Genomic DNA, 144,179 nt, shown 5'->3' with positions numbered 1-144,179 from the left:
CCTTTTTCTGTTCCAGGATTCCACACACAATACCACATTACATCTAGTCATCATGTCTTCTTTAATCCCCTCTTGGCTGTGACTGTTTCTCAGACTTTCCTTGTTTTTGATGACCTTGATGGTTTTGAGGAGTATTAGGTATTTTATAGGATGTCATCAGTTGGGATTTGCCTGGTGTTTTTTCTCACAATTAGACTTGGGTTATAAATTCTAAGGAAGAAGACCACAGAGATAAAGTATCATTCTCATCACATCATATCAAGGGTACATACTATTAATGTGACTTCTCACAGTTGATGATGACCTCAATCACCTGGCTGAAGTACTGAGAAAAAAGTCTTTCATTGTGTCCATATATTTACCTTTTCCATTGCTCTTTATTCCTTCTGCAGTGTCCAATTTGCTATTATCCAATCTAGCAAATTTTTAAATTTCAGATCTTATATATATATATATTTTTTAATTAATTAATTAATTAATTTATGGCCACATTGGGTCTTCATTGCTGCACGCAGGCTTTCTCTAGTTGCAGTGAGTGGGGGCTACTCTTCATTGCAGTGTGCAGGCTTCTTATCGTGGTGGCTTCTCTTGTTGCGGAGCATGGGCTCTAGGCACACGGGCTTCAGTAGTTGTGGCACACGGGCTCAGAAGTTGTGGCTCATGGGCTCTAGAGTGCGGGCTCAGTGGCGCACGGGCTTAGTTGCTCTGTGGCATATGGGATCTTCCTGGACCAGGGCTCTAACCCATGTCCCCTGCATTGGCAGGCAGATTCTTAGCCACTGCACCACCAGGGAGGTCCCCAGATCTTACATTTTTTAGTTCTAAAATTTCTATTCCGTTTTTTTGCTTGTTTGTTTCCATTTCTCTGTTAGAGATTCCCCCATCTGTTCATTCATTATGTCCATCTCTTCCTTCACTGAACATATTGATAATAGCTATTTTAAAGTTCTTATCTATTAATTCCATCATCTTGTCACCTCTGGACCTGTTTTTGCTAACTGTTCTTTCTTCTAGTTTGGTGCACATTTCCCAGCTTCTTCATGTTTCCAGTAATTTTTGTTTGTTTTCTGGACATTGTGGATACGATGTTGAGAGTCTAGATTATCTCCTTTTAAAGAGTCTCTCTCTCTTTTTTTTTTTTTTCCTGGCAGGCAGTTGCCTTTATTTTAAAGACAGAAAGGCACAGCCTTTCTGGGGTCTCAACTGAATGTCCAGAGTATTTGGTGATGTCTCTCTAATATGGCTAGTCAGAAAACCAGTATCTGTCAGTGCTGTGAGACTACCAAAATCTCTGTTGACCTCGTAGCCCTCCAGTAGCTGTTTTCTGCCAAGTCTCTCAGAGTCTCACTCTGTGCATGTACAGCTTAGTACTCAGCAAAAGACTTAAGGGAATTCCATGAACATTTCACATCAGTATTTTTTAAAGCTCTCTAAGTGATTAAAATGTACAGCCAAGGTTGAGAACTATTGAGTATTAATTCCCTAATTGTGAAGGAGTTGGAAAAAATGCCCTAGTACCAAAGAAAATGCCCAACCCCTCAAGGTGGACTGGTCCTGGACAAAATCATGAAGGATGTTGATAAAAAGAACTCTACACTAAAATGGCTCTAACCTGGGAGACATAAAGGAACAGAACCCAAGATTAATCAAGTTTAGTGTACCTCCTGTCCTTTAAAAGGATCAGCGGTTATAGCTCATTCTTGCTCAGTTTGAGTAGTCCTCCTTTAAGACTTTCCTGTCACCTAGACTGTAAAAACTAAAGTGATAGCTGGTCAAAAAGAATTCCCAGTGCACTAAAGCCAGCAGGTGGAGGAAAATGGATCAACCCTTAGTGAATCCCTGTCAGTTGTCAGGTTCCAAATTCAGAGGATATAAAAGGAATAAGATGTCACTCCTGCCCCCAAAGTGGCTTCAAATCTAGTGGAAATTCCAGTATATATGGAGCTAAATCAAGTACATTTCAGACTGTGATAGGTCCGTGGTATGGTAGAGATACATTCAAATTGCTTTTAGGAGCACAGGTATGTCTAACTTTGGGTTTGAAAAGGCTTCACAAAGGAATAGCTTTTCAGCTGGGTCCCATTAAGGATAAGAATGGTGAATGTGGTGAAGTGAAGAAGGGAAGGGTATTCTAGGCAAAGAGAACATATGAAGGGAGAATAAATGGAACATAAGGGAAATTTGGTAAGTTCTTTAATGGAAAGATGAGGAATAGAAGCATAGTTTATAGAAGAGCAGAAATAAGATGACTTTACTCTTCCCATCAGCTGAGATGAATCAAATTTAGGGAATAAAAAAATAACTTATAAACAGTTCCTGTTGATTTCTAATAAATCTCACCTTCTTTGGGACTGGAGTGGATCTTTAGCAGAAGTTTAACAAAGGTCTGCCGTAAGTGGGGGAAATCTAAACAGTGTACAGAGAACCAGAGATGTCTGACCATGTGAATCTAATCTGAAGATTGTAACCTCACTAAAGTTACACATTGCATTTCAACATAAAACTGCAGAGGGTGAACTTTACACATGGACGGAGATTGTTCTCAATGTTTCGTATATGTACAGCCACTGCAGAGAAGCAGAAATCACTGAGTAGACGGGGAAGCTTAAGGATGAAAGACACTTGGCCATATGTGCTTTAGAGATCTCCCCTGAAGCCAGAAAACAGGAGTCTGAGGCCTGAGTTTGCCATTTACTGTATATCATGCCTTTAAGAAAGTTTTTTAATTCCTTGGACCCTTAGTTCCCTCTTTTACGAAATGGGCACATAACGCCTACTCACCCTGCTGTCTAACCGGATTCTCAGGAAAGACCAAATGACCTACTTTGTGGGGAAAAGCCTTATAAGGTTAGAGCCCACTTATGATGCAAAGAGTTATTATTACTACTAATAAACAAGAAGAATGTGTGACAATGCCCAGAATTTCCTGTTGAGACAATAACTTCATGAAACCATTAAGAAAACTAGGATGTTTGTTAATTCCACAATGAGAGTTATGTGCTGGTATTGTTTCAACCATCTCCAGGGAATAAAGGGTTTGACAGCAATAAAGAATGAGCCAATTTGTCCTAAAGATTCTTGTTCTTTAGAATCATTTCAATAGCTTTTTGTGCCTTACCAAGATTTTTCCTGCCAATCCTGCCATGACTGATGAGAACTGGGTATTATTCAATTAATTTTTTCCTTAAAAAAAAAATTAAGGGAAATCTTTCCACATGCTAATACTCATATAATTCAGGTCTGTGAATACTCCACCTCCTCCAAGGCAGCTCTCAGGCACAATGCTGGGGTCCTGAAGCACATCAGTGAAATTTCTTCTACTCACCAAGAAAAGAGGGAAATTCATGCCTGACACCAAACCAGTCTCTTGGAACCCCTCCTTTCCCCTTCTATAAGCTCAGGACAAGAGGCTTTCATGTGGATACGACTTGGCATTTATAAATTTGTCAAAGAACTGTGTGGGCAAAGCCCTCTAGGGGATACACACTGCCCTTCAGAAATGCAACACAAGGATCCTTTCTTGTTGGGTTAATGATGCCTGGTGGTGATTTTGATGACCTTTGGGATGTCATTTTCATTTCATGTCATCACACACAGTAACTGACCGCCCTTCCCCACATCTTGCCACAAAGAGCCTGTGGATTCTGGTCCCAAATGGTGACCCAAAGCCTCACACTTAATTTCTCCTTTCAAATTTACACTAAAATAATCAAACTACTATAATAAATGGGGAAAGTCTGAAACTTGGAAAAGGCGATTTTACAGCACATCTCAAATTTTAGCGTGCACACAAATCACCTAAGAGTCTTGTTAAAATGCAGATTCTGATTCAGTAGGTCTGGGATGGGGCCCAAGAATTTGCATTTCTAAGAAATTCTCAGGTGATGCACTGGTCCCTGGACCACACTTTAAGGAGCAAGAAATCAGAAGGCAAACATGAACAATTCTCCCAGAACTCAAAGGAAATGGTTAAAGAGATAAAAATGGTGAAAGAAAAGTTGGAGAGCCAAGAGCTGCAATAGAGCTTCTACATATAGAAGAAGAGAACAGAGGAGATAGAGAAAAAAATTGAAGTGGCATATATGTTTCAACTTTAGAAAAATGTATTAGTCTAATTCATCATATCAATATAGCAAAGCAGAAATACCACATAATTTTTTGATAGGTGACAAAAATCACTTGAGAAAATTCAACATTCCATCATCATCATCATCATCATCATCATCATCAAGAGAGAAGAATATTTTCTTAAAGTGACAAATGTACTCTATGTAAAATCAAAGCCAGTGGGATACTTAATGAGCCATTCCATTCACATAAGTAACAAGAAGGATATCCACTCCCATCAGTGTTATTAACACTGTTCTGCAAATCCTAAGCCAGACAACCAAATACAAAAATGAAATTAGGGGTGATATTAGTGAGGGTATGTTCAGTTTCATGTAATCATGGCTTAAACAAAATAGAAGTGTCTTCCACTCTCGCCTAAGTTGGAGGGAGCAGACCAGGCTGGTGTAGCAGCAATTCTAGGACTCCAGAGACCCAGACCTTCTTGTTCTCTGCTCAGTCATCACCAAGGTGGCTCTCATATTGTACCTCTGCTATAGCTGTCACACATATTTGATGTCTCAGACCTCGTGAATATTTAGTGCTTCCGTGGTCCTTCTGTCCTTCCCATCTATGTTCAGCCCATACATGCTTTACTAAGTTTATCTATAATATGTTACACAGCTGCTTGTTTCTATTGTTCTCTAAGGCAGAATTTAACATTTTTGATAACATAGCAATACACATTACACAAAATAAATATGTCATTTTAACAAATAAGGCTAAACTAGAATAATAAATGTATGATAATAACTAGGCATGCTTTAAAACGAGTGATAATATAAACTCATCCTAACAAATATTAAATTGTATCATAAAAGGGCAAGAAATTTAACAGTATGCTAGCAGCTGAAGAAAAGACAGATTAGTGCAGAAAAGAAAGCTCCTAAACAGTCCCAAGTATATATAAAAAGTAGCAGAAGCTAATGCTATTGTTTCCAAATCATTAGAAAATGATGTCTGGTGGTACAACTTGCTAACCATATGGAAAAACTTAAAATTAGGTGCCTAACTCACACCATTCACAAATTCCAGATGCATTAAAGTTATAAATGAAAAAATGAAACCATGAAACTATGACAAGAAAATACATATACATGTTTAAATAATCTTGGGTTGGGAAAATACTTAAACCTGCCAGCAAATATGAAACAAAAATTGAAAATATCAACCAATTTGACTCAATTTTAAAGATCTATATACATAATTCTTTAAAAAGACCAAAATGGAACTGGAATAATAAAGTAAGGAGGACCTAGCTAGCCTGGTTCTTTATCTGTGAAGATGGGCTGGTAGATCTCACCAAACTCTAACTATAGTTTTGCTTCTATGCTAGCTGAAAGATGATATGCATATATAAATTTGACTTGTTCAAAACGTATACAGTCAACATGGATGAACCTCAAAAACATTATGCTAAAATGAAAGCAGTCAGACATGATAGGTCACATGTCATAAAATTCCTTTTTTATGAAAAGTCCAGAATAAGCAAACCCATAGAGACAGAAAGCAGATTAGCAGTTGCTGAGAACTAAGGGGAGAGGGGAATGGGGTGTGACTGCTAATGTATATGGGGTTTCTTTTTGGGTGGTGAAATATTCTGGAATTAGTGGTGATGGTTGCATAACTTTGTGAATATACTAAAACCCACTGAACTGTACACTTTAAAGAGGTAAATTTTATGGTATGTGAATTATATCTCAAGTTTTTAAAAAAGTGTATACTTCAATTCACACCGGAGAGTGGGTTCAGTTCTCAACTGACCCTGTTGTTGACTCTATAACATAGTGAATTAAAAGAATTCCCTTAGGGTACCATTAACACCTGGTGCTTGAATAAGACTCACTATAGGGATGTTTACATCCTGATGGCCAGGGTGGGCTAGCCAGGGAGATGCCTCCTCACTTGATGGCACTGGCCCCAGAGAAGGCCTCCCGCATTAGGATGAGCCAACCCACACACCCACTACCAGGTTATATCTAGCCGTGCATACTCCCAACAACTTAAAAAATTCTGCTTTTAGTTTACAAATTTGAGCGAGTATGTACTGAACTTCCAGTGGGTGGATTTGGCCATCTGTGGTTTCAGAGCATTTCTGAGCTTTTGGTTTTTGGTTCCTAAACCATGGCCATGAACTCACAAGGACTGGTACACTCTCCCAGAACTCCATCCACATCACTTTCCAGCAACTCAGTGTCAGTGGGCTTTTGGTCAACCTGATAACATGTAAGTTACGGACATGGTTTATCAGAGCCGGAAGGAACCTTAGAGAGTAATGTCGCACCACCCTAACTCTCGCCTCCTACAATCACTATTTAATAGATGAGGTCAAGAAAGGAGGAGTCATCCCTAGATTACCCAACAAATAGAGGAAACTAGAATTAAATTAAATTTCTGTGTCCCAGTCCTGAAAGCACATGTGGTTGTACACCCAATTATTTCTGTTGCACTATTGGCCTTAGCAACTGCACTTGCAATTAAATAGTCTCCCACACAGTGAAAATAGAATGGAATGGTACAAGACCAGCAACAGGACAATGTCTTAACCCTTTCAGGATGCTCCTGACAATGTCTGAAATTTGAAAGCCACACTCAGGACAGCTTCCTCAGGTAGACACTGCTGAGGACATGGACCTTCTCCAAGTTTCCTATGACGAAGTAAACTTATCCTTGTCCATAGATGGAATTAGTAGGAGGGACCCAACTATCTGCAGAGCAGATAAAATACTGTAGCAGAAAGGAAGCATCCTTCCTCCTCGTCTCCCCTGTCAATGCAGCAGTTTCTCCTATGATGTCAGGTGCCCTTTAATTCATTCATTCACTCATTTAACCAATAAACACTTCTTAAACATCTACAGTGTGCCTGGCCCTGTGCTGATGTTCAGACGTGGAAATGGGTCAAGCATATACTCGCCTTCAAGAGGCTCCCAGTCTATTGGGAGACGTTCCTATTTGACCAGCCCTGACAGAAGGGGAAGGCTAGAGTCAGAAAGTTTGTGCAGGGCACCGTGGAGACAAAGGCGAGGTCATAATTTGGGTGTCAGGAAGGCTTCACAATGTTGATGCCATTTAAGCTGCATCTTGAAAGTCTTCAAATGGCAGAGGAAGGAGGGGAAGCTTTTCTGACACAAGGAACAGGTGAGCAAAGGCACAAAGTATAAGGGTGCATGGTGTGTTTGGGAAAGGGAAGGAGACCAGGGCTTCTGGAATGTGATATCTGGAGCTGGGTTATGTTGGCCTGTTCCCACTGAGTCTCCATCACTAAAATATGGATTTCTTGGGGTCAAGCTGTGCATTATCCCCTTCTGAATTTCCAGCACCTACTCAGAACTCGGCAAACTTTTTCCAAGTGAATGAGTAAGAGAAAAGAAGAATTAATGTGTATTAGGTACTAACTATGTGGGAGGCATTGTACTGAGTGCTTTACTTATATGCAGTGATGATGATGATAAGGCTCATGTAAACCTTATGGATTTGGTATTATCATTATTGTTAATATTATTATCCCCCTTTAATAGGAAATGACTAAACACAGAGGCGTGAAATAACTTGCCCAAGATCACACAGCTAGTAAGAGGCGTATCTGGTCTTCAAACCCAGATCTCTCTCAGATGAATGTACTCTCCTTCTTCATGTCTGTCTCCCCACTATCCTAGGGGCCAAATCTGTGTCAACTGCCTATAGTCTGCTCTCTTAAATGCTGTTCTCTCACTGTGGTGAGAATGAATGGTAGGAGAAGGAGGGAGCGGCCAGGTGGTAAAGAGCCTTGACTACCAGGCTCTGAATCCTGGACTTGATCTTAGAGATGATGAAGGTTTAACATAAGCCAACAGGCGAATTCCCTAGCAGTCCAGTGGGTAGGACTCAGAAATTTCATTGTGAGGGCCTGGGTTCAATCCCTGGTCGGGACACTAAGATCCCACAATCTGTGCCATGCGGCCAAAAATAATAATAATAAGCTAGCAGATGTGGTCTGAGTCCTTTCAATACTTAGCATGAGGTTTGCCATGGACTTAGAAGCCAGGAAAAATTTTTTGGGAAGGGGAAACTAGAAATCAAAACTCCTTTGCTCTGTGTTAAGATGGGCACAAACAGATATCTGAGAAGTGGTGAGTGGGACAAACGCCCTAAAGGGTTAAGGCTTCCTCCACCGTGATAGTCTCAAACATCGGGCTCTCTTCTATTTTCTAAATTTGGAACAACTAGCTATCCACTTCCTCCTAATCAAGATAAGGTCAGGGCTGAGAATGCAGGCAATTGTGCTAGGTCATTTAATTGCCTTCCTCCTGAAAACCTTGAGCCAGCCATAGGGAAATTCTCTAGCCAAGGCAAAGAATAAAGGTTAAGGAGCGTGTCACATTCTGATGCCTTTTACAGATCCGAGGAGCCACAGGAGAAATCAATTCCAGTCACACGAGTTGCAAAATTCTTTTAAAAAGTGGAGCCAATATTTTTAAGATTCTCCAGGTCATGGAAAAATATATACTAAGAACATGACAACAATACCAAGTGTCTCCAGCAGCACGAAATTTACTTCTCATTGTTGTCTAAGTAAAACCAGACTAATTCAACCGGGGCTATGTTCCCTAACCCACCATAAAATCATCTGTTATGAAGTATTAATGGGAAAAATAAGACGACTAGTCATTCTACTTTTCCTGGATGCCCACAATTTTGTTATTAACCACGATCCCTTTTTCAAAGCTTTTTTTTCTGACTATAAAAGTAATACATATTCATTGTTGAAATTTTGGAAAATAAGGAGAAAAACAAAGAAATAAAAATCACTATAACCCACCATTAACAACTCAGGTTTTTTTTTTTTGTAACAAAAATTGAGGTCACACCGTATATAGAATTTTATATTATTTTTTCATTTAGCATTTGTCAGTAGCTTAATCCTACATACATAGTATTCTTCAAATACATCATTTTTATCATTTATATCAGATTGATCAGCGTGGATGTGCCATAATTAGCTAGTCCTCAAGCTGTGGACACTCAGGCTGTTTCCAGTCTTCTGATTTTATAAATGAATGTGTAAAATGTCTTGATACAAATATCTTTGTCCTACTCTCTAAGGGTCTCTTTTTGAAGTAAAATTACTAAACCAAGGGGTATGAAGAACTTAAGGTTCTTGATAGATATTGCCAAATTGCCTTCTATTTGTTCAACAAATATTAATTTGGTGCCCAGTGCCAAGCATGGTTCTGGCCACTGGAGAGACCACAGAGAATGAGACAAACTTTCTGCCCTAGGGAGCTGTATTCTAACATGGTACCACCTTACCTTCCCACTAGCCATGTATGAGAATGCCTGGTTCCTCCTCCCCTCATCAGCATGACGCTCTTTTAAGAATCAACCTTGGGTAACACAGTAGTCAAAAAGTGCTCTTTCAACTATTGTTTTAATTTGCTATTTTCTGATTAACATATTTTCCCATGGATGTAGCAATCATCTCCATCTGTGTGCATGAATTGTCCGATCATGCTCTTTTCTTGTATTAATACATTTGCCTCTTCTTATTGGTAAAAGTTTTAATATATTCTAGATGTTAACTTGCTGCCTGCCATATTTTATGAATATTTCTCATTGGCATTCTGGATATCTATGATGCTTTCTAACTTCATTTGGCAAATCTTGAGCACCTCCCGGGCACGGGGGATGGAGCTGTGGACAGAAACATACATGGTCCCTGGTGGAACTGGTAGCGCCATAGGGGAGACAGACCTGCTTTATGAGAGAATGAGGCACGGGAGTGAGGGACAGTGTGCGGGGACCCATCTGGTGGCTGAGGGGCGGCTGGTGTCTTAGGGAGGGCTCCTGAAGGGTGGAGGCTGACAGAGGGAAGTATCCAGGGAGTGCTGGACAGGAAAAACCTACAAGGAGTGAGGGAAGCAGAACAAGAGCGTGGAGGTGCTCTCCGGTAGAATCTAACTGGTTCCTGATCCACAGCTGGCTCGGGAGCATAAATTGCACAGCAAAGTTTCTCTCCTCGAGGTCAGGGTGGGAGGCCTTTTGTGAACCCACCCAGATCATGGTTAGGAGATGCTTGTGGAGGGTGGGGGAATGTGACCTCCCTGGTAGGTGGCTCCCCAGAAGAGGCAGCTGTGGTGTCAGCAGTCAGCGCTGCTGCTGCAGCTGGAGATGGATGCAGGAGACTGGAGAAGGGGTCTGCGTGGGGCACTGACGGTGTGTCCTACACACGTCAGAGAAGCAGAAAGGCCGGGGTCGCAGGAGAGGTATGGGAAGGGCAGGCAGCACGATCAAGGTTGCAGTTAGCAGAAAACTCTTTGGCTTCAGTTGGGAGAATGGACTGCAGGAGTCCAGGCAAGACCAAGAAAGTCTGGGGCTTGCACCCTGAAGAGTCACTGTGACCATGATTGTCACACCAAAGAGAAATCCTATAACATAGAAACCTGATTAACATTGTTCAAATCCACACTTCCCAAGAAATCGCAGAGGAACAGGTGAGCAGAAAGGACAGCAATAACAATATAAAGGGCCAACTCCAGGTGAGAGATAGAGGCCTAGACTATGGGGGTTCAGAACTGCAAAGAAGTGGGTATACTGAAAACATATTTAGGAATTAAAAACCACAGTATTTAACTGAAGATTGGATATGGTGCAAGAGAGAGGGAGACATCAAGGACAACTCCTGGATTTCTAATTTGAGCATCTGGATGGTGATGCAGCATTCTTGGAGAAGGACTGGGTCAAGTGGAAGGCTGGGGGTGGGGGTGGGGAGAGGACCATGCGTTTGCAAATAACAGTTATCCTTAGACATTTTTAGGTTAATAAATGCCAGCAAAATGTGGAGCCATGAGAAGAGCCCTGGACTAAAGACTTGGGTTATTGATCCAGTTCTACCAACAAACAGAGAAGGTCCCTCTACCCCACTGAGCCTCAGTTTCCCCACCTGAAAAATAGAGATAATAAGTCCTATTCTAACTACTTCACGCCACTGCCATTTTGATCAAATAAATGGATAGAAATTAAAAAATAGATAAACAGCAAGGACCTACTGTATAGCACAGGTAACTATATTCAATATCTTGTAATAACAAACAGTGGTAAAGAATCTGAAAAAGAATATATATATAATACATATATACATATATAACTGAATCACTTTGCTGTATACCTGAAACTAACACAACATTGTAAATCAACTATACTTCAATCAAAAAAATAAATTTTAAAAAATGTGTGCTAATTTATAGACTGCAACCAAACACAAAGGTATTATGGTGATTATCACTAGCAGTCATTAGAGGGCGCCTCAGCCATGACACCCCAAGGAATTAAGTCAGAGCAAGACATGAGGCCAACAGACCCAGAGACATAAATTTAGGTGGTGGCTATGTTATAAAAACAAGTATACAGGTTCATTTATAATCATCGTAACAACATTTTGTTTCAGGCAGGAAAACTTTTTTCTCTGTCATTAATGTCTCTCCCTCTTATTCACCTAGTGCTTTCAACCAGGGTCACCCTACCCCCATCGAAACCTGCTCTCAAGAAATCATCCACTGATTGGCATTAAAGAAAAAGTGCCAGTAACACCTGAAGTGTTTTCTTCCCAGGGCGTGTGCCCCTCCTCAGCAGAGAATCAAATCCTCTGCCAGAGGTAAGGCTTTCTAATGGTGGAATTGGGGTGCAGGGAGCACATGCAGAGAGGGACTAAAGTGAAGCAAGCCAGACACAAAAGGACAAATACTGTAGGATTCCACTTCTGTGACAGAGCTCAAGTGTCAAAGTCACGGAGACAGAAAGCAGAATGGGGGTTGCCAGGGGCTGCGGATAATGGAGAGCTAGCATTTGATGGGTATAGTTTCAGTTTTGCAAGATGAGAAGAGTTTTGGAGATGAATAGTGGTGATGTCTGAACAACAATGTGAATAATGCCATTGAACTGTACCCTTAAAAATGGTTAGGATGGTAAATTTTTTTGTGTATTTTACCATAATAATAGTAAAGAGGTATTGAGAAGGTACAGGGTCACATTATTATACATTTGTCAAAACCCCTAGAACATACAACACCAAGAGTGAACCCTAATGTAAACTATGGACTCTGGGTGATGATGATGTGTCAGGGTACGTTCTTCCATTGCAACAAATATACAGTTGACCCTTGAACAACGGAGGGGTTAGGGGCGCTGACCCTGTGCATATTTGAAAATCCGAGTATAACTTATAGTCAGCCCTCCATCTCCAAGTTTCCTCTGTTATCTGTGGTTCCATTATCTGGTGATCCTATAGTACTATAGTATGTACTATTGAAAAACTCCACACATAAGTAGACCCATGTAGTTCAAACCCATGTTGTTCAAGGGCCAAATGCATAACTCTGGTGCTGGGTGCTGACAGTGAGGGAGGCTGTGCATGTGTAGGGGCAGAGGGTATATGGGAAATATCTCTGTACCTTCTGCTCAATTATGCTGTGAATCTAAAACTGCTCTAAAAATATTTTTTAAATAATCATAATAATAAAGAGGTATTGAGGAGGTTTGTGGTGCTCGTCCTGGTGCTCAGGCAATCACACCCCACAGATGGAGCCTGCTACCACACACACACACACACACACACACACACACACACACACACACACACACACACACGGCCCTGCACAGCCTTCTGTAGTCAGCTAGGCTAGGAGCTGGTCCCAGTCATTTGGGCCCATTTGGAGTTCACTCTGGAGCTTTTAATAGTCAAAGGAAGCTTTGTTCTCACTGTGGAACCATTTCTCATCCCATTTAGCTCTTACATAAGACATACTTTGGATCTGATATATGGGGAAAAAAATTACCCATTTTATTCATTTTGAATAAACTAAAAATAACTATCCTCCCCATTTCCTGGAGCCAATAAAGACTGTTTGGAAAGGACAGAGGAAAGAAAGACATGAAATATGAAAAAGAACCTCAGCCTGGGCCTAGAGGAGCCTGGGTTTAAAATCTGGCTCTGACCCTCAACTGCTGTGTGAACTTGGGCAAGTCCCTGCCCCTCTCTGGGTCTCAGGCGCCTCATCTACCAAATGGGAGGATTGTGTTGGAACATCCAGCCTTTGAGATCCCTTCAACTCTGACATCCTACTTTTCTGAGAGAAGTAAGACAAGGAGTAGAGGCATCATATTTTGCTAGCCATCCAGGAAATGAATCATTTTTATTATTCAGAAACTTTTCCAAATTGATTTTGATGTGATCCTGTGTGATAAGAAATAGCTAATGTCACCTCTCTTCCCATTCCTGTTCTAATGTCTAAAAATAGTCATTAAGTCACAGTCTCTACTTCCTCACCTCCTGCTAACTCCCCAGCAGTCTAGTTTCTGACTCCTCAATCCTTTGCAACTGTTCTTGTCAAGGTCACCACAACCTGTGGCGGAATCAATAGACATGTCTCAGACTTTTGCTTCCTCCCTGCACCTCTCAGAAACATTTCAACACAGGGGACCTTCCTATCTTTCTCAAGACACTCTTCTCCCTGGGGCTGAGAAGAAAAATGACTTTGCCCTCCCAGAGACCCAAGTGTCAAGGCCAGGACTGTACCCACGGTGTTGGTGCCAAAGCCTAGTGCCTCAATCCTGCAGGTACCACAGCATCACTTGCAACCATTTGCCTTCCCATTGTCATCATTTTGCCACCAAATTCTAGATTCTCTGGGCGATTCATTCATTCACTCATTTATCAGTTGTTTATCGAGAGTCAACTATTTACTGGCACTGCATTCGGCAATGGGAATACAGTTGGCCGCTGCACAGCATGGGTTTGAACGTTGCAGGTCCACTTATACGCAGATTTTTTTCCATAAATACTACACAACTACACAATCCATGGTGGGTTGAATCTGAGGGTGTGGAACTCCAGAGCCGACTGTAAACTTTTACTCTGATGTTCGACCCCAGAGGGAATGGGATTCCTTAACCGCCCCCTACCTCATGTTCAAGGGTCAACTGTATGGCAAGACCTGCATGACCCCTGTCCTCCTGGAATTTATAATTCAGTGGAAGAGTCAGGCATGGAGCAGGTAAGTACAAGATACCTGTGTAGTTACAAATGCGATGAGTTCTCTGAAGAAAAGGACCAGGTGCTGTGAGAGAGGAGAGAGAGGGGGGACCAGCAGGATGTGCATGAATGCCACTTGGAGGGAGTGATGGGCGACGCTAAGATCTGAAAGAGGGGGAGGAGTGCTCCAGGCAGAGAAAACGCTGTAGTGGAGGCCTGCTGGGGGGGCGGCATCTTGAAAGGGCAACCTGGGGAACGTGGCATGGTCCTGTACCAACAGCACCCTGCTTTTACCTAGATAAAGGATTTTGGAGTGGCCTTGGAGGAGCAGAGGAAGACTCTGGAGGGGCTACCCCCACCCCTACCCCCAGCCACCCCTTGGCACCACTACTGGGGCCAGGGCCAAAGGAGGTTGCAGCTGGACCACTTAAGGGCCTGAAAGGGGCCAGAGAAAGTGAGAACGCAGAGCAGTGTGGGCGGTGTCTGAGGGCTGGATCCTACGAGACCTGGGAGGAGGCCCCAAAGAGTCATCTGATTCTTGCTTTAGAAAAATAGTGTTTTGATCTGCAGAGACTCATGGGTGGGGGGCAGAGGGCAGAAGGGGAACTCATGGAGGCCAATTCTTTTGAGATGACCCTGTTTATCTTCACCAAGCACAGAATTAGAAATATTCTGCCATTAGGAGAGAATAAAACCCTTTTCCTCAGCTTCCTTATGAAAGGCAGACGCTCCCATCATTATGAAGCCCTGAGGACCCTTCGAGGTGACCTGGTCCACCTCCCCAATGCACAGATGAGGAAACCAAGGCTGGCGAGGTGCAAGGCCACCCAGGCAGGACCACGAGCGCAGCAAGTGGCACAGGTGGGATTCTGCTGGCCTCCAAAATTCACACCTTCGCCATGCATTGCCCTTGGATGCCACCTGAACCAACCCATTTTCTTTTACAGGTAAGGAGACTGAGACTCAGAGAGAAGGTGGCTTTTCAAGGGCTGTAACCTGATCCCTAGAGGCTCATCTCCGCTCCTTCCCCTGCTCAGAGCTGCTTCCTTGTGGGTAGCAGAAGAGAAAGTGTCCCCTAAATAAATGCCATTACCACTGGGCTGTGAACAAAACAATGTCCCCATGGCTGGGGGCAGCCTGGGGCCACATGAGGAAGTTGCTTCCTTGGAGCAACTGGTGTGGGAGCTGGAGCATTTGCTGGCCACCCCCTCTCCCAGGAACAGAAAACTCAGGAACCATGTTGGGCAGGAGCCCGTGGGAACGAGGCCTGCACTCCCCTCTCCAGGGGCCCCCTCAGCCACTGATTATGCTCCCAGTGAAAGCTTTGCCGAGCAGAACATCTGCATTGCGCAGGGAACTGGCGCCGGGGCGGCCTGGCTGCCACAGGGGCTCGGCGGGAGTCCACCAGTTCTGGGGCTGTCACCTCTGACCCCACGGAGACCGTGTCTCCCAGGGTCCACATTCTGACCCTGGAAATCTGGAGCAAGTTAGGGGAAATTTAGACAGATGTTGCTTTTTCCAGTTTCCTGTGGAAATTAAGTGACAGAGGGAGGCATATCATTCAGGGGAGGAGATGAAATATGTGAGAACAGAGGAAATAATACATGAGGTGTTTGTTTGCAAAGCAGTTGTCTCTTCCTTGCTCAGGGCTTGTCAGAAGGAAGTTGATCTCTCACAAGGCAATAACAGCAAAGCAAGTTCTTCTTTTTCTAGAGAACCTCAACTCAACCCTCATGGACCAACTCAGGCCCCCTGCTTCCCACCTGCCAAGGCAAAGTGGTGGCTGGGTTCACCCATCACCCTGTACACACCTTCACAGTAATCTTGTGACTTGGACTTGGAGGACAATTAGTCATTATATCTGTCTCCCCTGCTAGGCTTCGGCGGATACTGTGCCTTAATCATCTCATATCCACAGTGCCAAGTAGAGGGCCTGGTACAGAAGAACAACCCACTAAATGTTGGAGAACTGGATGCGGGGGAGAGAAATGGAAGAAAGGAAGGAAAAAAGTAGAAAGAAAGGGGGAAATATAGGTTTCTTCAGGGTATTTGCAAGCCCCTAACTCTTCCCTATTGATTTGAAGCCAACAGCTGCCTCTTAGAATTAACACGCCTCAAGAAAATTCATTCATCAGTCTGGAATAAGGTTGAGCTGAGCACCACAAATAACAGTGGCTTAAAGAAGACAGGAGTTCATTTCTCACTCACATAAAAGTCGTCCCGAGTCTGAGGAGGCTGCTCTTTGAAGTCATCACAGGCCCAGACACCATCCGTCTTGTTGCTCTGCCATTCCAGGGGTGTTGTACTCATACTTGTGCTCCAAAATGGCACACCACCAGGTCCACAGCCAGGGGAGGGGCAGAGGGCAAGGAAAGACACACTCTCCGTTGAAGAGCATGACTGCATTTTGAGTGCATCGCTCCCCTCACCTCCCAGGGCCACACTTAACACAGGGCAGGCCGGGATTTATGGTCTTAAGCTGAGCGTCTGTGTGCTAAGGTTCTATTCCTATGAAAGAAAGGGGAAATGGATTTTGGAAACAACCAGAAATCTTTTCCAAAATAACAAGTAACAGAAACTTTAAAAAACATATTTCAGGGACTTCCCTGGTGGCACAGTGGTTAAGAATCTGCCTGCCAATGCAGGGGACACAGCTTTGAGCCGTGGTCTGGGAAGATCCCACGTGCTGCGGAGCAACTAAGCCCGTGCACCGCAACTACTGAGCCTGTGCTCTAGAGCCTGCGAGCCACAACTACTGAGCCCACGTGCCACAGCTACTGAAGCCCGCGCGCCTAGAGCCCATTTTCCAAACAAGAGAAGCCACCGCAATGAGAAGCCCGTGCACCGCAACAGAGAAGCCCCCACGCAGCAACGAAGACCCAACGCAGCCAAAAATAAAGTATAAACTGATTTTTAAAAATCCCATATTTCAAAGCCCCAGTATTTTTTTTTTTTTTGGCGGTATGCGGGCCTCTCACTGCTGTGGCCTCTCCCGTTGCGGGGCACAGGCTCCGGATGCGCAGGCTCAGCGGCCATGGCTCACGGGCCCAGCCGCTCCATGGCATGTGGGATCTTCCCGGACCGGGGCACGAACCCATGTCCCCTGAATCGGCAGGCGTACTCTCAACCACTGCACCACCAGGGAAGCCCAAAGCCCCAGTATTTTCATTACATATTTGACCATCCCAACAAACCTGTGAGGAAACTGAGGCTGGTGGGGTGTGGTGGGGGGTGGAAATGCCTTTGGGCAAGGGCACTGAGGGCAGTTAAGGAACAGGACAGAAACCTGAATGTGTGGTCTAACCTGGGATTTCAATTTAGACTCTCCCAAATGCTAGAAAGAGAGAAAGTGAGACAGGAAGGAAAGGGGCAGGGCACAACCATTAAAAGAATGACACAACCATTAAGAACAGGATACCACAAAAACTGGTTAGAACCTATTTAGCTCCAAGCTGGTGGAAGACTCGACTCCCAGCAGACCTTAAGCCTCACTATGCGCTCACTGTAATACATTGGCATATGTAAATGACATGCCCACAGGCGCCATGACAGTTCCGAGGCTGACCATAAAAGGTCAAAAAGTGGGCAGTGCCCCAACTCCTGGAAATCCCTGCCCCTTCTCCAAGATAGTTAGAATATTCCTCCCACTCATTAGCCTATGAAATTACCCAGCCCATAAAAACTAACCACACCCACACCTCAGTGCCAGTCTCACCTTTTGAGACATACCACATTCTGTATATGGAATGTGTACCTCTCAGGGCCGCTCTTGCCTTCTGAGATGACCCACACTCTGGGCATTCAGGGAGTGTGTATCTCCCTGAATAAACCTGCTTTCACTTTACTATGGCTCGCTCTTGAATTCTTTCCTACACGAAGCCAAGGACCCTCATTTGGTGGCCCACCCCAGGGACTCACTCAAGACCTGGGACGTGACCCTCCGCTTGCACCCCATTTTTTCCTACAACAAAAGGAAGCTGAGATCACACAGGTGTTTACAGGAGATCTGGGGGTCTGAGTTGAACCCCAGCTCAGTGTATCTGCTGCTGTATGTCTGTCCCCAGAGCTAGTGTTCAGAACAAATGGGTGATTGGTCAGCTTTCCCCAGGCTGGTCAGGCTGCACCTGGAATGCTGTGTTCTGGGGACCAGCCCTTAATGGGAACACTGAGAAACAGAGGATGTCTGGGGCCAAGATGGGCTGGGAAGATTCTGGATGTCCCATCCTATATGGAAAGAACCACAGCTGAACATTGTGGAGAAGGGCAAACTCTGGTAGATGTAATTCCTTATCTTCTCATCCCTGTCATGGGGAGGACTAAGTGACCTCATCTGCGTGACTCTGCAGAGCAGGACAAGGCAGTGGAAAGAAGTCACTGGGAGGCATAACCAGTTCCAAGAAAAGGGGGTAACCAGAGTGGAATGCAGTTGTGGCAGGTGGTGAGAGCCTGCAGGGCTCTCAACAAGGCTGGAGATGCTACAGAAAGGATTCTTCTAAGGCAGAAGTTTTTACCTGGAGGCTCCTGTGGGCGTGTGCCGTCAGCTGTGATTGTGTGCAGGGCAGCCACGTGCACACACATGCATGCTCTCCTAAAGATGGGGGCCATAACTTCCTTGAGATTCTCAAAGGTGTCTGTGATCCAAGCAAGATTCAGTGGGCTGGTCGCTGGGAACCTCCAGGGTCCCTGCCCACTCTAAGATCCCACGGCCCCAGTGTAGGTGCACAAACATCCCCAGGGATGAGGGATAAGGAAGCTGGATTTTTCCAGCTCTATGCCTCTGTCTACACCTCACTGCTGTTCTGTCCCAGTCCTGAGGCCCAGGGAATGACCTGGAGGGAGCCTTAATGACTGTCCAGACTTCAGTGTGCCTGAGAATCACCCAGCGAGGGTATTAACATGCAGATTCTGGTTCGGTAGGTCTGGGCTGGGGCCTGAGAGTCTGCATTTCTAATATACTCCCAGCCAATGCCAGGGCTGCTGGTCCATGGCTCATGCTTCGAGTAGCCAGGGGCTGGTTGGGCGGTAAAGCTGGATGGGTAAGTGAAGAGGGGAAGCCTGGCACCCAGAGTCCTGGGCACAGGTCAGAGATCTGGTTCTATGAAGCTGGGCAGCAGGGGCCTGACCTCCCAGCGGCTCTCTCAGACCTTTAAGTTCCACTGGTTTTGTGGGCCTGGCCCACACTCAACTGATGGTGCCAGGGTGGGATGGCACCAAGAAGAGGGAAGGAGGCCCCAAAGGCTAGCTCCGGCAACCTCATGCTGTCACACCCACTCTGCCCAGGCCACTGGCAGCGGGCTGGGACCAGGTCATTCTTTACGCGAACGAACAGAGCTTGGGGAGTGGTTGAATACCGTGCCACAGTCAGATTAGCTTTTAGAAAGACAACTCTGCCACGTGGGAAGGAGAAATTGAGACACTGAGGCTGAAAGGGAGGCCACTCAATGGGTTGTTTATTCCATGGCTCAGGCAAGAGAGGACATAGGTTTGACCTGAGGCGACAGCAATGGGATGCAGGGAGGAAGCTAAAGAGACGGCCCAGGACTGAGCCTTCTTGGATGTGGGGAGTGAATCTAAATGTGAACCCCAGGCTTCTGGCTTATTTGGTTAAGTGCTGCTGCCATTCAGTGAAATAGGTGTAGCAGAACACTTCTGGTTACAATTGACTGAAAACCTAATCAAACTGACCTTTAAAAAGAGGAAAAGTAAAGTGTACTGGTTCATATGACTAAACAACATGAGGGTAGATCTCAATCATTTCAGGCCCACCTGGATCCAGGGACTCAAACCACATCATCAGTATATTCTCTCTCCATATCTTGTAACTCAGGTACTCTGCACTGACTCTGGTCTTGACAGCTCCTCCTGCATTGTCACAAGATGGTCACCAATCTCATGGTCACAAGGTGGCTGCCAGCCAGCACCTCTTGGAGCTATATCCTTCCAAGTTTAAATCTAACAGAAACTAATGAGAGCTTGTGTCCTAGCATTTGCATGAAAGTTCTGAGATTCACCAGCTTAGGTCACACGCTCACCACTGAACCAATCGCTACGGCTGTGTTAACTGACTTAGATCCATGAGTTTTGCTGGAGTCATACAGACCACAGAGACTAAGAGGGCAAGGGGTGGATCCCAAAGAAATACTGGGGTTCTTGCCAGAGTAAAGGGAAGTAGAGGTCAGGGAGACAAACCACATCTTTCCAGCTTTGTGGACAGCAGGGGAGAAAGAATAGTAGGTTGAGGAAAGAAAAGATGACGAGCCCAGGGTAGAATGTGTTGTTTTTTCAGGGTGGATGGGACAGCGGAGGGAAGCGCTCAGCGGTCAGCAGGTTGGGAGAGACCCAGGCTGGGGGGAGATGTGCGAGTTGCCAGTGTGTACATGGCAAGAGAGAGGCTTAAGAGGGCGAGTAATGCTGTGGGCTTTGGAAACCATTCTGGGCTCCCTGTTTCAGGAACAGCACATCCAGTCTAGTGAACGTCTCTTCCTTCCTTTGCTCCTCAGGATTTGGTCGTGGGACAGCCGCTGCAGCCCTGAGGCAGGCAATGCCCCAGCTTCCGTCTTACAGCTCTAGCTCTTTCTTCTTGTCTTAGATGCTTTGCACCTTCCTCTCCCTTAGTTGATATTAGGACCTGAATATATTTGACAGCTATCTGAGCTATGGATACAGCAAAGGCAAGAGATCGAAGCCAGGTCTTGGTGCCAGGCCACGATGTGACAGAGCCAGGACCCTTCGGGGCTGATGAGCATGTGCTGGGAATGACACAGGCCAGCACCTCACTAGAGACAGAAGGACAAGCAACTCCAAATGGGGATGACGTCGATGACTTCTCCCACCTCTGCTGGTAATGTTCTCCCATGCCCTCGTGCAGTGGGACTTATGACAGCACCAAATAAGGGAGGTTTGTAAAATGTTGCAACAGGAGGAGGGGACTCGGTGGCCAAATAAGTCTTGTGGTATGGCCTGTCTCTGTGTCCTGGTGGCTTCCCAAGGATAATAAATGTCACTAGTGTCACTGCCAGCCAGTGTGTTCTCTAACTTCATCATTTTTTACCTGGTAGTTCCTGGGACACAGCTATGGAAAAAAGTCCTGCCAAAGCGTGCCTACCAGATTTCCGTTCTTCCCTCCTTCCTCACCATCAGAACCTTGAGTTTGTTTAGGATGGCAAAGTGCCAGCCAAAAAGCCCACACTTGTCGGCCTCCTGTTCAATGAAGGGGTGACAGGACACAGGACTGGACGGAGACTGTGTGAATGTGGATATTACTCCACAAACATGTGCTCTCCTCTGCCACTGGGGACGGAGGGTGAGTACTCACCCCCTGATGTTGGACTTAGCTCCATGACTTCCTTTGGAGCGTTCACAGAAGGAATAAGCAGAAACCTTAAGTTTGCTTGCGCAGTTTGGCTTGCTTGCTCTGATGACTCACCATGAGAAGAATCCTCCCCGGCTCATCTCTGCTTGTTCAGCCTGGGTTCCAGAACTAGTGCACTTGGAACCGACCTAGACCAAGACTGGCTGGCCCAAGTCTGGAGTGCTGCCCAGCTGAGCCTGGCCAGCTGAGTTTGGGGGTGGTTGTTACAGAGTGTTACTGTGGCAATAACTGACTAATACAGAAACAGGAAGGGTCTTCTGGGAAAGCTCTTTAACGGCGGACAGACTCAGTTAGCAGGTCTTTTGCTCTTTACCCTTCTCATTCTCCTTGAATGATGACAAACTAAATGCTTGGTGGGGGGTGGGGGAGCATATTACAACTACAGGGTGACAGGCACATGCTAAGCATGGTTAAATGGGAAGACAGAATGAGCACCATCCCTAACAGCACCACAAAGCCACCAAATCAGCCCTGAAATGCCTAACTCTGGACTTCCTCTTATGTAACAAAAATAAAGCCTTGAATTTGATTAAGCCACTGTTTTTCAGGTTTCTGATACTTGCAGCTGAATACAGTTCCTAACTGATGGACACAGGTAACCGTTGGCATTGAAGCCACATCTGTGTTTGAGGTCTCTGGGGGAGAACATAAAGGGTCCCCTAGGATCCTGGGGAATGTGGCTCAAGGATGTTGGAAAGGAAGCCCACAGAAGTCTGGGTTGAGTGGAGAACTAAGAGATGTGGTAGCCAGGAGCCTATCTGGAGAGGAGGAGAAAATGCCTGGAGACAGGGGTGGACCAGGCCAAATGCAATGGTGAGATGCAGGAACATGAGGAAGAAAACTTATCAATGGATTTAGCAAACAAGAGGTCCTGGACCTTGGCAGGGGTAGTTCAGTGCAGCGTTGTAGACAGAAACCAAACCACAGAATGTGATAGAATCTGCAGCTCTGGGGGATGGACACTCAAGGGAGGATGATGCAATGGGAGGAAGCTGCCCCTCGGCCAGCTGCAGTCTTGTCCTGACTGCAAAGACCATTTTTCCTCGCTGCCTCCAGGATGACCTCTAAACTCCTCAGCTTGGCATCCAAGCCCCCCACAAGATGTGGACCCTGCCAGGACCTGGCCTCACCTCCCAGCCTCTCTTCCTCACATTCCAGTAACACCACTGCCCACCATTCCTGGCCAGGCTGCCCTCCCCTTGGACCGCCTTCCCCCTACCTATCCACAGGCTGCTCAGCCTTTCAAGATGGCACAGATGTCACCCCTCTCTGAGGAAGACGAGATCAGCCCTTTCTTCAGGCTCCTCCCATCTCTCTGTTTCCACCTTGAATCATAATCTCCTGGGTCCAGGTGGGAACAGGGTCTGTGTTGTCTGGCACTTGTACGGGGCCAGTAGCCTTGGTGAGTGTCATCAGGGGCCGGTGACAGTCTGCCCCCCACGAAGTTCCCAGGTCAGGGAGACCATGCGGGCATCTTCAAGTCCACATCTGTCCCTTCTACTCCCACAGAGAAGGCTTTGGAGAGATCAGGAAGGAAGCAGAACAATTAGCAGGGAAGCCTGAGGGCTTTCTTCCCTTCCTTCTCCTCTCTGAAGCCTTCCCAGGGGGCAGCTGCTTCCTCCCTCTCTTTTTAGAACAAGACGACATGATTGTGACCAAATTTAGAAAACAACCAAAAATTACAATAAAACACAACCCATGTTTTAAAATCCATTTTGACAGCTCCACCCCACTAAAAGGAACGTCTCTTCTGAGGGGTCAGCAGCACGATCAACAGCAAGGCAGGCTGCCATGTCAGGGGCTGGGAGGCTGGTGGCGGGAAGGGGGCCCTTCTCACCAAAGACAGACCTACCGTAGCAACCAACGGGTGGGATGATGAGACCCCAGGGGAAGGGCAGGGCCAGACATGGGACAGAGGGGTCCAAATTCAAGGGAGCATCTTCTTGGCTTCTTGTTTCTGCCAACAGCTGGAAAGGAAGGATGTTCTAGAAGCCATCTCAGAGACCAACCACTGTGGTTGGACCCCTCCTTAGCACAATGCTACTTTTAGCACATTGTTCTGTGTTTTGTGGGGAACAGAGGGAAACCCAGGTAACCAAACAAACAGTGTCACCCACCTCATATAATAGTAATAGCAACCAGGTACTGAGTGAGTACTATGTGCCAGGCAATGTGCTAGGAGGGTTTTCTTTTCCTTTTTTTTAATCATTGCTAGGAATTCTACATGAGTCATGTTGCATCAGAGAGATGATCACAAGAGAAAAAAAAAAAAAAAGATCTTTGTGGGCCAGAATCAAGGAGATAAATTTGTCAGGAACAAATGTAAAGGTGTGATTTGCAAGTCTGGCATTCAAGAGGCAGTTTTAGTAAGGCTGCATTAAGAAAGATAAAAAGGCCAGATTAAGGGAGGTGATAATCTCACTGAACTCAATTCCCATCAGTTCAAATGGGACCCATTCTCTCTGAGCCTCAGTGTCTTCCTCTATAAATTGAAGCTAGAAAATACCTCCTTTGTAAGACTGTTGTGAAGATTAAACAATGTATGAAAATATTAGTTCAGTGCCTTTTAAGTAGCACGCTCTTAATAAATGGCAATGACCATAACTGTTAAAAACCTTGGCATTTAAAATGGAGTTGCAATTTTCTCCCAGAGGAGGGAAGAATCTGGAGGTGCATATTGTTGTCACACATCTACACCCCTGTTATAGGCAGAGGAAGGAGACTAATTCTGCATTTCCCCAAAGGACAGAACCATGTTCATTTGGCAAAAGCTAATATTGAGCCAATTCCAGCCAAATAAAAGGAATTGTAATAATGAAAAAAGACTGGAAGGAAATGCTTCCAAATGGTGCTGTCATTGGGTTGTGAGAACTTAAGTGATTTCTTTATATTCTTGCATAGTTTCCAAATTTTCAGCTGAGCATATATATTTTTTAATAATCTGGAAAAAATAAAGTGTTTAAAAAAATAAAAGAAGATGGGACTTCCCTGGTGGCACAGTGGTTGGGACTCCACGCTCCCAATGCAGGGGTCCTGGGTTTGCTCCCTGGCTGGGGAACTAGATCCCATGTGCATGCCGCAACTAAGAGTTTGCATACCACAACTAAGGAGCTGGTGAGCTGCAACTAAGGAGCCCTCGAGCCACAACTAAGGAGCCTGCCTGCCACAACTAAGACCCAGTACAACCAAATAAATAAATATTTAAAAATTAAAAAAAAAAAAAAAGAGAGAGAGACATGTCAGGAATGCTGTAGTAGAAGTGGGAGACCAGACTTGATTTGAGATTCTGCCAAATGTGAATCTCATTTCCAAGCTTCAGAAAACTGAAATCTGGGACTTCCCTGGCAGTCCAGTGGTTATGACTCCACACTTCCAATGCAGGAGGCACAGGTTTGATCCCTGGTCAGGGAACTAAGATCCCACGTGCCCTGAGGCATGGCCAAATAAAATAAATAAATAATAGCTGTAATATTTAAAAAAAAAAACTACATTAAAAAAAACTGAAATTCATTCCCAATACAGGCAATGCAGTAGGAGGGCATCCTGCCCTCACCCTCAGAGGACAGGGAACAGGCACCTAACAAAGTACCACTTCTAGCTCCAGAAGCACAGGGACCGACTGCTCCAACAGAAGGTGTCACCCAGGGTCTCAGCAGCCCGTGAAGTGGGGAGGGAGCTTTCCCCCCAGCATTAGGGTGAGACTGGTCTCCTCACTGGGCAAGTTACCATCAGAGTGTGGCAGAGTTAAGTCTTCCCTCAACTTTTGATTAAGAAAACAACCTTGGGCTGGATTCTAAAAGGCAGGAGTGAGAGGCAGGGGTGGGTGATGAGACAGATGTTGGTACCAGCAGCAGCAGATGTGGCTTCCGGGTCCAACCTTGTCTCCCCTCCATGTGTGATGCTGGGTAAGCCCCTTCCCTCTCTGGGCCTTGGGGTCCCCACCTGTAGTTTCAAGAGGTTGGACAGAATGAGTTCAAAGCTGTTTTACAGCTTGGAATCAGCAGCTGGAAGCCACAGGCCCTTGGCCATACTTTCTCGAAGTCTCCATGGCCCAATGGACCTCGGAAGTCTTTCAATCCCATTGTTCTACCCCTGACCTTAATGAAGCCACATCTGGAGTATATCTCCTCTGATCCCTGTTTTGTACAGTTCCTCACAGCTGGATCCCCATAAATCAATTTGTTTTGCAGACAAGTTCCCAGAACTGTCCAGAATCCTACCCAGAAAAGGCAGTTTTATTTTGCCTCAGTTTCTGGTTCCAAAAGGAGTGAGCTGAGCCTAGTCTACCTCGGGACAAGCTCCCCGAGTCTTCCAAATCCCGTGGCCTGCTAGGGTTTTGCAGAGAGGCTGAGGCTATTGCTCCTGTCCCCTACCCGCAGGCACAAAGGATGAACTGGCCTGGTGGTCCCCTTCTTGGCCCCTCTCGAGGAGCAGTGCCCCCACTTCATGGCAAAAAAATTGGACTGAAGTGACCCCCAACCCCCGGCTGCTCTTGGGTTCAAAGTTTTCCCAGAGATGAACTAGTTATGAGAGGAGAAGGGTTAAAAAGCTAATTTCCGGGCTTCCGTGGTGGCGCAGTGGTTGAGAGTCCGCCTGCCAACGCAGGAGACACGGGTTCGTGCCCCGGTCCGGGAAGATCCCACATGCCGCGGAGCGGCTGGGCCCGTGAGCCATGGCCGCTGAGCCTGCGTGTCCGGAGCCTGTGCTCCGCAATGGGAGAGGCCACAACGGTGAGAGGCCCACGTACCACACACACACACACAAAAAGCTAATTTCCTTGAGGATGGAGAGGGAAGGAGGACTAGGAACCACTAAGGACTCCTGCTTGTTTGTTCTGCCATAAGGCACAGAATCCAGGACTTCTATGAAGAGCAAACATTCTGCAGGCAGGAGTTGAGACACTGTTTTTTCTGACAGTTGCTCTGGTCCTCAGGATATCTCTGGGATCGAGCAACAGAGAATCTGTGGCCAGGAAATGGTCCCTGAGCCCCCATTCTGCTGGGTGCCCTGAGCCTGCCTCATCTCATTTAATCCTCACAACCCCCTAGAGTTAGGTCCTAGCACTGCCTCTATTTTACAGATGAGGAACTGTGGCTCAGAGAGGTTAAGTAACTTGCCCGAAGTCACAAAGCTGGCAAGTTCACCAGACCAAATTTATATCCAGGTCTGTCCTTCTACATATCCCAATGTCTTTTAAATCTACCCTGCCAAATAAAGCCAAACCTAGGCCCCTAATTGTTTCCCTACTAACAAGACTTTGAGCCCAGACTCCATTTGGGAGAATTTTTAAAGATAATTTTCAACAAATACACTTAGCTTAAGTACATGTGCTTAGCTTAAAAAGCCTAATAGTACTCAAGGTTTATAATAAAATCAGCAGTCCCCTGTCCCAACCCTACCCAGATCTGGCTCTCAAGAGAGCCCCTCCTCTCAACATTTTCAGCAATTTCTTCCAGTATTTGCATCAGAACTTCAAATAACACACTAGCCCTGCTTTCTCACGATTTTTCAGTTTTAGACTATTATTACTGACTTCCTATTATGGAAAATGAAGTTTCTCTTATACCATTTCTCTCCCTCTTGCTGTCCCACCCTACAGCCCACTAATGTTGTTTCACTGCCCTCAGAGCATTTGGGGGGCCCTGAGCTAGATGAGACTTCTCTGCAGGGATGGGGAATGGAGTCTTGACCTTCGGTTAAATGCAGAAGATTTAATGCAAGTGTCTATCTTTACTCCCTCACAGAACTCCAGTGAAAACCACATTCCATAATGATGTTTTGAAGAAGGGAGGGCTGACAGCCTGGAGGAGAGAAGATTGAGACACATATCCTCTCTCCTTGAATCTCTGAGGGGAAGAGAGAGCACACATGCTAGGTGGCCTCCAAGCAGGGGGTCCAGAGCAATAAGGAGGCTACAGAGAGACAGATTTCAGCCTCGTAAGAAGTTGTCCAAGAACACATGGATGACCTGTGAAGGGGGCAGAATCCCCCCACCAGCAGTGGGCAAGCTAGGGCTGGCTGGCCACTGCTGGGGACAAGGAGGGACTCCTGCTTAGGAGGGAGTTGAACACATGCAAATTCTATAACCCAGTAACTTGCTTCCTTTTATAACAGTTGGCAGTCAGAATCCAGTGGTGCTGTGCAATCACTGTTGAGTTAACAACCAGAGCTGCCCAATAGACACACCCATCGGGCAATTTCTTTTTAGGACACTGAAATAACCATCTTAACAGTCTGATGAGCAATCAGTTCCACTGACCCTTGCCTTGTAAAAGAAGGTTCGAGATGATTCACAGAGCAATCATGACATGGCAGATGGGACAGAACTCTCAGTCCCATGGGCTCTAAACCCTCCAAAGACAGCAAAGTGCTGGATGGGGCAACCGCAGGGGATCTGGCCACGGACTGTGGGCCTCCTTGGCTTTGCAGCAAGAATCTCAAAGGGAAAACTGAAGAAACACCCCCCACCCTCTTCTTGAATCCTGCCTTCCTACTCTTGCCTCGTTTTAAAGAGAAAGAGGGCAGAGTGTGGGTGTGGGCAAAACGGAGCCCACCAGGACAATGGCACCTGGAGGAGCAGGTCTGCGCCCCCAGCGGCTCTGAGCCTGGAGCTCTATGCCTGGCTCTGCTCCCTGACGTGGCACTTGCCCAGAGACGTGACTCTACTGTGACCCCTGTACTCTCCAAGCAGGACAGACTCTCATTAATTCTCGTGCCATGACCAGCAGTGTGCTGTAACTGGACTAAGAGTGAGGGGAGGGCTGTGGCCAGGGTGTACGAGCTGCCTGACTTGGGCAAGTCGCCTCCCCTCCCCTCCAGGAGGTACCAGGTCCCAGCAGTTACAACTGAGCTCTGGAGTAAGACCATCTGAGTTCAATTCTAGCACTGCCCCTGATTAGCTGTGTGACCTGAGACAAGTTCCCTACACTCTCTGAGCCTCAGTGTCCTCACCTTTAAATTGGGGATGGGGGAAGCTGGGAGGAGGGGAGGGGAGGACCAACACCTACGTTACTGGGTGTTTTCAGCATTAAATTAGCTCATTTACATGAAGTGCTTAGAGCAGTGCCCAACTCATGGTATTATTATTATTATTATCAGCAGATGCTGATAATAAAAAGGAGACAGCAATCCTCACTCGGCTGACTTTATAGGAGCAAACAAAATAAAACTCTTGAAAACAAAACTCTAAAGTTGTGTCTAAGTGTGAAAAATTTGGTGTACAGTGCATTAAATCTCACAAACATTAGGAGACTGTAAGAAGCAGGCATTTCCAACCCCACTTGCTTAAATAAACGTCGCGGCTATGATACAACAAACCATGTGGCAAAGTCTTTAGAACTTCTTATCAAGATAGGAAACTAATTTTCCTTTTTATAATTTAATGTAATACAGCAAGCCAATATTTGAAGATACAATTTTTTTAACAAGAGTACCAATTTAACACTTTAAGGAAAACACACCCAGGCCAAATTTAGAACACTGATTACTACATAGACTGACAGGTATTGACAAAGAAAACGCTGTCCCTAACTTGTTGTGTGATCTCAGGCAACCCCCTTCCCTCACGGGCCTCATTACCACCTCCACCCACTGGGCAAAGGATGATCTCTGGGTGCCTTCCAGGTCTGCATCCCATGGACCTGAGATTTGGAGGATTCTTTTAGATCAACAGACGCGCCTGCAACTAAAGCATTGTGATATTTCCTGAGCTGACAACACCATCTAGTGTGTGTGTGAGAATAGACACCAGTGACCAGGCAACCAGGACCTGCATTATTCTCACTCGAATAGTCTGCTACTCAAAATTTGATCCAGTGTGGCATCACCTGCGTGCTTGTGAGAAATGCAGGATCTCAAGACCTATCCCAGACCTGCTGAACCTGAATCTACCTTTTAACAAGATGTCAAGTGATTCCCATGCACATTAAATTGTGAAAAGTACTGCTTTCATAGGAGGAGAAAAGGGAAGCTAGTTAGCGCAGGAAATTTCCCTTTAACACATATCCAGAATCGACCCATATAAATAAAACAAATCCTTCCCAACTCACGTGTAAGGAGACTGTCATGCAATGAAGGTTCAGGTTCTTGGGAATTTTTACAAGTTTTCAAAAAGGAATCTTCTGGAATGATAAGTAGGCATCTGATGAGATGGGCATCCCTGAGCCAGAGTTTCAAATGCACCTGCATCGTCTACATTGTTATTAATGTAATAATCATACTGATGAGTCTTTGTTTCCACAAATTCAACATGAACTTGACCACTCTGAGCTCCCAGAGGCCACCTCAGGTCCCAGCCACATGGCCCATCACAACATGGCAGCTGATTTCTTCAAAGCCAGCAGGAGAATCTCTCAGCAAGCGACCTCTAGAGGCTGAGGTTTGCAGTCCCACGACCTCAAGGAACTGAGTTCTGCCAACAAACAGTGGGCTTGGAAGAAGAGCCCAAGTCCCAGATGAGATAGCTGCCCTGGCCAACACTTTGATTTCAGCCAGTGAGATCCAGAGCAGAGAACCCAGCTAAGCCATGTCCAGACTTATGACCTACAGGAACCACTATATTTGCTGCTATATTTGAGGCAATCTATTATGCAGCGATAGAAAACTAATAAAGATTTTGGTACCTGGGAGTGAGATGACACTGTAAGAAATACCTAAAATGTAGGAGCAGCTTCAGAATTGGGCAGTAGGAGGAAGCTGGAGGAATTCTGCAGCACATAATAGAGAAAGCTTAAATTTCCTTAATTAAACAGACTGTTAGCAGAAATATAAATGTTGAGGATGCTGCTGGTGAAGGTTAAGAAGAAAGTGAGGAACATGTTATTAGAAAGTGGAAAAAGGAGATCCTTATTATATAGTGGCAGAAAGCTTAGCAAAATCGTCTCCAGCAGTTACGTAGAATTTTTAAGGGATGAACCTAGTTATATAACTAAGGAGATTTCCAAGCCGTGCTGAAGATGCTGCCTGGTTTCTTCTTGCTGCTTATGGTAAAATGAAAGAGGAGAGAGATTATTCAGAGGGAAAACTGTTATACAAAAATTAAGTAGGACTGAATTATTTAGAAAATTTTCAGCCTCTCCAGATAGTAAAAGAGGCTAAAAATCAGAATGGCTACTGAAAATGTGGCATAGAGAAAAGACTGAGTGTGTGACTGTACAATCTTTTGTTAAAACCTCAGAAAGATCGAAAGCTCAGAACGTTCAGTCACACAAAGGGCCCTTTTAAGAGATAAAGAGTGTGTGCATGTCATGGATATTCTTGACTACACCAGGGGCATCCAGGAAGCTGAAGGTCATTATCACTCAGCCTTCTCAACAGGAGGCCAAGAGAGAAAAGGGATTTGTTTAAAAAGATCTAGTGGATGTGGCTTCTGTCTAATGGAGTGAAAAGCAGTGAATCCATGAAAGACCACAAAGTTCTTGAGAATCATCTCAGCAGAAATCCTGCCAGCTGGGGGGACTTCCCTGGTGGTCCAGTGGCTAAGATTCCATGATCCCAATGCAGCGGGCCCAGGTTTGATCCCTGGTCAGGGAACTAGATCCCGCATGCCACAACTAAGACCCTGCACAGCCAAATAAATAAATAAATATTAAAACAACAAAAAAAGAAAAGAAATCCTGCCAGCTTGGACAAAATGGGACAGAGAGAGAGAGAACAAAATGAAAAGAGGAGGTTGGACAACCAAAATTCTACTGGTGGTAAGCAGGCTCACAAAACGACTCAGCTGTAAACGTGTGTTACTTTTCATAAAATAGTAAGGATGACAAGAAGGTGGAACCACGTACCCAGAGGGAAGAGCCAAAAGCCCCTGATGATTATTCCCAGGTCTTGAAATTGAATCAAGAAAAGTCAAACATTTACCTGATTTCAAAACAATTATGGACCCATGACTCCTTTTGACTTTCATTTCCCCCTGTTTGAGCCAGAATATCTATAAACATTATCCTATGTCTTCCTACCACTGTATTTTGGGAGTATTGGGATGGATAAATGGCCTCTTCAGTGTAACAGATGGAGAGCAACGGTGTCCTAGCAGCTGCATATACTGAAATGAGCTGCACCTGGACCTGGACCTGATTTAGATTTTGGACTTTTAGCTGATGAGATTTAGATTTAGGTGATGAAAATTTAGACTTTGAACTCATGCTGTAATGAGATGAGACTCTTGGGAACCTTGGGAGGGAGTGAATGTATTTTGCGTGTAAGGGATGTGAATTATTGGGGATCAAAGGTGCACAGTGATAGGCAGAATTCTAAGATGACCCCCCAAGATTCCTGCCTCCTGGTACACATGCCAAATATAATCCCCTCCCCTTGACTGTGTGCAGGATCTGTGAATATGATGGCATATCACTCCAGAGAAGGAATTACCTGGATGTAATTAAGGTCCCTAATCAGTTGACTTCTGAGTTAACAAAAGGAAGATTATCCTGGGTCAACCTGACTAGATCAAGTGAGAACTTAAAAGAGATAAGAATCAGCAACAGACATTCTCCTACTGGCCTTGAAGAAGAAAACTGTCATGTTGTGTAGAAGGCCATATGGCAGGGAATGGGAAATGGCCTTTTAGAGCTGAGGTCCTCAGTTCTACAGCCTCAAGAAATTGAATTCAGCCAACAATCAGTGAGATCACAGATGAGATCACAGCCGTGGTGGACACCTTGACTGAAGCCTTGGGAGACACTGAGCAGAGAATCCAGTCAAGCCATGTGCAAGGGACTTCCCTGGTGGCACAGCACAGTGGTTAAGAATCTGCCTGCCAATGCAGGGGACATGGGTTCGAGCCCTAGTTCGGGAAGATGTCACGGAGCAACTAAGCCTGCGTGCCACGACCACTGAGCCTGTGCTCTAGAGCCCACAAGCCACAACTACTGAGCACCTAGAGCCCATGCTCTGCAACAAGACAAGCCACCACAATGAGAAGCCTGCGCACCGCAATGAAGAGTAGCCCCTGCTCGCCACAACTAGAGAAAGCCCGCACGCAGCAATGAAGACCCAACTCAGCCATAAAAAAAAAAAAAAAAAAAAAAAAAAAGAGCCACATGTAAACTTTTGACCTACAGGAACTGTAAGATGATATATTTAACGTTTTAAGCTGCTAAGTTACAGAGGCTTCAAAGCAGCTATTAAAAATACATTCAAATAATTAAACTATAATTAAAGAACTAAAGGAAAATATGCTAACAATAAGTCAATATATAGGAAATCTCAACAGAGAAACAGATACTACTGAAAAGAACCAAATGGATATTCAGAGTTGAAAAAAAATGACTACAAAAAATGACTACTGGAATAAAATGACTACATAGCTCAATAGTTTGATTTGACAGAAGAAATCAGTGAATTTAAAGATAGATCATCAGAAATTATCCAATTTGAAGAACAGAGAAAAGGGCAGAAAAAATATTTGAAGAAATAATGGCTAAAATCTTCCCAAATTGATTTTTAAAACATTAAATTACATTCCAAGCTCAACGAACTCCAAGTACAATAAATACAAACCACATTTACACATATCTTAAACTGCTGAAAGACAAAGAGAACATCTTAAAGGCAGCAACAGAAAAATGATTCATCCCATACAGGTAACAAAATGATTAATGGATGACCTCTCAGTCAAAACAATGGTGACACTATGGTAGTGTAATCCCAAATTCACTGTGCTGAAAGAAAAAAATCCTTGTCAACTAGCATTCTATATCCAGCTAAACTATCTTTCCAAAAACTGAAAGCATAATAAAATCATTCCCAAATAAACAAAAACTGAGCGAATTTATTGCTAACATATCTATCCTAGATGAAATACCAAAGAAAGGCCTTATACTGAAAGAAAATTACACCAGAGGGTTACTCAGATTCACAGGAAGTAATGAAGAGCATGGAAAATGGTACATAGATGGGTAAATATAAGAGACTGTGTATATTATATGTGCATATTTTTTCTTTTTCTCTTACTATTTAAAGCAAGACCTAAACCACTCTGTTACTGAATTTATAACATATAGATATAACATATATGTCCATAATAGCACAGGGGAGGAGACAGGAGCTATACTGATACAAATTTGCTAAATTTTATTCAAATTAACTCAATACTAAGAATGAAGAAGATTGTAATAAATCCAGGAAGAATAATATAATCCCTTAGGGCAACTGCTAAAAAAGTAACTAAAAAATATATCCGAGAACTTAACAGAGGACATTCTTATCCATATCATGCAGATGAGGAAATGAGTGCTAGCAGGTGAAGCAACCTACCCCAGCTGGGGCTGGCCCGCAAGATCCTGACTCCACACAACAGGACTGGAGGCCAATCCATACCTTCCAGTGGGGCAGGTGGAGACCTACCCAGGCTGAGACTCCTCATCCATTAGTGAAGGGAAGATTCCTCAAAATATTGTAAATTGCCTTACAGTCTGAAAATATCTTCCCGGACACCCTGAATATTTTTATTAGTTCTTCCATCCTAAAAATTACCACGTAGAAACTGCTGGCGAGAGTAAGAGGGATGACTTCTCAAGCAAAGCTAATTACCGGCAGTGTCCAGTGAACACACCCAAAAATGCTTGTGTAGACTCCCAGCACTCATTATGAATTTGATCAGCATTAATTTTCTGTCTGCCTGAACTGTCTTCCTATACCCTGGGAGGGGCTGACACCCCTTCAATGGAGCTCAGACCGATACTGCAGGAAGGGCGGGAGGAGGGGGCAGGGCAGGACTTCTTACCTCCATTACAGGCCGAGGGGGCATCTCACCTGCTTTATAAGTTACCACAATGGAGGAGGGAAGCTTTGGCCTCACAGCATAAGACATTTACAGGAGAACTGAGCTGTGCTGGAAGGAGTTCATATCGTATTCCTGCCTGCTGAGGAGCTATTTAATCCTGTAAAAATAAAATAACTAAATTATTTAATATTTATTTTTGAATAAACACCTACTGATGTTTACTGTGCTTCACATTTTATAAAGTGCATTTTTGAAAACAGAAATTTAATGAACCCATACTGTATGCCAGGGACTAAGCTAAGCCCTCACCTGCTCTATGTTATTTAATCCTCACAAGTGCCCCACAAGCTTGGTTTCATTATTCTCATTGCACAGATGAAGAAACTGAAGTTCAGAGTGGTTAAGATGCATCAGATTGATCCAAGCCAGGTGAACTGGATTTGTTTCTGGCTAATTGTTAAACTGCATCCCTCAAAGGGGAATGTGTAAAAAAGAGCCTGAGACAAAATTTGATGCTTTTTAATCAATTGAAGACATGTGTCATCTCTCACATCTGACTGACTGCAAAAACACAGATTGGCAATGTTCTTGCTTTTTTTAAAAAAATCACTCATATTGACTTCATCAAGTTGACAAGATCTCAGAAGTAGATCTGGGATCGTTCACAAATCAGAATTATGAAGAGAAACTGCAGCAGCTGCTATGGCACAAAATCTAACGTGGACTGAAATGACCAAATATTATTAATGAACAAATTTGAAAACTGAATTTCACATACAGCATGACATTTCTCCCTGACACTAACACGTGATAAAAATTAAAAATAATATAAACATGTTTTAAAGTCATTGTGGTAATTACTAAAAGTAGCCAGCCATCCCATAGCTAGGCATTGTCAGAAGTCTACTCTGTGCAGCTGAAGTTTATATTAGCCCAGTACATCAAATTGTTCCCTTGAAGTTTCAGCTTTGGTGAGTCCTCTTTGACTAACATAAAGTTTTGACTATGACAGCAACACATAACCAAGTAGCATTCTTTATTAAATAAATCTAGATTATCTCAATGACCTGAAGGAATCAATATAATGTTCCAGTGTCCACCTATCTACAATGAGAAAAATCTTAACCCAATGTTTGAGGTATTATCAATTTATGCAAAGTACATTGCATGAGTCTAATTTCCATGCAAACATCTTCATACCTGGGAATCCTTTCAAATACCAAAATAAAATATTTACCTTTTTGCTAAGGGGAATAAAAAGACATGACAGTAGAATATACATCTTGATAGAAAAATAGTTAAAAGCTTTTAATTCTCTGAATACCTAGCGTTAACATTTTATGACTACCCTTTGTAAACAGGGTATTTGGGAAAAATTTTAAAGTTTTCAAAATCAGTACAAAGCTTATTCACATTTTTATTAAAGCCAACATCACTTTCACAAATCACAAAATGATTTCCTTATGAAAAGAAGAGCAGCCAAGTGTTTGGTGTGTCTGTCTCTGTGCTTAGCTAAGTCTGTTAAACACGGAGTCCAGGGGCTCCCCCCATCTCCTCTAGATGGGCTCCGTGGTACAGTGACACTTCATACCATGTGTTCCTTGAAGAACCATTTCTGATGATCTGAGTTGGTACAGTCTCGTAAGAGTGGTACAAAACTGTCGCTCAATTCCTTCCTCTCAGCCTGAACACATTTCTTGGACTGTACATGAAATAAAGAACCATCCTACAAAAGATAATAGACATTGGGTGTTCAAGATAATTATAAGCAATTCCTCAGAAAGTATCTTTTCCTTAAAATGTGTTGTTAAGTGCTCAGGGTGATTTTTATTATTTCAGAAATATTTATTGAGTAGTGAGTGTCTGCAGGTATGAAGGCAGCCCATGACTGTCTGTGCATAGAGAGGGCCACCGTGTAGAAACGTATGTCATGCTTGTCTCTCCCCAGGGCTCTTCATGAGGTCCGTGACTCTACCGTCAGGGCCGACGGTGCCATCTGCTGGCTGTTCTGGGATCGGTCAGACCCTATATCTCACCCTTGCTGATGTTCTTTTCCTTCAGGGTAACCAGGACCAAAGATCCTTTATTAATCTCTTCCACTTCTCTTAGGTCAACTAATTCCACCTCTGGTAGTCTCTTTCTCCTATGTATTTAAGTGGAGAATCTGGAAACTTGGCTTTAGTCCCAGCTCAGCCACAGACCAGCTGGGTGAGGGGACAGGTCACCAGAGAGGAAGCGGGTTCTGCAAACAATGCCAATTCCCAAACCCCGAAGGACAATGACCCTCTCTAACGCCTCACCCATTTCTTCTTTCCCCAACTGTTGCTGAGTTAACTCGGCAAGTCTCTCCCCAAGTTCTGGAGTTTATTTTTTTCCCTCCGTCTCTCTCTGGTGTAAGCTGTACAGCCCCCAAGGAACTTCATCATGGTTGAGCAGCAAAAGGGCAGAATAAGTGGCATACCTGTTCCAGGGAAACAGAACCCTTGGAAGTAAAATTAGATGCAAAAGAATCTCAATAATATTAATCTGGAAAGCCCTTAAAGGTGCTCATAAGTTGCCTTTAGAATAATGTGAAAGTAAATAATTAAAACTTCCCTCCTCCCACCCTTCTAAAGAAACTTGCTTAAATGGTCACTGAAATTAAAGATTTTTAAGGTAAAATTTTAACGACATTTCAAACCAATTTCATGATTTCTATCTTGCATTACTCTTCTTTGAGGGCTTACAATGGCTTCCAGTTGGAAGAAAGAAGGGAAGGACAAAACTTTTGGGGTTTACAAAAATATTTTTCCCTATTATTTTTTATATCACATAGACAGCACTATGGTGCCTGGCTTTTCAAGGAAACCTGCAAATTTCGTTGCTAATCATAACACTTTCTACAGGAAAGCATATTCCAACTTCTAATTATACTTAGAATTAATCCATTTATAAGTAGTATAGATGAATCTTTCTATCCCTGGGGCCAGGCTGGGAATGAAAGCTTTCCATTGACATAAAAGTGAACTAATTCTTTCTTTTGAATTATTTTCTTTGGATTTATTCCCTCAAGTGCTTTTTTAGTGAGTCTTTGGAGATGACTGATGTATGAGTCCCACCACGGGCTTACTGCAAACATGGTAGAGGTAGTGCCTTTCAGGCGTGAAATAACACCCAGTTCCAAATCAACAATGGCTCTTCTGATAGAGAACTAACTCCATCAGAGAGGTTTTCTTGGTTATTATACAAGTAACAATTAATGTCTACAGAGCTTTACAGCTTCCAAAGACTCTTTCTGGCCATACATCTACTCTTCACTAGAGGTAGACAAGGCTGTGATTATTGTCCCCACTTTAGAGCTGGGAAAAATGGGACTTAGACAACGGGAGTGGCTTCTACTTGGATCTAACCTCATGTCCTTACACTTGGCAATTTGTTTCACTTGTTTGAACCCCACATGATCTCTGAACACATTGGCGACAGCGCCTCTTCCCATTCCAGCCAGTTGCAGCTCAAAGTGTAAGGAGGACAGGAAGACTGAAACGGAATGGACAGTGAGGAAAGAAGGAAAGTGCTATCGGTGCTGGATGCCATGGGATCCCTTGGGGTCACTGTGAAGTTCCTGGTCTCCTATAGGGGGCACATCCCTGAGACTTGCTAGGGACTCGCTTTACTTCCAGACTCCCCTCTGCAGTCTATGGGGCCAGGAGTGACAGCAAGGAAGGCGTGAGACAGCTCCCTTACCTCCTGCAAGATGAACTTCTGATCCTCTGGGGTGGCTCCCTCGCAAAGATGCATGATGAGAACATCCATTCCGGCCTCCACCGCCACGCAGCCTTCTGGCTGGTGGGTGTTATAGCGTATTTCATTCTGGGACGTGTACTCGAAAAACTAGAAACAGGGCGGCCAACATGTGCCAGTTACCCTCTGATGTGCAAAGAGGGAAGTCTTTAGAAAGAGGGATGAGAACCTGGGGTCACCAGGGCGTGGGTGCTGGGATCCAGCCTTCTCCCCTCACCCACCAACACCAGCCTGTGTCCCCGGAGCACCACGTGCACCTCTGGAGGGGTGCTTAGCAAGCATGAATGGAGGGGCCCTTTCTCATGCCCTTCTCGTTTGCTAGATTGTGAGGGTGGGGCTGGTTCCTGGGTCACCCCACACCCGCTGTGCCTATCCCCAGGCTGTTGCAGAACGGCAGGAAAGAAGATGGACCGGTCCCAGCAGTCAGGGGCTCTCTGTGACCTTGACCAGCCACTTCCTCTCCTTTTCTTCATCTCTTTCCTCCTCCTTCCCCCGAAATATAATGGAGGCAACCATACCTTGGAGACTATAAAAGTTCTGTGCACAAGCAGGCAACAGGACTGCTAACAGGAGGACTTGTTCTTCAGAGCAATGGTTTTCCTACCCTAGTGTGCCTAGGAAAAATGCTGATTCCAGGCCCCACTCCCAAAGAGGGAATGAGGATTCCTTCTGTCTGAGATGGGGCCTAGGAAGCTGCACTTTTACACTTCTAACAAGACACACAGCCACCCATCCACCATGATCCATCCCCTTGCTTCCAGGAGATTCTGACACAGGTGACTGTTCTTAAGGCATATGGAGCACTGCTTCTCAAACAAATCTCCCTGAAAGCTGGTCAAGACAGGAGATGGGTTGGGGAGGGATGGGATGGATCTGAGAATCTGCATTTCTAAGCTCTCAGGTGATGCTGATGGTACCAGGTGGGGACACCTTTGAGGAGTGCTATTCTAAAGGGGGTTGAAGAACCTAAAAATTTTAAGGCTGTAGGGGTCTGAATTATGAAAGCTTACTGTTGACCATAATGGTGCATAATATTCAAATGGAATTGGGGTGACTCCAGGTTGGAGGAAAACTTGAATGCCCACCCCTCGTATCCAGTGTCTGACACCTTACTTAGGACAGCAAGGCTTTGAAGGTCCAGAACCAATGCTTTGCTCTCTCCTGCATCCTCCCCTGGGCCCGCCCTGGCGGGTTTGCCTGCTTCCCAGGCCAGGGTCCTGTTATGGTCCTCAGAACTTCCAGGTCTTGCTCCCCTGCCCAGCTTGCAGTTCAGCACTTAACCCAGACCGATCTACCTGGGCCCTGACTGATGAAACTGCCCTAAAAACCGCTTTGCAATGTGGCACTACACATCAAATCCTATAATTTCATTTAAGAATTAATTCTGGAGAGACCTTCAAGATGGCGGAAGAGTAAGACGTGATCACCTTCCTCCCCACAAATACATCAGAAATACATCTACACGTGGAACAACTCCTACAGAACACCTACTGAACGCTGGCAGAAGACCTCAGACCTCCCAAAAGGCAAGAAACTCCCCACGTACCTGGGTAGGGCCAAAAAAATAGAATAAACAGAGACAAAAGAATAGGGACGGGACCTGCACTTCTGGGAGGGAGCTGTGAAGGAGGAGAAGTTTCCATGCACTAGGAAGACCCTTTACTGGTGGAGACAGGGGTGGGGTGAGGGAGAAGCTTCAGAGCCGCTGAGGAGAGCGCAGCCACAGGGGTGCGGAGGGCAAAGCGGAGAGATTGCCGCACAGAGGATCGGTGCCGACCGGCACTCACCAGCCCGAGAGGCTTGTCTGCTCACCCGCCGGGGCGGGCGGGGGCTGGGAGCTGAGGCTCGGGCTTCGGTCCGGTCGGAGCGCAGGGAGAGGACTGGGGTTGGCGGCGTGAACACAGCCTGCAGGGGGTTAGTGCACCACGGCTAGCCGGGAGGGAGTGCAGGAAAAGGTCTGAAGCTGCCTAAGAGGCAAGAGACTTTTCTTGCCTCTTTGTTTCCTGGTGCGCGAGGAGAGGGGATTAAGAGCGCTGCTTAAAGGAGCTCCAGAGACGGGCGCGAGCCAAGGCTATCGGTGCGGACCCCAGAGATGGGCATGAGACGCTAAGGCTGCTGCTGCCGCCACCAAGAAGCCTGTGTGCAAACACAGGTCCCTATCCACACCTCCCCTCCCGGGAGCCTGTGCAGCCCGCCACTGCCAGGGTCCCGTGATCCAGGGACAACTTCCCCGGGAGAACGCACAGCGGGCCTCAGGCTGCTGCAACGTCACACCGGCCTCTGCCGCCTCACGCTCGCCCCGCATCCGTACCCCTCCCTCCCCCTGGCCTAAGTGAGCCAGAGTCCCTCAATCAGCTGCTCCTTTAACCCCGTCCTGTCTGAGCGAAGAACAGATGCCCTCAGGCAACCTACACACAGAGGCAGGGCCACATCCAAAGCTGAACCCCGGAGCTGTGCGAACAAAGAAGAGAAAGGGAAATTCCTCCCAGCAGCCTCAGGAGCAGCGGATTAAATCTCCACAATCAACTTGATGTACCCTGCATCTGTGGAATACCTGAATACACAATGAATCATCCCAAAAGGGGGTGGACTTTGGGAGCAACTGGAGACTTGGGGTTTGCTTTCTGCATCTAATTTGTTTCTGGTTTTATGTTTATCTTAGTTTAGTATTTAGAGTTTATTATCATTGGTAGATTTGTTTATTGATTTGGTTGCTCTCTTCCTTTTTTAAAAAAAAATATATATTTTCCTTTTTGTGAGTGTATATGTGTATGCTTCTTTGTGTGATTTTGTCTATATAGCTTTGCTTTTACCATTTGTCCTAAGGTTCTGTCTGTTTTTTGTTTCTTGGTTTTTTTTTTTTTTTGTGGTACGCGGGCCTCTCATTGCTGTGGCCTCTCCTGTTGCGGAGCACAGGCTCCGGACGCGCAGGCTCAGTGGCCATGGCTCACGGACCCAGCTGCTCCACGGCATGTGGGATCTATCCCAGACCAGGGCACGAACCCGTGTCCCCTGCATCGGCAGGCAGACTCTCAACCACTGCGCCACCAGGGAAGCCCTGTTTCTTGGGGTTTTTTTGTAGAGTTTTTAGCACTTGTTATCATTGGTGGATTTGTTTTTTGGTTTGGTTGCTCTCTTCTTTCTTTCTTTTTTTAAATTACCCTTTAATTTTTTATTTTTAATAATTTTTATTATTTTAATAACTTTTTATTTTATCTTATTTTTTTCTTTCTTTCTTTTTTTCTCCCTTTTCTTCTGAGCCATGTGGCTGACAGGCTCTTGGTGCTCTGGCCAGGTGTCAGGCCTGTGCCTCCGAGATGGGAGAGCCGAGTTCAGGACACTGGTCCACAAGAGACCTCCCAGCTCCACGTAATATCAAATGGCGAAAGCTCTCCCAGAGATCTCCATCTCAGTGCTAAGACCCAGCTCCACTCAACGACCAGCAAGCTACAGTGTTGAACACCCCATGCCAAACAACTAGCAAGACAGGAACACAACCCCACCCACCAGCAGAGAGGCTGCCTAAAATCATAATAAGGTCACAGACACCCCAAAACACACCACCGGATGTGGTCCCGCCCGCCAGAAAGACAAGATCCAGCCTCATCCTCCAGAACACAGGCACCAGTCCCCTCTACCAGGAAGCCTACACAAGCCACTGAACCAAACTTAGCCACTGGGGGCAGACACCAAAAACAACGGGAACTACGGACCTGCAGCCTGTGAAAAGGAGACCCCAAACACAGTAAGTTAAGCAAAATGAGAAGACAGAGAAACACACAGCAGATGAAGGAGCAAGGTAAGCACCCACCAGACGTAACAAATGAAGAGGCAACAGGCAGTCTACTTTCCTGAAAAAACTTTCAAGAAGAAAGTTTTCCTACCTGAAAAATAATTCAGGGTAATGATAGTAAAGATGATCCAAAATTGTGGAAGCAGAATGGAGAAAATACAAGAAACAAATACTGTATGCTAACACATATATATTAAAAAAAAATGGTCTGAAGAACCTAGGGGCAGGACAGGAATAAAGACACAGACGTAGAGAACGGACTTGAGGACATGGGGAGGGGGAAGGGTAAGCTGGGACGAAGTGAGAGAGTGGCAAGGACATATATACACTACCAAATGTAAAACAGATAGCTAGTGGGAAGCAGCCACATAACACAGGGAGATCAGCTCGGTGCTTTGTGACCACCTAGAGGGGTGGGATAGGGAGGGTGGGAGGGAGACGCAAGGGGGAGGAGATAAGGGGATATATGTATATGTATAGCTGATTCACTTTGTTGTAAAGCAGAAACTAACACACCATTGTAAAGAAATTATACTCCAATGAAGATGTAAAGAAAAAAAGAATTAATTGAGTAAGTCATCTGAAATGCAGATCTGTTGGTGTTTTTCCCTCTTTTTTTTTTTTTTCTGACCAAAGATGTCAGTGGCAGGGTTATTTATAGTCACAAAAACAGAGAGAAAGGGAATCAGTTACCTCAACAGTAATTCATATAGCCACACAAAGGAATATCAAGGGGCCGTTAGGAATGATATTCTCAAAGGGTGTCTAACAATACAAGTAAAGTATGATTAAGTAATGGAAATAAGAGACTATAAAACATGTAGACATTATAACAACTATTTAAAATACATAATACCAAGCTCATGCATTAAAAGACATGGGGGGACTTCCCTGGTGTTACAGAGGTTAAGAATCCACCTGCCAATGCAGGGGACATGGGTTTGAGCCCTGGTCCAGGAAGATCCCACATGCCGTGGAGCAACTAAGCCCATGAGCCACAACTACTGAGCCCGCGTGCCACAACTACTGAGCCCGTGCACCTAGAGCCCGTGCTCCAAACAAGAGAAGCCACCGCAGTAAGAAGCCCACGCACCGCAATGAAGAGTAGCTCCCACTCACCGCAACTAGAGAAAGCCCGCGCACAGCAACGAAGACCCAGCGCAGCCAAAAATAAATAAATTAAAAAAAAAAAAAAGACACGGGAAGTAAATATATCTTAATTATAATGGTGGTCGCTCTGGGTCCTGTCATTTACTACTTGCTTCTACTTTTTATATTTCCCAAATGTTCTGTGATGAGTATATATTACCTTTATAATAAAAAAGTCACATATTTAATGCTTTAAAAACACACAGATTTCCCCTCATCTCCCTCTTTAAAGGCCCACACCAATGATCCCTTGAGCACTGAGCGTCCCATTGTCCATTGTCCCAGAGCTTGAGAATGTCAGTCTATTAAAGAAGCAGCACCTACCTGGTTCTGACCCATCCCGTGACAGTGGTACAGAATGACCTGATGTCCTGTGATCTGGTGTTCATTGGGAGGGTCATAGTCAAAGCAGTAATCTTTTAGTCCTTTGTTCTGGAGCTAAACAAAACATAAAGGCATTTTAGTCCAGATTCCACCTAAGGCTGTGTGGGCGGGTAAATGGAGTAAGAGGAGTGGCTGCCTCAAGAACTGGACTCACTGCTAAGAGCCCCTGCCATTTCTAGTTTTAAAAGTGTTTTCCCATCCTATACCACAGGCAGGAATCATAAGCTCCATTTTAAGATGAGAAACCTGAGGAGCAGAGAGATGAACTCTTTATGGCCTGAGAGCTCATACCACTTCATGTCTCTTTAGTGCAGCCTTACTGCTGCACTAGGCCAAACACAGCTGGATTGTCACCTTGTGTATGTACCAAGGAGCTCCTGCTATCACGCATCTGCGAAGGACACCCCAACTGAGAGACCCGGCATTCCACAGATCAGAAGTCCATCACTGTAGATTACAGGAACAGCATAATACAGAGCCAATGATTCACACACAAAGTCACACGACAGGTAAGCGGAGATACCTGAGTCTTGAATCCAGGACCTCAGACTCCAAGTCCAGTACTCTCTCCATCACTCAACACTGCCTAATCTAATGTCATCTCTAAGGTACTTTTGGATCTAAATCCCTTTAATCATTCTAAGAGCAAAAAAACCATGGGAGGTTCCATGCTCCCTCCTCCCTTCCAGGAGCCTCCAGAGAAAGACTCAAACATCTTGCAAATCCCTTTCTGGAGAGTTTAAAGAACCTCCTTCTGAACCCCACTCTTGCCCTGGCCCTTGTCCACCTTTGACTAGCCTGGTCCTGAGGATAAGACTCAGCCATATAGAAAGAAGAATCCACAATCCACTAGCTCATAAAACACAGAACAGCATGTTCTTGATGTCCCTTTGCTTGTGAAGGAATCTGGGAACAGGAGATGTGAATAATCAGAGCATCTTATATCTAGAAGAACTCAAACGTCATTAAGCCAAGTTGTCCCCACTCTTGACCACCAAAGAACCTCAACCTCAAATCAGCTCCCTGTGTTCAAAAGATGTGGTCTACCAAATAAACTACAAGAAAAACTAAAAAAGAAGAAAAAAAAGGAGAAACCCCTAAAGATTAAAACAGATTGATTAAGCTAACTATATCAAGTTGGTGATAGACATAGAGAATGATTTTGAATGACTTTAGAGCATAGTATGTTTGACTACACTTCCCTAGTGAAATATATTTTATAAATAAATAGAGCTGCAAGAAATCTTAAACCTCATTCAGTATTACACTGTCAGTGGGAGGGTGGAGCAGAGAAGAGGGAAAGCAAGAGAGGCAAAATCTTGGTAATTGTAGAATCTCAGGGACAGGGCTCATTATACCACTCTCTCTACATTTCTGTATGTTTGAACATTTTCATAATGCTAACTAAAATGAACACACCAATACCCTGCTTTGTATTTATCAAGACTTCCAGAATGGAACACAGCTCTTCTGATGAACACAACACAGCAGAGGAGGCCTCCCTAAGTTGGTGGAGTTTCAAGCAAAAGCCAAAGGTGCTGGACATTTTAGTTGACCTCATCCCAACAACATTTCTTTTAGGTTTTTTGAAATAACACAAGTGACTCTCCTTCCCTACTACTGCTTTTGTGGATCCCTGAGTTGGAATTAGTAACTGGTCCAGTTATTGAGACTTGAAGTCATGTGATAGGAGTTAGTATAAAAAAATAGGACTTGGGAACACCAAGTTTCCAAGCCTCAGTTTCCATCTGTAAAATAGGAGGCTGTACTCACCAATTCTGAGATGCTTCCTGTGCTGACATTCTGGACCTGAGGCCCAGAGACTCAAGGGGAGAAGGAAGGACAGTGGATGAAAAGGGGGGAGGGGTGTGGGAGAGGCCAGCTGTCGCCATGAAGGGGTCTTTCTTTCACAGAGTTCGTCAATCAGACCTGGAGGCCAGGAGCACCCTGCCCAGCATGGGCCCACCTCGCTCACCATCCCGAAGAAGCCAGGCCTGTCCTCAGGCACGTGCAGTTCTGGATACACGGTACTCAAGAACCACTTGAAGTCCTTACACTGGAGCCTTGCACGGAGCTGCCTCCTCTCTGTCACATCCCCAAAGGGTTCCTGAGAAAATGACAAAACGGTGAGCCCCTGCAGGCCACGGCGCTTCCTATCAAAGCCCCTCTCTCACTCACTCAGTAAGCTTTTATTGAGCACCTATTGTGTGTGTAGCCTGCACGGTGCACGGAGGATAAGGAACGGCCTCAGACATAGTTGCAGCATCTTAGTAGGAGAGACTGCTGCACAAACAATGACATCCCCAGGTGCTCTCACTGCAGGGAGGTGTGGCCAGGTACAGGAAGGAAGAACACAAAGCACCTGCAGATGGGACAGGGAGCTGAATTCTGGGGCTGCACCAGCATCCCTGGCCCCATGTGTCATCCATGAGCGTGTGATCACAGACCAGCAACAAGTCAGTAGCACACGTATGCCATAATGTTCTGATTCACCACTGATACCTGAGCACTCACTTCCAAACATAGGTAAGTATTCTAGAGGTAATTATGAATGAAAACCTTATATGCCCAATCTATTGAAGTCTAAATATATTCTTCAGATAGTAAGAGCAAAAGACTGCAATAATAAATACTTGTAGAAGTCTAGTTTTATGGACAAAACCAATGATTAAGAACTTTTTTTTTAGTTTATTAATTAATTTATTTATTTTTGCTGTGTTGGGTCTTCGTTTCGGTGTGAGGGCTTTCTCTAGTTGTGGCAAGCGGGGGCCACTCTTCATCGCGGTGCGCAGGCCTCTCACTATCGCGGCCTCTCTTGTTGTGGAGCACAGGTTCCAGATGCGCAGGCTCAGTAGTTGTGGCTCACGGGCCTAGTTGCTCCGCGGCATGTGGGATCCTCCCAGACCAGGGCTCGAACCCGTGTCCCCTGCATTAGCAGGCAGACTCTCAACCACTGCACCACCAGGGAAGCCCCCAATGATTAAGAACTTTTGAATAATTAAATAAAGCAAGCATCTATTTAGCACAGCAAATGTGCAACCACAAGAGCAATGCTGAGCGCAAAGATAGGACTGTCCCTGACGTTAAACTATTAAAATTTGACAAGTTAAACATTTAACAAAATGGTAATGATAGGAAAAACATTTGAATAAAATTTCCAATTTCTCCTTATTTCCCAGAAGTTCATTCTTTGATGAGAGTCACTATGACCTCATCTTCAACCAAACATCCATTTCAACACACGGCCACTGGTCATTCAGACAAAAGGTGCATGCAGTGCCCCTCTTTCTAACATATTATTCTTTGGGAACCATCAGGAAGAGGGATCTGTGGGTTTCAGACTGGGTGACAAGGAAAAGCAGACGTTTCTACCCTGCAGCCCTGGGCAAGAGAGAGGAAACAATGACCCTGGAGCCCAGAGGCAGAGAGAGACCAAAGGGGAGGTCAGGGTGAGGGTCCTGAGGGTTCCGCAGAGCAGAAAGAGATCCACTGGGGTGGACCCAGTTCTACCCGCATCAGCTACGAGGCCTTGGGCAAGTTCCTTAAATCACTCTCTCTCTGAGCTTCGGTGTTCTCACCTCTAAAATGAAAATTTCAGAGCTACCCTGAAGGGCTGCTATAAGGATTCACAAGAAGAGAGTTTCATCAAGTGGCCGGGAAAGAGGTCTTGGGACAGAGCTTCTTGTCTTTCCACGTGGCCCCTTAGTTATGTGAACACAGGTAAGTGGGAACCCTGTCCTGGGGTGTGCAGAGGTGGTGTGTCAGAGGCAGTGAGGCTCTTTGCTAAAATGTATTTGTAACCCCAAAATCAATACTTGTGGTGTCTTCACGCTTTCAGTCATTCTAAAACATGACAGTCACCCAACGTGCATGTTCCCAGCTGAGGTCACGTCTCAGCTCTTGTTCTGAAAGCAAGTGTCCTGTTCATGGTCTATTTAGTGGCACGGTTTTCAGATTGTTCTGCATTGTATTGGTGATTTCACTGTTTTAAATGGCCCCCAAGCGTAGCGCTGAAGTGCTGTCCAGTGTTCCTAGTGCAAGAAGGCTACGATGTGCTGGAGGGAGAAAATAGGTGCATTGTATGAGCTTCACTTGGGCATGAGTTCAATGTAACCAATCAACAGTGTATATTTAATAAATTATTTAAACAGAAACACACATAAAACCAAGTTAATGATCGATCGACAAAAATGTCCACCTGTGAGAGGTATGCAGGACTCTAACCCTGTACTTCCCCCACGAGCAATGGCTCAATAATTGGTTCCAAATTCAGTGACTGCAGTGCCTGTATGCAGCATTAACTGCTGTGAATAGTGAGAATCAACTGTCTGTTGTTACTGTAAGTGAAGGAATAAAGTTTTCCCATACAAGTGTCATGAGCACCCAATTTCCTCTCTATTTCTGGAACTAGATCTACTATGGTAGGAGGACAGAATTAGCTGCTGTTGTTCGGATGCAGCCAGATGGAGCGTGGGCAGGCCGGGGAACTCACCAAGCGGGCCTGGGGGTTGCGATGGTAGTAGAGCTCTTTAAATTCATCCATCCACACTTCAGCTGCGCGGACACTGTTGGCCAGAGCCTTGTTGCGGGAGTAGGGAGCTTGCCTGGGGAAAACGTGGCCAACGTGCGAACACGGGTGTGTCTCCAGGGTGCCCCCGCACTGCCAGATCTGTACACAGAGCGGGTAGGAGGTGTGGGGTGGGGAGTGAGCGGGAAGTCAGCTGCAGGTCCACAATGCCCAAGCAAGGAGGCTGGACACACGGAGGTCATGGTGAACACTGCCAAGGCCTCACCCCCCATGGGGCAGGGGGCCACTCCCCCAGCATACTCAGGACACGGGATGCAGTCAAAGAGCAAGAAAGTAGCCTCAAAGACAACTAAGCCATCAGAATCCAGACCCCAAAGTCCATGCACTAAGGCTCATGCGCTTGAAGGAGCACCGACAGTGGACCTCGCTGGGAACTTACTTATTATGTAAAGCACAGGCTGATTACCTGGTCTCCTAGCCACAGAAGATAGGAAAGCAGCAAGTAAGAAGAGAGGTTTGGAAGGGGGACAGGAAGAGCTTCTAGAGGCAGACAGAGCAGCCTGACACCTGGGGAAGAGGTAGAAAGACCATTAAAAGCACACCCCAAAACTCAGCAGGTGGAGTTATCTGGAGCCTTTTCATGCTGGGGCAAACGGCTGTGAATACCCCATTGTCCCCTGGATGTATGACCAAGGATAGCATCTGGTGCTTATAATGCGGGGGTGGGGTGTGAGTCCTTAGTGGAGAGTCAAAGCCTTGTTTATTAACTCTTAAAGCAGGAAACCATATAAAATATTTGTAAAGTTTAAAATTTTCCATTTAAAAGCACGAACATCAACATAAGGTTTTGATACTTAAAATGCAAGATTCAATTAACTAGAAAATCCACCCAAATGCTTGGGCTTTCCCAAAGGGGCATCTGTGGATCACATACAGCAGAATCAATAGATGGGCTCATTACAAAAGGCAGATTCCCAGTCCCTACAGTAAATCTATCAAATCTGACTTTCCAGAGACCATACCTGTTAATCTGCATTTTTAACAAGTTTCCCTAACAATTCTTCTATGTGTCAAAGTTTGAAAGTCACTGTGCCAAATAAAGAGGCTACTTTATCAAGCAGTCAAGCAAATCAAGGCTCCAAAACATGGGATCAGGAGGCAGGGACCCGTGTTTTAGTCCAGTCTCTGCCATGCACTCTGTGAGTGACCTTCAGCCAGTCGCTACCCGCCTCTGGCCTCTGCCCCTCCTCTTTATGGAGTGAGAGGAAAGAACCAGGTGAGACTTGCAAGACCGTTTCCAGCCCCAAATCTATTAAAAGTGTATTTTTTAAAAAAGTTTACACAAGAAGACAGGCGTGATTACAGGATATGTGTGCCACTGTCATCTTTGAGGATCGTTGGATAAACTGCCAATATGGAGGAAAAGTCCACCAGGCTCTCCTAGCAAATACATCCTTCCCAGAGAGAAAGAGAACAGGTTAAGGATGAGTCCAAACAGAAGACTGGAATACTTACTCTAAATGAGAATTCGAGGTTTTCTCCGCCCCAAACTTCCATTCCTGTATCGTAAGACCCCAGGTACTCAAAATATTTCTTACTCACAGAAAACAGCCCACCAGCCATGGTTGGAGACCTAGAAGCGTGTGAATCATAATTCAAGGTAAGCGGCAGGAAACCATCACAGTTAGTTGAATCCCTTCTCACCACAAGCCTGGAGTCCATTCATCCATATAAGCATACCCTGAGTTCATGTTCTGGGCCTGGTGCTGAACTGGGCTGGAGGCACAGACGTGCCCCATAGCCCCTGCCCCGGGGAAGCTCACAGACATCTCACCAGGCAAGCACAGAGCAAGGTGTGGGATGACTAAGGCCAACCTAGGGCCCAGCAGGAATGCAGAAGCAGCCATGAGATGCGGAGGGGGGGCGGGTAGAGCTAAGTTTCTCGGAGGAGGCATGGTCTGCAGCACAAAGGGAAGTTAGCCCAGAAGAGGGATGGAATGGTCCTCCGAGAAGACAGGAGCATGAGCAAAGGCCTAAGGGTGAGAGAAAGCCTTGTACTTCTAGGAGCACAGACAACAAGGAGAGATGAGAAGAGAGAGACCAGGTTCTAAGAGGGTGGCAGAAGTAAGGGTGCGGTGGCCTTGCTTGTGCAGCCCTCACAGATGTCCTTTATGGGCCAGTAGAGGCCACTCTGGCATCTTAAAGCTCCCCAAGGGCTTGAGCCTCTCCTGCTGGAATGGCCTCCCCTGCAGGACCCACACGGCCAGCTCTGGCCTGCTGCCTCAGCCAGCCCTGTTTTCTCCCTTCCAGGTTCATCTAGGAGATGGCACTGGTTTCAGAAATGGCCCAAGGCTTCCATCCTACCCCCGCAGAAAGCTATAGTGTCAACACACCACAGAGATGCAGAGGAATAAATTTTAAAATGGGGAAATATACAACATGAAGAGCCTAACAGTTCAAAATTTTAAGATCCTCCAGTAGTGCTTCCAGGCCTTGACAAAGTATTGGCTTTTCCTGCACTCCAAGCTCTGGGCCAATGAGAACAGGACAGCAAGACTATGGAAGAGAAGGTTCTAGGCTACAAAGCATTTTCACGTGTGTTCATCCTAAAGGCTAGGAAATAGGTAGGGTGGATATGCTCATACCTATTTCACAAGTGAGAAAACTGAGGCCCAAGGATATTACGGGAGGGGAAGGATAGCTGGCCACAGTGTCCCTGAGCATGCACGTGCGTGCGTGCGTGCATGCGTGTGTGTGGGGGGGGGCAGTTTGTGTCAGCATCACAGGCTGCATATGTAACGCTTGATATGATCCTTCCTACTTGGTGTCTCAGTTTCCAAACCTGTTAAATGAGGGGTTGGGCAGGATGCCGCCCCTCAGGGCTCCCGCAGAAGCCTATATGTCATCCTTGAGTCGTCCTCCCCTCATTCCCATTCAATTCCTCCCAATTTTCCCACCACAAAGTCTCTGGAGTCCACCATGTCCCTCCATCTTCTCCTGTACCATCATCTCTAAGCTGGAGGACTGCAACGCCTCCCAGTGGTGCCCCTGCCTGCAGCTCCACCCCCTCCAGGCACCCACCCCCCATCATGTGGCATCCAGCACAGACGTTAAAGAATGCAACAGGCTAAATAAGGTCACTTCCAGTTCAAATCCCTTCAGTGGCTTCTGAACACCCACAGTAAAGTCCAAACCCCTTTCCTTGGCCTTCAAGGCTGGATATGACTTGGCCGCATTCACCTCTCCAGCCCTGTCTCTCAACACCGTCTCCACAGTTGTTCCTCTCCAGCCAGCACTGGGTCATCTCAAGGTCTGGACTCAGGTGGAAGGATTCAGAAGGCCAGCTGCCAAACATGGGTGCAGATCTACGACACCACTTCTGGGTCAATACCCCAGTGATAAAGCTGAAGTCCAACCTCCACCGGCCTGACTCCCACATCTGTCTCCCATTTGGTGCTAAACTTGGAAGAAGAGGAAGAAGCCAGACTATGACTTCAACACCTCAAGAATGAGGGCAACCCAGCACCGCTTGAGCCTTCTCTTCTCAGACCCAGGCTCACCCACTGGCCAAAGCTGGCCCCTGTACCCCCAGGTCTACTCATCCCCTGCAGCTCAGAAGGAGCCTGACAGTGTGTCCTCAAAATATTAGCCATGGAATTACCATAGCAAGTCCAGTCCTAGGTATATACCCCAGAGAACTGAAAACAGGCACTGAAACAGACAATAGTGTACCGCTGTTCACAGCAGCATTATTTACAATAACCAAAAAGTGGAAATAACCCAAGTGTCCATCAACAGACAGATGGATAAATAAAATGTGGATGCATACACAATGGAATATTATTCGGCCATTAAAAGGAATGAAGTTCTAGAAGGACCTTGAAAATACTTTGTTAAGGAAAAGAAGCCAGACACAAAAGGATACATATTGTGTGATTCTACTTATATGATGTACATAAAATAGGGAAATCCATAGAGATGGAAAGTAGAGTAGAAGTTACCGGGGGCTGGAGGAGGGGAGGAAAGGGAATTATTGCTTAACAGGTATAGAGTTTCTATTTAGGTTGATGAAAAAGTTCTGGAAATATGTAGAGGTGATGGTTCTACAATATTGTGAATGTGCCTGATGCTAGTGAATTGTGCATTTAAACAATGGTTAAAATGGTAAACTTTATGTTATACATATTTAAAAAATATATATATATACACACCAATATAAAATCCACATATATAGCAATGATTTTTAATAAAAGTAAACAAATACTCTGGAAAAAGAAAGGAGAGGCAACAGCTAACCATCCCTCCTGAGGGCCTTCACTGACAAGTTGGCCAGATGCGTGCTCAGAGAAGTCAACCCCTGACCTGATGACATCGATGGGAGACCGCATGCGGATCCTCTCCCTCTCGGGAACCACGTGCCACGTGAACACCAGCCTCCAGTCGAAACCGCCAATCTGGGGCTCCCCAGCGTTCCCCAGGTACTCGAAGGTGTTCCAGTCGATTACATCGATCACAGGGCACACCACTGCCAACTCCTCTTCATGGATCCTGAAAACAGTCAGAACAGCCTTCCACTAGAAGGAGGAACACCTGTCTGAGAAAGGCCTGCTTCTCTTATTCCAGGGGTCTACAGCCAAGTCAGCCCTGGCAGGTGAGCAAAAGGGGGCTGCTGGGCGGTGGGGGGAGGCAGGGAGCTAGGACTCTGGCCCTGATATGAAAAGTCCCACAGCTTTAATATTCTGATTCCATCCAGGGATATTCTGGTTAAATTTGAATCCCTCTATGAAAGTCAGGATGTCAAAATTAAAGCTAAATTTTAAAATGGAAAGCACATTTTCAGTTTCTTCAAGACTGTAAGAGATTTCTTCATTTAATTAAAATGAAACATCTTCAAGTCAAGAAATAATTATCTCCCTGTGAACAGAGATGCGTCCAGACCAAAGGGTCTGCTTTGGAGGTAGAAAATAAATTTTAATCCTGCCTCTTATTTCCTGTGTGACATTAGCGTTGTCACTTAACTGCTTAGAGCCTGTTGCCTCATGGGTTACACTGGAAAAATATACCTTCTCATAGGTTAATGTGGACTCCCTATGGGAATGTTTGTAAGAGGCTGCCAGAGAACCTGGAACTACTGCTATATTTTTCTTTTAACCTTTTTAATTATTAAATGTTACACGTAGTGGAAAATGTGATAATTTCCTTTTGCAAGCGTCAGCTTGTGCGTAGTCTTCAGCAGTTCTCTCCACACTCATTCTTACAAGCCCAGCCATCCCAGCAGGCTTCTGGACTGTGTTTCTTTACATTTGACAGCACACCAGGAAACATGAACTGAGACTGAACCACGTGTGAACACTAGATTTCTCTGGGTTACATTTTGGGGGCAGTTGTCTAGAATTTGAGACCTATAAATCACTAACTTGTAACTTGCAGTCCAGCTGGTTGGAGCCATGGGTAGTCTAATTTTTACAAGAAAGGGGAAAACGGGGGGAGCCTGCACTGGAGTAAAGAATTCTAAATCATGGTTAGAGAACGTGCAGGCCCAGTAGCAGTGGTTACTGGGTAGTGTTTCCTGGCATCTTGTGAGCCAGGGACCAGGGATGCCAAACATCCTGCAGTATGCAGTCCAGCCCTACACAGCAAAGAATGGTTCTGCCCCAGATGTCAACAGCAGCTTATAAAATGCCAGGAGCACTACTCAGTTGATGTGACAACCAAAAACATCTTCCACTTCCAAAAGCCCCTGGAGGAAAGGGGTTACTGTGCCTGGTTGGGACCACCTGAGGGACAGTCTACACTCCAGTGTCTCAACTCTGGTGCACCCTCAAGTCTTCAGGGAGCTTCTGAAACATCCAGAAGGCCAGGATCTACCCCAGAGATTCAGATCCAAATAGTCCAGGAGTTTTTAAGGTTCCCCAGTTATTTCTAAAGGGTAACCAGGGGAGAATCCCTTTGTCTCCAGGTATGGAGCAAGGACGTGATTATGGGGAATGCTGCCTCGCTCTCTCCAAAGGGTGGGACGGGGTGAAGTGGAATTCTAGATGTCATTAATGAATCAGCTGAAGGGGAAAAGTGTCCCTACCATGACTTTAGACAGGCCTAGAGGCAGCCCTCTGTACGCACAGTGGGGGAAGGGGGGAAGGATGAACTCACTAGTCCGGGTTCCAGAGTGAGCACCTAGCTGTCACTATGTTCTAAGTAATCTCAGAGTCCATCACTGGCCTGAGGAATCCTGAGTCCCTTCTGCGGGTGAAGCTCACCAGAGCTGAGGGGGAGAAAGAGGCAGCAAAGGACCGGGACAGCAGGAAGTGGCAGAGCAGAGCTCGGTCTCATGCAGGAACAGAGGCGAGGGGGTCCCTAGCTCTTCCAAACAGACCCTGACAACCAAGCGATGGATGCCAAGGGAAAGCAGTTTGCCAAATGCACAGACTCTGATCCTCCAGCCCTTCACCCACTCCACAGGGAGGGGACCAAACAGAGACCCCCCAAACTTTCCTCTCCCACCCGGAGGAGCTCTGGGCTTGCCAGCTCAGCTCCTGTTGCAGAATCAGTAGGATGGAAAGGGAAAGAGAGAAGAGAAGAGAACAAAAGTAGGCCCAGGGGTAGGTGGGAAGGTGAGTGTAAGAGACTGTGGGACAGCAGGGGAAATATCCTTGAAGACACAGCCATATTTATACTTTCATGACTCTATAAAAAATATATTAAAACAATATTTTATGACTATATTGGTAAAAAGACAAACAATCCAGGCTAGATTCATTATTATATATGCATTATTATGATATTCACTTTCCATTCTGATTTTAAAAGAAATTAACATAAAATTTTTTGGGGGGGTCCCTTAAAGTTTCATGGGTGGGCCGTAGGTATTGTAGGTACTGCATGTAATAAATAAGTCAGCCCAGCTTGAAGGAAATACACCAAAATGTATACCCTCCAGGAGAGCAATTCTGTGTGACTGACCATATTTTTTTCTTGGTTGATCATACTAAGTTTTCTACAATAAACGTGTAAAATAAGCAGTAATAAAAGCAAACACTCATCTAGGACCTCCCACATGCTGGCATGTTCTAAGCACTGTCCGTGTATTAAGTCATTTAACGGCCTCCACAGCCCCAGGAGGTAGGGACTGTTACCACGCTGTTACCAGGGACAGAGGCTTTGCCCAAGGAGCATCTGAGCCCAGCGCCCCTGCCTCTCATGCCAGTTTGGTCAGGGCCCCCGCCTCCCCCCCGCCCCCCACCGACGGTCCACGCACCTCTGCAGCAGCGGCTCCAGCCACCCTTCGTGGCACTCGCAGTGGCAGTCCAGGAAGGTCAGCACGTCGCCCTTGGCCGCGGAAGCCCCCAGCAGCCGTGCCCGCACCAGGCCCTCCCTCTTGTTGGCGCGGATCAGGCGGACCTTGGGCAGCCTGGCCAGCTCGGAGGCCAGGCGTTCCTTCAGGTGCTCTGGGGAGGCAAGCGGGACACCGAGGGTCACCGCCACACATCCCCAGCCGCGTCCTTGAAGGGCCTCCCTGTCCCCAAAAGAAGATTAAGTAGACACGAGCCTTCTTTGCTCTGTACCAGGGACGTGCTCACCGCACCCGGAACCAAGGCTGGAAGCCCCTGAAGGCCAGGGAGGCTGAGGTGGAGGATTCCAGAACCACCAAATGCTCCCGTTCAAAACACACACACATTGAACTGTACTCCTGAAATGAGTGAATGTGTCATGTGGATGTATCTCAATAAAGCTATTACCTCCCAAAATTACCTTGACTTGTAAACATTTAAATAAAAAGCACAAGAACCATCCAACCACGATTTTTCCAAAAAATTGTGTTAATATAAACTTTGTTCGTTTATGTTAATTATGCAATACATCATAAAATTTTAATTTATATTGAATTATATTAACATAAATTTTATTTATAATACAATTATGTTAACACAAATTTTCTCAGAAGTATGTTTCAGTTGACACAGTAATAATAATAACAATGGCAGCCAACATGAGAAAGCCTACTGTGCTAATTACAGTCCAAGTGATTCACAGAACTCACATGAGTCTCATAACAACCCTATGAGGTAAGTACTACTACTGTCCCCATTTTATGAATGAGAACATTGATGCCAGAGAGGCTAAGTGACGTGCCGAGGTCCCAGACAAGTGAGCTGAGGAGTCATGATGTAAACCCTGGGGACTCTGGCTCGAGTCTACAGGCTTAATGCTGCCTCCAGAGCTTTCTTCTACAGCTGCCCATCCTTGTTAAACAAATCTAAAACTTGTCAGGAGGACATGCTTATCCCATTTTGTAAGAGAGGAAATGAGTCCTTAAGAGTTGAAAGGATGTGCCCACAGCTAGAACTGGCCCCAGGACTCCCAACTCCACACACAGGCTCTGTGACTAGAGGTCCCAATTCATGCCTCTCGATGGGTAGGTGGAGGCAGGTGAGAACCAGTCAGGTAAAATAAAAATGAGAGAATCTCCCCACATCAACATGGGCTTCATCTCAAAGTCCCCCTCAATCATCAGTGAAGGCAAAACTTTGTATAATGTTCTGTTGCTTTGTTGTCTGTGAAATGTTTCCCTAAGTACTCTTGATACTCAAACAAGAAACAAAAAACATTCATTGGCTGATTTTTTTTTTCAACCCTAAATATAACTGCATATAAGCTAATGGCAGGAATAAGGGAGGTGACTTCCCAAGCAAAGCTAATTAGTGGCAGTGCCCAGGGAACACACAGGAAAACTGTGGTGCAGCCACCCAGCACTCAGGATGGGTTTGGTCTGCATCAATTTTCTGTCTGCCTGAACTGTCTTCCCCAATCCTGGAAGGCGCTGACATCCCTCATCAGCTCAGACTGACCCTGCAGGAAGGGTGGGAGAAGGGGGCAGGGCAGGACTTCTTACCTCCAATACACGCTGAGAGGGGCATCCTGCTGACTTTACAAATTACCACGATGGGGAGGGGAAGTCTTGTCCCCCCACAGTCTTGGCCTTACATTTATGGGAGCACTGAGCTGTACTGGAAGGGGTTCATACTGTATTCCTGTCTGCTGAGCAGCTGCTTGATCCCATAAAGAGAAAATAATCTGATATTTGCTTCTGAATGAATACACTTCTGAAACGTTTTCGGCACTCTGCCGTTTTTTAAATAGTTCATAAAAGCAGAAGTTATCGTTGAACAAGTGCCAGCAATGGGCCAGGCCCTGACGTAGCAAGCTACCACCTTCATCTCATTTAATCCTCAACAATGACCCTGAAAGGTAAGAACTACTATTATGCCATTTTACAGGGCTGGAAGGCAAGGTTGAAACTGGTTAAGCTCCTTGCTCAAGGCTATACGGCTGCAAAGTGCTGGAGCTGGGATTCTAGGCTATGCGGTGTGACCCAGAACCAGCGTCTACACAGACATATTTAAAACAACCCTGGGAGGAAAGGAAATGGAGATGCATGCCTACTATAAGCTGGCTGCTACGTGAGGTTCTGTCCTACACATGATCTCATTTATTCCTCACCACAAGTCTCTGGTATTAGTGTAGATAAACCCATTTACAGATTAGAAACTAAGGCTCAGAAGACAAGTGACTTGCCCAAGGTGCCATGACGGGTTATGGTAAAGCTCGCCTAAGACCCCTGACCACAGAATTCAGCACCTTGTAGGCTACACTAGGCCTTAACCCCCAGTCTGGCTTGCCTGCTGCCATGGGGAATGCCAGCTGTCCCCTAAGACTCACTCTCCCCATGCTTTTCAGCTGAGCACATGGACACCCTCCATAGAGACGACGTTCCTAGCCTCCCTCACAGGTAGGTGTGGCCAGGTGACCCTGTTCTACTCAGTGGGACTGAGGGCAACTTCCAGGTGTAGCTCCCAGTCCCCTTGAAACCCTCCTGCTGACGGGAGTGAACAGGAGGTGAAGACCCAGCCTGGGCTATGCAGACAGAGGCAGTGCACCATCCTCGAGAAGAAGGAGACTTAGGGCAGGAGGAGCTGGGCCCTAATAGCGCGGAGGGGCCACACCTGCCCTAGACTATTACCCCAGATTTGTGATGTGAGCGAGAAATCAATTTTTATCTCATGTAAATCACTGTTATTTTGAGTCTCTGTGAGAACAGCCCGGCACACCCACCAATTAGGACCTATACACCAGGCTCTGAAGTCAGACAGACCAGCCTCAGAGCCTGAAGCAGCAGATGCCCAATAAGCAGTGGCTCTACCCTGATGGGTGGTCCAGGGGTGGTGATTTGGTTTGAAACGGGCTCTAGCAACCAAGCCCACAACTCTCCCTCTTGCAGGGCCGTGACACTTCCCCTCACTTCAGCTTAGCTGCCCTCACATCAGCTAGTGGCCAAAGATGTGCTGGCTGACTACCGCTCCATGGACAGGGCTAACCCCAGCCAGGCAAGGCCATGGCAGCCCCTACGCCCCTCCCCCTTCCATCCGTGTCCACCCCCAACGTCAGCCTTGCTCCACAGGGCAGCACAGTTGAGTCCCCAAGACCTAGCGACGTTCCAGCTCTCCCGATAGCCCTCAGGCGGCTCCCAACAGGCTCCAATTAAGCTAAACCCCTTAGATTGGCCTCCGAGGCCCCACCTGATCTGGCCCCGCCCACCCTGCAACCTCATCCCCCAGGTCACCCTCCACCAGCCGGTGGTCTGACCTGGAGAATGGCTGCTGTTCCAGCTTCTGCACCTGCTGCTTCCAGCCCGGCCCCTCTCCCCAGACCTTCACTGCGCTGCCTCTCTAGCTTCTGGCTTAAAGGCTACCTCCTCAAAGAGGCCTCCCTGACCTCCACCCGCTAGAGTAGGCCTGGTGCCCAAGCCCCACTCGCTCTCCTGTTCCCAGTATTCTTTCAGAGCACTTCCTACTCGTGCTGTAGTATAGTATCACGTTCCATTATGGTATGCTATGTTATATTGTGTTGTACTATGTGATGCATATATTATGTTATGTTCTTTATATGTTTATTGACCATCTCCACCCACCTCTCTAGAATGTGAGTTTTATGAGAGCAGGGATTTGTCTTGTTTCCCACGGAATCCCCAGCACCTAGCACACATTCAGAAAACGTTCACTGAATCATAAAGGGCCAGCCTTGGACTGCATGTGAATTGCTGGATTCCAGGTCACTGGTTAGGTCTGTAGGGACAACCACCACCCTTTCAATGGAATGCCTCTCCCTGGCTTCAGTTCTTCTGTCTAGGCTGCCCCTTTTTGATCTCATCCCAAACTCAACATGTTCAAGGCCAAATGCCCCCCTTCCCCTGCCAGACCTGCCCCTCCTGCCCTAAATGGCTTTTCTAGCTCTGGGACCGCATCACCCTTCACCAGGAGACCCAAGCCGGAAGCCCGAGGGTCCGCCTCACACCTCAGCCAGTTTCTGGGCCTGTGGATGCCACCTCCCGGGTACCCCTCCTCCCACCCGCCTGCCCTGCCCTGCCCTCCCCTCCCACCCGACTCCAAGCCTCCATCTCCCACCTGGGCCACCTCCACAGCCCCCTGGCCTCCCTGCAGAGCTCCCTAGTACCCCATTCTCCACACTCCAGCCTAGAGGGATTCCCCAAAGGGCAAAACTGGTCTCCTGCTTGAAATTCTGCCTTGGCTCTCCCTGCCCGCAGGACAAAGCCCCAACTCCTCAGCCTCGGGTCGAAGGCCTGAGCCCTCTCCCCCCACCCACCCCCGTTTATCTCTTGCTACTCACTGCAGCAGCTGGCCCTCCATCCTTCCTGAACTACTTGCAGATCCTACACAGTCCACACAGCACTGCACCTCTAAGCCTTTCCATATTCTGTGCCCTCCACTTGAAACGCCTCCCTCCACCTTTGCTGTCTGCAAACCCAGCCTTCAAGATTAAGGTCAACCATCCCCTCCTGAGCACCCAGGTGGGGTGAGTCCCATAGCACCGTGCGGTAGAGCCCTCTGCCATCACGTCTGCCTCCCCCCACCTGGCTCTGAACTCCCTGAGGGGAGAGACCAGGCACAGAGGGGTGCAGGAAGCCTGTCCTTCCAGGTCTGTTCTATATGTCCCACGTCACATTCTTGCCTCCCAGGCACAGCCACAGAAGGGCAGGCTCTTCCAAGAGCCCATGCCAGGGGCTCACCTCGATCGCTGTAGTCATCTACAAGGATAACTTCTTCTAGCAGGGTGTCTGGGGATGTCTCGAGGACACTGTAAACTGTCCGAAGAAGAGTTGACCAGGCTTCATTATAAAATGTTATGATGACAGATGTCGTGGGCAATTGATCATAATTGTATTTCTTCTCTTTGCACCTGTGAACACAACACAACTTCAGGAATCAAGACCCCACTGTTGACTGTATGTACCAGGCCCAGGCTGGTGCTGGGGATGGAGTGATGAAAGGGACATAGGTCACGGTCCTGGGGCCTCCCCCTGGGGAATGGCAAATAGCTGCTGGGATGTTCCTGAGTCCCCCGTGTTCCATTAGGAGACCCAGCAGATTCTTTTAAAAGGTTTTAAATACTTAACGAGCTTGAACTGCAGATGCTGTTTTTAAGCTTTAAAGCAATTTTCAGATTTGTGCAACATGCAAACTCAGCAGAATCAGAAGGGAGGGGACTGTCACTTTTCCCCGCCCAACAGCTCTCCCATCTGTCCACGCCTTTCGAATCCCACTGAGGCCTTTGCTCAGACTGCGCCCTTTCCTCCCTTTCCTGCTTGGCACACTCTCTGTCCTCTTTCAAGAACAACTCACCCTGCCTTCTCTGGAAAAGTCTGGGGACACCTGTGTGGGGCAGGTGCTCGCCCCTCCTTGCTCCTACAGCACCTTGCCCACGTCTCCGTTTCAGCAGGTGCCACTCTCCGTGCTCCAGAACTCACCACCGCTTGAGTCTCCCCCTACCTCCTCCCAGCATCTTTCCTACTCTGCATCCCAGCAGGGGCTACGCTTTCAAAGGTGATGCACTGAATGCATAAACTGGAACCATGGCTAGGATGTGTGAACATTCCAGGAAGGGCTCTGTAGAGAACACTGACTACCCCCCAGCCCCCATACCACTGCCACCACCCACCCTCCCGTTCCATTCTGAGGCAGTCTCATGGTGAGGAGGGCGCTGAGCCCCACCCATCTCTCTGGGGTTAGGGCTTGGCTGGCAGTGATAAGAACCATTGAGCTCCCTCTTTCTTTGGTAGGGTTTTCTGTTACTTTGCACAGAAGGTTCCAGGTTGACACAGAATTCTCTCCTCAGAGTAATGGATGACAAACTCCCAGTGTCATCCCAGGGAGTAGGCAATGCCTGGAAATCAGGACATGGCTGACAGCAAGATAGGGGAGGAACAGAAACCCACAAGGGACACCAGAAGGACCAGGGTTTGAAGGCTGGCCTGGCTAAAGGCCAGACCAAGGGATGGGGTGGAAATTCGAGAAGAAGATAAATGTTGAGGACTGGCCAGCCTCCGGGGGCAGAAAGGGAAGGTCTTACAGATAAGCTAAGTGCAAGATCAAAGAGATGGAGAACCAAGCAGGGTGAGGGGTGAAACCAACATCTATTGACTATCTACCACGTGCCAGGCACTGTAGCAGTGGGACCTGTATCAGTCAGTCACCGATCATTTCCTCATCACCTACTATGTGCCAGGCACATAGGCAATGCCCCTGCTTCCCAGAGCTTACAATCAGGGGGACAATAATCAAATAAGTAAACATATCAATAATTTCAGAAAGTTAGGGTGCTATGAAGAAAAGGAGGGGGATGAAAGAGAGAGCAACTACAGAGGGGAGTAGGAAGGGGGAACAGAGGCAACCACAGAACAGGTAATCAGGGAGGGCCCCTCCAGGAGGTGACAGTTAGGATGAGGCCTGAATAATGAGGGACCCAGTCCCACAAAAAGCAGAGGAAAAGCCTTTTGTGTACACAACTTATTTCTTTTTTTTCCTTTTATTTTATTATGAAAATTTTCAAACATGCAAAAAGTAGAGAGAACAGTATAAGAAAGTCCTGTGAACCTTTCACCTAACTTCAGTAGTCCTTAACACATGGTCTTGATTCATCTTTGTCTTCACCCACTCCCCCCATCCCAGACTAATTTTAAGCAAAACCCAGCATACCACAGCATCCATAAATATTTCAATATATATATCTAAGAGATAAAGATTCTTTTCATAATGAACACAGTATCACTGTAACACTTTAAAAGTTAGCAATTCCTTAGTGCTATCACATCTCCAGTCTATAAGCTTTCATCAAAATTAATGGGTGTGTCTTCCAATGGTTGGAAGACACACCATTCTCTTATGAACCAATAAGAAAGACAAATGCTACCAATCATAACTGCAGGATGCTCTGATTTTAAGAGACATCCTAATTTCAGAAATGTTTAAATATTTTTTTTTAAGTGCCTTAGAGCAGCGGTACCCAACCTTTTTGGCACCAGGGACCGGCTTCGTGGAAGACAATTCTTCCACGGATGGGGGGTGGGGGGTGGAGATGGTTCAGGCGGTAATGCAAGCAATGAGGAGGAGCAGATGAAGCACCGCTCACTCCCCTGCCGCTCACCTCCTGCTGTGCGGCCCGGTTCCTAACAGGCCCGGGGTTTGGGGACCCCTGCCTTAGGGGGAATTCCCTGGTGGTCCAGTGGTTAGGACTCTGCACTTTCACTGCCGAGGGCCTAGGTTCAATCCCTGGTCAGGGAACTAAGATCCCACAAGCTGTACCACGTGGCCAAAAAAAAAGAAAGAAAAAATGCCTTAGAATTGATGAAATGTAGCACTTTATTTCACTCTCAAAGCATTCACTGTTCCTATTTTAAAGACAAGGCTGAGAGGCGGGGTAGCCTGGACAGTTCTCAGAGTGCCTGCAAGTGTCTATGTACTTGGCTGAACTCCTTGTGTCCCTGTGCGATCTTGTCACAGGGTTCTGGCTTGTGCTTTTGACCCTGCAGGAGGCTCAGGTGGGCCATCAGAATCTAAACAAAGATCCCTACATCCCCTCTCCTCAACCAGCCCTCCCTCCTACCAAGAAACAGGAAATTTCTCCTCTCATCCCTCTCAGGGTCTTCTAAGTAGCTCCAGGTCCCTTTTCCTAAGCGCCAGGACAGTTTCTGTAGAGGGCTCTGAGGCTACCCAGGCAGCAGCCCAGGCTCTGCCATCAGTGGGGTGGCCTTGCCACATGAATAGGCTTATCTGAGAGTCTCTGAGAGGGGCTGGCTCTTCTCAGCCCCCTTTACATTCTCATGCCTGCTTCATCTGTAGGCTGGAGGCATGACCACGCTGGTGCCCTGAAGCGATAAGGCATTCCCACCAGCCTTAGCCAGCGGGACCTGAATTCTTGGACACGCTGGTTTTCTGAATCACGGAAGTGGTTACTTAGCGCTGTGCTCCACAGAGGGGAGTCCAGCCCATACTCAAGGGGAGGAGAATTAGGCTCCTTCTTTTAAAGGGAAGACTATCAAAGAATTTGTAGGTATATTTTAAAACCACCACACATGAACAGAATGCAACGGGGGTAACAGTATGTGGCTTCTAAGACCAGGTCATAAGACACCAAATGTTCCTCTTTGTTCCCTCCCATGGACCATCCAATCTGGGGAAAGCCAGCCACTATGTAGTGAGGACACTCAAGTGTCCCATGAAGAGATCTATGTGGAGAGGAACTGAGGCTTCTGACAGCCAGGACAGCCCAGACAGACTTTCCAGCATATGATGGGCCATCCTAAAAGCAGATCCTCCAGCCTCAACAGCCCCAATCAAACCTTGAGATGACAAAAAACCCAGGTAGCATTTTGACTACAATCTCATGAGAGACTCCCAAGCCAGACCACTCAGATAACGCACTCACAAATCCCTGACCCACAGAAATTATGCAAAATAATAAACGTTTATTGCTGTTTTAAGTCATTAAGTTTTATGGTCACACATGCGCTGAAATAAATCGCAAGGAAACTATCAGACAGGCCTGAATTGACATTTTATAAACCAACAGGCCTGTACTCTTTTAAAAAACGTGACTGTCCTAAAAGACAATGAGAGTCTGAGGAACCATTTCAGACTAAAGGAGACTAAAGAGGCAGGACAACTACATGTCCTACTTGATTCTCAATTAGATACCGGGTAAGGAAGAAAAAAGTTGCTCTAAAAGTTGGGACAGTTGGAAACATCTGATATTGTATAAATTTCCTGAATTTGATAACTACCTTCATGGTATCATGAGAGAATGTCCTTGTTTTTAGAAAATACACACAGAAGTAACAAAGGATAAAAGATTATCATCTCTGTAACTTATTCTCAAATGTGTATAATATTATAGGATACATATAGAAAGAGAAAAATTAAGTAAATGTGGCAAAATAATGAGTGGGTCTAGGTGAAGGATATAGAGGATTTTGGCTATTCTAGCAAATTTTCTCTAGGTTTGAATTTTTCAAAATTAAAAGTTTAATACAAAAAGAAGAAAAGAAAAATTTTAATGTTGCAAAGGGTGTACCCAAACACCAAGCCAATTCTGACCTACACATATCTCAATCTTAGTGGCCCTGTCCAAGGCCCTCTCCTTTCTCACTCATTCCCACTTCTACCAAAACAGCTGCCCTCTGAGGATGTGGAGAAAAAAGAACACTTGTACACTGTTGGTGGGAATGTAAGTTGGTGCAGACTGTGGAAAACAGTATGGACATTCCTTGAAAAACTAAAAATAGAACTACCGTATGACCCAGGAATTCCACTCCTGGGTATATATCTGAAAAAAACCAAAAACACTAATTTTTTTTTTTTTTTTCAAAAACACTAATTTGAAGATACACGCACCCCAAATATTCACAACACCATTATTTACAATTGCCAAGATATGGAAGCAACCTAAGTGTCCATCAACAGATGAACGGATAAGAAGATGTGGCAGAGGGCTTCCCCAGTGGCGCAGTGGTTGAGAGTCTGGCTGCCGATGCAGGGGACATGGATTTGTGCCCCGGTCCGGGAAGATCCCACATGCCGCGGAGCGGCTGGGCCCGTGAGCCATGGCCGCTGAGCCTGCGCGTCCAGAGCCTGTGCTCTGCAACGGGAGAGGCCACAACAGTGAGAGGCCTGCGTGCCGCAAAAAAAAAAAAATAAATAAATAAAAAGATGTGGCAGATATATACAAAGGAATACTACTCAGCCATAAAAAAGAACAAAATTTTGCTATTTGCAGCAATGTGGATGGACTTGGAGGGCATTATGCTAAGTGAAATAAAATAAGTCAGACAGAGAAAGACAAATACTATATGACATTACTTATATGTGGAGTCTAAAAAAATACAACAAACTAGTGAATATAACAAAAAAGAAGCAGACTCATAGATACAGAGAACAAACCAGTAGTTATCAGTAGTGGGGGGGTGCAAATTATTGGACGTAAGATAGGCTCAAGGATGTATTGTACAATATGGGAAATATAGCTAACATTTTGTAATCAATCTAAATGTAACCTTTAAAATTTGTAGAAAAATCTGAAAAATTTTTAAATTTTAAAAATAATAGAACAAAATAAAATTAAAAGTCAGAGACAAAAATTTTTTTAATTAGAAAAATGTTGATGAAAACAAAAACAAAAAACAGTTGCCTTCCTCCAAATATATGTTAGAGCAAAAAGAAAACACACACATATCTGTATAAGAATATTAATAATTATGTCTGGATTTAATATTCTCTGAGTACTAGACAGGGTGCATAGAAAAGCCACCACAGCCCACTAGAAGCATCAGAAAGAACTGATTATACTACATGAAAAAAAAATGTGTTTTTGTGAAACTAAAATTAAGATTTTTTTATCTTTAAAAACAAGGTAAAGCTAAAATTTAGTTTCACATATGCACCAGTCCAAAGAGAAATGAGTAGAAATAAGGACAATGAGGTTTTCAAACATGAAATTTATTCAATTTAAACGAACTGTCCTTTAGTTTGAAATCACATCCTTACTGTTTTGGATTAAAATTTATTTCTTCTCATGATGGGAGTAAATAGGAGAACAAGACCAGCTCTGTTTGACCAAATAGAGCTGGGACTGTATGTCAGCCCCTCCTCAGTGTTTTTGTTTATGTGTTTTCACTGCTGTGCAAAATCCAGAAGTTCAAGGGCACTGTTCTCAAATGTCCAGGTGGGCTATTTGTGTGCTCTTAGATTACAAGATACCAATTTAGCAATATACACTCAGAGCTTTTTTTATTATTATTAAACTTTTTTTATTTTTGGCCACGCTGCGCTGCATGTGGGATCTTAGTTCCCCAACCAGGGCCCTCAGCAGTGAGAGCTTGGAGTCCTACCCACTGGCCCCCAGGGAATTCCCTACACTCAGAGCTTTAAAATGTTCCTCTTCTCATTCATCTCATATCAATACATCTAAGAATTTCTCGCCCAAGTGAATAATCAGATACCCTGAAGGAGGCTTGTCGTAAAAATTTTTCTTTGTAACATTATTTATAATAGTGAAATTCTGTAAAGAATTTAAATGTCGGAGGATAAACGTTCATGGTTGCATGAAGAAATGTTACATGGCCATCCAAAGCCATGTTTTCAGAAAATATTTAGCAATAAAAAAGGATGACCACTCTCTGACGTTTAATCAGAAAAGCAGGGTACATACAGATCTATAAACAGCATCATGTCAGTTCTTTGAACAACAAAGTGTATGTGCATGCACTCACACATAAACAGTAAACAATAGAAAGAAATACGCCAAGAATGTTAACAATGGTGATCTCTGAGCAGTGGGATTATCACTGATTCTTATTTAATTCCTTATATTTTTCTGCATTCTAAAATTGTTCTATAGGGCTCCCCTGGTGGCGCAGTGGTTAAGAATCCGCCTGCCAATGCAGGGGACACGGGTTCGATCCCTGGTCCGGGAAGATCCCACATGCCGCGGAGCAACTAAGCCCATGCGCCACAGCTACTGAGCCTGTGCTCTAGAGCCCGCGAGCCACAACTACTGAAGCCCATGTGCCTAGAACCATGCTCTGCAACAAGAAAAGCCACTGCAATGGGAAGCCCATACACCACAACGAAGAGTAGCCCTGCTCGCCACAACTAGAGAAAGCCCGCGTACAGCAACAAAGACCCAACTCAGCCAAAAATAAATAAATTTATTTAAAAAAATAGTTCTATAATGAACATGCATCATTTTTATAATCACAAGAAAGATTTTTAAAATGCTGAATCATATTTCTTTAGCTTGCCATAGCAAATGTCTTCACTGAGTAATATTTAACATTCTGCCCTCTCCTTTTTTTGTTGTTGGCGTAGTATATTTTCTCCTTTGTTCTTTAAAATATCGCTTTACAATAGCCAAGACATGGAAGCAACCTAAATGTCCATCAACAGATGAATGGATAAAGAAGATGTGGTATACACACACACACACACATATATAATGGAATACTACAGAGACATAAAAAAGCGTAAGATAATGCCATTTGCAGCAACATGGGTGGACCCAGAGATTACCATACCAAGTGAAGTGAGTTAGAAAGAGAAAGACAAATACCATATAATAACATTTATATGTGGAATCTAAAATATGACACAAGTGAACTTATTTACAAAACAGAAACAGACTCACACACAGATAAAAAACTTATGGTTACCAAAGGGAAAAACGGGTGAGGGAAGGATAAATTAGGAGTTTGGGATTAGCAGATATAAACTACTATAAATAAAATAGGTAAACAATAAAGCCCTACTGTATAGCACAGGGAACTATATTCAATATCCTGTAATAAACCAAAATGGAAAAGCATACATATATATATAACTAAATCACTTTGATGTACACTAGAAAGTAACACAGCATTGTAAATCAACTATACTTCAATTGAAAAAAAAAGAAGATAAAACATCCTTTAAAAGCATTCTCCTTCATGAAGTTCAATATATCCTTCCTGAATATCTCTAAATTTGCATCCAGGAAAAACACTTTCCCCTTTTCCTGGGTGATAAAAAGCTGTGCATCCTTCCATTAGGCAAGGGCAGCTATGCATCACTCAGGGTTCCACTTCTGCATAGGAGATAAAAGAGAGCTCAGAACCAAATTCACTGCTAAATCATAGTAAGCCATCCTTTCCTTAACTTTCTGGTATAATCCATGTGCTTTGTAAGGGCAGGGGCTGAACTGTGTTTTTCTCTGTATTTTCTGCATGCTTTGCAGAATAATAAACCTAGTAATAATAGTAACATTATTACATAAATAATGTTACATAAATGTTACATAAATAGTAATTTATGTAACATAAATGTTACATAAATAGTAACACTTATTGAGTGCCTACATGATAGGCAGTGTGCTAAGCATTCTACACGCATTATTCCCTTTAGCCTTCAAAACAACCCTACTGGGTGCAGACTACCATAATCTCCACCAGTACAATATATGTCTATGTATTTTATGGATATGAATGAATGGGTGCGGCAAATACTTCCAGGTCTTCTTTTATATTATATTTAGGTTATTACATAAACATCTTTAAAGAAATGAAAATTCATATCCTTTGGAGAACAGGCCAGGGAGGTCATAATATACAGAGGTGTGTTTTATTGGCCCAGAATGCCTTCTCCTTTCTTCATCTTACTGCACTTTGCTCTTTCAGGAACCATGCCTCCTGGACTCTCAAGCTGTATGGTTTGTGCAGGGCTGGACACACACACACACACACACACACACACACGTATACATACAATGTCTGTGCACACACTTGTGTATACATATGCACATATACACACCCCTCTGGGAAGGTCACATGCCCCAGGCCTGACCAATCAATTATTTTCCTGATGAAATCAGTTGAGTCCCTGTATTCAGGGCCCAGAATAATCTGAACCCAGTTCTAATCCCAGACTTTTCTGTCATAGAAGTCAATATATTTTCTTTTATATTTAAGTCAGTTTGCATTGAGTTTTCAGTCACTTTCAACCAAAGAACTCTAACTAATAGAGAAAGTAAGTCTTTTTTAAAAGTGAATATAGGACTTCCACTCAAGCCAGTATGAAAGATTTAAAATACCTGGGAACACCTCTTGGTAAAGGACACCCAAAAAATTCTTGATAAAATACTTTAAAAAAATCTTTTAAATGCATGGATCAGCTTACAAAAAAAGTAAAAGAAGTCCTCGGAGTACAGGAACAACAAGGAAATCTATGAACCTGGATATTAGAGGTATCAGACAGAGCATAAAATAAGTATGCTGACTATGCTTAATAAAAGAGGACCTCAAATGAATGACAAAGAAACAAGAATGACAGACAAATTTAACTCAGTATAGACATCTCACAGCAAAGAGCAAGCCAGGGGACAGTGGAATACTATCTTCAAATGCCAAACTATCAACCTGGAATTATATACACAACCAAACTATTTTTTGAGAACAAGAGCAAAATAAAAACATTTTCAGATAAATAAAACTGAGTGTTTACAACAATAACCTTGTCTACAGCAAGAAATACATGATATCTTTCAGGAAGAAGAAAAGAATCCCAGAAAGATCTCTGAGATCCAAAGATGACCATTCAGGAAAGAATGATGGGAAGAGAAAATGGTAAATGTGTGGATAAATGTAAACAAATACTGCATTTTTAAAAACGTCTAATCTGTTGGTTTAAAAAGCAAGACAGAATTAAAATAGTGGAGTAAAATGACATACAAATTGGGAAAGAAGGTGATAAATGTTAAAGCATTCTAGGATCCATAGTTATCGATTAACTTTAGACTTTTTTCAGTTAAATATATACTTTCAAATTTACCACTAAAGATTGGAAATAGATAACTGCCAAATTAATAGAGAGAGAAAAATGGAACCAGGAGGTTCTATCGGTTTGAAAAGCAGTATGGAAAAAAGGGAAAAAACATAGAAAAAGCATAACAAATAGAAAGCATAAGTAAGATGGCATAATCAAACACTAAAGTATCAGTAAGCACAGTAAGTATAAATGGACATAACTATCTAGTTAAAGTCAAAGACTGTGAGTCTGGATTTTTTTTTTTAACGACAACACAAAATCCAGCAACATGCTAATTAGAGACATGCCTAAAAGCTAAGGTCACAGAAGAAGTGAAAGTAAAAGGATGGGAGAAGGTATCGTGAAAACTCTAATCAAAAGGAACATGTTCTGTAGACTTAAAAGTACTGCTTCAAAGAAAGGACGCCACTCTGACAACCACAAGATGGGTCTAGTAAAAACTAATAAAATAGCCTCAGTTTACAACCTTGTTGGGGAAGCAAAGAAACATCAGTCTAATCTCCACACCATGTGTGATGCTTCTCCAAAGGTGATGTTAAGAGAACAGACAAGCAGGCTACCTCTCTGCAAAAAGAGAAATCTTAACCAACTCCCTCCTGCCAACCCCAGCAAGACACAAACACTTTCTTTTGCTGAATTACCTATTTAGAGCTATTTTGAGACTCTTTGCCATCCTAGCACCCAAGTCCTAGTCCTTAAACTCGGATACACACCCTGCAACTATAGCACTAATACGGCTAAAACCAGAGCAAGCGTTCAGGAAATGCAAACACCTGTGTGTATTATTTACACACTTTTCTAACCAGCAGTTCACAACTCCTTGGCAGTGGCAGAGAACAGCTGATGTTCACATGCGTGGCATCCCCATACATGTGCGGTGGAAATGCAGAGCCCCAAGGGCGCTGTCACTCCACCTTTCTCTCCTGCTAAAGAGGTCAGAATGCAAATGAGAATAACAGTATAGGATTATCTCAAGGCTTCCCTTATCTATGAAAACTAAAACTTCATGTAAGTATTGGTACATGATTACCCACCATCACTTGTGACACACCTTGTAACTGACTGTGATGTCACCACGAGTTTCATCTGCATTTGACCTGTTATCAATCCCCACTTTGTCTAATTCTGGTATTCTCCCACAGCCTCAAAAGCACCCACCCTTAATCTTCGGAGTGAGAAATCCAAAGGCTCTAAGCCAGTACCTTTCAACACTAGTTGCACATCAGCCTCAGCCTAGGCCCTACCCACCAAAACTCTATTTAATCATTCTGGGGAAGATCCCTCACATAATTTTTCAAAGTTCCCCAAGGCCACAAATCCAGCTATCTGGCTCCCCACTTTGGCCTGCTGCCATCTCACAGTGAAAGTTCCCTCTCCTCACTAGTCTCAAATGAGACGGTATTTGTGAAAGAGTTTTGCAAACCCTATACTTACTACACTACCATGCAAGAATTCCTTGTCATCCTCCTCCCTCCTTTTCCTCCTCAATTCAGTGCCGTAACTAATAGAAAAAAAGCGATGCACTAATCTACTGTCATGTGAATTATTAGCCTCACAGAAGGGCCAGGGTCTACACCAAGTCTTGAAGAATTAGAGCCAATACTTCGAAGTGTCTCTATTAGCTACTAAGGCTTGCAGCTGCCAGAAGAACCAAGCCAAACAGTCCCTTGCCTATGATAACACATTGATCCCCTGTAGTGCAAAGACTTTGGTTAAAAACGTGTGTGGGCCTTTGTACATACTCATGCCTGAATATGTTCTCACCCACTTACCTGTGTGTATACTTTTCAGAATCTATTTCTATACCTGGAAAAGTCTAGAAGGATACACAGCAAAATGTTAATAGTGGTTCTTCCCAGGATGGTAGGTTTATGGATGATTTTTCTTTTTTTTTTTTTGCTTCTCTGTATATGCAAACTTTTCTAGAGTGAACATGTATTGCTCTTATAATTAAAATTAATAAATAATTGCCTCCATATCAAAAGGGAGGATGGAATAAAAGATCTGGGTTCTAGATCAGCTCTGCCCCAGATCTGTGTGTTACCTTGGGGGCATGGCTTTTCCTCTCTGGTTAGACTGGATGCTCCCTCAGGACCTTCCCTCCTATGACATTCAAGGATCCTAACCACACCTCTGCTTATTAATTAGTTCTAACCCTCCCTCTCACCCAGGACCCCGACTGTGAACTCATAATCTGCCATTCTGGTTTCTCAGGCTAAATCTCAAGACCTTATTAGGTCCTCACGCCCGTATGAACTATAATAAAGGTGAGTCTTCGTGAAAGGCCTTGACACTACTGGCTACATCTAAGTTATACCTCAAGGCCTGGCTGGGCTGAGACGGACACAGATGGAGCTCACCTTTCTTTCTAGGCAAGAATGACCCAACAGGCCTTGCTACAGGAATTAAAGACAGGAGGCATTCACACTCCTTATCACGCTGGGTTTGGATTAACTTCCCAGGGTCATTGCAATAGCAGGATCTATAAGCAAATCCTGATAGGACACAGGGCAGCTGTGTCACCATGGAGATGGAACACCATAAGCCCCACAGGTCATCCACAATGTTTCAAAGAGACTGCACAACCTGGGACAACAGAGGAAGTTGGAACCTGGAAAAGAAAAACTTTATGACCAATCCCTGGATGACTCTTAAAAGCAAGCTCCTGAGTGTATTGTTGGCAACAGGGAAGGCAGGAAAAACTAATAAGAACTGAGTACACAGTGTGTTCCCAGGTGTTAGGTGTTTTATTAACTCCTAGGTTGTGTTATTTCTACTCATCTCCTATTTTGCCGATAGGGAAATTGAGGCTCAGAAAGGCTAGATAAGTTGCCCGACATCACAGAGCTGAGGAGCAAAAGAGCCACGATTTTATTTCACATGAGCTGGGTCTGAACCCTGATTGTGACCCGAAAGCTTCCCCTAGACCTTGCCTCAGTGAGCACCCTTTGTGTTTCAAGGAGATAAACATATATTCAGCCATTTGGCTGAAGAGGAGGAACTACCACCAACCCCAACAAACAAAGCTCGACTCAAAAAGATAAACAGTAAAAATGCCTAAGGTAAAAGCATAGGCTAGGCATGAGCAGATCCTGAAAAATAGCAGAGACAGTGAGGTGCAAATCCATTCAAACTTTGCCAGTGAGGGCAGAGGTGGGGCCTCCTCCTGCAGACATTCATGCTCTCTCTGACCAAGGATGCACAGAGCAGTTGCTTAAATCCTGAAATCAGCACAGTACCATGGGGGCCAGGAGGGTCACAGTCCCCCAAGGCCAGTTCCACCACTTTCCAGCTGTGGGGCCTTGGGTGAGTCACCTGACCTCTCTGGGCCAATTTCCACACCTGTAAAGCAGGAGGGACAAGAAGGAGGGAGCAGTGGCAGATGCCTGGTACATACAGGAGGCTGCCCACTTGGCTCCAGAACCCCCTCTCTGAGCCCTCTTTCCCTCAAAGTCTTTAAGGAGGGGGCTCCAGCAGAGACCTGGAAGATCCCTACCAAAAGAGGAAAGGAAATAGAAGGCCAGGAGGGCCATCCTCCACCTGCCAGCTTGTTCCCTTCTTACCTAAGCAGTGGGTACAACCCCTCCAGACAGCAGCTCCTACAGGAATTAGGCCTCTGACCACACAGGTTCCAGGACTGTGTCACCCACAGGAGTCAGCTCTGCTGGACCACAGCCAGAAGCAGCCCTTCCCAGCAGCCGCTCCTTCCTGACTTCCTCCACTTAAAGGTCACGAGTCCCAACTCCCAGAGAGAGGGCAAGGAGGCTTGCGACTTCCGACTTGCCCTTCCAGGCACCTTTCATCTCACCTGCCAGGAGGGACCTCCCCTCCTGGTTGATTCATGGGCCCTGGTGCACACAGGTGCACACAGGTAAGTGAATGAAGCCTGTCTCGAACCCCACAGGTCCTCAGCTTCGCCAAAGCAGGACGTTACAGGCGTAACTGGACTGGGGGTGCCTTTGGACCCAGGAAGGGCACCCAAAGGGTCTCATCTGAAACCTGTCTGCAGATTTGTCAATTTGTGAGATTTTTCTATTTTCATTTTTTAAAACTTTCTTCCCCACCCCGCAGTATGAACACTTTCACTGCCCACTTCCGAGTGACTCAATAAGACGCGAGATCCCCAGGTCTTTCGAGACCCCGGTTCCACCTTGCCACTTCACAGCTGCAGAAACTGAGGCCCGGGGACTCCGAGGGCGGTGCTTCTCCCGCCACCTGGGGACTCACAGAGGGTTCCAGCGCTCGGGCAGGCGGCGGTGCAGCGAGATGCGGTCGCTGAGGTAGATGTTGATCTGGTGCAGCCGCACGCTCTCCTCCTGCAGCCGCAGCTCTTCGCCCTGCAGCTGCAGCCGCACTGCCTCGCCTCGCGCGCCCAGAGCGTCCTCCCGCACCGGCGGCCGCGGCAGAACCGGGTCTCGCCGCCCAGAGCGCGGGGGGCGTGGGAGTCCTGGCTCGGCCGTCCCGGCCCCGCGCCGCGCCCGCAGCAGCGAGCCCAGCCCGGCCAGGGCCAGCAACGCCAGCAGTACCAGCAGCGCCTCCCGGCCGCGCCGAAGCCCTCGCGGGCAGCGCCTCCACGCCGCGCGCCCCCTCATGCGCCCGCCAGCTGCGGCCAGCGCCCGGCGCGCCCCGAGGCGTTGGCGCAGCCAGCGACCCGGATCCCGGAACCGGCGCGCCGCCCCGCCCCCGGCCCGCCCCACCTGCGCCCCGCCCCCTTCCCGCCCCTCCTGCCCGCCGTAGGGGCGAACTTTTACAGGGTCCTCAGGAGGGCTCGCTGAGCCGTGCACCTTCTTGGTGGGCTGTGTGCTTTATTAAAAAGGTAACGGCCGTAAAACCCTCAGCTCAGCGCCTGGCAAGTCGTAAGCGCTCCGTAAATGTTGGCCGAATGTGCTGTGCAGGGCGCTATGAATTTCACTGCCATTATCTCATCTAACCCCTACACAGTCCAATAAGAGAGGTACATTTTACAGATGAGGAGACTGGGGCACAGTGAGGCTAATTTACACCGGGCTATCTCATGGAGGCCTGCAGGCATACCGACCTAAGACATACTGCTCGGATCCCTTGAATAACAAACCCTCCTCTGGCTCCCTATTAGTCAGTAATCTGTTTCTTATTCCTCACTTTACAGACGCCTCCAAGAAACTTATCAAAGAAATGAACTATCCTCTCAGAAAAACACGCAAACACACCCATGACTGCACACACCCCAGGCCATCCCTTCATGTTAAGTAGCCCGGTTCTTGGCTAGAGGTTTCCTTTGGGAGGATTGGGAGAATGAGGAAGCCACAGGGGTGCCGGAAATATTTAATAGGGTCCAGACTAGAGTGAGGCATGAGATTCTCTCCAAGGCGGAAAATTGAAGTGTGGGCCAAATAAGCCTCAGTAATCAAAATAAACAATATTTTTCAAAATCAAAATGAATGCAAAAAATCCATGACAACAAAATACCAAAATTTTAAAGGCAGAAAATCTAACCCTGTGCTTGCACAGCTCACTTCACTCACCTCACCCTAATCCCAGCCCTGATTCTATCTCTTGATTTTAGTGAGGATTACATGGATAAATACATATGTAAAAATTCATCAAGTTCTTCTTTAAAACCCATGCACTTGACTTATGAAAGTTATATCTCAATTTTTAAAAAGAAAAAATAAAGAAATAGAACAAAGAATAAAAAAAGGAGAACCCCTAGCCTCCAGGACAAGTGCTGAAGTCCTCAGCTTGACTGGAGAGACCCCCATAATGTGACTCCAAATTCTGTAATGCCTATCCCCAACCACTGGGGGATAGGGGAGGCATGGTTTCACTCCAGGCCTTTGCATAGGCTGTTCTCTCTGCTGGAAATGCCCTTCCCCACCTAGCAAACTCCTACCCATCCTTCAAGACCCTGCCAAAAGCCACCTCTTCCATGAAGCCTTCAGCAATTCCATGGTTTTTTAGGTAAACGTATTTAAAGATCACATCATCCTTTTGTGTATTAGTCAGGGTTCCACAAGAGAAACAAAAGCAGGAAGAGATATATTAAGAGATTTACTGCAAGAAATTGGCTTATACAATTGCAGAGACTGGTTAAGCAAGTCCAAAATCTATAGGGCAGGCCATCAGGAATGACAGGCTGAAACTCTCTGACATAAGCAGAAGCTACAATCCACAGGCAGAATTTCTTATTTTCTAGGGCAATCTCAGCTCTGCTCTTTAGGACTTTAACTTATTAAATCAGGCCCACCTAAACAATCTCCTTCCTTAAAGTCAGCTGATTGTAAATGTTAACCATATCTACGAAATACCTTCACGGCAACATCTACATTAGTGTTTGATTGAATAACTGAGGATTAAAGCCTAGCCAAGCTGACGTATCAAACTGACCATGTCTATTAGTTTCCGAGAATTGCCATAACAAACTACCACAAACTAGGTGGCTAAAAACAACAGAAATTTATTCTCTCACAGTTCTGGAGGCAATAAGTCTTATTAGCAGAGCCACATTCTCCCTGGAGGCTCCAGGGGAGAATCTGTTCCATACCTTTCTCTTAGTTACTCGTGTTGCCAGCAATCCTTGACATTCCTTGAGTTGTAGATGCATCACTCCAATCTCTGCCTCCATGGTCATATGACATTCTTCTAGTGCGTTTGTCTCTGTGTCCCTTCTACTCTTCTTCTAAGGGCGCTGGTCATTGGACTTGGGCCACTCTAATGATCTCATCTTAACTTGATTACATCAACAAAGACCCTATTCCCAGATAAGGTAACATTCATAGGTATCAAGGATTAGGACTTCAACATATCTTCTGGGGGGACACAATTCAATCCATATCACCATCATACTTTGTTACAGCCCTTGCTACATTAGGTTGTGTTTAATTCATACCCTGGCCTTGTAAAAAAAAAAAAAAAGAAAGAAAGAAAGTTGGTTCAGTGTCAGACACAGTAAGTGCTCAATTCATGGCTGGCTTTGTGTCTCACACTCACTTAAGTAGGCACCTGTTTGAACTCAGTGGGGAAGTACCTGATGGAGGGCACAGCCTGGTTAAGTGCAGAGAAAAGTTACTCCCAAAAGGTAACAAACATGAATTCTTTAGGTCTTCTTGCTGGAAGGGGCTCAGCAACTCAGTCTGGACGTTTTCAGAATCTGCTCCTAGAAATCCCAAGGAAAAACCATCCAGGAAATTAAAAAGGAGGCTGACTGGAAAGGGCTCCAGTTATTCTCCCTGAAACCAGAGCATTGACACATTTATTTGCTTAATCCTTTGAGCTTCCTTATTAGATCATCGCAGCCTCGTCTCTAATTACCAGAGGACTTGGTAACCAGGCCAAAGGAAGTACGTTGTCCAGGCCCACAGCTGATCAGTAGCAGAACAGGAAATAGAACAGAATAAAAAGGCATGGTTCAAACTGCTAGATGTCTGCCAATATCCAATCTTTTCTTTTTCCTTCTCTAGAATCCTTTTTTTAAAAATGTGTTTGTTTCTCTGGACCCATTGTCTTCCAAAATAAAGACTATATTTCCCAGCCCTCCTTGCAACTAGGCATGGCCAAGTGACTAAGTGTGCCACCAATGGGCTATAAGTGGTGGTGTCAAATAGGGCTTCTGAGTAATGTCCTTAAAGGAAACTTCCTTACCTTTCTTTCTTGCTGGCTGGATTGTGGCTATGAAGACTGGAGCTCAAGCAATCACCTTGGGTCATGCACTGAGAATGGTGAAACACCATGGCAGAAGGAGTCCAGTTCCCTAACATTGTGGACACTGAACCAGTCCTGCTGGCCTCCTTCCAGGCTTTGTTTAGTGAGAGAGAAATAAACTTCTATCTCATTGAAGCCACTGTTTCTATGGGTTTTCTGTCTTAGGCAGCCAAGTCTAATCCTCACTGATACAGAAGATTAATTGCAAGAGAATTCTCCCCAAATCTGACTCTGATGGTACAGTGATTTTAAAACCAGGCTGAAAATTCTTTGATACTCCCTTCCCTTGAAACAAGGCAGACTTCTAACTGCTTCAACCAACAGAATATGGTAGAAGTGAAGTTCTGTGACTTCTAAGGCTAGGTATAAAAGGCCATGAAGCTTCCACCTTGTTCACGGGACCACTGTTCTCAGAACCTTGAGCTGCCAGGAAAGAAATCTGACGATCCCGATGCCATCATGCCAGAGAAGCCACAGGCAGACAATACAGTCAACAGGGTCAGCTGAGCCCAACCTTTAGCCACCCTAGACAGCCCAGGCATCAGACAGGTGAGTGAAGAAGCCATCTTGAAAGTGGCTCCTCCCCAGTCATTCAAGTCGTCTCAGCTATGGCCCCAGATGTCACAGAACAGAGAGGTGCTGTCTTCAAATCCCTGACCCACAGAACCCATGAACATAATAAGATGATTGTTATTTTACACCATGACGATTTGGGATGGTTTGTAACACAGCAGTAGATAACTGGAACAACTGGATGATTTTAATCAACATATTTCAAGAGGAAATATTACTGAGCATCTAAACGTGTGTGCCAGGTACTGTGCTACAGACTAGGCAAACTACAATGAGCAACTGTCGATGATAAACAAAGCTGGATACTAGTTAAATGGGAAAGACAGATTTGAATCAGTAACATACCATTTCAATAGGGAAGGAGGTCCAGTATGAACTGATTCAACTTTGATTTGCATAGGGGTAACTGGGAGTTTTAAGTAGAGCTGAGGAAATGAAAAATTACAAAGGATTGGTCAGCATAAATGCTGATTAGCCCAGATATGGCTGTTGGCTTGCAATCATCGAAGTCAGGATTCTATCCTCCCACTGAGACTGGCAGACAGAGGCCCTATCCTTCCTGACGATCCCATTGTAAAGGAATGACTGGGGCTTCCCTGGTGGCGCAGTGTTTAAGAATCCACCTACCAATGCAGGGGGGACACGGGTTCGAGCCCTGGTGCGGGAAGATCCCACATGCTGCAGAGCAGCTAAGCCTGTGAGCCACGACTACTGGGCCTGCGCTCTAGAGCCCGCGAGCCACAACTACTGAAGCCCGCGCGCCTAGAGCCCATGCGCCACAACAAGAGAAGCCACCTCAATGAGAAGCCCGCGCACCGCAACGAAGAGTAGCCCCCGCTCGCCGCAACTAGAGAAAGCCCGTGCGCAGCAAGGAAGACCCAATGCAGCCAAAAATAAATAAATAAATAAACTTAAATAAATAAATAAAGGAATGACTTTCAGGGCCTTGAGAAAGATACTCCTGAATTGTAGGAGATACATACACATCTCAAAGGGACAGAGAAAGGATTCACAATTGTAAGCCCTTTTTAGTAAGTGTTCTTAAAAAGGGTGGTCAGGGGCCTCTGGTTAGGTGTTGGACAGAGCAAACAGCAAATTGTTTGGGTAGTCTTCAGCTTTCTCAGGCAGGCACTTAAGGGGTGCTAGTGTCGCAGTCTTGGAAACTATGTTAGTGTTTAAATCTTTTAATGTGAGGGGAGGCGGGTGGAGGAAATCATTTGTGTTGAGAGTCTGTAGTTTTTACAGGCCAAGTTTGAGCCCTAGTCAAGATGAAAGCTCAGAGGAACCTGTCCAGAATTTGGTCAAGGAGAGAATCTTTGTCACAAGACAGATACTTCTGACATCATGGTGCTGAGAGTGTAATGGAATGGACAGATAATAAAAAGATAACTTATTAGAGTTGTGATAAGTATTTTGAAGAAGCATTGCAGGGTGCTAAAAGGACTTATACTAGTAGAATCTGGTTTAGTTTAGGGGTTTAGGAAGGTTTCTCTGAAGAAGTTATGTTTACACGGATACCTGGATGTTAAAGTGAGATCAGTGATTTGAAATCATATTTTAGGTTAATCTGGAACTCCCTTTGCTGCTGCCCAGCTCAGGGAAATAAATAGTTTTGTATCTCCTGTAGAAAGATAATGTGTAAACTGGTAAGCTAGTCCAAAGCTTTTTATCAAATATTCTCTATTTTCAAAGGGACCACAGCCCAAAAGTTAAGAAGCGTAAGTCTGGCCTGATTCTCTCACTTTACAGATGGGGAGCCTAAGACACAGAGTGGGGAGGTGGGGTCTCGAACAAGTTGGTGGCTCAGGCAGAGTAGGGTCTAACTTGCCATCTGCTTCAATTCACAGCCTCTGGTTACTGGCCTCCCTGGAGGATATGGCCCTTCCAGGAGCAGCTCCCCCAGGGCTCCAGGAGGGGGATGGGGTTTGAGGTGAACCATGCAAAGCAGCTCCTACCCAGAACTGCTGCTGCTATCAGACTAGTGGGAGGTGACTCCATGCACAAAAGAGAGTCCACTGGTTGGTGCTGGAAGGCAGGTGTGATAAGAAAGGCTTGGAGCTGTGTCTTTTGGCCTCTGTCCAAACACCCAACACATTTAAGATCTGTCAGATTAGAAAAGAGACAAGGATTACAACTTGGATCGGCTTACCAAGTTGGAACGCTTCCCAACAGAGGCTTAGTTGCAGAGAAAAGAGTGATGGAATTAGGCCTTACAAGACCTGGGTTCAAGTGCCAGGTAATGGATACAAGCTGTCACTTACTGAGCACCTATATGTGCTGTAAACTGCTAGCATCTCACTTTACCCACTGACAATCTTGCAAGGTTCCTTCTCTGAGGAAACTTGGGCTCAGAGAAGTGAGGTGGTTTATCCAAGGTCACACAACATACAAGGGGCAGAACAAGGATCTGAGGCCAGGTCTCCTGACCCCTAGTTCAGGATTTCCTACCACACACCTCAATGGCAGGCTGCTGTGAGACCAAAGACCAAAGACAGCTTAGCCTCGTGGGTAAGAACACAGCCTTGCAGCCCGCTTGCCTGAGCTCAAATCCCAGCCCCATCACAGATTGCTGTGCAGCCTTAGGCAAGTCACTTAACCTCTTTCAACGCAATGTGCTCACGTATAAAATAGTGGTGATAATAACAGTACCAGAGTAGGGTTTTGGGAAGGATTGAGCGATGTAGTCCACACAGACAGCCTCTCTGGACACAAAGCAGGGTGGAAAGAGCTTCTGCAAGGGCAAATGGAAGATGACTAGTGCTTTGCTACTCAAAGTGTGGTTCTTAGACCAGCAGCATTGGTACCACCTGGGAGCTACTGGAACTACAACAGTTTGTTAACAGAGGTAAAGTAACAGGAGTTACTCTGCTTACCCAGAGTAAGTACTATGTAAATGTTATTAATGATGCTAAGTTGGCATCCATAGAGGGCAAATCCAGCTGGGACCTTAATTCTTTTCATACCTCTTCCCAAATTGACTAACTTGTCCTCTCCTTGGGTTTCTTGTTAGTTTGAGGAGATAGTTTGTTCTTTGACCACACCATCTCATCTGCTGCTCAACCAACAAATAGATTTCTGTAGAAGGCACTTTTGATTTGTCATATTAGCTCCCTTCACAGGCGATCATTACATCCCTTTTAGAGCTTAATAAGTTATACGGTAGTGGTACTTCAAACATTAGTGGAGAAAAGATGACTGATTCAATTAATGATTGGGGCAACTAGATAAACATTTGGAAAAATAAAGTTAAATGCCAACCTCACACCTTACACCAAAATAAGTTCCAAATGATCTAGAAATGTCAAAGTAAAAAAAGAAAAATAAGAAAATGCAATGATGAAAGTACTGGATGAAAAAACCCAGAGACCATTATGGAAAAGATTTATAAATTTGACTACATAAAAATTTTTAAATTCTGTAAAGCCCCAAATAATGTAAACTCAAAAGACAGAAGACAAATCAGAAAGACATATTTGCAGATGACATTTACCCAGTATGTGAATCAACAGGGAAATAAAAAGAACAAACAGAAATAAAAATGACCAAAGGATTTGAAGACAGCTCCCACAAAAAAGAGATCTAAAATGGTCTATAAATGTATCGAAATATGCTCAACTTCTCTACTTAAAAAGCATGCAAACTAAACTTACTCCAAAATATTTTTTTCACCTATCAGATTGGCAAAGATTAAAAAGGTTATTAATTCCAGTGTTGTCAAGGATGTGAATAAACAGGCACTCTTATCCAGTCAGTAGGAATGCAAACTGGTACAACCTTTTGGAAAGCAATTAGACAACATTTATTTGAGATGTTAATGTTCGTATCCTTTTGATTCTGCAATTTCACGTCTAGGAATTTATCTAACAGAAATAGATTCATAAGTGCTCAAGAGACAAGCTTACAGGAAGCTTATCGCAGTATTGCAGGGGTCCCCAACCCCACCCCCCACCGCCGTGGACCTACCGGTCCTCAGCCTGTTAGGAACCAGGCCTCACAGCAGGAGGTGAGCGGCAGGCAGCGAGCAAAGCAAAGCAAAGCAAAGCAAACGAAGCTTCATCTGCCCATTGCCCCTCATCACTCGCTTTACTGGCTGAACCATCCTCCTCGCAACCCCCCACCCCAGTCTGTGGAAAAACTGTCTTCCACAAAACCGGTCCCTGGTGTCAAAAAGGTCGGGGCCCACTGCAGTATTGTATATAAAAGCAAAAAGTTGGAAACAACCCAGATATCCATTAATAGTAGATTATAAAATGAAGTACTGCACGTCCATACACTAATATACCACAGTGTCATTAACAAGAATGACATTAATTCTAAGTGTTTAACATACAAATGTGTTTAAGATGCATTGTTAAGTCAAGAAAATCAAGTTGTAGAGCTGTATGGATAGTATGATCCTATTTGAGTAAAATACATTAATACATAAAAAGGAAAAACTCGAAAGAAATATTCACCAAACCATTAACCATATTATATTTATTTCTGATTAGTGAGATTCTTTGGCCCTTTCATTTTCATTCCATTTTTTTTCAACGAATATTTATTGATTACCTACCACTTGGCAGGCAATGTACTAGGTTCAAGGGATATGATGGTAAACACCCAGAGCCATTGATCTCAAGAAGCTTACATTCTGTATTTCTACAACATTGGAACTCTTTACAACACATATTATCATCTTATTAGGAAGATATTTTAAGGTAAATAAATGCTCTTTAGAGATTATTTTACTTCCAAACCCTCCTTACCTCCTTTCTAATCCATTGCACCAGTCTCTGATCCCCCTGTCCCTCCTTTCCAACCTGTTTCCTCTCTTTTCCTACAACTACCCAACTCACACCCAGTTTTTCTGCCCAACTTGTGGTCAAGCACTCCCATGAAGCTGTCAGTGACACCCTCAAACTCTGAAACCTTCCTCTGAATTGATAACAAAAGCTCACAGACCACCCTGTTCCACAATCACGTGGGATTCCCTGGGGGCCAGGGGCTGTGTCCCTATCATCCAACACACATAATGTCTGGCACACAGGAGGCACTCAGTTAATGTTGGTTGAACAGGGATTGTGTCGGTGATGGAGGTACACCACTCAGACGGCCCTTCAAGAGAACCTGCTGCAGGGAGAACAGCTGACTAAGAGACTCTAGCTGCTACACCTTCGGGTCCTCCGTGATACTCTTGCTGAGGCTACAGTTCCTCTGGTTTCTCCCAGTCGGTGACCGAGCATGGGAGGGACACCAGAACCCAGCCATTTCTGTTTGATGCAGGAAGACTTAGCAGACTCCCTTTGCCTGGGGACTCCCCATCAGCCTGGTCGAGTCATTCCCAGAACTGCAGGGCAGTCTGAAGCTCTTCCTATCCAAGCCTCCTCCCTTTCCACCCTCTTTTCCCAGTTGTCAGACCTGCATCTGGGTCCGAAGGCTCTCCTACCCTTTTCTTCTTCCTTCCACCTTTATCCTATACAAGCATTTCTCCCAGGAAAAAAAAACATTATGGCATTTGATTCTTAGAGGACCCAAACCAACATAGGGATCAGTGAAAAGATACTGGAAGAGAGTTCATAAACAATAAGACTGTAGATACACTTGCAGAAGAGATTTATGAATAAAGACGTGCTGGATCCATTCTTCCAAACCTTTGTGCACACAAATCACCTGGGAATGGTGTTGAAATGGATTCTGGTTCAATAGGTGTGGGGTGGATCCAAGATGCTGTATTTCTAAGAAGCTCCCAGGATGTACTGATGCTGCTGGTCCGGGGACCAGAGTTTGAGCAGCAAGGTGCTGGAATCTTTATTTGCCCCGCTCGGTCTCTCCTCCCTGGGAGGCTGACTGTGAGGGCCACATCAGTAGGCTCTGAACCTCAGGCTAACAGTTATGTTTGGCCAATGAGGAGCATTGACAAGAGATCAGAGGGCAGGAGGAGGATGAGGTCAGAGGTTTTTATTCCTCTGGGGATTGCTTCCTACTGGGTTGCCGTAGGATGGCTGCATCCCTCTACCAAAGGCCCAACTCCTATCAGGTAGATCTCTCCAGTTTTCTCTCTTGCAGAATTCCAGTAACTGCTCTCTCCCTTTCCCCCTTCAGGCCTGGGGTGATGATGGCTCCCTACTGTTGCCAGCCTCTGAGTACTGCAACATCCCTTGTAACTCTTAGTAAATACTGCCCACATGTCTGTAATTAGTTCTTTAGTAAATGGTCCTCATTACCTCAGCCAAATGTGCCAGCTGTCTCCTGCTGGGAACCTGACTGCTACAAGTGCTGTTCAATGCAGAATTTTTTTTATAAGAGCAGAAAACTGGAAACAACCTAATTGTGCATCATTAAAAAATGATTAAATAAATTACGGTACATCTGCTTAATGGTGTTACATGCAACAATTAAAGAGAATGCAGTAGGGACGTCCCTGGTGGTCCAGTGGTTAAGAATCCGCATCGCAATGCAGGGGACTCGGTTCGATCCCTCCTTGGGGAACTAAGATCCCACATGCCACAGGGCAACTAAGCCCACATGCCACAACTACTGAGCACTCGGGCCACAACGAGAGCCCGTGTGCTACAACTAGAGAGAAGCCCGCGCCTGGCAACAAGGAGCCTGCACACCACAACTAAGACCCGACACAGCCAAAAAGAAAATAAATATATATATTTTTTAAAAAAAGGATGCAGTATATCTATGTTCATGGAAAGATGCCCAAGCCATTTATTTAATGAACAAAGGGCGGGGGAATATTCAGAATAGCATGCATAGTAGGAATCCACTTCTTTAAAAAGTAAAACAGTAAAATATGCATTTGTTAAGGCTTGGATTGCAAGTGACAACATCCCTGCTCAAAACAAACCTAACCAAAAAGAATGGAGGTGGGGGGTTCTGATTCCATCTTTTTCTATCACTTGTCTCTGCTCTTCTGTGTGGTGCTTCACTCTCAGGCAGCCTGTCTTCAAGTGGGGGCAGAGCGAGCCCCAGCCTGGCTTATGACGTCCTGACAGCTGACAACCTTTAACAAAAAATCCTGCACTGAAGGAATTGGAATGAGCTTGGACATACGCTAATCACTGAACCACGTGGACTGAGAGTGGGGGAAGGAGGCTCCCGAAGAGAAAGAGGGTGTCTCTTCCCCAAGTAGGAGAGGCAGGACAGGTGTAAGCAATACAGATCCACTCTAGAGGGAACGTTTGTAGTAGACATTTGTTATCCTTTTTGGCTCCCCAGCATGGGAACCCCCTTCCTATGCTGGAGAGTCTCCTACCTTCTGGGGCACCCACAATGGAGCCTACCTCCCATTATACATGCTGAAAAAGCTAGAAATGCACTTTCCCAACTCCCTTTCTGCCAGGCAAAACACATGACCTGGCCAGGCCATTCAGATGCTCCCATCTCTGCCTTGGACTCTGAAGCTGATGACACCAAAATGGGCCTGTGCAGACTCCATCCTGGTATAGGGTGCAGCCTGGCATGATTTGGGACATTGTTCTTGGTTGTGGGGCCTCCGGGGCTGGTTCTCTGGCCCTGTGGGATCTGTGAGCTATGAACAAAATCTCGTATTAAATCCCCTTTCTTCTTAAATTATCCAGAGGGTTAATTTCTGCTGCTTGCAATCAAGAACCTTGATTAATGCCTATAAGTAGGTGTGCATGTTTGAATATGTATGAAATATTTTTGGAAAGATAAAATAAATGTGAATATTGGTTACCTATGGGAAGTAGGACTGGGAAAGTGGGAAAGTGGAGGAGGAGGGAAAGAGGCTTTTGCTTTATGCCCGTTTGTATTGTTGGAATTTTTTTTTTACCATGTATATTACTTTTACAGTGAAACAACTAGTTAGTAAAATATAAGAAAAGACACCTGAATAAATACAATAAGACAAGGAAGCAATTGCTCAGGATTTTCAAGGAACCAAGTCTTCATTAGACATTCAAAAGAAAGTCATCCTCAACTCTGTTGTGATGAACAGAGCCAAATGTGGAAATGAGTGACAGTGTTTGTTTAATTAATTAATTAGTTATTTATTTTGGTTGCGCAACTTGCGGGATCTTAGTTCTCTGACCAGGGGTTGAACCTGTACCCCCTGCAGTGGAAGCTCATGGAGTCCCAACCACTGGACCACCAGGGAATTCTCCACACCTTGTTTTATTGTGCTTTCCTTTATCATGCTTCCCAGATGTGGCATCTTATAGACTGAAGGTCTGCGGCAACCCTGCATGGAGCATGTCTACCAGCACCATTTTTCCAACAGCATTTACCCACTTTGTGTCACTGTCACATTTTGGTAATTCTTGCAATATTTCAAACTTTTCATTATTATTATATCTGTTATGGTGATCCATGATCAGTGATTTTTGATGTTACTATCGCAAAAAGATTACAACTCGCTGAGGGCTTAGATGATGCACTCTCTCCAAATGTTAGCATAACTTGACTGCTCAATTCCTTCAAGTCTCTTTGCAAATGTCACATTCTCAGTGATATCTTTTCTACCCAACCTATTATAAAATAACATCCCATCCTCTAACCCATTTACTTGGATTCTGTTATGTTCTATTTATTGTTTTAATAACATTCATCACCATCTGACAAGGTATTTACCTTGTTTGTTTTCTTAAAGACTATTGCACACTTACTAGACTACAGTATAGTGTAAACAAATTTTACATGCACTGGGAAACCAAAAAGTTGCATGACTCACTTTATTGCAGTGGTCTGGAACCGAACCCGCAATATCTCTGAGATATGCCTGTACCACCTCCCACATGGCCGAAATGATTAGCTCTATTACTGAATCTCACACACTCAAACACTTTCCATGACTCTCCATTACTCACAGAATAAATCTCTAGCACTGAAGCATTTTGCAGCCTGAACCCTGTGTACTTTCGAGACTTTTACGCTTCGCCTAGAAGACCTTATCTTCCAGCCCTGCTGGTCCATATCCTAAGGGCATTACTATCTTTGATCTGCCAAAGCCATGACCCTTATTCCTTCCTCATGCCCTCATCAAGTTTTGTTCTGTATTATAATTCTATATACTAGACTTAGTCATTTAACAGTCAAGTTAAATGACCTAGCACCTACCATATGTCTAGCTTTTTGCTAGGCTTTGGGACCATAGCTCACAGTCTGTGGAAACCAATTACCCCAGATCAGAATGTTAAAAGTCTGTTATCGTGATGAGAACGTAGTGTAAAGCAATTGGCTGGCAGGGCTGCTCTCATTAGAATCTTTCTCTTTCCCTCCGCCTGGATTGCACCCTCTCCAAATGTTAGCATAACAATTCCTTCAGGTCTCTTTGCAAATGTCACATTCTCAGTGATATCTTTTCTACCCAACCTATTATAAAATAACATCCCATCCTCTAACCCATTTACTTGGATTCTTTTATGTTCTATTTATTGTTTTAATAACACTCATCACCATCTGACGCACAAGTTACTTACTTGTTTGTGTATTTACAGCCTCTTTCCACTGTCAGGTCCAGGACAGCAGGGATTTTATTTTGCATCTTCTCTGGGGCCTAAAACAGTGCCTGGCACACAGTAGGCACTCAATAAATACTTGTTGAGAGTAGAAAGAGAATTGGACTAGATGTCAGAAGACCTGGGTCCTAGTCACAGCTCTCCCACACGACAGTCGTGTGGGCTTTAGCAAGACACATCCTCTTTAAGCCTCAGGTGCCTCCTCTGTAAATTGGGGGTGATCATCTCGGCCCTTCCCCGCGGCTGACCGCACTGCTGTTAAGGATCAAACAGTGCGTCTCAAACTTTAACGTGCCTCAGAATCACCTGGAGGACTTGCTAAGATACCCGTGGCTGGGCTCCATACTCGGTTTCCTATTCAGTAGGTCTGGGTGGGATGAGAAAATGTGCATTTGTAAAATGTCCCAGACGGTGCTGCTTCAAGAACCACTGACGAAGAGAGATGCAGGTACAGGTGGTGATTGTAGGCCTAACGCCCGTCCCAGACAAGTATGGCACTGATGGCCCGGCAGGACATTCTGCGAGGACAGAGTGGACGCATCTGTTCCTTAATTCAGTCAACGACCATTTAGGAGGCGCCAGGTTAGTGCCGGGTGCCGGGGGGAGGGGGGGGCGGTCAGCGGCGCGTGCCACAGGCCAGGCCCGTGAGCCCGTGGACTCAGACCCTGGCCCAGTGCTTGGGAGCTCGCAATGTGAGGAGGGCTGGGACGGCCGCTCGGACCTCCGCACGCGGCGGGAGGTATCCGGAGCAGCGGGGAGGGACGCAAGCGGGCGCCGAGAACGCAAAGGTAACCTCGGGAGCTCGGCGGCGGACGCAGCTCGAAACTTCCCGGAACCCGCTGTCCAGCCCCCGCCCCCGACGCCGGCGATTGAGGCGTGCCCTCGCCCTGGGCGCGCGCCCGGCACACAGTAGGCGCGCGGCCCGGCCCTCCTCACGCGGCCGGCACACAGTAGGCGCGCGTGCGGGCGGAAGGGGGCGCCGGCGCGCGGTATCCGGGGGCGGAGCCGGCTGGGTCAGCGGCGCAGACAGACGCGGGCCGCTGGCCGCGATGGGGGAGGGCGGATTGCCCCCGGCCTTCCAGCTGCTGCTGCGCGCCTGCGATCAGGGCGACACGGAGACGGCGCGGCGGCTGCTGGAGCCGGGGACTGCGGAACCGGCGGAGCGCGGCGCGGAGCCCGAGGCGGGCGCGGAGCCGGCGGGGCCCGAGGCGTCCGGGCCCGGGGCGGGGTCGGCGGCCGGAGCGCCGGTGCCCGTAGATTGCTCTGACGAGGCGGGCAACACGGCGCTGCAGTTCGCCGCGGCCGGGGGCCATGAGCAGCTGGTGCGGTTCCTGCTGCGACGCGGCGCCTCGGTCAACAGCCGCAACCACTACGGCTGGAGCGCGCTCATGCAGGCGGCCAGGTGAGGGGTCCGGGGCGCCGGGGGATCCGGGGTGGTGTCCAGCGGCCCCCGGGGCGCGGGCGGGCTCAGGCGGCCGGACCTGCCCGGCGGCCCCCCGCAGATGCCCCGGGAGGTAAAGAGTAAAGGACTGGTTCGAGAGAATTGGAATGGTAAACTTTGAGTAGCTTGGGATACGACGAGAAGTGGACGCTCTTTTTAATAAAGTAAAATCCGCATCTTAGAAACATTGGCCTTTCAAAACACAATCTGGAGACAGCAAATAGAATCTTAGAGACTTAGAACCTTAGTAATGTCCATTTATTACTTCTTGCAACAAAGGTTTTTTAAGAACCTACCTACCAACCCTAGCTTGGCGTTCGGGATGCTGCGGTACCCAGATAAAGTTCCCACTGGAGCAGCTCACATGCCATTGGGTAGGCCAGGTAAAGGAACAGCTTTCACAGGGAAAATTGGGGGAGCTTTTGGAGAGCAGACTCAGTTTCAGGAAGCGGGGGAAGGTTTCTGGTAAGGATAATGTATGTATTCAAGTCTAGACCTAAGGATACCTAAGAATTGACCTGGACGGAAGAAGTGGAAGGTGGGAATGGGGTGATAGGAGGCCCGTGCAAAGGTTTGGAAGCCAAAGTGAAATAGGCATTGGTAGGACTGCTAGAACGATGTTGTGGCTGGGAGAGCCTGGGAGTAGTGGGAGATGCACCGTGGCAAGGCTGCGAAAGGTGAGCTATCCTAAGGACACTGGGAAGTAATGGAAGTTTCTAGGCAGAGCAACTGACAGAATGAGATTTATGTTTGCAAAGATCACTTTCACTGCACCATGAGGATGGATAGGAGGGGTGAGCTAGAATCGGAAAGGCTGGTTAGGAGGGGATTGCAGCAATCCAGGAAGAGGTGTTGGTGTCCTGGACCAGAATAGAGATGGCGGTGTGAGAGCAAAGCAATGAGTTTGAGATGTACTCAGGAAGTAGGATGAACCGGACTTGAAACTCTGGTATAAAGAAACGCTGATATACAGTGAAGTCTCTCACTCCTGTCAGCCAACTACTTAGGTCCCACCCAGTTTCTTGGAGAAATTCCCCAAGGAGGGAACAGAAGTCATTTGTAATTTTGATGGATATTGCCAGATTGCTCTCCATACAGGTTTATTAGTTTCCTATGGCTGCTGTAACAACTTACTACAAAGCCAGCAGCAATCACATCACTCCAACCCCTGCTTCGTCATCACATCTTCTGCCTCCTTTGCCTCCCTCTTCCACATTTAAAGGACCCTTGTGATTCCACTGAGCCCACCTGGATAATCTCCCCTATCTCAAGGTCAGCTGATTAGCAACCTTAATTCTATCTGCAACCTTAATTTCCCCTTTGCCACGAAACCTAACATACTTACAGGTTCTGGGGATTAGGATGTGGACATCTTTAGGGAGCCCATTATTCTGTTGACCACAGTAGTATTAACCAGTTTACCCTCCTGGCAGCAGTGTATGTGAGTGCCTTTTTTTTCTGCAGCCTCTCCAACAGAGTATATTATCAAACTTTTGAATTTTTGTGTTTGATGAGTGAAAAATATCTCAGTGTGGCCGTGACTTGCATTTGTTAAACTGAGTGAAATGAAACATCTTTCCATATGTATGAGCCATTTATTTTTCTAAAAGGCGTTGAAATCACAACATTCTTACCCATAATCTTCTCATTGTGACCCGGTTATGTTTTATTTCTGAGTTCATTTCCGAGTGTTACATGGTTGTTCTAGTTTAATTTGTATTTCTGGAAAATTTTTACTCTGCATTATTTTCGTCATTAAATATATCGTTTTCAACTGCTGTGTGATATTCAATCCATGGGCACTACTTAACCATTTGTGGTTTGCTTAACCATTCCTTAGCCCTTGGGTATTTATTTCAGTCTGTAAACACACCTAGGTAACGCATCCCAGTTGTAACACTTGGGCTGCCCATTCACATGGGTGATGCAGTGTTTTATGCACCTATCAGTGTGTTGGGACTCCTTGTCTTAAGACACTTGATTTGTTGCCCGGAGCAGTCTGGGGTGCCCATAAAACCTTTTGGGCTATGGGCCTTACTTCTGAGGTTCCCTGTCTCTCTTAGTGGCCCCATCCACTCTTCCAGGCTTTAAAACTCCAGGTAGGTCCTCAACCAAGTACCCGTGTAGGCCTTAGCATCTCTCCTTCCCCTCTGCGTTAGTCCAGGCCACACATTTATAAGTGGCCTCCCACTGCTGTCTCTTCTTCCAGGTGTGCCTTCTGTAAACCATCCTCTGCAGAGCTTCCAGATCTTTCTGAAATGAATGTTTGGTTGTGCCTCTCCTGTGATAGCTCCCCTAGTCAGAGCCCTTAGCATGGCATTTGAGGCTCTCACATTCGGACCTCTTCCCAAATTCTCTCTTCTCCTTTCCCCCTGGCTTCCTAAATTCAGGCCAAGATGATATCATCCAGGCCTTCTCTTGTGTCTCCCTGCATGTTCTTTGTTTTTGTTTTTTTAAGTTAACGTTTATTGAGCATTTACTGTGTGCCAAGAATTTCGTCTCCACTTTATGAATGAGAATTTGACATTACAAAATCTGCTCATGAGCATTCAGCTAGTCAGCAGATTTGGGGAGTCCAGCCGCAGAGTCCTCACCATAACCATGTACTGGAAACCTCTTCTTCCCCTTCTTCCCTCAGTGAGTGAAGCCCCCCGCTTCCTCCCAGCTTAGCTTCTTCTGGGAAGCCTGCCATGATATCCCCCCTGTTCTCTGGTCTCTCAGCCCTGGGCAGGCCTCTGCAGTAGTGCCCACCACTCCCACGTTATAGCTGGTCACCTTTGTCAGTGACACCCAAACCTGGCCATACATCAGAATCATTGGGACGCTTTTCCAAATCAGATTCCTGAGTTCCCTTTCTGGGATTGTGATTCAGAAGACCCAGGGGAGGGACAGGGACTCTGTGTGACACGAGGCTCCCCAGCAACGATTCTCCCACATGGTAGGTTGGGGAGCCACTGATGCTCACCTAATCTCTGAACTCCCACCTGGAACCGAGGAGCCCTTAGTGAGCCCCAGGGGCCTTGCTGAGTGAAATTTATGACTTCAGCACCTGGTTTGCTGCAGGGTGTCTCAAAGACCCTGATCACCAGTTTTTTGCTGCTAACCAAGTTCTGCAGGATGGTCAGAGTCATCTGATTAATTTCATTTAATGAAATTTAACCTTGATGGGACAGGAGACTCAGAAGAATTAAGCTGAACTCTGCTAACTAATAATTTAACATTTTTAGAGGATTTTCCTTCTTCTCTACAAGTTGGTATTGTAAAAAGAGCTGGAATTTGTGGTCCAGGTGTCCTGACTTTGTCACTTGCAAATCGAAAGGCTCTGGACTAATTACATTCCTCTTTTTTCCTCCATTTATCTTACAGGTGCTATTTTGGAAGCGTTAGCTATGACATACTCTCTAATTTACTATGGTAGAATGGGATAGTCCTATGAGATGATGAGAATTGACTCAACCTTTAGCTGAGCCTAGACAGGGCCTGGGTACTTTAAAATTTATTGGACTTCAGTTTGTGATACTGACCATCTGGACTGTCTGTGCTGGCTTGTGCTCAAGCATTCGCTTGCCTAACCTGCATCAAGAGCTCAGTGTTGAGGAATAATATGTAGGGAGACTTCCTAAAGGATACACAGTTTGTCTGACCCTTGAGTCAGGACGGCCAAGCGCATGGCTGTGTGCCGACACGTTCCAGTCTTGTGCTCTTTCTCCTTGAAAGTAGATAGGCCTCAGAGATGGTGCTCCTGGCAGCCACCACTTTCAATGAAGTGAGCATCTATTTATCTTCCCAGCTCTCTGGTGTTCCAAAGGTCGTCATTGGATCAGGACCATCAGAGGCTCTGTGCCTGGACTGCACTTTGGTCTCTTGTGAGTGTTTTAGCATCAGAGATGGTTTCATACATGTTTTTTTTCCTATTCTTAAAATGATAACCTTTGTTGAGCACTTAGTTTGTGTCAAGCACTGTGCTAAGTACTTCAAATGAATTAACTCATTCAGGCCACACAGAATCTGAGGAAGTAGATATTGTTGCCTTCCCCATTTTACAGATAAAGAATTGAGGCTCAGAAAAGTTAGGTTACTTGCCCAAGGCCACACAGCTAGTAAGAGACAGAGTCAGATTCACACCTAGGCAGGTGCTCCAGAGCCTATGCTCCCAGCCTCTGCTCTCAGCCATGAATCCTGTAACTCACCATTTTCCTCTTGGTGTTGGCCACAAGGAAGCCACTTGCCAAATTTGCTAAACACTAAAGGGACAGCTTATATGGTGTTTACTCTGGCTCTAATTTCACCCTTACTTTCCTTCTTCTGCCCTTCACTTTTCCGCCTGCTAGCATGGCAGAGCTGGCCTCTCAGCCCAGGGCTTTGAGAGTGGGAGTGTGTGCCAGGTCTTTCAATACAGGTATTAATTGCTGAAATTAATTGGTAATCATAGCAGCTGCTCAGAAAGCCCTGAGCTTCCCTATCTTCAGTAATTACCTATTAGAAGCTTAGCATCCACAAAATTATCTCAGCCTTCATTGAATCCTTTTATATTTTCAGCCTAATTGAATGACCTCTTGGGCTACTCATGAGTTCAGAAAGCATTCCAAGTGTCAGCATTTCTGCTCAAATTCAGCGCTTTTCCTCCTTTGTGAGTTTGTTTTACCAGAAAAAGTGGGCTTTGGGATTTTAGGGTCTAGGTTCAAGTTTTGACGCCATCGCTTCCAAATTGAGAGATTCTGGATTATTGCTTTCCATTGTAATCTTCAGTTTCCTCATCTGTGAAATAGGCATTATCAGTTTATCTCAGGGCTTACTAAGACCCAATAGATAAAGACAGGATTTTTATCTGTTATCTGCTGTCAGGGATTATGCTAGATTTTATCTCATGCTTGATAACTAAATAGAGAAATCTTTTTTTAATTTAAAAAATTTTTTTGGCTGCGTTGGGTCTTAGTTGTGGCACGTGGGGTCTTTGTTTGCGGCGTGTGGGCTTCTCTCTAGTTGTGGCTTGTGAGTTTTCTCTCACTAGTTGTGGCGTGTGGGGTCCAGAGCGCATGGGCTCTGTAGTTTACGGCACATGGGCTCTCTCGTTGAGGCGCAAGAGCTCAGTAGTTGTGGGGCGTGAGCTTAGTTGCCCCACGGCATGTGGGACCTTAGTTCCCTGACCAGGGATCGAACTTGCGTCCCCTGCCTTGGAAGGTGGATTCTTTACCACTGGACCACCAGGGAAGTCCCTAAATAGGGTAATCTTTTAAAGTTATCTACTCCAACGGAGGATACACCAATTCTTCAGCCATTTCTGTTGCCTGTCTGGGGACCAGCCTCTGCGTGGTTATGCCAACTGTTCATTCACTCACTCATTCGACAAAATTTACTGAGCTCCACTGTGGGTCTTGTCCTTGGAGAGTGCACAGTCTAATAGGAAGACACAATTATAGAAGGAGGGCCCAGGTACATCAGGAGGGGTGAGGACAGGGGATTGTGTGTGTTCAAGTGAGGGACACCTGAACTGATGTGGGGAGATGATCTGGAAGCAGCTCAGAGGAGGTGAGATCTGAGCTGAATCCTGCAGCAGGATAACGGGTGTGCTTAGACCCGTAGGCAAGGACAGGAGGGTACTCTGGTCAGAAAGGCAGGATGGCAGAGGCATGGGAGGAGTATAACTGCTGAGTGCAGGTGAGCATGGCAGTACAGTGTGGGAGTTGGGAGGAAATAAGGTTGACAAAGTTGGCAGGCCTTTTCGGGCAGTGGGAAGTGGGGGAGTGGCCATGAGATTTAGGTTTGTGGAATATCATTATGGAGAATGGGCAGGGAGACAGGCTGGGGTTGCAGCTCTCCACATTTTTGCCAGATTCGGTCCACTCTTGGAGAAGAGGCCAGACAGGCCCAGTTCCCCTGCAGCTGGGGAAGCCAGTTCACCAAGCTCTCCCTCCGAGCTCCGCAGGCTGAGTGACCCGGTGCTGTTCAGGTTCACGTCCCAGAAGGTATTTGTAAGTTCAAAACAGAGTTCAACCTTGGCTCTGCCTCCACAGGGAGGAGGGAGGCCCTGGGTTTAGATGAAGCACAAAACCGCTTCCGTAAAGGAGGGGAACGCCACAAGAGATTCATTGGAAAAGCTGCCTCGCAGATGCAGACCTCATGCCGGCATTACGGTCTTGTAAACCTGGCGCCGCCGGCCCCTTTCTTCTTGTTGTTCTTTCCTTTTAGTCCAAGGCTCCTTCCAGCTCTGAGCCCAGAAAGATTGCGCCAACCCCAAACGCTGCAAAACAGAACTCTTCTGCCCTCTGGCGGCAGACGAAGGAAGAAATTTTGCTGGGAAAAGGCATCTGTTTTCCTCTTCCTGGTATTAGAGTTGGTGGGTGCGTGTCTGTCTCCCCAGCGTCCCAGCCAGGCAGTCGCTCAAGCTTCCCTGGAGAGGGTCTGGCCCAGATCGGATTCTCAGCCGCCAGCAGGGGACATTCCAGCCAGAAGGTGGCAGCAGGCCTCTGGCGAGAGGTGCCCCCGCCCGCCTCTGCTGACCACGGCTACGCCACACTTCTTGGCATGGGGTCCGCTATCTCATCTCGAAGGACCTTCTGTGCATGTGTGTTTGGGGCTGGGAAGGGTAGACGTGAGTCAGACATGGGCCCTGCCTGTGGGGAATGAGAACACAGAGAGGGAGCTTACCCAGCTCTGAAGCAGAATCACACGAACTCTGCGATGTGGGAAGCAGCGTGGTGTAGGGGAAAGCGGGAGGGCAGCAGGATTCAGGCAGACCTGGGCTCCGACCCTGGGGCCACCTCTCACCAGCTGGGTGACCTTGGCCTGTTGTGTGATGTAAAGTGGTTAAATGATTACAACTGTAATAGCTAACATTTATGTGGTGCTTCCTTTGGCCAAGCACTGTTCTAGGTGCTTTATGTATGTTTTATATTTATATATATTAACTCATTTAATCCTCCACAGCCCTTGAAGTAGATATAATCATATCCCCATTTTAGAGATGAGGCAATGAAGGCACGAAGAAGCTAAAATTCTTTCTCCAGGTAATGCAGCTAGTGGGTGGCAGAGCTGGATTGGAAACTAGACAGGGCAGTGGCTTGCCTTTGTGATGGTGTGTATGCAGGGCCAGCACAGTGCCTGGCAGCAGAAGAAGGCCTTTGATTATAAGCAGCTATTACAACTTTAATAGTTAATGATTCAATAGTTAGTAACTAAATGATTACATGAGCTGTCTCCTCATCACTGCCCCATGTTTAGTGTCACTAATTGTCCATCTTCCTGGCAGATTTGGACATGTGAGCGTGGCACACCTCCTTTTGGATCACGGTGCTGATGTGAATGCCCAGAACCGGCTGGGGGCCAGTGTGCTCACCGTGGCCTCTCGGGGTGGCCACCTGGGCGTGGTGAAGCTGCTCTTGGAAGCCGGTGCCTTTGTGGACCATCACAAACCCTCAGGCGAGCAGGCGGGGGACGGCAGGGACGAGCTCCTGGACGTCACGGCCCTAATGGCCGCAATCCAGCACGGACATGAGGCTGTGGTACGTCTGCTGATGGAGTGGGGTGCAGACCCCAACCACGCGGCCTGCACTGTGGGCTGGAGCCCGCTGATGCTGTCAGCACTCCTCGGGAGGCTTGGAACGGCCCAGCAGCTGGTGGAGAAGGGGGCCAACCCGGACCACCTCAGCGTGCTGGAGAAGACCGCCTTCGAGGTCGCACTTGACCGCAAGTACAGGGACCTTGCAGACTACCTGGACCCGCTGACCACTGTCAGACCCAAGACAGGTCAGGCTGCGCCATCGCTAAACTACTCCCTCGTCCCGCCGTGGCCTCACAGAGGACCCCAGATTGTGTTTAAATGGCAAACGCCGAGGGGTGTCCAAACAGAAGGGCATGTGGAAATCGCAGTCCAGCCTGCGGGGTAGTGGGACTTAAGATGTGCCGTGGGGGAGAATCAGGCAGGGGTGCCTGCCACGTGCAGGTTCCTAGCCCACCCTCCCTCCAGAGAGTGATTTGGTAGCTCTCAGAAGAGCCTGGAAACCTGCACAGCAAGGCCCCTCCTTCCTAACCAGCTGATTCTGGTGCAGGAGGTTCTGAGATCCTTCTAGAATGGGTCAGCAAACTTCTGTAAAGGACCAGATAATAAATATAGTATTTTAGGCTTTGTGGGCCACACAATCTCTGTCATAACCACTCAGTTCTGCTAGAATGAAAGCAGCCTACGTGATATGTCAAGGAGTGGGTGGGGCTGTGACCAGGAAAACCATCATTCTAAAAACAGGCACAGGGGTAGTTTTGGCAACCCCTGCTCTAGAACAGTGTGCCTAACCTCAGTTGCCAATGACCAGTGCCCAGAGACTAATTCACATAAAATTTAGCCTACTTTTCTGTTGTGTTTTTTCAACACCTATTAGTGTATCCTGTTTCTTTTTTCTTTTTGCCATCTTTCTGGCACTTAAAGAGATGTCTAAACTTGCCATCTTTCTGGCACTTAAAGAGATGTCTAAACAATCCTTAGCAAATCTGCTACAGGACATATGTTTCAAAACCTCTAGTTCATCATGTGCAGTAGAATTGTGTAATGCAGAGTCACACAGCCTCAATACCCTCTGTCTGTGATGCTCTGATTTCAGTGGCAGGCCTGAGACAGCCTGGGCTGTAAGGCTGGGCTGCAGCATGTGAGCACGTAGGACTGAAAGGTAAAAATTGGAAGAAAAGGTCGTCAGACAGACAGGCTAAACAGACTTGAAAGTGTTGAAAGGTTTGAACCATCCAAAGAATATGCAGTAGTCCTGTCAATCACTTTGTAAATCAACTACACTTCAATTAAAAAAAAAATTCAAATGGCCAATAAAAAAAAAGTTCCATCGATCAAAAGATGCTGCACATTTGGGAAATGCTTATTAGAAATACACTATTGGGTCAAAATACTCTGAAATAAGCATGTTGAAAAACCCTGTAACAACAGAGAGATGGTGAAAATGAAGAGAACACCAAACTGAAAGGAAAAAGAAGTAAAGTTTAGGAAAACCTGTCTGGAGCCAGGAGACCTCTTAACTTTGTGCAGATTGGACAAGTGAGGTCCAGAGAGGAATAGAGGCTGGTCAAAGGTCACATACCGGTTAGAAGCTGAGTGACAATCAGAAGGTGAGGGAATCCATGGGAAGAGCACGGGGACGTGACTCCGCCCAGTCGGAGCACTTGTAGGGCCGCTGGGAGCTGGGCATGCTTGTAACTCTCTCTGAGCCTTCCTTTGCCTCTTGTGTAAAATGGGGTTAATGACAACTACCAGGTGGTCATGAGCAGAAAATAAGCTGGCCTCTGGGGTGTGAGCCCTTGGGCTAGAATGTAATAGCAGTTCAGTGTTAGGTCCTGGGGAAGAGTTGCAGTTGGAAGGTAGGGCTCCAGCCTCACACAGGGTATTTTCCTTGACGCAAGGCTGCTGCCCTCCTTTAAAGGCTTTGGTTCCGTTTGTCTCTGTAGCCAAGATCGGGAAGGGAACTGCCTTCTCACGTCCCTGCTCTGCCAATAGGCAGACTCTTACCTCACCCCCACCCCGGGGAGGTTGGCTTCAGCCATGTTGCAGGTGAGGGAGATCAGGCAACTCGCTCAAGGCCTCCACCCTAGAAGTCGACAGTCTGGAACTTGCACCCTGCCTGTAGCCACTGAGCTGTGCCTCTCGTACTGCTTATTCTCCTCCTTCCTCAGATTTCCCCCAGCCGGCGTTCTGGGGTCTTAGCTCCCCACGTGCCTCCTTAGGGACTGCCCTGGCACCCTGGGAAGGTGATGCCCTCATCTCCTCAAGGTGCGGCAGGGAAGACACAGTGGTGGGCGTGCCCAAGGTCACCCTCTACCAGGATCCACCCAGCCTTGCCTGTGCTGGCCAAGGGACCTTGGACCAGCTGCCTGCGTTCTCTAAGCTTCTGTTCCGTCATCCATAAGTGGGTGATGGGAGTACCCCCTGCCTCACAGGACTGCTGTGAGGATCAAGTGAGGTCATCCCAGCCCAGAGGGAGCGCGTGAGAGATGCTGGCAGCTGCCTCACCCCTGTTACTGTAGTCATTCTATTTGATGGGACTGGGTCATGGTTACCAGCAGACTTCTCCATCGAGCAGACCAGGGTTTGAGGCTCAGCTCTCCCACTTTGTGGCTGGGCGGCCTTGTTGTATTCATTGTCCCTCCAGGACTCCAGTGTCCTCTTTCATAAAACAGCCATAATAAATGCACTTACCTTGTGAGGTCCTATGAGCTGTGGTAAGATAATGCCTGTAAAATACATACCCCAGTGCCTGGCACATAAAGAGCAGTGAGTGGAAGCTACCAAAATGGATTTTTATTGACCATTCATTCATTCTGTTACTCTGCAAGTATTTGAGTGCCTACTATGTACCAGGCACTGTTCTAGGCACCAGCAAACAAATCAGACCTAATCCCTGCGCTTGAGGACGCTGGCCTCTGTAGGCGAGACAGCCAAGAAACAGGAAATAAGCGTATTAAATAAAATAAGTTACATAGTACGGTAGATGGAAGTACCGTGGTGGGGAAGAAAACAAACAAGGGCGGGGTGGAGGGTGTGGGAGCAGTGGAGTTGGGGCGATACAGGCCACCGTATGAAATAGGGCCATTGGGTGGCCGCCTTGAGGTGAGAGTTCAGCCTACTTGCAGGAGCTGAGGAAGTGTTCCATGCGGCCTCTCAGGGAAGAGCCTTCTGGTAGGACAACAGCAAGGGCAAAGGCTGTGTTACTAATAATGACAGATTATTAAATGAATAACATTAGGCCCCAGCTTTTTTTGTGAGATGCCAGAAATCTACCCCCCATCGGGGCCTTGGAGATCCCCAGCTCTCTCCCTTGCATTAGCTGCAGGACAGGATATCTTTGAGGCTGTAACTGTCCTTGTGACACCCTCCCCACCCCCACTGTGGTTGTTCCTTGGGCTATGGAAGGGCCCCTGGAGTTGCTCTGATATTGATGCAAAAACTGGAGCCTGGAGTGAGGAAAGGACCAGCCCAGGGTCACTGGGCATCAGGCACAGCTGCCCCAGCTTCCTGGGGTAGGACTAGACTGTCAGCGATTCATTTGCACCAGAAGGTTGCTTAGCAACCAACACTAGGGCCAGGTGACACACTCTTTTCTGTCAAAGGGTCTTGGCATGAGAAGGCCCTGGCCCACAGCAAATTAGACTCTTAAACACTTAAAGGAACGAGACATATTTTTTGAAACCAAAACACAGTATCATTTCTTAATAGTATTTCAAAGGCAAAATTAGACACTTGGTTCCATGGCCCTGTGTATACTTCCTTGTAAGAGCCCTGGAGTTAACTAGTACCTTTTCTGGGGTGGGTGCTGGTCACTAGGAAAGATAACAAAAATTGCTCTTGTTTTTAGAATAGAGCCTAAGAATTTCTGAAGCATTTTACCATCTATATTATCCACCCCTGCAACAACCACATGGTCCCCATGTTAGTGTGTTGTCCCCATATTAATGATGAGGAGACAGATCTCTCTGGAAACATGCATTCAGATTCGGGTACTCTGACTCCAGACTCCGTGCTCCTTGTGCCACGCTGCACCTTCCTCCCAGCTGCCGGAGGGGGCTGATCTGGACCAGGGATTTGGCCCGGAGTCACAGGTTTCCTCCTGCAGCTGCTCCATCCCCCTGGAGTTAGTCAAAGGAAGTCCTACATTTGCACACCAGCGAAGAACCTGGTCATGAGGATGGATGCTTTCTGACAGGAAGGAGCAGGGTACCCGCTAGCTCCAGCTTCGAGGAAGATGACAGAGAGCAGATGAGGGAGGGGCTAGCCCTGGGTGGGCGCAGCAAGGCCCAGCGCAAAGACATCAGTTGGGCAGTCGCCTGCTGGGAGCTGCATCTGCAAGTCTGGGGTAGGGGTGACTTTCAGAATCATTCAGATGGCTGCTTATTTGGGAAGGAAAGCAAATATTAGCATTGGCTCTTCTGGTGGCCATGACCATGACCTCCTCTGGGATTAGCTGCTCAGTGTCTCAGGGGTCCTCTGCTCTGGAATTACCTCATGGTTGTACATTTAGTTTTTAGACTAAAAGAATCATTGTTTCTTTTTAAAATCTTCATAGGAATCCAGATTTTTCCAAGACTGTACTTTTCCGTTCTATCTGAGAAAGGCCATCCCAAAGTTTGGAGTGCCTAAAAATGACGGCTTTATGAGTTGTGGGATCGGGAAATGGTCTGCTCATTCATGTTTTCTGGGCCAGATGACCTCCCACGGTCTGTGTCTGAAGCATTTTCAGACACTCTGACAGTAGCCCTTCCAGAAGGTCTGCTGGAGTCATCTCAGGTCTCTGATTAGACTGCTTTTGAGAAGCAGATCATTTTTAAAGCTAGGCTGGGTCGTTACACCCTTGTGACTTTTCTGTTGTTTCAAACCTTTCCGTGGTTAACTTGTAAAATCTTTGTTTACCCAGATGAGGAGAAAAGGCGACCTGATATTTTCCATGCATTGAAAATGGGTAAGCGCTTGAGAAAATCTTTTTGGATATTTAAGAATACGGTGCTACTTTTTTCCAACCTAATTAATATTTATAGTCCTTTTCAAGGCCACCCAGAGTATTTGAGAAAGAAACAGGCATTTTGTTGTTTCCTGACTCTAGTTTCACCCAGGGAGGTTCAGACCCTGGAGTCTGGTAGTCATGCTGTTTCACACACAGATTCCAGACTGCTCTCTCAGGCCCCCTCTGCCTCTCCGGCTAAACCCTGTGGCTATGTCCTGGCTTTTACTTACCTCTAAAATGCCTGGCTGCCCACCTACCCGCTCCACTCTCTTTGTAATGAAGGGCTGTTTAGCCTAATATTGCCTCTCCTGAAATAGACACCCCACCTCCAGGAAGCTCGCCCTTATCCTCACCTCTCAGGGATACCTGAGCTCTCCTTCTGCGTGCGCATTGCCCTTCATCACCATCCTTTTAAGATGTCAGTGACATTTTCTCTCTTTTGGTAAAGCTGTTCGTGTGCTTGCCTCCATCCCTCCTAGACGGAATGATTTGAGAGTGCGGGCTACCTCTGACTCATCTTTGTAGCCCCTGCGATGCCCAGTAGCCCAGTGCAGAGGCTGGCTTAGCACATCTGTTACATGAAACCACTGGGTAAATGATCCTGCGGTTCCAGGCCCACGGATCACCAGGGCTTCTGCTTCTGCTTCTGTTTGCAGGAAACTTCCAGCTGGTCAAAGAGATTGCCGATGAAGACCCCAACCACGTGAACCTGGTTAATGGGGATGGGGCGACCCCACTGATGCTGGCAGCTGTCATGGGGCAGCTGCCTCTGGTGCAGCTACTGGTTGAGAGGCATGCTGACGTGGACAAGCAGGACGGCGTGCATGGCTGGACAGCCCTCATGCAGGCCACCTACCACGGGTCAGTGCCAGCTCCACTCCCTCAGTGGGGAGGCTAAGGTGTCCCGGGCTGAAAGAGGGTTCCTGATGGGTTTCTGGTACCGAGATGCTACAGATAAGCCCACCCCCCCAATTATGACGATGTTGAGGCACTCAAAAAAGACTAAAAGCCACGCAGGCTCAGTCTATCCTGCATTCCTACCCTTTGTGTCCAGATTTCCTGTTGCCTTGGCACACAATTTCACCTGTGGTCATGAGAAACCACGCAGAAGGAAGGTTTTATACTGAAAGATAAGTTTCAGTTGAGCAAACAGATTAGTTCTTTTGGAGTTTCACACTGGTGTATATAGCAGCCCCCCTGTTGCCCCTGTTGGGAATGAACATCGGCCATTTGTACCACTGGCTTCTCGTCTGATGGTGAGGCTTGTCCTAGCCCTAGTTTTGCATAGGCGTCAGTGTCGACTGGTGCTTCTGAATCCCTTCTCATCCAGTCATCCCTCTGCCCTCCTGGATGCCTCCTTCTTGGGGTGGGCTTGACCAAGAGGCAGGGATCTGCATATAGCCTTATACCTGCTCAGTGATCTGATTCCAAATTAGGGGCTCCACCCTTGTCCTGCTTCAGGTGATCAGAGCAGTCTCCTGCGTCCTTTTGAAGTGGTTTCTTTCCTCATTTGATAGGCCTCAGACTTCCACATCAAACACCCTGGCCTGCGGGAGGCTTCATGTTTCAGCTGCAGGAGTCCTGATTCGGGGCTGGAGGGGCAGGGCCTGCATGTGGTCCTGGGGGCCAGTGGTTTTGGGGCAGAGCCCTTGGTTTTCGGTTTGTGGAAGGAACACTCAGGCTTTGATTTCTGTCATGGCTGGCCACAGTGTAGGGAACCAGGGCTGGGAGACACAGGTTTCCAAGCCCTTTTACAAGTGCAGAGATGCTGCTGTAGTTAAAGCCACCGCTCATGTTGCCCAGAAGCAAGGCCATGCTTTCCCTTTCAGTGGGTCTCACTCTGGCTTTTTCTTTCTTCCACAGGAACAAGGAGATTGTCAAATATCTGCTAAACCAAGGAGCTGATGTCACTCTTCGTGCAAAAAACGGGTACACGGCCTTTGACCTAGTGATGCTGCTGAGTGATCCTGGTGGGTTGTTTCTGGAAAAGAGTTTTAAGCCTGCCGGGTTCTCTGGCTGGGAATTGAGATAATCACCTGTGATTAAGCTTATTCAAGGGGGAAGCCACTCTCAGACTCCCAGAGCTCCCCACACAGCCTCAGGCAAGTCTTCACTCCTCCCAAGGAGGGTGGAGCTGGGACCAGGTAGTCCCTGAGGCCTCTCTCGGCTCCAGCCTTCTGGGAGTCTCCAGGAGGGAAGGCCTTGGCAGACTGCACAAATCCTAGATTGGTATTTGTGCTCCCAGCCAGAAACTGATTGGCTCTGGAGGAAACAGGCCCCTCTCACGAGCAGAATCAGAGTAAGCAGTGACCCTCGTGGCTTAATTGTGTAGGTGGAGGCTGCAGGTCAAGGGTCCTGTGCTGGAGGTGTCGCCATTGCTAAGCCCCCAGCTGGCACCTCAGACCCTCCCCCACTTTGACAGGCCTTCCTCTGGGACCTGGGGCTTCCAATTAGCCAGCTCAGGGGGCAGGGTCTGTCTTACCTATTGTCTCTCTCGTGACCCCCGAGTTTCACCCCAGAGCGGGAGAAGCTGGGAGGCCTTCCTGGCCCGCAGGCTCTGAGCCCTGAGCCAGATTCTAAGCAGCTGGCGGTGGAGGGGAGGACTTTGCCTCCTCGGTGTCTGATGGAGGGACTCCTGCGGCCTCCCTTAGCTGTGGAGGTGGCAGGCCCTTCCTTACCGCCAGCATCATCTCCCCCGCCACCCTCCCCTCCTGCGGGCCCCACACATCACAGATACGTGCTGGTCCTGTTGTATCCTTGGAGAGCAGCGAGGGAAGCAGAGCTGCTTGTAGAGGGGAGGAGCCCGGAGTCTGGGAAGACTTGAGCCCTGCTAGAGAGATAGGGCCCTCCACCCAAGTGCAGCGAACTCGCTCCTCACGTAGCTACGGTTCACATCATTCAGGATCAGTCTCCCTGGGACCCCGGCCTCCTCTCCCTCCCTCCTCCACACGCTTTCCTCTGACAGACTCCTCTCTTTCCCTGTGTCTCTTCCCGCTCCCCCCTTCTCCCCCACTCCCTTTCCCAATGAAACAATCTACCCCAATGGATGTTTTTTTTTCCTAGTGGGTTTTCAAATGAAGTTTTTGCCTGAAATTTTCAAAGAAACACATGCTTATTATTGAACACTTGGAGAGAAAAAAAGGAAACAGTCATCAAGAGAAAAGCATATTAATAGTTGGTAGTATTTTCTTCTCAGTCCTGTTTGTTGTTTTTTCAATAGCCTAGTTGAGTTAATAATAACTAATACTACTTAACCTTTCTTAAGCACTTACTGTATGTTAGGAATTACCTCAAATCCTCCAGATACCTTTATGTGGTGGTACTAATGTCACCTCTTAATCTACCTGCAGTTACATGGCCAGGGAGGAACAGAGGCAGAATTCAAACCTCGGTCATCTGGCTGTAGAGCCTGTACTTTTTTTTTTTAAACAACAGCTGTTTTATTTTACTTATTATTTGTTTTTAATAAATTTATTTATTTATTTATTTATTTATGGCTGTGTTGGGTCTTCGTTGCTGTATGTGGGCTTCCTCTAGTTGCAAGTGGTCTTCGTTGCGGTGCACGGGCTTCTCATTGCTGTGGCTTCTCTTGTTGCGCAGCACGGGCTCTAGGCACGTGGGCTTCAGTAGTTGTGGTGCACGGGCTTAGTTTCTCCGCGACATATGGGGTCTTCCCGGACCAGGGCTCGAACCCGTGTCCCCTGCATTGGCAGGCGGATTCTTAACTACCGCGTCACCACGGAAGTCCCAAGCCTGTACTTTTTTAAACTCACCACCCCTCTGCCTTCCTGGTAGGACAGGACTTCTGGCTTTTATTTCTGGTTAAATGGGTTAAGCCCTGCTCACCTGTTTGCCACCTTTTGAAGAGCCAGTGGAGGGGCAGGGACGCCTTGATCCTGGAGTAACACAGGCTCTGGAGCTGTGGGGCTGAGTTCTCAGGCTGATGGGGGTCATCTTGGGCCCCCACCCCATGGCCCGACAGACATATTTGCAGGTAAAATGCTGCCTTTTGTGTCCATAGACACGGAACTTGTTCGACTGCTGGCATCTGTCTGCATGCAGGTGAATAAAGACAAAGGCCGGCCCAGCCACTCACCACCCCCGCCCCACTCGAAGGTCCGACAGCCCTGGAGTGTCCCAGTGCTGCCTGATGACAAAGGCGGACTTAAGGTTTGACTTTTCTTGTCTTAAATGGCGTTAGAGAGCCAGGCTAGAATGGGTGAAGCGGGGAGATGCTTGCCGCTTCCTTGTTACCCAGGGCTGGTGTAGGCTGGGGTGGGGGGCCCAGTAGGGGCAGGAAGTAAGCTGGAGGTGAGCAATAGGGAACGGTGGGGACCAGGGAAAACTGGGGTGATCGTAACCACTTAGTGGCCTTAGTCGCTGCTTTGCAAGTATGTGGGTCCATGTTGCCACATGTTCCCATCTTTTTCAGGAGAAGCTAGAAACCCAGATTCTGATGCAGAGACACAATTTGTAAATGTAGGGAATTTAAACATTTTTTTTGCATGATGTAGTACTGAGCTGGCCAACCTTGAACACCTCTTCTTCCAGGCCATCTGTCTGTGGCCTGTGCTTTAGTGTGGAAAGTATTTGCTGATTGCACCGTTCTAGGATCTCCCTGTGGTCCACAGACCCCCGTCAGCTTCTTCCGGAAACCTCAAAACCCAGCTCCAGTTGCCTGTTTCTAAACTGCAAGCTGAATGTTTCTCTTTGAATTTCTTATCCTCCGAGCCCTGCTCTGCTTGTTGGAAATCAAAATTATTTTTTCCCTTGTCCTGGCTGGGGTTCTAGCACCTTCTCAGATCTGCAGACTTAGCATTCTTCTCATGTTCGTCGCTCACTCAGGCCCCTGGATTCTTCCTCACAGTGTTGTTTGCATAGATCTCTTCATTCCTGCCTCACTGCCATCTCTGTAGGCCAGGCTCTCACAGCCTCCCTTTGGCGCTGTGCCAGTAACCCCTGAGTTATCGTGGGATTATGTAGACACCCTAGGGGTGGCACCTGTCCTCTCTTTAGGTGGGAAGGCATCAGCTACAGGAGCAGATGGTCCAGGCGTTGGTGTGGACACCCTGACACCTCTCACATTGTTACTGGAATAGGGGGAAGGAGGTTATGCAGTAATAGATGTTAAGGTGTTTGGTATTGCCTCTGTGTCCACCTGTCTGTCCCTGTTTGACTGTAAGACATTGAGCAAATTGATATCCCTGGGACTGTGTTTCTCTATCTGTGCAATAAGGAGATTGATTGGAAGAGGGTTAGCAAATAGGGTTCACTGCCAACTCCAGCCTATTGGAAAGGCCCCCTAAGGGCTGGGTCAGGAAGGATTTAGAGAGAACCATGGCTTTTGGGAAAGGGTGCTATGGTTGATTGGTAATGCCTGCAGTGGGCCCAGGAGAGGGGAAGGGAAGCACGTGTGGAGTGTGGTCACTGTCCCTGGGCTAGGTGTTCTTGGGGCATGACCTCTGCTCTGCACTTCCTTGGCAGTCCTGGTGGAGCCGAATGTCCAATCGGTTCCGGAAGCTCAAACTGATGCAGACACTGCCCCGTGGGCTGTCCAGCAACCAGCCATTGCCTTTCTGTGATGAGCCAGAGCCAGCACTGGACTCCACAATGAGGGCACCCCCCCCAGACAAGACGAGCCGCTCTGGGCTCCCCGACGTGACCCCCACGACCAAAGACAATGGTAAGAAGAAGTTGCATGTGTGGTAGAATTTCCAGAATGGTCAAACCCTGAACCTTTTTGCCCTTACCCTCTTCCCTTTGTCCCACCTCCTGGGCTGATGCCAGAGGTGAGATGCTGTTGGAATGTGACACTGGGGCAGAGTGGCTGGTCTGGCAAAGAAGGGACATAATTGCTGTCAGTGTGGTAGAATGGGGAAGCTGGTGGCACGAGTCCCAGGCTCCTGTCCCACATGCCCTGTTGAGAGACCACTGGCCAGTCACTGCCTCTCTCTTGCCTTCGATCGGCGATTTTCCCACCTGCCGAATGTGATTGGTCTTGCACCGACAGTGTTTTGAAATAGAGTGAATTACCAGGGTTGGGCTGGGGGTAGTGAGCTCCCCACCACTGGAGGTATTCAACAGATTGGATGACTTTGCCAGGGCACTGAAGGAGATTCCCACACTGATTGGGACGTCAATTAGATCAGATCCCTTCTAACAGTCAGACTTCCCACACCCAGACTAGATCCTTTGGCACCACTGTTTGAGACAGACTATTGAGCTGCAGGTACCACTGTCTGACCCAGCATGACAGTGGTTTATGGAAAAGCTGAAAACACACTCTAAGATAACTTTTAAGTGCTTTCCTTCTATTCAGATATAGAATACCAATTATTATTAAGTATTCAATCACTCAGGAGAGTTGGTTTTCCAGGATGAAGGCTGACCTGGTCATTTGTCCTCATGCCATGAACTCTTTGTGGGGTGGGGGTGGGGTCATTTCAGGAAACTTCTATTTGTTTCTCAGGTCCTGGGAGCACAAGAGGAGAAAAGGAAGATGTGTTATTGACAACCATGGTGAGTGTGGGGCTTTTCTAAAAGCATTTCAGGTCTCTACCAATCGTTAGGGGATTGATTTCTAAGAAGGGATGTAGGCGTTTGTCTTTCTCTGTGGTGGTTACAGATGGGGTCGATATCAAAATGTGTAACAGTGGGTATATCTCTGGCACCGAGAAATCAGGACAGATGCCAGCCCTGAATTGCAGGTAAGGCTGTGCTTGTGCTTAGCAGCCAGAGGTAATCCCCAATCATGTTCTCAGGGAGGCAGTACTGAGGACAGGGGCCTTGTAGGCATAGGAATTGATGGGTGACATTGAACTCACCCTTTTGGTTACGGAAAGCCAAGGAGAGAGAAGTCAAAGAGGAGGGTATGTTTCCAGCCTGAGAGAGGCCTCAGTTTCCTCATCTATAAATTAGAGATGTATCAGGATTAGGTTCAGCTACGAGTAACAGAAAATCCCCAAATAACTGGCATAAATATATGACAGCATCGCATTTCTGTCAAGTAAGTGAAGTTCAAGACTAGTTTATTGTTCCATAGAGTTTGGGACCTAGGTTCCTTTTACCTGTTGGTCTACCAGCCATGGCTACTACTACCAAGGTCACCTTTTGGTCCAAGATGCCTGCCAGAGCTCTGTCCATTACTACCTCACTCCAGCTGACAGGAAAGATGAGGGGAGAAGAGGTGACCATAGGCACATGCCAGGTGTCTTTAAAGAAGTTTCCTGGAAACTCACACATCACTTTTGCTTACATTAAATGGGCCAGAATTTAGTCACATGGCCCATTCACACTGCACAGGAGGCTGGGAGATGAAGTCTTTGTTCCGAGTGGTCGTGTGCCCATCTAAATATCAGGTGTGTCTGCTGAGGAGGATATCGAGGATGGACATTAGGTGATAGCTAGCCTTCTCTAACTTAGGGGATGATCTCTCATGGTTGTGGTTTTTCAATGAGATCATCCCCAGGAAGTTCTTAACATAGTGGCTGGCCCAGAATGAGCTCTCATTTATCTACTGTGTGACCTTGGACATGTTACCTCACTTCTGTGGGCTTCATTTCTCTTCCCTGAAGTGAGAGTCTCCTGGTTGGAGTTGGGCTCAAGTCCCTTTAGCTCTGAGGCCTTAATCTGGAGGCTGGCCAGGAGAGGGCAGTATTGGAGAGAAGAAGGGAGCAGAGGAGCCCCCAAAAGACTAAGGTGCCCCAGGACCTGCGGAGCCCTGACCAGGATCTGCCTTCTCTGCCCTGCTGTGTAATAGGCGTAAATTGGTGTCTGCACACTGACTGTGGGACTAGTACCACCCAACATTTAATAATGTTATTAAATAGCAATAATTACTTTCAGTATGAAGACAAATGCTGTTATTGAAATTTTGGAAGATGCAGTAAAGTATAAAGAAAAATAAAATTGCCCTTGATCACACATCCAGATATAATCATGATTGACATTTTGTGGCATATATCTTTTGAGTATTTTCCCTAATCATTTTTTCACATCTGTGAATATGATATCGTGTTATATATAATAAACAAATACTTAACACAGCACTAAGTATGTACCAGTCAAATGCTTATTAAGTATTTGTAGCACTTTACATGTATTCACTCACTTAATATCCCCAACAACCATGCCAGGTCAGGCACTGTTATCCTCCCCATATTGTGCTGAACCTGGTATATTAACAGTTTGTCATGACCATCTTTTCTGTGTCAGAAATACTCTTTGGTCCCATCACATCCAATGGCTGCAGGATGAACATTCCATCATGGGACTGTGCCCTCATCTCTTTATCTAAGACTGACCTGCTGGACTTTGGGGTTCCTAGTTTTTCATTGTTTTAACAGCTCTGATGAATACCCTTAGGCAGATGAGGTTGTCGAGGTCCAGAGGGGACAGCCCTTATTCACGGACTCTCAGAAAAGCAGGACAGAGCCAGGGTGGGAACCCAGGATGCCCACCCTCCCATCTTGTTGCTCTCCTGTCCCACCTCCTCATGCCCTCTAGAGGGCACCAGTGTGCCTGCCTGCCCCGTGGCGGTTGGAGGATGGCCACGGGGCTCTGCTGAGTGGGCGTTTGCAGCCATCCTTGTGGAGATGCCCACCTGCCTGGCTCCCGAGGCAGGTTTAGCTGTGGTATGCCCTTCCCTGCAAAGCACCATCTGGCACCAAGTTCACTGTCTTTTCTTAATTAAAGTTAGCTTGGACTGTGTGAAAGCTTTTCCTTGACAATCCGCCAGTCATCATTGTGTGGATTTTATACTGACCCCAAATCACATTTTCAAAACTTAAATTGCAGTTAAAAATGTCAGCAGTGGGAGGTGTGGCTGGAGTAGGAAGGAAGTGGTGGGATGGGGGATGGGAGGGTTGGCTGGGTTCACAGAGAGCCAGCCTGGGCCTTCCAGTACCCTCATCCCCTCCTCCTGAAACCCCCAGCTCTGGTCACACCAGTGTCCTTGCAATTCTGTGCACTGGTCTTGCTCCTCTTGCCTCCAGGCCTTTCCACATTCTCTTCCCTCCGTCTGCAGTGCCCTTTCCCCAAACCTCTCTGTTGTCCTTTGGGCTCAGCTCAAGTGCCCCCGCACCCACAAGATGCCCTCTCTACCTGCAGGGAGAGGTGGCCCCTCCCCTGTGCTGCCCCATCACAGCACACGTATCACCTCTTGGCTACCCCACGACTCTCCATACTCCCCGCCCCTGTTGTGTGTTTCTGCTGTGGACAGATACAAGAGAACCTGGGAGTTGGAGCAGAGCAGCTGTGGGAATCGCTTGGTTGCTGGGAAGAGAGCTGAGGACATCATGTGGGTTTCTGGCTTGGGTGGAGGGGTAGGTAGTGCTGCCGTTCTCTGAGAAGCAGGGGAAACCTGGAACCTTCCTCGCAGAGCCGGGAGCCCTCTTGGAGCTTGCCTAACCCACAGCCTGTCTTTTTCAGCTTCGGAATGGAGCCCCCTTCACCAGACTCCCAAGCGACAAGCTGAAGGCAGTCATCCCCCCTTTCTTACCCCCTTCCAGCTTTGAGCTGTGGAGCTCGGATCGGTCCCGGACATGTCACAACGGGAAGGCAGACCCCATGAAGACTGTGCGGCCCCAGAGAGCCAGCAGGGGGCAACCTGTGGGCGGCGGGAGCACAGACACCGTAAGTTGTCCAGCTGACATGCTTTACACGTCACCACTCACTGACATTGTGATGTGTTGCATGCAGAAGGGACCTGAGACCCACTAATCCAGGGGGGCTGAAGCTTTTTATTTTCTTTTAAATGAGTGATATTCTTTTGTCTAATGAAACCCTACCAAAGAACTTAATATGTAAGTAGATTAAAATGTTAGAGTGAATGGAGTGAAAATGGGAGCCCCTCTCCCTGGAACACAGGTTGAAGACCTGATCTAATCCACCCTTCCCTTTAGTAGATGAGGAAACAGCCCAGAGAAGGGAAGTCAGTTGCTGAAGGTCACCCAGCCAAGTTGGGGCGGGGATGCTGGGACCAGAAATCAGGTTCTTGGCCTCTAATTAAGTTCCATACTACATTGCACAGGTCCAGGACCAAGCTCAACACTGGGAGGCAACTATGTGTGCTACTAGTATTTTCTTGCAACCAGAAAGTGTGACTTGTCTCCTTTTGACCACAGTGGTTTCTGACTTGGTGGCCCTCAGTGTGTCTCTGTGATATACTGAGGTAGTCCGTCCCATTGTGGGAGCTGATCTCCATATGTGTAGACTGTAAATAATGTAGGTACAGTAAATGGGCAAACCGAGGATAGGGATTTAGGACCTGACCCTGCCGCTTTGTGTCGACTGATTGGAGAACCTCAGGGCCCCCGTCTCTGTCTGACCCCCACTGCTTGCTGCTGCCTGCCTGGACTGTCATAATACCAAATCACTAGTTGGAGACCAAGGGCCTGGTGGCTGGAGGTACTCAAAAATGGACAGAGTGGGTTTACATTAGTCCACCACATGGGAGCAGGTGGGTGACCTGTAGGAAACGATGTCACAGGTGCTCAGCCTGAGTTAATGGTCGGTCAAGTTGTCAGCAGATAGATGTGAACTGCCATCCCTTGGGGGACTCCTAGCAGGATGAGCACCGGTGGGCAAGGACGTGCCAGTGGATGCAAGCACCGGCTGGGGTGGGCCAGCTGAACTCCAGGTCCCTTACCACTGTGATCTGTGCATCAGATCCTGCTGTGCAGGAATGAACAGCAAACCCTAACTGTGATATCCACCTTGTTCTTGCAGACTCCCGTCAGGCCAGTTAAATTTCCGTCTCTCTCCAGAAGCCCAGCCTCTCCTGCCAATTCTGGAAACTTCAACCACTCACCTCATTCTTCTGGTGGCTCCAGTGGGGTAGGAGGCATGAGCAGGCACGGTGGGGAGCTGCACAACCGCTCAGGTGGGTACCCAAGCAGGCCACTCCGGGGAGGTGGGAAGATCCCTTGGGGTTGAGGGTGTGAACTGGGGACAGTCCTAGAGACCACTGCATACAACCTGTCTTTCTCGTTGATGTGCCTAAAGGATTTTTCAGTGAATTCACAATTCATAGTTTCTTCTATGCATTTTCTTAGGGCAGGGGAGGGGAAGAAATAATCTATAATGCTTTATTTTCTTGGAAAATTTTACAAGAAACTAAGAGAAATACATGGTGTTTTTGCGGTATTTAAAATCCTTGAAGATTAAACCTTAGATATCTTCTCATCCTGACCCTTCCATGAACAGATGAGGAAACTGAAGCTCAGAGTGGGTGACAGATTTGCCCAGAGACACACAGGAGATTTGCCCAGAGACAATTAAGACTCAAAGCAAATTGCCCCACAGTTATTTGGGGCTTATTAGCATACTTTCTTTTTCTTTAATTTTAATTTTTTTCACATCCTTACATTTGTTTACCATATTCTTTCAGCAAATATTGTTGACCACTTATTAGATGTGAGGCAATGTCTAGGCGATAGAGCATTTAGCAATAAAAAATTCAAAGTTCTGTAGGAAGTTGTATTCTGGTATAAACAAATAATTTTTTAAAAATATGATGATAGTAAATACTATAAAAAACAAAACAAAACACCAGAATATGGGAATAGGTAATGAGGCTGGTTACAGGATATTTTCTGGTCCTCCCCCAGGGGATCCAGGATTAACCAAAGCCAGCTTTGCAGGAAGGCACCCTGCTTTATGCCATTACATAAGGAATGCATGCTTCTTATGGAAAAGCTTGAAAACCAGATAAAGAAAAAAAAAAAAAGTATAATCTCACCCACTAGGGATCATTGTTAACATTTTGGTGTATATCTTCGCAAAGTACTTTAATGCATATTTTTGAAAGCATAATAATAATTTATTAAGCACTTAGTGTGTGCCAGGCACAGTGCCCTTTAAATAGATTATCTCCTTCAGTCCTCCAACAACCTGTGAGGTGTCCTCTCCACTTTACAGAGGAGGGAACTGGGGCTCAGGGGAGTTAAATAACTCGCCCAGGGCCACACAGCTGTGAAGTAGCAGAGCCAGGACCTGCACGCAAGCAGGCTGACTTCCCAGTATAGTCTGCTCTGTAACCTTTTTCCTCTTTGTACCCATTACCATGTTGTAAACACCTCTTTATGCCAATACACGTGTAGCTACAGCATCTTCTAAATAACCAGACAGCCCTCCACTTACATGAGGTGTCAGTTTGAATTCACCAGTTCCCTCTTGTTGAACACCAAGGCTGTTCTCGATTTTTGCTCTTGGAGATCCCACTCTAAGTAATGGCTCCATAGCTCTGCGCTTGCCTGCTTGCTTAGCGATTTGCTTAATGTAAGTGCCTTTGAATCAGGGTGACGGGGGCAGTGGGTGTGCCTGTCTTTGAAGCTTTACACTTTGCCCTCCAGACCTAGTAAGTGCTCTATAAATGTCAGATATCAGTGTTCTCCCTCCAGTGCCCTCCCACACTCTGGATATTATCACTTTCCCCTTTTCCTTCCTAATAATTCAAGGTTGCTGGTAGGTTTGGGGAAACAGGGAGAGGGAACTTGGCAGTCAGGATTCAGTCAGGGAAGCTAACCCCCTGAGTATTATGGAGTGAGAAAGTTATTGACTCAACTGTGGGGGTAGCTGGGGGCGTAGAGATCCAGAAGCGGGGGCTGGATGATGGCAGAGGAGCCCTGGCGTGGCGGCATGTGGAGCTGCTGGCAGGCGCTGCAGCGGGGCTGCTGGGAGAACCCAGGGCAGGGCGTGCTGTCTGTGCCCACTGGCGGCTGACTGAACTGGCCGTGGCTCGGGGGAAAGCGAGGACAAACTGGAGCCTTGATGGCCGTCCACCTGCCAGTTGTCATGCACAGTCCTCCTGTGGTTAGCCCTGACCCAGAGCCAGGGGTGGGGATCTGGGAAACGGGGCTCTGGCTCAGCCAGGTCGGCACCTGATGTCCACCACCCGCACTGCAGTGCTCTGGACCCAGGCAGTCATTCCTATTCCTGTTTCCTCAGGTGGCAGCATAGACAGTGTTCTGTCCCAGATCGCTGCCCAGAGGAAAAAAGCAGCCGGATTATCTGAGCAGAAGCCCAGCCATCGGTCAAGTCCTGTTGGGCCAGCGCCTAGCTCCAGCCCGTCTGAGCTCCTGGTCTCCTCTGCAGGCGGCAGTGTTCCTGGTGGCAAGGTGCTTGTTTCTGTCTGCTCCTCTGATGCTCACAGGTCCTGTTCTAGCATGGTCCACGCCTGGGGAGCACAGGCGGTGCCACTGTCGTGGGATAGGACTAAACCTCCCATCTGGCCGCACCTGGGCTTTCTGAGAAGGGTGGTTACCGAGATCATACCCTGTGCCCTTGGTCTCCTGCACACGTGTGTTCACCTCTCGCCCAATCTCCAGGATACCTCCAGGTGGGAGGGGTGCTGAGGTGTGGTGTGGTGCCGGGGTGAGCACTAAGTTCTCCAGCCCTGCACTGGTCATCCAGCCTCACATGGCACATGCTTTTGTTCACTGATTTAGAGCAAAAGGGTTCAGAGTGTGGGTTCAGGAGCAACTGCCTGGGTTCTAATCGCAGCCTCACACTTTAGCATTTAGAATGGGGCTGGTACCTGGTATGCCTGTATAAGTGTCAGCTCTTACTGTTGACAGTCGTAGCAGTAGTATTTGTACTCCTTCCTTATGCATCCACTGTCCACATCTTTGGAGCATCTGCTCTGTGCCTGGCACTTCCAGCAGTGAGGATCCAGCAGTGAACCAGGGGTTTGGTGACCGTTCTCAGGGTGTCACTACAGACACAGCCGTCTCACACTGGTGTGGTAGGGTCTGTCATGGAGAGGGGAGGATGCTGTGGGGCACGGCTGGGTTTCTGCCGAGGCTTGAGGGCGTCAGTGACATCTAGACAGGGCTCTGAAGGATGAAGTGCCAGATGAAAGGGGCAAGGGTGGGGCAAGGGGGAGACTGTCCCAGGGTGAGGGGACGGCACGTGCAGAGCGCTGGAGATGAGAGTGTGGTGTAGGAAAGGAGCTAAAGGAAGGTTGGTGGGCAGGACAGAGCCAGGGCCTCACCTCCCTGCTCTGGCACCTTTCCTCCATTAGTGTAGCCCCAGAGCGGTCACCACGTTGGTAGCAAACTGGGATTTGCAATGCGTGGAAAACCCCACATGCCTCTGGGAGGGGAGGTCTTCCAGTGTCTTCAGAATCTTCCCCCTCCACCTCCTGAGTCCCTCCTCCGAGGCTGATTAATGGAGTGAGCCCCCAGAGTGTGGGTACCTAGTCATGAGCATGAACTGGCTCCTTTACCAGATAGCTCTCCAGGTGCCCCTGCAGTGGGGCAGTATAGCCCATTTCCTCCTCTGAGAGGACCCCAAGTCCAGGCACAACCGCACTCTTCATCTTATTTTCTAGATGTCTTAAGCTTTTTCCCTGAGAAAATTTAGATCGTCTGAAGGCCTCACCCTTGGACCTTTGCCCAGAAGTGCCTCCAGAGATTGATGTCTTAATGGATGTATGAGAAATAGTCTTTATTTTCTGCCCAACCACTGTTGGTTATACAACTCTTTTTGTTATTCAAAGTCCCTTACACAGTTGGACCTGTATAATTAGTTTCTTTACAATATAACTCCAGAAAAAATTTCTCTCTATACATTAGCATATTTTCTATTATGTTAAAAATTACTTGTGTAATAGGATTTATGTAATTAAGTTCCTTTTAGAATTCAGCTCTACGGAAAAAATGTCTCTACTGATACTTCGATACATTTTATTTCATCAGATACTTCGATACATTTTATTTCATCAGATAGTAAGAATTCTATAATTAGCATATTTCACTTTTTGCCTTTGCTGGTAGGAGACTCAGCTACTCATTAAGGTAAATCTGCTACTCTAGAATTTTGATATAGTTTTCCTCTTCTCTGTTGTCTAAAATTTTCTGTTTCTATTTTGATGGTCTTATTAGATGTGTTATATATTGTTAGCTTCTTTTAATTGGTGTTGGAAATAGGTAGGCATCTAAGTTATAAATTATATTAACTATTACCTCACTTGGATGCACCTATCATTTAATCTATATACAAGTGTGTTCTGATGAAAGGAAATTGTGTCTAAAGATGCATTCAGGAAACAGAAGACTGGGGAAACGATTCAGTTTAATGATCACCTGATATTCTTAACATAAGAATATGCTGTAATCCTGGGGAGCTATTTAAAAATTCAGATTACTGGGTTCCACACAGCATAACTGAATGAAACTCTTAGGGTAGGGTTAGGGGCATCTGTTTTTCTCCCCAGAGAGTGTTGCAGCCAGCCCAGCCCAAGTTCTTAGAAACCACTGCCCTAAACCAAAGGACACAGGAGTGGGCTTTCTGTCAAAGGCTCCAGCAGCAAAATGGAGACATGAAGTGCTTTTCAAAGACTCCTTTAGGAAGAATTAGAAATTAGTATTCAAAATATGAGCCTCCTAAACCTGGGTTTTGTACTTTGCTTAAAACAAGCACCACTGCGATGGCGGGATATTTGTAAGGCATGGCTTCTCACATGAAGTGTGCCTTAGGAGACACAGAACTGGGGGGAATGGGATCAGAGTATGCTTCAACACTTCCCAGATCTCAGGAAGCCCAAAGGCCCACTGGGAATTTCTATTCCCACCCGAAAGCACAGTGGTTTAAAACAGAAAGCATAAAAAAAAACAAAAACAAAAAACAGAAGGCATTTCTTTTGCTTGCAAATCTGTGGCTGGGCAGTTTAGTCTTGACTTAGTTAGGCAGTTCTTCTGGTCTGAGGGGGTCACTTAGATGTTTGGCTTTTGGCTGGGGTGACCAAAAAAACAGGGCCATGTATGCCCACAGCAAGCTTGGGTATGTTCTAATGGCACCAGTCAAAGGCATAAGTTGAAAACCAATCAAGTAACCAAGTCATCACACCCTCTGTGCAGGAGACCACACAGAGTTACATAGCAAAGGGTATTGATCCAGGGAGGGGTGGAGATGATGCCATTATATGATCAATCTGCCACACTGCGGATGAGAGGAATGGTTCAAATATTTCAGAGCATCCCAAATTTTATATTTATCTGCTCCCTCCCCAATAATGCTGCACACAAGGCCTAGAGTATTGTGTTTCTTTGCTCTTGGCTGGGATAGATCTATTTCTTAGGGATATACCAATTACCTTCTGCTTAACCAGAAGCTTTATTATGGAATGTCTGTCTTTATAGAAAAAGCAGAAGGAAGAATTCCTTAATAATATAGGCAGCTTATTGACAAAGTCTTTTAAAACGTAAGAAAGGGACTTCTTTTTCCACTCTGGGTTGTAGTTAGCTCGAAGGAGCATTAAAGGCCTAGCAGAAGGAAAGGTGTACCCATTTCCAGGCAGGAAAATATTTGTCCTGGTCTCTACTATTCTAAATGAGATGTCCAATTTTTAGCATAAATTACAAGACGTACAAAAAGGCAAGAAACACCACACTCCCAAGAAGTAAGGCAGTCATCAGAATCTGATGTAGATGTGAAACAGGTGTTGGAATTATGTGACAGGAAATTTAAAAGAACTACAATTAATATGTTAAAGGCTCTAGTGGAAAATTTGAACAGCATGCAAGATCCTATGAGTAACAATTTCAGCAGAGAAATGGAAACTATAAGAAAGAATCAAATGGAAATGCTAGAAATAGAAAACCTGTAACAGAGATCAGAAATGCCTCTGATGGGCTCCTCAGTAGACCTGACACAGCCAAGGAAAGAATCAGTGAACCTGAAGATAGGGCAATAGAAATTACCCAAACTGAAACACAAAGTAAAAAAGAAGGTAAAGCAAAAGAAAAAAGCAGAGCACCCAAAAGCTGTGAGATAATATCAAATACTCTCACATACAAGTAATTGGAACCCCTTAAGAAAGAGAGAATGGTGGTGCAGAGGAATATATATGTATTTTTTAATGACCAAGAATTTCTCCCCAAATTAATGACGGATGCCAAACCATAGGTGCAGGAAGTTAAGAGAACACTAAATAGGATAAACACCCCCAAAAGAACACTTTGTCAGAGTAATTCACCATATTAACAGACTAAAGAATAAAATGCAGAAAAAGCACTTGGCAAAATTCAAACTCCATTCACGATCACAACTTTTAGCAAATTAAGAATTGAAAAGAAATTCCTGGACCTCATGTAAGATACCTGTACTTAGCATCATACTTAATGGTGAAAGACTGAGTGCTTTTGCCTAAGATCAGGAATAAGGATGTTGTCTCTCAACTTTGTACCAAAAACTATAGCTAGTATAATAAGGTAAGAAACAAATAAAAGGTACACAGATTGGAAAGGAAGAAAGAAAACTATCTCTATTTTTAGATGATATGATTGTCTGCTTAGAAAACTCAAAAAAATCTACACAAAAGCTCCTAGGACTAAGAAGTGAGTTCAGCAGGGTCTCAGGATACGAGGTCAATATACAAAAGTCCCAATGTATTTTTACACACTAGCAATGAAGAATTAGAATTAGAACAGTTAGACTTTTAAAATATGAAACTTGAAATATCATTTACAATACATTTGAAATGTGTTGTATGAAAATAAAATTATATGAAAATGTATTATGAGAATGAAATACTTAAGTATAAATCTAATAAAGTATACACAGAATCTATAAGTTGAAAACCACAAGACACTGATAAATCAAATAAGCTTAAATAAATAGATATCAATTTTTTTGTAATTTGATCTATAGATTCAATGTAATCCCAATTAAAATCCCAGCTAGCTCTTTTTGTAGAGATCTAGAAAGTGATTCTTAAATTTATATTTAGATGCAAATAAACTATAATAGGCAAAAGAATTATGAAAAAGAGAATCATAATACCTAGTTTCAAGACTTACTATAAAACTACAGTACAGTATTAGGGAAGGACAGACACACAGGTCAATGGAACAGAATAGAGAGGCCAAAGAATAATCAACTGAATTTTTTTTTTTTTTACAAAGGTGCGAAGGCAATTCAACAAAGAAAGGGTAGTCTTTTCAACAAATAGTGCTGGAACAATTAAATATGCAGGAAAATGAACCTTCACATATTTCTCACAGCTAATTCAGAGATTAACTCAAAATGGATCATAGACTGAAATACAAAATGAAAAACTATAAAATTTCTAGGGGAAAGTCTGTGTGACTTTGGATTTGGCAAGTAAGTTTAAGATATAGTACCAAAAGCATGATCCATAAAAGAAAAATATGTTAAATTCGACTTTATGAAAATTCATATCTGTTGTCTGTAAGAGACAGCATTAAGAGAATGAAAAGACAAGCCACAGACTAGACAATATATTTGCGAATCATGTATCTGATAAAGGTCTTGTATCCAGAATAAAGAACTCTCAAAACTCAACAATGAGAAAACAACCAATAAATTTAAAAATGGGCAAAGTATCTGAAAAGTATCATGAAAGAAAATATGCAGATGGCACGTAAACATATGAAAAGATGTTCAACATCATTATTTAGGGAATGCTACTTAAAACCACAATGAGACAGCACTCTACACCTATTATTAGACTGCCTAAAATTAAAAAAAAATTAAGTTACAAGTGCTGGAATTCCCATTCATTGCTGGTGGGAATGCAAAAATGATACAGCTGCCTTGAAAAAGTTTGTCAGTTTCTTATAAAACTAAACATATATATAGCATGTGACCTGGCTCTCTCATTCCTAGATATTTACCCAAATGAATTTTTTTAAACTTCTGTTTATACAAAAATCAGTTTGTGAATGTTTACAGCAGTTTTTTCATAAATACCCCAAACTAGAAACATGTCATAACAGGTGAACATGTAAACTAACTGTGGTAACATCCATGCAATGGAATACTACTCAGCAATGTAAAAGAACACGCTACTGACACATGCAGTAACTTAAATGAATCTTAGAGGCATCATGCTGCATCAGACAAAAAAGTGTACATATCGTTTCATTCCATTTATATGACAGTATACAAAAGGCAAAACTGTAAGGATGGAAAACAGATCAGTTATTTCCATGGGTTGGGATGGGGGGAGGGGTTGACTAGAAAGAGACAGCACAAGGGAATGTGGGGGATGATGGAACTGTTCCATATGGTACTCTGTTGGTGGAATACACAACTCTACGTATTTATCAATACCTGTAGAATTGTACACAACAGTTGTTTTTACTGTATGCAAATTTTTAAAAAATCAACCAGGACCTAAGGATGTATGCAGACTATGACAACAGATGTAGTTGTATTACAAGTGAATGACATAACTGCACTGCAGGAGGTGGGAGAAAACATGTAAATGGATATTGTGAGAGTAAAGTAAAGACAAAAAGAACTGTACAAAAGCGTTGTACTCTAGTTGATTTTTTTTTAATTGGGGTATAGTTGTTTTACAATGTTGTGTTAGTTTCTACTGTACAGCAAAGTGAAGTAGAGTTCCCTGTGCTATACAGCAGGTTCTCATTAGTTATCTATTTTATACATAGTAGTGTGTATATGTTAATTCCAATCTCCCAATTCATCTGAGGTTTTTTTTTTTCTTGCAGGCGTTATGGTGTAGCAGTTGTGAAGCTACTTTACATATATATACCTTTTGTGTACATATACACTTTATATATATACTAGGGTTGAACAAATAAGTAAATATATTATAGATAATGAGCCCAGTTTTTAACTGTCAGAGATTGAGTCAAAGGGGAAATGCTAGAACTAATCCTGTGAGTATTGGATTGGAGTCAGAGGTATCAGTATGAATCAGTATGAATGTATGCATAAATATACATATATACACAGATTGATAGACATAGGAATATACTTATTGTAGAGCTATGTGTGTATGCATGGGTTAGTAGACTTCATATATTTCCTTGCTCTGTTCACTGAGAGGACCTAGAAGCAGTGCTATCCCAGTAGCCAGGAGCAACCTACTATCCAGATTTTGGTTTCTAAATAGCACCCTCCAATAAAAGGGACCAGGGCATAACAGTAGTATTGGATTATAACCCAGAGAATAAATATCCACAAGCCTATGCTGATATGAATAAATAACTGAATAAATAAATCGGGGGAGAAGGAACAAGTCTTCTGTACAGAAGAATTCCAAGTAATAAATGTGGAAGGAATAAGGGAAATAGCAAAACACCATTAGAACATCACAGTAGTAATTGCTCCAGAGAAGATGCACCAAAGAATGTTAAAATTAGCAGGCAAAACTTTTAAGAAAAAACAAAATATTTAGCTCAAAAAGTCTCCCCAAATATTTATTGGTTATAAAGGGAAAAATAGTAACTTCACAATGGAGAAACCTGACAGACAACACCTTAACTAAGTCATCAAGGCTAGCATCAGTGATAAGGTACTGATACTTTGTACCTCCTGGTGTGATGCACTGAGAATGGCACATCACCTCAGTGGTCATCAACCTCAGAATCCATAAGTAAATCTAATTATGAAAAAATAAGACATACCCAAATTGAGGGACTGTCTACAAATACCTGACCAGGACTCTTCAAAAGTGTCGAGGTCATGAAAGACATGGCAAGACCAAGGAGTTTTCACAGATTGGAGGAGACTAAGGAGACCTAACAAGTCAATGCAGCATGGATCCTGGACCAGAGTAAGAATCAGTGTAACAACCAGTGGTATTTGAGTACCGTCTGTAGTTTAGCTGATACTGTCCCAGTGTTAATTTCTTAGTTTCCATAATTGTAAGTCTAAGAGTACTCACAAACATAGAAAACAAATTTATGATTACCAAAGGGGGGCAGGGAGGGACAAACTAGGAGTATGGGATTAACAGATACAAACTACTATACATAAAATAGATAAGCAACAAGGATTTACTGTACAGTCCCAGGAATTATACCCAATATCTTGTAATAACCTATAATGGAATGTAAACTGCAAAAAAAAACCCTACCCAAATCACTATGTTGTACACCCAAAACTAGCACAACATTGTAAATCAACTGTACTTCAATAAAATAAAGTATTTCAAAATAAGAAGGGCTTTTTGTGTGCAACACACACAAAGGAAAATTAATAAGTGTTCTGTGGTGAAAGGTTAGAAGTGACTGGTTTAAATGAAGAAACATGAAGAGCAGAATGGGCCTTCGTTTGTAATAAGCCACACTTCCATTTTAGAGCTGGTTAACTGAGAGGTTAGGGGACTCAGCCAAGGACACAATATTGCAGCTGTAGGGGCAGGACTGGGACCCGGGTTTTCTGGCTCCTTATGTGCCACTTTTTCCATCCCATTCCCTGCCTCTCTGCTCCAGGGGAGGATTTTCCTGTAACTGTTTTGATAATACTGTTTCTGCTTTGCATGTTTTCTTAAGTAGCTGTCATAGTCCTGGTTAGATATCTTGTTAAGTCAAATGTCCCACGTGTTCCCTGTTGTGGGTGTCTGTTTGAATCATGTCTACCCTCCAGGTGATGGCTTATGTATTTGTCTTATTCTTTTTTATTTTTTTTGACTTTATAATCAAATTTATTAATAACCTCTGGAAATAAGAAAATATTACACATTTACACAATGAAGGATAAAGGCCTTTCTAATCTACAGACATACAGAGACAGATAAAGAGGGCTTATAGCTTGGATTCTAAAATTTCAGTCACAGGTCAAGAGTAAATGCAGAAACCCCAAATCTCACCAGTCCTGGTATGAAAGAGTTGTTTTCCCTCCCAGTGGGCAAAGGACTCAATTGATTTGGGCTCAAAATTGTATTTGTCAGGCTTCCCTGGTGGCACAGTGGTTGAAAGTCCGCCTGCCGATGCAGGGGACACGGGTTCGTGCCCCGGTCCGGGAAGATCCCACATGCCGCGGAGTGGCTGGGCCCGTGAGCCATGGCCGCTGAGCCTGCGCGTCCGGAGCCTGTGCTCCGCAACGGGAGAGGCCACAACAGTGAGAGGCCCGCGTACCACACACACACACACAAAATTGTATTTGTCTTATTCTTTTCAGCAGAAACTGGAGACGAGCAAAAGGCCTCTGTCTGGAACTTCCACTACCTCCAAAAGCACCTCCCCCACGCTCACGCCTTCACCTTCTCCCAAAGCGCAGGCAGCCGAGTCCTCCGTGTCCTCCTCCTCATCCCACCGGCAGTCCAAGAGCAGCGGGGGCTCCAGCAGCGGCACCATCACTGATGAGGGTGAGTCCCCTGGGTCCTGAAAGCCCACCCTTTCCTCTTCACCATGGTAACCTAGCAGCTGCCCTTTGCTATAGCCATCCTAGGTCAGGTGTTTTATCATTTTTTCAGTCAGACAAAAACACCTGTCTTTCCCCTTCCCTGATTCTACCTTGCATTTTTGTCTTCACTGAGCTTATATACCTAAAAGGTGTATAGTAGTTTTTGAATGTAGGTGAGTTTTGTTTATATATACAAACAAACACCCATAGAACTGCTTCTCCGACCCCAGTTACGTACCTTTCCCTGAACCTTGTACAAATCAGAACTCTGTCAGTTGCAAGGGATGGAATCTCCACTCAAACTGATTTAAGCAAAAACAATACCAAAAACTGATAATTTGTTGGCTCATATAATGGAAATATCTAGGGTGTTCTTCAGGTGTGTCTGGATCCAGGTGCTTAGGGAGTGTTTTTCTCCATGTCTCAGGTAAGCTCTCTTCAAGTAGTGGCAAGGATATACCCAGCAGCTTCATGCTTACTTCTTCCTACTAACTTAGCAACCCCAGCAGAAAGAGTGCTACTTTCTTAGTAGGTACAGCAAAATCCCAGGGGTAAAGATCATTGTCCTGTCTTGGCTATATTTATAACAACTTGGGTTGTTTGCCCATCCTTGACTATCTCTGTGTCCCCAAGGGTGGAGTGTGTCTGCCTTTGGAGCCAGGGTTGGGGTCAGGTCTGTGTGGATTGGGAGAGGGAGAGAAGTAGCTCCTCAGAGGAAAATGGAAGTGGATGGAGGGCAAGCAAAAGCAGGAGATGTAACCAGGAGAACGTTGGAAGTTGCATGAGTGGGGATGATGAGGAAAGGAAGATGGACCGGACGGCCGGGCAGGGGTAGAGGCTGTGCAGTGAGGCCCCAGATAAAGATGTGAAGATATAAAAGATAAAGGAGAGAAGAAGCTCATCCTTTACAACTGCCCTCTGGTGGCTCCTGGGAGCAGGGATGGGGGAGGAGGGAGCAGGGCTTTGATGAGAGATGGGGCCCAGGCAGGTGCAAATCAAGGAGTATAAATCAGAGAGGGGAGGAAACTCTCATTGTGCGTGTGGTCCTCACAAGTGCATTTGCAGGCATCTTGCTGCAGCTACTGGGAGGGAGTGCAGAGCAGGTTCTGCCCAGCAAGTGATAAGTTGAAATCAACTGCACAGGCTCTGGTCTGTACTGAGTTGATAAATGTACACTGCCATTGGCATCCACTTTATTTGGGGCTGCTTTTATTGTTTTGTGATATCTAGTGCAATCATTTATAAAAGCTTCAGAGATTCACTTAGCAACCCCATTCCTCCCTAACTGTGTTTTCTCTTTTTTATATTATGTGTTTTCTTTTTCTTTTCTTTTTTTTTTTTTTTTGGCCACACCATGTGGCTTGTGGGATCTTAGTTCCCCAACCAGGGATTGAACCCAGGCCCTTGGCAGTGAGAGTCCTAACCACTGGACCACCAAGGAATTCCCCCTAACTGTGTTTTCTGTGTGGAGTCTTAATTTCCCTACCCATGAACTCTCCTGCCTCAGAGGCTTTCAGGAATCTAAACTCCTACAGGTTCAGTTTGGGATTTGTACCCCACCTTTTTCCAAAAAAGAGTTGAGACAGTCATCAGAATGCACTGTCTATGTCCACTTTGCTCCCCTCTCATTCATTATTAAAAAAAAGGTTTGCAAAGCCTAGTTGGGATAAAAACAGGAGGACCTGACAGCAAATTCTTTTTAGATTACCTTCTCTGGCTTAGAAAGCCTAGTTTTCCCTTCTGGGGTTCCTGGGTCCCGAGGCAGCCAGACCCTTGTCCTTCAGGCATTAGATTATTACAGACCAGAGCCTGCAATCTATCCCCAAATAGCCATTCTTTATGATATTTTTGTGGGAAATCTGTAGCCTCAGTCAAGGACTGCATGCAAGCCTTTGCCCTGCTCATCCTCCCACCTGTGTCCGTCTGTTCATTCCTCCTGGAGGAAGTGGTGGGACGGTGACGACGTGGCCTTCTCAGCCTCACATTCCTTCTATGAAGGTGACTGGGGCAGGCCCTGGGTGCTGTAACCTGTGCCAGTGTCAGCGTAACTCATCATCAGGCTGGGGATTCAGATACATTCCACATAATAACATTAAATGATTGTAACGCAAGTTGGGATCAAACGTGTGTTATCAGCAAGGCACGAAGCACCATGGCAGGCTTCACTGAAGAGTGGCCCTCGTGCCAGCCCAGGAGGACTGAGAAGAGTGGGGGGCTGGGAGCCGGGAATGGTGGCCCAGAGCCGATTGTTACATTTGTAGGAAACAGTTGAGCTGGCAATTAAACACAGCTGTTTAAAGTCAAATTACAACAACAAAAATATGTGTAAAAAAAAGACAGGGACCTCCCCAGCGGTCCAGTGGTTAAGACTCCATGCTTCCAATGCAGGGAGTATGGATTCGATCCCTAGTTGGGGAATTAAATCCCACATACTACATTGTGCGGCCAAAAAGTTTTTAAAAATAAAAATAAAAATGCTTAAAAAAAAGAAGACAAAAAAAAGTCAAACTGCATGAACTTTTAATTAAGCTGATTATGTTGCATGGAAAGGTATGTGGCATTTAAAACAAAATATATTATTTACTAATTTTTAGTGCGTTTTACTAATACCTGTTCTCTTAAGGTTCTTTATGTCTCTTTTATCTACGTGGTGGGAATACTGTGTATTGATGTGTTACTGCTGTGCCTCTTTCCCAGTTCCACTTCCAGGAACATGATGTTGGTAGGTTGAAATTGACCACAATGGGGCATTTATACCACGGAAATCAGCAAATACCCACTAGGGCTTGATTTAATGTTTTAAAGAGCATCTGGATGTCATCTAGACAGTGACAGAGACAGTGTTAATCATACAGGTTAAACTTTAACTGTTTAACCTGTTATATTGAAAATAGCATTAAAAATTGAGAAAATATTCTTCAAGGTTTTGAAAACCATTATCTGATTCAGCAAAGTTGCTCACATGAAGTTCCAACGTATGTCTTCATCATTTCATTTCATCTCGCATGTTCACGTAAACAGAAGCATTAGTGAGCCTTCATGTAGGAGCTATACTCATTGGCTATGTCTTCAAGAGTAAGGCAAAAATCAATGGAGGCATTCAGTGAGACGCCTGAAATGCAGTGAAGGCATTGGCTATATGGAATTTATAATACAGAGTATTGTGTAAGTTATTATTGTATGTAAATTGTGCACACACATCCTTAAATCAGTAAAATCATGTACTTATATACGTGCGTACAATCCCCCTCCCAGAAATCCAGTTGTTAAACATTTACCAGCACACAGGTGTGGAGAGAGACTCGTGGAGGGAATGACAGCAGCAAAGCATGATAGGCATCATGAACCTTAATGGATTATGTGTGGACTGGGACTCGTTTCATCTCATACATCCTAGTTCATTAGCACCTCTTCTGCGAAGCCTGTCCGGTCCCTTGGGCTGGTCAGCTGTCCTCTCTGTCCCCAGATCCCCTTATTCATGCCCTTCACCATATACTCATCACCCGTGGGAGAAGTGGCAGAGCAGTGTGTGTAGCAGAAGCCTGGTAGCCAAACCACTGTGTTTGAATCCCTGCTGTGCCATGGACTAGTGGTGTGACCTCACCCGAGATATGGTACCCAGCTTTCTGTGCCTTCCTCATCTGCAAATGGGGACAGTAAGAGGGTCTACCTCATGGGGTTGTTAAGAGGAGGTGCATCATCCATACAGGGTGCCTGACAGTGAGCACTGTGCATCAGCTGTCATCCTCTTCATTATATCTTCCCAGCTACACTGAGTTCCTTCACAGCATGGACGTTTCCATCCTTGCATTCCCAGTACGTAGTAGGCACAGTAGTAGCCACTGTTGAATGATGAATGAGTGAATAAAAGGACCTCTGACCTCCTAACCTCTAGTCCACTCTTTTGTAAGCTGCCCCCGCTGCCCCAGGACCTTTGCACTTGCTGTTCTCACTGTCTGGATGCTGCCTGGTGCTCTTTGCCTTGATATCTGCACAGCTCACTCCTTCATTTACTGCTCAAATATCTCCTTCTGAGAGGCCTTCCCTGACCACCCTCTATAAAACAACATTCTCACATCCCCTGTCAACCTCCCCCACCCTGCTCTGTTCTTCCTCATTGCCTTGAGCCTGACAGCCTGCTTATGGTCTGCTTTGGTCCCTATTGAGTCCCCAGTGCCTAGTCTGATAAATCCTTATCGAATGTGTGAAGGAATGTTTCTTAAAGCCCCCACAGATGCTGCTTTTGTCTCCTTTATCTTCCCTGCTCTGATAACTTGATACTCAAAATCTTCTGTTTTCCCCTGGTCTGTGCCCATCTGGCTCTGCTGTTCCATTCAGACACGCCCTTCCTTCAGGAAGCCCACAGACTCCGAATGCTTGAGGCAAACCTTGACTCTGGTCTGAAGCCCACCTACCTGTTCTCTCCAGTTCTTTCTCTGTCTAGCTGAGGACTGCTGGCATTAGTGTTTACTGTAGCTGTAGCTAACAACAGTCAAGAAATCATAATTAAAAATTGTTCTGGGACAGACAGGAGGGTTTTAGTCCCAGCAGCTAGAACTCCAAGAACTTGATGGTGCCGCCATTGGAGAGTCAGCCGTTGGAGCCTGGCCATGAACTGCCCCCCGCATCTTGTGTCTTCATAGCCCAATCTGGGGTTTTGGCAAATGCTGAGAGCCTGCCCTAAGGGAAGATTATGGTCAACAGGTGGCTCGGGACCCACCTTCAGCTTCATCCCCAGGAACACACCTTAGATCTGTTTTCTGTGTTGGGGTTTCTGGTAGAATTTTGAAATAAGATTACCACTGTTTTATGGAAGTTTGAAAATCACTTTTGATACATTTTACCAAATGCTAAAATATCTTATTTTACATTCTTTCCCTCTTGAAGATGAACTGACTGGAATCCTTAAGAAATTATCACTTGAGAAATATCAGCCCATTTTTGAGGAGCAAGAGGTAAGGATGTTCTTTTTTGTTTTTTTGTTTTTTTTGTTTCTTTTGCAGTACACGGGCCTCTCACTATTGTGGCCTCTCCCGTTGCGGAGCACAGGCTCTGGACGCACAGGCTCAGCAGCCATGGCTCACGAGCCCAGCCGCTCCGCGGCATGTGGGATCCTCCCAGACTGGGGCACGAACCCGTGTCCCCTGCACGGCAGGCGGACCCTCAACCACTGCGCCACCAGGGAAGCCCAGGATGTTCTTTCTGAATGTCAATTTATATCTTACCATAAAACAGTTGTCTAAATATGTAGGTTGTCATCCTGTAAGCCTAGATTGATCTTTTTCACTGAGCTAGCTGAGGAAATAGAGTTCTTGTTCAGCACATTTGGTTCAGTTCATAACAGTGAAATCCTGGGGACCTTATGACTTGTTTTATTATAATAGAATTGTATAATTTTGAACTCTGCTCTCTCTAGTGAAGTTTGTTTCTGTCCTTCTAGTTGAAGGGGATTACCTGGCAGGTTCTTAGGTTTAAAGCAGGTGAAAAAGCAAATCCTGATGAACCTGTATTCAGTATCTGGATGTAAATAGTCTGTGTTAGTCTAAGAGGGTTCCTATGTGCTCTAAAGCGCTCACCATCACATTTTAAAAATTACTGTCCTGCAGTTTGGCAGTTTCTCAAAATGTTTAGCAGAGTTACCTTATGACCCAGAAATCCCTCTCCCAGGTATATACCCAAGATAACTGAAAGCATGTGTTCACACAAAGCGTTCATAGCAGCACTATTCATAGTAGCAAAAAGTGGAAACGACCCAAATGCCCCTCAGTTGATGAATGAATAAATAAGACGTGTTATCTCTATACCATGGAACGTAGCTAGGCCATGAAAAAAAAGGAAATGCTGATACACACTACAACATGGATGAGCCTTGAAAACACTGTGCTAAGTGAAAGAAGTTAGTCACAAAAGGCCACATATGGTATGACTCCATTTATATACAGTGTCCAGAATAGGCAAATCTATAGAGACAGACAGTAGATTAGTGGTTGCCAGGGAATGTGGGGAGGATAGAATGGGAGTGATTGCTAATGAGTATGGGTTTTCTTTTGGGGGTGATGAAAATGTTCTAAAATTAAGTGTGGTGACGGTTGCATAACTCTGCACTAAAAATCTTTGAATTGCACACTTTAAATGGGTGAATTGTATGGTAGGTGAATTACGTCTCAATAAGATGTTAAAATTTTTACTGTTGGCCAAATAAAGCTCCTCAGTGGGCCCATTAGCCACCAGGGTGTAATCACTGGCTTAGAACATTCTGGTGCCCAGTTTAGCACATGACAACTGTCATAGTTGTTGTAGCAATCACGAGAGTCACTCGTTGTCCCCAACAAGCTTGAGACACAGTTGAGGAGTTTGTTTTTTTGGGGGGCGGGGGTAATACACAGTATGTTGGCATTCAAAGTAAATACAACAGATCATGTTTAAATTTAAAAGGGTCTGCCTCCGAATAAAAGCCAAAAGCCATTATAAAAAAAGGCATTGTGGTTGTGAAGAAAATCCAGTCTCTATAAAAATAATTCAAACTAAATTATGGCAAGAGAAATGTTCCTCACTGGGCGGATGAACTCAACCTAGTCAGTTTGATTTAAATATTATTTAACATTTTCTCTGTTATTTGAGAAGGCAGAATTATTTGGTCATTAGAATCTTATCTAATTCATAAATTCCAAAATCTGAGGAGTTTGTATTTTTGTTCAAGAAACAGTAAGGGGTGCTGTGGCTTTCTTCCTTGGTTTGCTTTTCTGCCCTATCCAGCCTGTCCTTCCTGCCTCCTTGATGTCTTAAACTTCAGTGGCGATTGTTCTCATCGTCAAAAAAATCTTTACTGTTTGCTGATGGCTGCCTGCTTTTATTTTATGCGTTCTGTGCTTTCTGAGGAGCTGGGTGTGGGGTCTCTGCCACAGGTCTGGGATGGTGGGGGAGGGGAGTATCCAGCAGGGCCTGGGGCAGGTGGTTTCCGTCAAAATCATGTCACCTCTTCCTTGAACCCGTTAGCACCTTGTGATCTGTAAAGTCTCCGAGGGATTCAGGGAGCTTATCCGTTATCAGAGGGGCCCTCTCTGCATCTCCGGGAGAGCTTGATGTTGGATAAGGGAGCAGACCCTTCCCCACTAACTCAAACCTGGTTCAAGATTTTTTTTAAATCCAGGAAAGTAAAGTGACTATTAAAAGAGAGATCAAGACAGGGAAGAAATTTCTCCTGGAACTGAGGCCTAGGCAGGGATGACAGAAATGTTAGAATTTCTCTGGCAAAAACCAAGGATTGAACAGCTTTGAGATGCCCTTTTTTTTCTGGTAAAAACCAATGGCCCTTCTTTCCTTTATTGCTTTTGCTTGTTTATTTTCTCACTCTATCTTTCCACAATCTGCATCTCTCTTGTCCTTGGGGGGGGGAAACATGGTGAGTACTGCCACATACTCATATTTTCTGTGCAGTATCGGATACTGTTAAAAGTGCAGCAACATTGGAATTAACTTTCTAGTAGCAAGACTTGGATTTTTTACCACTCGAGTCACCCAGATTACTGTCTCAGAGACTTCCCTTACTTGTTTCGTTTTCAGAGTCTTTCCAGAATGCACCTCTCCTAAAAATCCCAGGCCTAGAGCTGAGGAGAGTTCGTTTTTTTTGGTTTTGTTTTGTTTTTTATTTTATTTATTTTTGGTGGCATTGGGCCTTCATTGCTGCGCGCGGGCTTTCTCTAGTTGTGGCAAGCGGGGGCTACTCTTCGTTGTGGTGCGTGGGCTTCTCATTGCAGTGGCTTTTCTTGTTGCAGAGCACGAGCTCTAGGCATGCGGGCTCAGTAGTTGTGGCACACGGGCTTAGTTGCTCCGCGGCATGTGGGATCTTCCCAGACCAGGGATCAAACCCGTGTCCCCTGCATTGGCAGGCGAATTCTTAACCACTGCACCACCAGGGAAGTCCTGAGGGTTCGATTTCAATGATGTTTTCAAATAAACTTTCAGCATAAAGCCAGGACTTGGAAGTAGTCAATCATAATTAATTCACTGCTCATAAGCACTAATAGCTCGTTACTGTGATAGTCTTGTTGCGGCTGCGGAAAAGAGGTGTGGCGCCGAGCAGACAGCAGCGAATCCCCCTCTCTCTCCCCAGGTGGATATGGAAGCGTTCCTCACGCTCACCGACGGCGACCTGAAGGAGCTGGGTATTAAGACAGACGGGTCCAGGCAGCAGATTTTGGCAGCGATTTCTGAACTGAACGCAGGCAAGGTATTGTTCTCAACCTTTTTTTTTTCCTGTTTCCAACAGCTGAGAGCTTCACTAGGATCCTCGGCCCCAGTGTTCCAGGGACCTTCATGGTCTGATTTCATCTCCCCCCCACACCTGGTGGACGACAGCCCCGCTCATACACCTCTCATGACCTAGGGGTCACTACCTTTGAGTATGCCTGTTCCTTTTCGAGATCTCTCTTCCCGTAAGGTGGTTTCTCCTTCGATTTGGCTAAAACATTCCCTCCAGTCATCTCACCCCACCGGGCTGGGTTTTGCCCTCCGGAGCACAGTGGAAGTTGATTAAAACAGGCCGCGGAGTCAGGCCGACCTGGGTTTGAATCCCAGCTCCTCCACTTACAGTGACCCTGGGCAAGTCACACCCTTCTCTGAGCCTCGCTTTCTTGTCTGTAGGGTGGGGGTGATGGGCTCGCTGCCGGGACTGAAATGCTCCGCAGAGCACCTGGCACACAGAGATCTGTCAGTCAGTGTTGTTGTTGTTGGCATCCTGCATTTTTGTCTAATGTTCAACTTCTGTTTCACCAGCTTTAGAGCTAAAGATTAGCAATGCCCCCACCCACCCATCCACCCACCCAAAGGCACATATGCAAAAAACAAACAAGCAAACAGAACACAAGAGAAGTGAGGCACCACTCACTCTGCAGACAGTTGTACAGTCGCTCTTGGGCTATTCACATTCCTTTGCCTTCTGTCTTTTTCCCTAACGTGGGCTGGATTTTTTTTGGTCTCTTAGTCAAGCAATAACGTATAAATACTTGCATACCTGTTGCTCTTTCACACTTAGCCGAACAGCTCCCCACTTGGTGGACAATAGTGACAGGTAAAATCTGGGATTTGACCATCGTAAACAGTACCAGAATGGACATCTCTGCCTTTTTGCTTTTTCTGCTGTTGTTTTGTTCTTCAGGCTGTGTTCCAGAATACAAGGTTATGTTAGCGATCGTACCATTTTATGGTTCTTTCTATATATTGCCAGGTAGGCACAGAAATATTGAACAGACCTGTAGTGACAATCTCAAGTAAATATCCACGTAACAGTTTATCATTCACAGATCACTGTGCATACCTTTCCTCAGTTCATCCAGGAGGCCGGTACCCTCACACTCTCCTCGTGCAGCCCAGGAGAAGAGTCGGGGGCAGGGAGGGGGTCCTCCTCACTGGTTCCTGCAGCATCACACTGTGTGGAAGCAGCTCCTCCTGCCCTGCAGCCTCGCCGGGTTGGGGGCTGGTTTTTCTGCCATCGTGGTCGTCACTGTTTTGCCTGTGTGTAGGCTGTGAGGTCGTCCTTCAAAGTGATGTAGTCGGCATTGCTTCAGCCATTGCAGGTGTCTGCAAGCCTAAGCATTTTCCTGCAGGTCTTTGCTGTGTGTTCTTTCTCCTCTGCAAGTGGCCTGTTCCTAAACACTGCTCACCTGTCCTGGGACCCTTGCTGCCTCACTTTACAGATAGGGAAGCAGAGGCTCCGAGAGAGGCAGTGAGCCCCAACTCAGAGACCAGCACCGTTTCTGCCCTGCCCTTAGACATGAGCAGCAGAAGGTGGGCAGGTCTCGGCTGCTAGGAAGGGTTCACCTAGGGAACGGAAGCCTCAGGGTGGCTTACCGCAGGTGGATCACCTGAAGCCAGCACTAAACTCTTCAGAGCATTGATTTATTCATGAGAAATCTCCCTTTAACTGTCTGCCATGTCCCAGGCACTGTGTGGGTGTTGAGCACTGAGTATCACTCAGTGCCCAGCATTGCTCTGAGCACGTCACATCTAGTCATTCGTGTAACCCTCACGAAAGCTGCTGAGGTTGTTTCCAGTTTACAGATGAGGGAACTGAAGCACAGAGAGATCAGGGAACTTGCCTAAGATCACACAGTCAGTAAGTGGCAGAGGCAGGATTAGAACCCAGAGTTTGTGTCCTGGCCTCTCCGCTATCCTGCCTCGGTATAATCCACAGGCACGGGACAGGCAAATTGTGTTGTGAGAGCTCCTGACTTAGAGTGGGGACTGGTAAGGCAAGGGCCTGGAAGACGTCCCCGAGGAAGGGCAGGAGGGCTGCAATATGAAGGAAGACAGGAACCACCTGGCAAAGGGGTAGAAGAAAAGTGCAGACCAGGCAGAGGGCAGCACATGTGCAAAGGCCCTGCAGTGAGAAGATGTGTGGTGCATTTAAAGAACTAAAGGAGTGGCTGGAGCATGGAGAGAAAGATGCCTGGTGTGAGGGGAGGCCAGAGGGGACAGATTAAGGCTCTCAGGGTGGTTGAGGGTGACCCAGTCAAGTGTCCAAGGGCTTCGGGGTGGGGACTAGGTGAGTGATGGTAAGGAGGCTCTGGCTCAGAAGTTAGGACCCTTCCTCCTCCTGGCCTCCAAGGGTCAGATGTGTGAGCCAAGGGGAGGAAGGAGTTGAGGAAAGCCAAGCCTAGGCCAGTCGAGAAGGACAGAAAAGATTCTAGATGTAGGGCCAGTGAGGACCTCGGAGGGCATGGAAAGACAGGAGCTAGGTGTCCCTGGAGCCTGGCCTGGGGCTTGGTAGATGGTAACCGCTAATGCTTCTGGAACCTCTCCTCTGCCCTCAGTGGTTATGGCCTCCTTGGTCCGGAATCATAAAAAGAAAACAGACTGGGTTGGTTTGCAAATCTTAAGAAACTGTCATCATCAGAGTAGATGATGTGACATCTCAAGCCCACTCCAAAGGAGGACATTTGTCTTAAAGTCTGTACAGGCTAGAACATTTTTTTCTTTAAGTTTTCTCTGAAATTCATTGCCCCCCTTCTCCTTGTTTCTGTAACAGCTTGTATCCCATACTAAGCGGGGCCCCATCAAGAGGAACATCCGCTGGTGGTTGTCTTAGTTCAGACTGCATAACAAAATACCTAAACCAGGTGGCTTGCAAATGGAAATTTAATTCTCAAAGTATGGAGGCTGGAAGTCTAAGATCAGGGTGCCAGTGGTTGAGTTTGGTGAGGGTCCTATTCCACGTTGCACAATGCCACCTTCTCATGTGTCCCCATGTGACCCATAACAGAGAGAAGCCAATCTCTCTTATCTCTTCTTATAGGGACACCGATGGTGTCATGGGAGGCTGACCCTCATGAGCTCACCTAATCCTAATCACCCCCCAAGGGCCCCACCCCCTAACACCATCACATTGATGGCTTAGGGTTTCAACACAGGACACAAACATTCAGCCCAATACCGTGGTCTTCCTTGGGGGCCCCAGCTGATCATCTCCCAGCTGAAAGATTCGGGTGCATCCAACATGCCACGCCACCCATGTCCTCCCCACAGGTAGCATCCACCCTGCAAAGTCAGGCAAACCCACGTGGAGATAGGTGCAAGGGGAAGGGGCCGAGCTGAACTAATCGCTGGAGAATGGCCCTATTATTCAAGGGTCAGTAGTGCCAAAGTCCTGTGGAAATGAGGACTGTGTGTCAAGTGCATCTTAGAGCAAAGGTATGATTGGGAGACGTTGAATATCACAAAAGCAAGTGTATCTTCCCTACTCTAGGTTACCATTGCAAGTCTGTGCTGGTTCTTAGAAAGAGCAAAGAACTTCTCAGGCCGAGTGTGGCTTCCAATAGCTCTTTGGACTCCTGGGGCCTTGGTTCTTCTGGGCTGGACCCACCTGACCCCGACTCCTGTCTCCTTCTTGATTGCTCTAGGGCAGGAGCTTCTCCTAATGTTCATCCTCCTTCTTTCGAAACTGAACCTTGGCCAAAAGAGTACCCATTGTGGCTCAAATGCTCTGTACACATTTGAAAACTCAGGACACTTGGGAGAGGAGATGCCCAGCTTTCCTTGTCCCCTCACCCCCATGTCTTTCTAGCTGTGGTCCACAGCATGCTGGAGGGTTGTAGAATCAATTTAGTAGTTCATGAGTAGCATTTTAACAAGCAAAATAGAACAGAGCAGAAAATATCAACGTTCTTTGCAGGTAAGAAGGCTAAAGCTTGTTTAAGTTGTATGGATTTACATGTAACAGGGTTGTGATATAAAATATATTTCATACACAATCAAAATAGTTTGAACATTTTAGCCAAAAAAAATTTTTTAATAGATCTTTATTAGAGTATAATTGCTTCACAATACTGTGTTAGTTTCTGTTGTACAACAAAGCGAATCAGCCATATGCATACACATGTCCCGATATCCCCTCCCTCTTGAGCCTCCCTCCCATCCTTCGTATCCCACTCCTCTAGGTCATCACAAAGCACCGAGCCAGTCTCCCTGTGCTATGCTGCTGCTTCCCACCTGCCAACTATTTTACATTCGGTAGTGTATATATGTCGATGCTACTCTCACTTTGCCCCAGCTTCGCCCTCCCACCCCATGTCATCAAGTCCATTCTCTATGTCTACCTCTTTATTCCTGCCCTGCAACTAGGTTCACCAGTATCATCTTCTTTTTCTTCTAGATTCCATATATATACATTAGCATACGGTATTTGTTTTTCCCTTTCTGACTTACTTCACTCTGTAGGTCCATCCACCTCACTACAAATAACTCAATTTCGTTTCTTTTTATGGCTGAGTAATATTCCATTGTATATATGTGCCACATCTTCTTTATCCATTCATCTGTTGATGGACACTTAGGCTGCTTCCATGTATTGCAAATACATGGAAGCTATTGTAAATAGAGCTGCAATGAACATTTTGGTACATGACTCTTTGAATTATGGTTTTCTCAGGGTATATGCCCAGTAGTGGGATTGCTGGGTCGTATAGTAGTTCTATTTGTATTTTTTTAAGGAACCTCCATACTGTCCTCCATAGTGGCTGTATCAATTTACATTCCCACCAACAGTGCAAGAGTGTTCCCTTTTCTCCACACCCTCTCCAGCATTTATTGTTTCTAGATTTTCTGATGATGGCCATTCTGACTGGTGTGAGATGATATCTCATTGTAGTTTTGATTTGCATTTCTCTAATGATTAATGATGTTGAGCATTCTTTCATGTGTTTGTTAGCCGTCTGTATATCTTTGGAGAAATGTCTATTTAGGTCTTCTGACCATTTTTGGATTGGGTTGTTTGTTTTTTTGTTATTGAGCTGCAGGAGCTGCTTTTGACTTCTCCATCGAATCTGAATGAGATCCTTGCTGGGTAGAGTAATCTTGGTTGTAGGTTTTTCTCTTTCATCACTTTAAGTATAGCCTGCCACTCCCTTCTGGCCTGCAGAGTTTCCACTGAAAAATCAGCTGATAACCTTATGGGGATTGCTTTGTATGTTATTTTTTGTTTTTCCCTTGCTGCTTTTAATATTTTTTCTTTGAATTTAATTTTTGTTAGTTTGATTAATATGTGTCTTGGTGTGTTTTTCCTAGGGTTTATCCTGTATGGGACTCTCTGTGCTTCCTGGACTTGGGTGACTATTTCCTTTCCCATGTTAGGGAAGTTTTCAACTATAATCTGTTCAACTATTTTCTCAGACCCTTTCTTTTTCTCTTCTGGGACCCCTATAATTCGAATATTGGTGCATTTAGTGTTGTCCCAGAGGTCTCTGAGGTTGTCTTCAATTCTTTTCATTCTTCCTTCTTTATTCTGCTCCTCAGCAGTTATTTCCAGCATTTTGTCTTCCACCTCACTTATTCGTTCTTTTGCCTCAGTTATTCTGTTATTGATTCCTTCTGGTGTATTTTTCGTTTCAGTTATTGTGTTGTTCATCTCTGTTTTTCTTTAGTTCTTTTAGATCTTTGTTAAATATTTCTTGTATTTTCTCAATCCGTGCTTGCATTCTATTTCCAAGATTCTGGATCATCTTTACTATCATTACTCTGAATTCTTTTTCAGGTAGATTGCCTATTTCCTCTTCATTTATTTGGTCTTGTAGGTTTTTACCTTGCTCCTTCATTTGTGACATATTTTTTTGCAATCTCCTTTTTTTTTTTCTCTCTTCATGAGTGGGATTGTATTCCTGTTTTACTGGTTGTTTGGCCTGAGGCTTCGAACACTGGAGTTTGTAGGCTATTGGGTAGAGCTGGATCTTGGTGCTGAGATGGGGACCTCTGTAAGACCTCACTCTGGTGAATATTCCCTAGGGTCTGAGGTTCTCTGTTAGCCCAGTGGTTTGGACTCGGAGCTCCCACCACAGGAGCTTCCGCCCGACCCCAGGCTCGCAAACCAAGATCCCGCAATACACATGGAGTAGCAAAAAATAAAAGGGGCGGGTTGGTGGGAGGCCTTGGCTGTGGAGGGCGGGGCCTAAGCAAGGGCGAGGTTTGGGCAGTGGGTGGGGCCAATACTCAGGACCCACATGGCTGGAAAAGGCCCTGGGGGCTGTGGGGGATGGGGCCTAGGCTCAAGGAACAGAAGGGACACAGATGTGCCCCCCACCCCTGGTCTCAGAGGGCAGCGGACCTCACCTGGGAGCCCAGCAGGCTTTCTGGGCTGTAGTGGGTGGGGCGGGGCAAACTCCCTCCCACCTCTCCTGCTCCTCCGGTCTGGGAGGGCCCCTCCCTCCTGCCTCTCCTGATCTCCCTGGCCTCCCTCCTATGCTCCCAAGGACCTGTTGGCCTGGACGGGGCATTGGAGGGCAGGGGACTCGCCTGGGAGCTCAGCAGGCTCCCCGGCCCTCGTGGGCCAGGTGATTGCCCTCTGCTCCTCTCATGCTCTTTCTGGAGAGTCCCTCCCACCTGCCTCTCCTGATATCCCCGGCCTCAGGGACGCTGATCCTGTCTGGCCTCCACTTCTCCTCCCCCCTCAGTCCCCCTACATCCTACCAGTTCACTCTCGGGTTCTTCCCGTCTCCTTGGGCGTCAGAGTCCCCCACCAGCAGCCGGCAGGCACCCTAGTTGTGGGGAGACGCTAACTCTGCATCTTCCCACACTGCCATCTTGACACCATCTTTGCCTCCTCAAAAATTTTTTTTTAATGAATATTCGCCCAAAACCTGGCTCAGCCATAAAAATATCAGCAAAGCAGCGTGGACCCTCAGCCTGCAAACTATTTGATTTCCAGGTGAGCCCACCCCAGTATCCGAGTTGTGATATATACTCAAGTCAACTTATTAGTCTGTTAGTTTCAGACAAGTGCTATATTGGAGAAGGTTAAACAGAAATGATGGCCTGAGTTTCACCTTTAGTTGGTCCTAAGCCATTGCTTCTTTCCATTCCCATTTTTTTGTGATTATTCAAAGTTGTGCATATTTGTCTTACTAAATTTGCACAGTGCCAGAAAGGCGAAAAAAACTTTCAAAGGAGTCACGATCCAACCACCCAGAGGCCAGCACTGTTCGTATTTGGTAAGATCGCTCTGCAGTGTTTTGTGCTGAATGTTTTTCTTTATGTGGCCGAGATAAATTTGGATCTATAATTTTACATTCTACTTACTTTGTTTAACAGTAAATATATGCAGTTACCCATGTCATTAAGAACTCTTTTAATATAATAAAATAAATTTGCAAGGATGTACTAAAATTATTTTTTTTTAATCCCTACTTGTTGGATATGTAGATATTCAAACTTTCTATAAATAGTGCTACAGTGAGCAACTTCGTGTATAAGGCTTTCTAATTATCTCCTCAGAATAGACATCTAAAAAAAGTGAAATTATGGAGTCAGAATCTAAGTCAAGGTATATGGTACTTTGTCCTGAAATACCTTCCAGCAGGAGCCAGTGAACACCCCCACTAGCTGTGGTTATAAGTTCCAGTGTCACCCTTGCCAGCATTGGGTACTACCAATTTGCTTTTTAATTTTTATTAATTTGATAGGCCGAGAAGTATGCCTTGTGTTGGTTTGTATTTCTTTAACTACTAGATAGACTGAACATCTTTTCTACTTTTAATGGCCATTTGCTTTTTTTCCTTTTGAGAATTATCAGGCAGGTCCTTTGAAACTTGGGGGTTTTTAAAGGGCAGTTATCATTATCATCTTCAATCAGGTGTGGATGCAGGGAGTGATTATGGTTTTCATCATCTGCGGCTCCCTCCTGAGGTTAGAAAGCATGGTGTGCTGGAACCCTGTCTCGCCCTGACCTCATTTCTCAGGCAATTAAGGCTAAGGTGGTGTCTAATAATGACATGGTTGTCATTCCCTCTATTTATTTTTTAGCCCTCTGCAGTTTGCACAGTGTCACCCCGTTCATTATCTCAGGTTGAGCCTCATCACAGCCCCAGCATGTGATACCATCCCCCTTTTACAGATACAGAAACTCAGCAGCATGGGGTCGTGCCTGGGACAGAGTGAGTAGTGGGTTAGGGATTCGGGGTCCTCTGACTCCACCTCCCCACCTCCAATGCTCTGTCCTCTTCCCTGCTGCCTTTAGGTGTGTGTTGATGGAATCCTGATGGCACTTTCCCAGCTGTCTTGGAAGGATGACCTGGAAGGATTGTGTGAAGGGAGATTCTTCTGCCCTCCCAAGTGTCCAGGAGGCCTCGTCAGCACTAGAGGTCTCTGCTTGGGGATCTGGAAAGGGCAGTCCATGCAATAAAAGAAGAGAAAGTTTAAAGTCTAGGCTCATTCGGTGGAGTTTTTTATTTTTTTTCCACTCTTGGCAGAAAACAATCTGCCAGAGATTATTGTTTTAATTTGCTTTACATTTTGACCACATTTATTTCTTAGTTTAAAAAATATATGTTTCAGGCTTCCCTGGTGGCGCAGTGGTTGAGAGTCCGCCTGCTGATGCAGGGTACACGGGTTCGTGCCCCGGTCTGGGAGGATCCCACATGCCGCGGAGCGGCTGGGCCCGTGAGCCATGGCCGCTGAGCCTGTGCGTCCGGAGCCTGTGCTCTGCAACGGGAGGGGCCACAACAGTGAGAGGCCCGCGTACCGCAAAAAAAAAAAAAAAAAAAAAAAAAAAAAAAAAAATATATATATATATATATATATATATATATGTTTAATCTACACTGCTGTCCTCTGAGGTCAGGATATGCCGGCCTCCTGCTGCCCACCCACAGCCCAATGTCAGCAGCAACCATCTGAGGTACAATTATCATCCTCGTTTTGTAGATGAGGAAATTAAGGCCCAGAGAGATGAAGTATCTTGCTCAAGGTCACCCAGCTAGTAAATGGGAGGGTTGGGATTTGAACCCAGGCTGTGTGATTCCAGTCTCTGTTCTTCACCTCTATATATCACTGCCTCTCACCTACGTATTCCGTGAAGATGTTCTTTGGGCTTAAAATAACATCCACATCCCCGCTCTTTTCCCATCTCAAAATATGTGTGTAAAGGGCAGCAACTAGGAGGGGGGTCTGCAAGGATGGGGTGAGAAGTGAATCACTGTGAAAACGAACCTGTCATCTTTTGGACAAGGGGAGTAAAGGCAGTTCAAACTCTCACTCTGTATCAGAAAGTTCGGCTCCCTCTGAAGTCCCTGGAGATACGAGGGCTGGAAAGATGCACAGGGCAGGGTAGGAGACGTCCCTTCCGGGCCGAGTGACCCAGGGCAAGTCATTCTTGCTCCCTGGGTTCTGCTGCCCTTCCTCATCTGGGAAATTGGACCCCTGCATCTTGGGGCCCTCTCCAGCCCTGGCATGCTGTGTTTGTGGGTGCTGGGGGAGATTCTGACTCAGGATGTTTTTATTAAACTCAGTACTCTTTCAATTAGGTAATTTGTTTTCCCCAAGACGCCCGTGGGTTTTTCAAGTATGAGTTAAACGTTAACAGCACTGTGTCAATTGAATTAACGGTTAAAAGATTTAACAAGACTTTCTGTGTCTGTTTTCAATTTCCTCCACAGGGACGCGAGAGACAAATTTTACAGGAAACCATTCACAACTTCCACTCTTCCTTCGAGAGCAGCGCCAGCAACACCAGGGCTCCTGGAAACAATCCCTGTACGTGACCTTCCTTCCTGTGGTGACCAGCGTGAGCTTGCTGAATCTCAGTACCCCCTTCACATGGCCGGTGCTCCAGCCACCATCAGACCTTCCCCATTCCCTGAAACACACTATGTTTTTGTCACACCGCTGTGCCTTAGTCCTTCTGCCTGGAACACCTGTCTTCCCTTTCCTTCTGTAGTAGTTGGTGATGCTTGTTGCTATAACAAACTCCAACACTGTAGAGACTTACTCTCCCATACAATCCAATATGGCTGCATCCGCTCGGCAGAAGCACACGGTGATTCAGGGACCCAGCTCCTTTCATCTGTGGCTCTGCCATTCCTGGGGCCTCAGAGGCTTTGTTTCTGGCTGGCAGAGGGGAAGGGGATGGTGAAGAAGGCACAGCCATTTCTTTACTGCTTTGCTCTTAACTGCTCACGTTCCATCGGCCACTCATAGTCACGTGGCCCCACGTGTAGTCGTTGTTCAGGTAGTGGCTTCACGGCAACAGCTCTGTACTTAGATGGGGGAGCACATATTTTGGCAGAAGGTTAGCCACTCTTCCACATCTTCCCTTAGAACTTCTAACTTCTCCCTAATGGTCCAAGTCACCTATCAAATGAAGCCTTTCTCAACTCCCTTACACAGAACTAACTCCTCCAGCCTCTGGGGCCCTTACTGCTCCGTGTGATAACTCTGCTCTAGCACTTCACTGCACCTGCTGCAGACAGCGTACAACAGCTGTTCAGGATGTATATGTTGAATGCGTACTTCCTTCTTGCAAAGGCAGCCTTTTATGTAGGAAAAATGGCGAGGCCCAAGGTGTGATCTTGAGGGATCCCTTTTCCTTCCTGGCCTTCAGTTTCCTTGTCTGTCGTCAGGCAAGACAATGCTCTGATATTTCATGCTGCTCACTCCATATCACAGTAGGGCTTTTCCACTTTGAGTGGGAGCAGAAGACCCTAATATATTACATTGTAGAAGGACTTGGATACTCACATTTTCTAGGCAGAGAAGTGAAGAATTTAGAATTTCTTCTAAGGCTCCATTCCTCAGAAGGGAATCAGCCTGTGTAGTTTTCTACCGTGTCATATTCTATGAAAAGGACTCTGACTTTTGAGTCCAGTAGGTTTCTGAAATGTCTTCAAGTGCGTAATTCATTCGACCAGCACCGCTGGGTGCTGGGGGTGCAGAGATGAGTCAGAGCCAGTCCCCACCCTTGAGGACCTGGACAGCAAGAGAAGAAAGGAATGGTGGTCCCAGCCTCAAGGGGCAGCACGGAAGAGTAGAGAAAGCGTGTGCTCTGGACTCAGGCTCAGGGTTCTGGTTCAGCCCTGCAGCTAGCCAGCTGTGTGGCCAGGGACGGGTAAGTTGGCGCTTAGAGCCAGCGTGCGTCAAGCACTTGGTCCGTGGGACATGCGCAATGGATAGCAGCCTTTGCAGAGTTCTCATCTTTACCATGAGCTCTGCCTGGCCGCATGCTGGTCTCCTTGGGAGATGTGGCCTCTCATCTCTCACTCCCCCGGCCATGAGTGCCCATTCACCCTCTGCTGGCTTCTAGAGGGAGTCCTGACCATGTTGCCTGGAACCTCATCGTGTTCTCCCTCTCTGTCCGTTGATCCAGCGGATGCTGTTCCTCCTTCATCCTCCCATCTTCCCACCCATAAAAGCCAGCTTCCCACATGACTGGAGAGAAGAGGTTTTGTTTTAGCCATCACTGACAGACACCTTTATAAATGTTCCTCGCATCCCAACCCTTTTTAAGGAGACACAGTCATTGAGCACCTTCTGTGTGCAGCAGCTGGAACCCAGTGTCATCTGTCCTCACCAGAAGCCTGGAGGCTGGCATGGTTTAACCTCATCCTGCACGCTGGGGAAACAGACACGGAGGACTGGAGCTGCATGCCAGTTCCCCAGCCCGGAAGGAGTAGAGCTGGCTGAGAACCGGATCTACCAATTCCTATAGACTCCCGGGGCTAGAGGCACCAGGGATTCTCGCTGTTTTAATGTACTCATATCTTCAGAGACTATCGATAGGCCTAGGGTTGTTTGCCCCTGAAATACACATGGGCCCCTGAGTTAGGTGCTGTGAGGTTTTGTGCCCACTCTTTGCTGTCCTCCTGGTCTTTTCATCACCCCTATATTTGTGCAGCTTTCACTTGGGTAAGTTTGATTGAATCCCTATGATTGAATACCTGTGATACACAGGAGCTGTGCTGGGGGTCAGCATTCCACAAATGCACACCTCCACGATCTCATCTAATGACCCCAGACAGAGCAGGGCTTATTATTCTCATTTTGCAGATGGGAAAACAGGCTCAGGACAGATGCCTTTTTTGTCTTTTTCACTGGATTCAGTGGTTCTAAGGTTTTTTCTCCCAGGCAGTTTGTGTGCTGGTTGGTGAGAGATCCCCGGCGCCCTTTCTGGACCATGATCACCCCCTTCCTGGTGATACTCCAGGAGGCTATTCTGGTCCACAGTGTCTTCCTTGCTTGATGACCATCAGCATTTCCCAAAGTGTGTTCCTTGGAACCCTAGTTCCACAGGATGTTAATAGGTTTTTCATAAAGAACAAAAAGGGGGAGGAAATGTATGCATGACAGTGGGGTGAGGCTCTGTGATCAATAGGTTTGGCAGACACTGGATTAAAGCCCAGTTACATGATGCTTGCTACAAGACACCTCAGAATCCTTATCACGCCACACGTGGGGGCGTGTCTCTTCAAGGGGGCCCTGTAGCTTGTAGCATTTCCCATACGTTTGATCACAGAATGCTGTTTCATGGCACTCTTGCAAGACTAAGGTTCATTGGACACCATTAGGGAAGCCCTACTTTGACTCGGCAGTGGCAGTCATGA

The 144,179-nt window shown here is 46.0% G+C and overlaps 2 protein-coding genes and 1 non-coding gene across 3 annotated transcripts; 2 read left to right on the top strand and 1 right to left on the bottom strand.

Annotated features, from left to right (window-relative positions):
• Nucleotides 1-35,493: 35,493 nt before the first annotated feature.
• GALNT12 (polypeptide N-acetylgalactosaminyltransferase 12) lies at nt 35,494-74,143 on the bottom strand. Its single transcript, XM_065878883.1, has 10 exons — nt 73,772-74,143; nt 59,926-60,095; nt 55,099-55,288; nt 52,206-52,391; nt 49,359-49,476; nt 47,808-47,984; nt 45,291-45,422; nt 43,256-43,369; nt 37,933-38,079; nt 35,494-35,935 (listed from the first exon to the last, which is right to left on the bottom strand). The coding sequence occupies exons 1-10, from the start codon at nt 74,134-74,136 to the stop codon at nt 35,795-35,797; spliced, it is 1,740 nt and encodes a 579-aa protein (XP_065734955.1). The 5' UTR covers nt 74,137-74,143; the 3' UTR covers nt 35,494-35,794.
• TRNAE-UUC (transfer RNA glutamic acid (anticodon UUC)) lies at nt 62,404-62,476 on the top strand. The gene has a single exon. It is a non-coding gene; the product is annotated as a tRNA-Glu (tRNA).
• A 14,173-nt stretch (nt 74,144-88,316) lies between the features above and the next one.
• ANKS6 (ankyrin repeat and sterile alpha motif domain containing 6) lies at nt 88,317-141,344 on the top strand. Its single transcript, XM_065879920.1, has 15 exons — nt 88,317-88,669; nt 95,958-96,454; nt 101,113-101,157; nt 101,856-102,060; nt 103,063-103,169; nt 105,221-105,369; nt 106,684-106,882; nt 107,669-107,718; nt 110,629-110,832; nt 111,928-112,081; nt 114,148-114,317; nt 123,100-123,283; nt 128,209-128,276; nt 131,435-131,551; nt 141,240-141,344. Exons 1-15 carry the CDS (start codon nt 88,317-88,319, stop codon nt 141,342-141,344), a joined length of 2,607 nt encoding a protein of 868 aa, XP_065735992.1.
• Nucleotides 141,345-144,179: the final 2,835 nt, after the last annotated feature.

Source organism: Phocoena phocoena, chromosome 6 (assembly GCF_963924675.1).
Source record: "Phocoena phocoena chromosome 6, mPhoPho1.1, whole genome shotgun sequence".
Classification (NCBI taxonomy): Eukaryota; Metazoa; Chordata; class Mammalia; order Artiodactyla; family Phocoenidae; genus Phocoena; species Phocoena phocoena.
Note: the sequence above shows the minus strand (reverse complement) of the source record. Positions and strands in the feature narration are given on the sequence as shown.

Coding starts and splice junctions, on each gene's coding strand:
- GALNT12 (XM_065878883.1), bottom strand. CDS start 74,136: ATGAGGGGGCGCGCGGCGTGGAGGCGCTGCCCGCGAGGGCTTCGGCGC. Junction 49,477..52,205: donor TCTCCCATCGATGTCATCAG/GTCAGGGGTTGA, acceptor ACACGCTTCTAG/GTCTCCAACCATGGCTGGTG. Junction 38,080..43,255: donor ACGGGATGGGTCAGAACCAG/GTAGGTGCTGCT, acceptor CCCTGTTTCTAG/TTTTTCGAGTACACGTCCCA.
- ANKS6 (XM_065879920.1), top strand. CDS start 88,317: ATGGGGGAGGGCGGATTGCCCCCGGCCTTCCAGCTGCTGCTGCGCGCC. Junction 112,082..114,147: donor GGAGCTGCACAACCGCTCAG/GTGGGTACCCAA, acceptor CTGTTTCCTCAG/GTGGCAGCATAGACAGTGTT. Junction 128,277..131,434: donor CCATTTTTGAGGAGCAAGAG/GTAAGGATGTTC, acceptor CTCTCTCCCCAG/GTGGATATGGAAGCGTTCCT.